Source organism: Ascaphus truei, chromosome 5 (genome assembly GCF_040206685.1).
Source record: "Ascaphus truei isolate aAscTru1 chromosome 5, aAscTru1.hap1, whole genome shotgun sequence".
Taxonomy (NCBI): Eukaryota; Metazoa; Chordata; class Amphibia; order Anura; family Ascaphidae; genus Ascaphus; species Ascaphus truei.
Genome location: NC_134487.1, coordinates 306,339,347 through 306,483,525, shown reverse-complemented (window position 1 = coordinate 306,483,525; position 144,179 = coordinate 306,339,347). Strand labels below are relative to the sequence as shown.

General features: G+C 47.1%; 1 protein-coding gene and 1 long non-coding RNA gene across 2 annotated transcripts; both read left to right on the top strand.

Annotated features, from left to right (window-relative positions):
* The first annotated feature begins 44,242 nt into the window (after positions 1–44,242).
* CD9 (CD9 molecule) lies at positions 44,243–84,504 on the top strand. Its single transcript, XM_075603057.1, has 8 exons — positions 44,243–44,425; positions 68,249–68,351; positions 74,221–74,318; positions 77,840–77,914; positions 80,381–80,482; positions 81,517–81,606; positions 81,933–82,016; positions 84,075–84,504. Exons 1-8 carry the CDS (start codon positions 44,360–44,362, stop codon positions 84,138–84,140), a joined length of 684 nt encoding a protein of 227 aa, XP_075459172.1. The 5' UTR covers positions 44,243–44,359; the 3' UTR covers positions 84,141–84,504.
* A 32,533-nt stretch (positions 84,505–117,037) lies between these two features.
* On the top strand, positions 117,038–122,482 carry LOC142494618 (uncharacterized). The gene is made up of 3 exons (XR_012801567.1): positions 117,038–117,127; positions 118,267–118,407; positions 122,225–122,482. It is a non-coding gene; the product is annotated as an uncharacterized LOC142494618 (long non-coding RNA).
* Positions 122,483–144,179: the final 21,697 nt, after the last annotated feature.

The window sequence follows — 144,179 nt, the reverse complement described above, 5'->3', positions numbered from 1 at the left end:
GCTCAATTGGTGTGGTGGATACCTTCCGATGGGGGCTCTGTGCATTCAGATTCAGGTACTGAATGGCTAGATGAGCACGAGCTGAGCGAATCCCTCGAGCTCCGGTTGATGTGAGTGAAGCAAACTGCTGGGTCCCTAGTGTGGGATAAATGTGAGATATTTACCTGTTGTAATAAATAAAGCTGTGGACGTTAATTTCTCCCAAGAAGTTGTATGTGTGTTTATTGGGAATGGGAGAGGGGTCCAGCTCGAGGCGTGGAAGTTGTATGATGTGTTTATTGGGAATGGGAGAGGGGTCCACCTCGAGGCGTGGAAGTTGTATGGTGTGTTTTATTGGGAAGGGGAGAGGGGTCCAGCTCGAGGCGTGGAAGTTGTATGGTGTGGTTATTGGGAATGGAGAGGGGTCCAGCTCGATGGGGGTGGAAGTTGTATGGTGTGGTTATTGGGAATGGGAGAGGGGTCCAGCTCGAGGTGTGGAAGTTGTATGGGGTGGTTATTGGGAATGGGAGAGGGGTCCAGCACGAGGCGTGGAAGTTGTATGGTGTATTTATTGGGAATGGGAGAGGGGTCCAGCTCAAGGCGTGGAAGTTGTATGGTGGGTTTATTGGGAATGGAGAGGGGTCCAGCTCGGGCGTGGAAGTTGTATGGTGTGTTTATTGGAAATGGGAGAGGGGTCCAGCTCGGGCGTGGAAGTTGTATGGTGTATTTATTGGGAATGGGAGATGGGTCCAGCTCGGGGCGTGGAAGTTGTATGGTGTGTTTATTGGGAATAGGAGAGGGGTCCAGCTCAAAACATGGAAGTTGTATGGTGTGTTTATTGGGAACGGGAGAGGGGTCCAGCTCGAGGCGTGGAAGTTGTATGGTGTATTTATTGGGAATGGGAGAGGGGTCCAGCTCGAGGCGTGGAAGTTGTATGGTGTGTTAATTGGGAACGGGAGAGGGGTCCAGCTCGAGGCGTGGAAGTTGTATGGTGTATTTATTGGAATAGGAGAGGGGTCCAGCGCGAGGCGTGGAAGTTGTATGGTGTGTTAATTGGGAATGGGAGAGGGGTCCAGCTCGGGGCGTGGAAGTTGTATGGTGTGTTAATTGGGAATGGGAGAGGGGTCCAGCTCGGGCGTGGAAGTTGTATGGTGTATTTATTGGGAATGGGAGAGGGGTCCATCTCGGGGCGTGGAAGTTGTATGGTGTGTTAATTGGGAACGGGAGAGGGGTCCAGCGCGAGGCGTGGAAGTTGTATGGTGTGTTATTGGGAATGGGAGAGGGGTCCAGCTCGAGGCGTGGAAGTTGCATGGTGTGTTTATTGGGAATAGGAGAGGGGTCCAGCTCGGGGCATGGAAGTTGTATGGTGTATTTATTGGTAATGGGAGAGGGGTCCAGCTCGAGGCATGGAAGTTGTATTGGTGTGTTTATTGGGAATGGGAGAGGGGTCCAGCTCGAGGCGTGGAAGTTGTATGGTGTGTTTTATTGGGAATGGGAGAGGGGTCCAGCTCGAGGCGTGGAAGTTGTATGGGGTGTTATTGGGAATGGGAGAGGGTCCAGCTCGAGGCGTGGAAGTTGTATGATGTATTTATTGGGAATGGGAGGGGGGTCCAGCTCGAGGCGTGGAAGTTGTATGGTGTATTATTGGGAATAGGAGAGGGGTCCAGCGCGAGGCGTGGAAGTTGTATGGTGTGTTAATTGGGAATGGGAGAGGGGTCCAGCTCGGGGCGTGGAAGTTGTATGGTGTGTTAATTGGGAATGGGAGAGGGGTCCAGCTCGGGGCGTGGAAGTTGTATGGTGTGTTAATTGGGAATGGGAGAGGGGTCCAGCTCAGGTGTGGAAGTTGTATGGTGTATTTATTGGGAATGGGAGAGGGGTCCAGCTCGGGGCGTGGAAGTTGTATGGTGTGTTAATTGGGAACGGGAGAGGGGTCCAGCGCGAGGCGTGGAAGTTGTATGGTGTGTTTATTGGGAATGGGAGAGGGGTCCAGCTCGAGGCGTGGAAGTTGCATGGTGTGTTTATTGGGAATAGGAGAGGGGTCCAGCTCGAGGCGTGGAAGTTGTATGTGTGTTTATTGGGAATAGGAGAGGGGTCCAGCTCGGGGCATGGAAGTTGTATGGTGTATTTATTGGTAATGGGAGAGGGGTCCAGCTCGAGGCATGGAAGTTGTATGGTGTGTTATTGGGAATGGGAGAGGGGTCCAGCTCGAGGCGTGGAAGTTGTATGGTGTGTTTATTGGGAATGGGAGAGGGGGTCCAGCTCGAGGCGTGGAAGTTGTATGGGGTGTTTATTGGGAATGGGAGAGGGGTCCAGCTCGAGGCGTGGAAGTTGTATGATGTATTTATTGGGAATGGGAGGGGGTCCAGCTCGAGGCGTGGAAGTTGTATGGGGTGTTTATTGGGAATGGAGAGGGGTCCAGCTCGAGGCGTGGAAGTTGTATGGGGTGTTTATTGGGAATGGGAGAGGGGTCCAGCTCGAGGCGTGGAAGTTGTATGATGTGTTTATTGGGAATGGGAGAGGGGTCCAGCTCGAGGCGTGGAAGTTGTATGATGTATTTATTGGTAATGGGAGAGGGGTCCAGCTCGAGGCGTGGAAGTTGTATGGTGTGTTTATTGGGAACAGGAGAGGGGTCCAGCTCGAGGCGTGGAAGTTGTATGGTGTGTTTATTGGGAATGGGAGAGGGGTCCAGCTCGAGGCATGGAAGTTGTATTGTGTGTTTATTGGGAATGGGAGAGGGGTCCAGCTCGAGGCGTGGAAGTTGTATTGTGTGTTTATTGGGAATGGGAGAGGGGTCCAGCTCGAGGCGTGGAAGTTGTATGGGGTGGTTATTGGGAACGGGAGAGGGGTCCAGCTCGAGGCGTGGAAGTTGTATGGGTGGTTATTGGGAATGGAGAGGGGTCCAGCTCGGGGCGGGGAAGTTGTATGATGTGTTTATTGGGAATGGGAGAGGGGTCCAGCTCGAGGTGTGGAAGTTGTATGGTGTGGTTATTGGGAATGGGAGAGGGGGTCCAGCACGAGGCGTGGAAGTTGTATGGGGTGGTTATTGGGATTGGAGAGGGGTCCAACTCGAGGCGTGGAAGTTGTATGGGGTGGTTATTGGGATTGGGAGAGGGGTCCAACTCGAGGCGTGGAAGTTGTATGGGGTGGTTATTGGGATTGGGAGAGGGGTCCAGCTCGAGGCGTGGAAGTTGTATGGTGTGTTTATTGGGAATGGGAGAGGGGTCCAGCTCGAGGCGTGGAAGTTGTATGGTGTGGTTATTGGGAATGGGAGAGGGGTCCAGCTCAGGGCATGGAAGTTGTATGGTGTGTTTATTGGGAATGGGAGAGGGGTCCAGCTCGAGGCGTGGAAGTTGTATGGTGGGTTTATTGGGAACGGAGAGGGGTCCAGCTCGAGGCGTGGAAGTTGTGTGGTGTGTTTATTGGGAACGGAGAGGGATCCAGCTCAAGTCGTGGAAGTTGTATGGTGTATTTATGGGAACGGGGGGGGGGTCCAGCTCGAGGCGTGGAAGTTGTATGGTGGGTTTATTGGAACGGAGAGGGGTCCAGCTCGAGGCGTGGAAGTTGTGTGGTGTGTTTATTGGGAACGGAGAGGGGTCCAGCTCGAGGCGTGGAAGTTGTGTGGTGTGTTTATTGGGAACGGAGAGGGATCCAGCTCAAGTCGTGGAAGTTGTGTGGTGTATTTATTGGGAACGGGGGGGGGGGGGGGTCCAGCTTGGGTAAGTTATGGAAATTGAAGGTAAAAAATATAGGTGCAAAATAGCGCTCATGCAAACAATGATATTTTAAAAAACCTGTGATACAAAGTCCAATAGGTAGTCCTGGAGCTGCCCAAAGAGGTTATTCTGGTATCTCCCAACCAGACTTGGAATTGTGGAAGAAAATACCTCCTGTGGCGCTGAGGCAAGGATAAGGATAGGATTGTAGACAACACTGCAATGGTGCATTACCCAGGGACAACAATGGATTATAAATAAAGAGAGCAGTTTAATATGATACAATTGAACCATACATTATAAAAACACAATAACTACAATAAAAACTTCCATGTGCCTCTGCACTTGAACAATGAATCTTGAAACTTGCTCCGCCTTAATACAAATTAGAATCCTACTCACCAAAAGTGACTAGGACATTTGCATTTGTTTAAGGGTCTTTTCGCCAGGAAAACCGCTCGCCGTGGGGTGAATTATGCCAGTCACTGAAGGAGGATCACCTTCTATGCTCGGAGTCTGCTTGCTGCCAGAGTCTGGTCGATCAACTCCTCTGCTGACGTCACCACTCAGATTTCACTGCTACGGTGTCCCTGCGATGCCAAAAAACCTCCAACGCGTTTCGAAACTCCAAATAGTGTGTTTCTTCGTTAGGAAATTGAAGGACACCAACAAACACAGAATTCAAACAAACATTAGCACTGATTTTGCCACAAAATAAACACTGAACACTGAAAACTGGAATCATATATTTTTGTTCAGACCTGTGACACAGGTTATAAAATAATACTAAGGCTACTAAATGGTGTATGTAAAGGTTTCTTTCCCCCCCACCATTGTATATCAGCACTGTGTATTCTACGGAAAGCCCTGAAACTGCTGCCCACTGTTTATCTTTCTAAATGTCCATTTCCGAGAATAATCAATGCTCGTGTTTTCTCTCTGCGTATGCAGACTTAGCAACCACAAGCAGTCTAATCGTGCGCCAGTAATTCCCAGTAATTCCCTTATTACTATCGTTATTGTAAGGGAATTGGTTTTCAGCAGCACCCCACCGTATAAAAAAAAAATTGCCATACAGTAAAAGAACTTATGATCATATTCACCAAACTACTGTATACCAAGACAAAGAAAAATAGTGAAGCACGTTCAAAAAGCTTTCAAGCAAGAACCATGTGGTGAGATATGCACTTAAATGCAAGGGCCTGCGTTCAGGCACTGACAGGTATCTTTGTTCCTTCTCACTCCTTCTGCACAGCAGAAGACAAAAAAGAACCGACAGGCAAAACGGAGCGCCTTCTTAAAAAGTGCGTTTATAAAGCGGTTTTCATAAAGGTATTTCCACACAAGTATACAAGTCACTTCCGGTTCTTGGGTGCTGATAAACCCCTGAGGAAGAAAGAACCTCCTTCAAAACGCGTAGGGTGACGGAGAACCGGATACTGTGTGGCACCAAAAAAACGGAAGTGACGCGAGACGCCGGCTGGAACGGCGTGGAGAGTCGTGGCTACTGGGGGGTGGAAGAAACTCCATGAACTGGTTCTCTTACTGATGTATACTCTGTATACTTGTGAGGAAATACCTTTATGAAAACCGCTTTATAAACGCACTTTTTAAGAAAGCGCTCCGTTTTGCCTGTCGGTTCTTTCCTGTCTTCTGCTGCAGAGAAGGAGTGAGAAGGAACAAAGATACCTTTCAGTGCCTGAACGCAAGCCCTTGCATGTAAGTGCATATCTCACCATATGGGTCTTGCTTGAAAGCTTTTTGAACGTGCTTCACTATTTTTCTTTTCTCTTTGTCTTTTTTTATTTGTGGTTCACTGAATTATTCTCCTGAAAATATCATCGTTGGAACTGGGAACAGTTTCTTTTTATTCATGCAGCACATTAGATGTATTATTGTATATGTTGTTTAGACCTCATCAAAATTTGTTTTTAGCGCATCCTAGGTTTGCTTGTATTACTGTAAACTGAGCCAACTTACAGCACATAAAACACCTTCCAGAACATTCAAAATTGTGATAACTAAGTTGTTGGATGCGTTAGAAATGCTTAGTAAATGGGGCCATAGTCATCTACAATTTTTAATAGCCGTCTAATTACGTAACATATCTTTAATACGTTTGCAATTTGTACACAGAAGCCGCTCTCTGAAAAGCAAAATACCTCGTTATTACAAAAAGTAACAGTAATTATTTACAGGCTTCTATCTAACTATGGTAATAATGCAACACATATTGAGCACATTTATTGTGAAGATTCACATGTAAAACTGTTAAAGAATTATTTCTAAATGATGGGAGTGTTATGTGAATATGAGCTAAATCCAGTTCTGCATCCATTCTTGTTTACCAGACGAGGAGGGATCTGGTGGTTTTCTCCCATGCGCTGGGACAGAAGGTGAGATGTGGGGTCCCTGGCACACGCAGACCTCTTCTTTACACTGCATAGAGGAGTGGGCATCTGGCGCTGGGCAGAGATAGTTCATGCCTGACGGTGGTCAGGTTCCTTTGTACACTGAGAGACTGATTAAGAGCCTCCTCCTCCGTCACTGTATAAAGTCAGTCAGTATATCATCATCGTCATCATCATCAACTCCACGCTGACTGCTGAGGAGGGAACTATATAGTCATCCCTCGAGCTCCATACAGCGCACGTCCTCACCCTTTATCTTGATGTTATACGGTTACAGTCAGACACTCGCACTAGGGAATAGGATAATTAATGCTCAACATGGCAATTAGAAGCCCTAGCTGCCTACAAACAGTGTGCCTTAGGCGTCCGCGTCCCCAGTGTAGGCCGTGGCGCGTGTGCGGCAGGTAACACGGGGGCCGTAACTGAGTACACTCGAATTCCCAGGCTTAGATACCACACCAAATATCACTCACTATCAACTCAAACTCCATTAGGTTAACTGTGTATTTCTGTCATTGTGGCAATTTTGTTGAAGAGCGCACTTTTCTCACCACAAATCTACACAAATCTACAGCACATCATTAGTGGAAACGGTTTGGTGAATTTGTTTTGCGAATGTTGACAACTTCATGTCGTCAAAAGTCCAAAATTGGCCAGTACCGCACGCTTCTACGCATGGCCTTCCATGTGTAATCACTACACCTCTATCCTTATTCTATAGTTCTTCACACAATGATCACATGGAAACAGAAGAGCTCTGCACATAAACCCAGGTAATCACCTAAAGTCGAATGTGAAGTAATGCGGAAGGCAGAAGTATAATCATTTGCATGTGTCCTGATTTGGGTAACATTGTAGAGCAGAAGTACATATACAGTGTTGCAGCCACACTAAGTTTAGTCATATGAAACAGAAGACATTCAAATCATTTTTCAGTGTTGACAAAATGCGAATACGTTTAAACCCTTTGAGTGCCGGAGTGGTCCCAGAGTGCCCCAGCCCCGCCTCACATTGCGGTCATGTGACTGCTCCTCCAATGACAGGAGGAGATCCTCTGTTCCAGCCGGATCACTGTTAAAGCTTCACAGGAGATCCTCTGTTCCAGCCGGATCACTTTCAGGGCTTCACAGGTGTAACGCAGTGCTGCCCGCAGACCAGACCCGTCCCTTGTACTGAGGTGGGGCGTAAGATACACGCACCCGCAGCAGAAAGGAGCGTGTCCGGAGTGTGGTATTTGCGTGGCCAGGCCAGGAGACTATAGCGATAGTACTTGCCGGATCCGGGGAGTAGAAATGCCTTAGTGGTTGCCGTAGCCGAGTTCAGGGAGCAGAGAGGTCCGGGTGGTCGAGGTGCAAGCCGAGTTCGGGGACGAGAGATGCAGCGTAGTCAGGAGGACGCCGGGGTCGAGAGCCAGAGAGGGTAGTCAGACAAGCCGGATCAGAACCTGAGAAGCACTGTAACAGAGAGAGGGGTAAAGCACACATCCAACAGAGCTGAGACTATGCAGAGCGATGTGCAACAGGGAGAACAGGGGTTATAAAGGTGGGCTGACCAATGGAAGGTGGAGGCGGGGCTGGAGGAGCGTGTGGAGCAGCACCGGATAGGTTGTGCTGATGAGTGACAGTTGTGAACAGCTGAGAGGCAGGGGAGTGCGACCGTGAGACGCGCGAGTGCCGGAGGCGTGGTCTAAGCCCCAGAGGGCTGAATAAATTATCTCTGCCTGACGCGCGCTCTGTAAGGCTGGAGAGCGCCGGTGCAGGTCTCATGGCAGCCGCATGTTTACCCGCTGTGTGCGGAGTAGCGGCTGCCCGGCGGGGTTACCGACGGAGAGGGGCCGGAGCGGAGACAACGGGGACCGCGGGTGGTAAGGGGGGTCACGATGCGACCGCCGTGACCCCCGATTCCTCACAACAGGAGATCCTCTGTTCCAGCCAGGCTCCGCAGCAGCACAGAACGCAATCTCCATTAAAACATTTGCAGAAAGCCCATAGGTGTCACCTTTACATCACGGGACACCTAGAGTGCCAGACCCCATGAGGGACTTCACGGGGCATCCAAAGGGTTAAAAAGGGTTAAATTATCTACAGCATTCCTGTTAAAAAGAGAAATGAAGGAGAATAGTACTGACCCGAGAAAAATCAAAGGTTTAACTACTGTATGTTATCACTGTGATTATCAATTCCCGTTTCTGTTTAACATACTTTATGGAAATCTGCCTGTCCCTCCTGCGGGCAGCTACAGTGTGAGCGCGCCGCCTTACTGTAAGCCATCACGGCTCAGGCTGCTTCCATGTGGCTAATACCAGACATACTACTCGTAGCCTCGCTGTAACCTGATGCCACCGGATATTTCTAAACCAGAGAGAACAGTTACTAACTCACCATGCTACCATACAAAGGAGTTCTGGTATTAAATTCATTGCGGCCCTTCTAGCAGCTACGGGGTTAAAGGTATAATCTTGACGACAAAACGTTTTGAAGAACACAAAGGAATTTGCAGATTAAATAAACATGTTATTCATGTTAATGAAGCCTTTAAAAATATAATATAAACTATACACTGCATCCATTACATCGTCTGGGGAATAATAATAATAATAATAAATCTGGACTCTGGATTCTAAGTATTGGTCTGACACCGAAAAATACATTTAAATCCAGTAGATAGAATAAAGAGATAGAATAGAATAAAACGTCAGATTTAATAATCGGTTATATTGAATATCAGGTATTGTTTCTCTATAAAGTGCTTGTTTTTTTGATGATGATAGTTTCAATAAATAGATAAGTACAGTCGCTACCTGTCACATGGCCTGTGTTTTCCTGGCTTGTTTTAGTTAAATCGGAGGAGTTTGTGATACATCAGTCACTGCAGCTAGCAAGTCAATAAGCGTTTTCCCAGGCCCAGTACTGATGTCTTTGCCCGACCTGGGGAACCTGTTTGTTGAAGGGGGAGAGAAAGCAGTGAATGTCTGACGTGCTTCTCTGTAGGACAGGCTTTTATTGTCTTCCCATGAAGAGAGATATCGTATGAACCTGGAAATGTGCACTTAACTATCAATGCTTCTTCTAACCAGAAGCCCAAGGACTTCTAAATATTGTACAAGAACTTATTTTTGTATTATATTTATATTTATTGTCTCATGTGGATGCCATCACGTAATAAATATTATGATTATTTTAAAGGGATGTTACATAGTTACATAGTTACATATACATTGCAAGGGGGGGCGGCAGAATTTCCAAGGGGGCGTGGCGGTTACAGAGGTCCCGCTCTGTCCCCCAAGGCACTTAAATTAAGTGCCAGGGGGATCGCACTTGGCCTCTGCAGCTTTTCCTACCTGATTTTCGGCGACACATCGTTATAATAACCGGCGTCATGGCAACATGACGTCATATGACCCCACAACGTCATTTGACGCCGGAGCCAGGCAGGAGGGGGGGCGCGAGTCAGGAGGTGAACAGGCAGGGGGCGCAGGGTCAAAACTTTGCACACAACTGTCATATAGTTGCATATAGTTACATATAGTAACTAGTCACTACATTATAGAACACGCATCCAGCTCTGTCCCTGTTCATGTAGTTAGAAGCGTTTCTTTTAAATGATTAGTCTGTTGCCCGGAGGAGCTAAGAGAATAGGGGGTGCAGAATATTGTACCGCCGCCACGGTGGAGACCACCCAATGATACACATTAGCACCAAGATGTGACACAGTCAAGCTGAACTAAAACTTGTTACCCATCACTGATACATATATATCACCCAGATTGTCACAGCAGTAGAAATTAACGCTTAGCAATACTATGCGCAATCCAGACTCAAAAAATGAACATAGAGACAACTCGGGGGGCACTTCGCACTTCTCAGATCCCCACGGCTACCCACTCGGGAGGCACTTCTCAGATCCCCACGGGTACCCACTCGGGGGGTACTTCTCAGATCCCCACGGGTACCCACTCGGGTACTTCTCAGATCCCCACGGGTACGCACTCGGGTACTTCTCAGATCCCCACGGGTACCCACTCGGGGGGTACTTCTCAGATCCCCACGGGTACCCACTCGGGGGGTACTTCTCAGATCCCCACGGGTACCCACTCGGGTACTTCTCAGATCCCCACGGGTACCCACTCGGGGGGTACTTCTCAGATCCCCACGGGTACCCACTCGGGAGGCACTTCTCAGATCCCCACGGGTACCCACTCGGGTACTTCTCAGATCCCCACGGGTACCCACTCGGGTACTTCTCAGATCCCCACGGGTACGCACTCGGGTACTTCTCAGATCCCCACGGGTACCCACTCGGGGGGTACTTCTCAGATCCCCACGGGTACCCACTCGGGTACTTCTCAGATCCCCACGGGTACGCACTCGGGTACTTCTCAGATCCCCAAGGGTACGCACTTGGGTACTTCTCAGATCCCCACGGGTAGCCACTCGGGGGGTACTTCTCAGATCCCCACGGGTACCCACTCGGGGGGTACTTCTCAGATCCCCACGCTTTGAATATTTGTTATAAGTCCTATGTGGGATAACTATAGATGGGAAAGTATATTGAAGTGAACCCATCATAAGTATTTGACCGTTATATATAAACTTATCCACAGCTGAGTAACGAGTGGCGCCACACCCATGTGAGTGCTTACACAGGGACCTAGGCTCAGGCACGAACACCTTTCTATAAGGACGGTCACCTCCTAGTGCATCAGGATCTAGTTTGTTGGTACAGAGGGTTTCCTTCCCTACATACATCCTTGTCTTGCCGGACAAACAACATATGATTACCAATCAGAGCATGTATGGGAGGTAGAGGAAGCCTCTAGCACTCAAACTATAGGTACGTTTGAGGCTGTGATATACAGCCCCCTTAAATTCATACAGAGGCATTTAACCCTTTGAGCGCCAAATGGTGTCAACACAAGTGACATCACTCAGACACTGGCAACATTTTAATTAGTCCAATAATTTTTCGGCTGTTCGCGTTTAAGTGTTTATCTACTCACATATTTATTTTACTTGGTAACCATTAAACATTACGTTTTAATCACTTTATTATCATATACCTCCTACATAGGGGTACTGGAGTGCTCACCAAACTGGTATTTATTCCTCTCGTTTTGAGTTCCCCAGGGAGGCGCTCGCGGCTTTTTCACTTATATTATAGTTTCCAATGGTTGTGGGAATGTGCTCTCCTTTGCTCTCAATGCTTGGATTTAATTCCAGACCCCTACCAGGGCTACATTCAGGGGTGCACCTTATACCGAGGCTCCCATTACCGGTCACCCTGTGCAGGCCCCTCTATCCCCTACATTGGTGATCTGGTGTGCATAGGCGTGGTATTGGCATTAGAGCATTCGCAATGTGGCGCTCCCCCCCCCCCCCAGTGAGTCCCTGTTCTAGGGCTCCCTGGCACTCAGTGACCACCCACGTTCCTCCTGTAGCAAAGGGGTATTAATCTTCCTCTACACAGCAGCGGCGCTTCTTGGGTGAGGGGCACTTTCCCCAACTATAAAATAATAAATGCTGACCATACTCTTACACATATAAGACAAACACTTAACATGATGAGACTCCTCCTCATATCCTCCAGGAGCCCAGGGCCCAGAAGCCTTTGCAGCTCCATATATTCCCTTGGATGGATGTCACAACCCCACCCCTGTTACTGGGCAGATTAAGGACGGGCTTAGTCTATGAGTTACTCTACGGCTGCGATTATAGTGCGTGTGCGGCACGAACAAAATGCCGCAGCTCTATCGGGCTGGCCATAGCGTGAGATGAAGATCGCCCGGCTGGCAGAATTTTGAGCCGACAAATAATTTCGTTTTTACGTACAAAGGCCACGTCACGTAAGCAGTCTAGTCAATGAGGGCGAACCAGCCTGGTGATGCCTCTGCCACGCCTCCATGTACAGTGCGCATATCGCTCGGGTGACAGGTGCGCACGACGCCATGCGCTCAGTCGCGTGCCTGTGCCTGTACTATAAACGATGCCTATGTCAGGTGATCCTTCCAGCATGTTCTGGAAGAAAGGAGAAGCCAGGCACCGGACCAAACACTTAGCAACATTCACATCCTGACTAAGTTGCAACATTTGTACCTTACTAGGATTAGCTCCCTAACTCCTGAGCTCTTAGTATAGCGTGATAATAGTAATCCCATTAGGGGTTACAAGTATATTGATCCAGAGGAAGGCAAATGAAAAAACCCAGTGACACATCATCCAATGATATCTCATTAGGAGAAAACTAAATTCCTTCCTGACTCCAAGAATTGGCAATCGGATTACTCCCTGGAACAACATCCTTCCCATGTTTACTTATTTGGTATATCCCTGTATACCTTTCCTTTCTAAAAAGATGTCCAACTTTTTTGAACAAATCTATTGTATCTGCCATCACAGTCTCCATGGGTAATGAATCCCACACTGTAACTGCCCTTACTGTAAAGAACCCTTTCCTTTGTTGCTGGTGAAATCTCCTTTCCTCCAACCTTAAGGGATGACCCCGTGTCCTTTGTACTGCCCTTGGGATAAATAGTTCTAAGCTCCTTGTATTGTCCCCGAATATATTTGTATATAGTTATCATATCCCCTCTTAGACGCCTGTTTTCTAATGTAAATAAATCTAATTTAGCTAGCCTCTCCTCATAAATCAGATTATCATCCCCTTTATTAATTTGGTGGCTCTTCTCTGCACTCTCTCTAGTTCCATAATGTATTTTCTTAGGATTGGTGCCCAAAATAATACTCCATATTCAAGGTGTGGTCTTACTAATGCTTTATAAAGGGGCATAATTATGTTGACATTTTATTACCGCAGGGAACCAGTAGGCATTATGTACATTTCTTAAGAGCTTCAGTACTTTGTGATATGACCAGATGGATATTTAATCCTTTTTGGCTGACAAGAACTTCCTATGTTGTAACTGAGCAGAGAAGTGCGTAAAACTGAAGGAAGACATCTATCTTATCACAGAGACTTATTAATTATTTGCTTTCATCACATTGTGATCCCTTTATTAATCTCACATCATATTATTTAGTTAGAAACACGTTGAGAGTTCCGTCTTGTTTTCATGTTTATCACTTTTTCATTCGCACCTTCATTTGTTACTATAAACCAGGGTGCGCAAACTTTTTTGGGTGCGCCCCCCCTGCCTGCTATCGTCCTTTGATGCGCCCCCCTGCTTACCTCACGCGCCATCAAATGACGCTGCGGGGTCGTGTGAAGCCACATCACATGACCCGCGGCATCATTTGACGTCACATTACCATGGTAACCGTGACATCACATGACCCTGCAGTGGCATTTGACGCCGCGTTGCCATGGTCACGCGTCCCGAAGCCGGCTGAACCTCGGTAAGTAGAGGTTGCAGAGGCCTCGTGCGGTCCCCCGGCATTTAATTTAAATGCCTTGAGGAAGAGCGCGGGACCTATGCAACCACCCGCGCCCCACCAAAAAAAATCTCGCCCCCCAGTTTGCGTACTGCTGCTATAAACCATACAAACAGTGCCAGTGAGGCCAGGTTGTAAATCCAAATCCACTGGCATTGTACATTTACAAACCTGGCTGGGCCCCCTTCTAGTGATGGGAACACTTTAAGGACAATTTCATCTTCCATTGGCATTTAAAACCTGACCTGGCTGTTCCTATTCAAGTGATTCGAAGCCATGCAACACTTATAGGACATCTTGTCTTAGCTCATTCTTGTTATCTAACCAGTTTCAATGTACTCAACTAGGTTAATAATTAAACAACAATTGACATTATGGTCTAGTAAAGGATACGTACAATATACGTGACATTTATGAAACGCTCATCTGGGACGAGCTTACCTCAGCCAGACAAATAGGAGCTGGAGTATGAGGCTGCTCTCAAATGTAATCTATGGTACTTTCTCTAAAGCAAAATATAAAGGTGGCAATTTAAACAAACCTTTTATTATGTCTACAATTACTTATGAACTGTTTATGCTTTTCTGCAGGCTTGTACAAGCCAGGAACTGTTTTGGTAAACCGGGCCATTAGAGAAAGAGAGAGAAAGAGAGAGAAGGAGAGAGAAGGAGAGAGGAGTGAGAGACAGAGAGAGAGTTAGAGAGAGAGAGAGAGAGAGAGAGAGAGAGAGAGAGTTAGAGAAGGAGAGAGTTAGAGAGAGAGTTAGAGAGAGAGCTAGAGAGAGAGTTAGAGAGATAGTGAGAGAGAGTGAGAAGGAGAGAGAGAGAGTGAGAAGGAGAGAGAGAGAGTGAGGAGAGAGGGAGAGAAGGAGAGAGAGAGAGAGAAGGAGAGAGAGAACATTTAGGAGAGAATATAAGCTGCTCCTGCGCATGCTCGGCAAAGTCTGGTCGTTGCTAGGCAACTATGATGATGCGGCGGCTATCTTGGATGAGTCCGCATGTGCAGAATAAAGCTGCGCCTGAGAGAACTGGCTGATCCTGCGCATGCGTACCAACGCCAAGGTATAACCAACATAAATGCAGGTCCTACACTACACTGTGAGCCCTCCCCTTTACCTCTGTATGAGGGGAACGAACCGCAGTAGGTCCTGTTCTTGCAGCAAAGAGTAAAGACCTCCCAAGTTAAAAAGGTGAGGAGGGGTGAGCTCTGGGGGGAGGCGCCACCTCACCTTTTTAACTTGGGAGGTCTTTTCACTTAGCTGCAAGAACAGGACCTACTATGGTTCGTTCCCCTCATACAGAGGTAAAAGGAAGGGTTCTGTAACGCTTGCGCTGCCCATGAGCAAGACAGGACCAGGGAGCTCGGGGGGGAGCAAACTGACCAGGGAATAACTGGTCTGTCCTCTGGTTTGGAAGTGAGATCCTAGTATAATGAGACGTCCCCTTCCCAGGTACAGACAGGGCTGTGTTATCATGCAGGAGAAATGAGCCGCTGCTGAGGGGCTGATAAAGGAGGGGCAGAGGATAAACGGGGCAGTAACCCCCATAAGGGTAGTGGGACTGTCCTCTTCTCCTACACAATAGGAAGCCTCAGACATTCATTAGCTGCTCACATCCCGGCCTCCTGAGATCTGCAGTCTGGGCAAATAGCCACTAATGTTCCTTGGCTGGAACACTCTTGCTCAAGGGACAGATCCACGGCTGCTCCTCTTCTGACGGCATCTTCATAATATTGGTGTGTCCGTGAGTTCAACAACTATCACAAAGGGAACCATCTCGTCAGACCACGTGGGGTCCGTGGAAACCGGGGTGAAGACGTGGCACAAGCACAGATTCTCTCCCCTGAACAAGCAAGATATCATCTTGTAAGTAGGGTTTTTTATGTTCTAGATAGGGGTTTTTGCCCTTCACACTGCGCAATTGGTGTGTCTTTTGTTTTTGTGTATTTCCAGAAACATTTTGGAGGTCTTCTATAAGGACACCCCACCCATCCGGAACTCTCTTGGTTGTTCCATTTACCTATCCGGACTGTCTCACAATACAGGACTGTCTTTTGGACTATGGTATCTTGGACACTTTATTCACTAGTGCCGGGGACACTAATTTTGTATGTTTATTACCATATATGTTTTGCCAATTGGATGTAGCATTGGGCACCCCTTGTCTTTTGTTGTATACATTTGCCACACCCAGTAGCACTCTTTTTGCCATAAATACATATTCATGATGTGGTGGGTGTGGGAGTTTGAGCGTGCGGGGAATGTGTGTGTTGATCCTCGGCATGCTCAGCAAAGCCTGGTCGTTGCCGCGCAACTAATCGTCATGCGGTCGCCATGTGCATGATACATAAAGGATATATGGGAAAAAGAAGATTCTCTATGGACATTTTCGTTTAAATATGACCGTAATCATCATGTGTATCGAAAGTGACAAACTTCGTAGCAAACACTCATGTTAGCGTTACACCGTTATCTTTGTATATTACAACGCTAGTACAACACTTTCATTCACTTCAGTTTCATGTTTATATTTTGAATGGTCCCTTCAGTCAGAATAATACATCTATTTCTAATTGTTGGGGCCTCTTAAACTTGACATCGCTTAGGGCTGGGACCCGCTGCGCCCGTGTGCGCGGGCGGCGACGTGAGCTCAACTTACCATTCCTGTTTGAACTCACGATCGGGTCCCAGTCCCTCCTCACTTCTAACTTGCTACATGCTGTGACGCGGTAGCCAGCAGGAGACACGAGAGAATGGTGTTCTCTTGCTGCAACGCGTCACATGGTACGCTAAGGGGCCAATCATAGACTGGCTCCCTTCAACGAATGGCAAGCCAGCTATTGTGTGCTAGTGTGTGGAGCTGCTGCAGTGCTGTGAGCCCTGCTTTGTTTTGGACCCCGCCCCCCTCCGTCATGGCCGCGCCCCCTCCCGTCATGGCCGCGCCCCCCCCGACCCGTTTGGCCACGCCCCCCCCGCTCCAAGAAAAGCAGCCTGTAGACCGCAGATCGCGGTACAGCGAGTTGCACGCGCCGCCGGCAAGCAAGCCAGCCGTGCGGACGCGTGCAACGGGACCTCAGCCTAAGACTGCGTCCATGGTATGGACGACCTGAGCGATCAGTCTGCCTAAAGGCAGTGATTGTGTCTATACGGAGTGCGGGCGCGTGCAGGCGGGAGGGGGCGCGCGTTGCGCATGAAATCAGTTCAAACTGATTTCTTGGTGCGACGGACCGGTCACGTGAGCGGTTCGCCCAATGATGGCAACCAGTTCCGTGACATCACTGGCACACCCGTAAACACGCCCACGTAGGGTGCTCTATCTATCTATGTATCTATCTGTATGTGTGTGTGTATATCTGTGTGGGGGGTAAGTTTGTCCACATTGAGATCCCTCCTCTTCAACCCCTCCTGGGATCTGCCTTCCAGAAGCTTTCCCGCTTATAAATAGCCTAGCATGAGTGTCACTGTATCCAGGCAGAAAGTGGTGAGACTTAACTTCGGCTGATTCACCCCAGCACCATGGGACAGAGAAGGGGCATTACTCTGTGTGAGCCCACACAGTTAACCCCTTAAGGCCCTAGTAATCTGAAAGGGGGCTGTGTATAAGCTTTGGGGACCATTTCATATGATTTTGAAGCAAAAGGTGGCACTGTGTGCTCATTTGCATGTCACTTCCCAGATTCCTTTGCTTCAGTGGAAGCACTGAATGCTGGGTGATAATGGTGAAAGACAGGGTTGCAGACCTGTCTAAGACATGCAAATGAACACGCACATGCACGCCAGCACTCCAATAGTCATCGTGGAAGGTAGGTGCATGTCCCATAAATAATCAATAAATATACGATACCGTTCATATGAGAATCAGCAGACAGCACTCAGGTTCAATAATTAAATATGTTGTAGAAAACAAGACACAAATATCCAACTTGTCGGACCCAAAATGGGACCTTTCTAAGGGCAGTGCAGTGAAGGAATTACATAACCATACTAATATACCCCCCCAAAAAAATATCAAAACAATTAAAATGCCCAAAAGCCCACCACACTTGCCTAACTAGGAACTCTAATGACCAATGATTTCAGCAGGGGAGACGCTGAGACAAATTTCAGAAAGAGTAGAGTGATTCTTGCTGCAGCGTTTAGGATAGATTGTAGGGGAGACAGGTGAGAGGCAGGAAGGCCGGACAGCAGGAGGTTACAGTAATCGAGGCGGGAGAGAATGAGGGCCTGAGTCAGAGTTTTAGCAGTCGAGCAACAGAGGACAGGGCATATCTAGGCAGCGTGCTTGGGCTACTGGGTGAATGATCGTAGTTCCAAATGTAATGTGGAAGGAGGTAGTGGGGCCAGGTTTGGGAGGAAGTATGAGGAGCTCTGTTTTAGCCATGTTGAGTTTAAGTAGGCAGAGGGCCATCCAGGATGATATAGCGGTGAGACATTCAGAAACTTTGAATGTCAGTACAGCAGGTGTAAGGTCAGGAGTTGAAAAGTAAATGTGTGTGTCGTCAGCATAGAGGTGATATTTGAACCCAAGAAATTAGGTGATTAGGTAACCTAGAAGAGAAAGTGTGTACAGAGAAAAGATGAGAGGTCCCAGGACAGATCCCTGGGGTACCCCCACAGAGAGTACCCACCCCCCATAATTTAGTTATTTTAAGAATTGATGAGCAATTCTTCAAAAGACACAATACGCATAACTACGTTTCAGAACCAAAGTGCTAGATCTTCTCTGTGCGTTTATCATCGCGTTCAGTGGTTTTGCCGCTCTTCAAGTGACTTATTACAGCACTGGGCTCATCAGATTTTGTCAATAAAAAGTATCCATCCTCTTCCCCTCATATGTTTTAGCCTGACCTCATTGTACTGTACCCCACTGCACAACATTGTATTGTGTGTCTTTATTTATATCGCGCCAAAAATGTACTCAGCGCTTCACAAAGAATACAGTACAGGGAATAATAATAATACAATAAGTGCAGCAAAATCAGACAATAGGATAGGAAATCCCTGCCCCGAAGAGCTTACAATCTAAGGTATAATGGGAGAGTTACAGAGACAGCAGGTGAGGGAGTAAGTGCTGTAGATGGCAGTGCTTGGTCACAATGTTTGCTAGGAGTGACTGGGTGTGGGACAGTAGCCATGAGGGCAGGCTGTTGGGGTGTCTGATATGTGGGGCGAGTTTTAAGGTTAGTCAGTATTAAATCAGGTTAACACCATTCACAGGAGAAGAGATGGCAGGGAGGCGTGGGTGAGAGGAGGTGGCAGGGAGGCGTGGGTGAGAGGAGGTGGCAGGGAGGCGTGGGTGAGAGGAGGTGGCAGGGAGGCGTGGGTGAGAGGAGGTGGCAGGGAGGCGTGGGTGAGAGGAGGTGGCAGGGAGGCGTGGGTGAGAGGAGGTGGCAGGGAGGCGTGGGTGAGAGGAGGTGGCAAGGAGGCGTGGGTGAGAGGAGGTGGCAGGGAGGCGTGGGTGAGAGGAGGTGGCAGGGAGGCGTGGGTGAGAGGAGGTGGCAGGGAGGCGTGGGTGAGAGGAGGTGGCAGGGAGGCGTGGGTGAGAGGAGGTGGCAGGGAGGCGTGGGTAAGAGGAGATGGCAGGGAGGCGTGGGTGAGAGGAGGTGGCAGGGAGGCGTGGGTGAGAGGAGGTGGCAGGGAGGCGTGGGTGAGAGCAGGTGGCAGGGAGGCGTGGGTGAGAGGAGGTGGCAGGGAGGCGTGGGTGAGAGGAGGTGGCAGGGAGGCGTGGGTGAGAGGAGGTGGCAGGGAGGCGTGGGTGAGAAGAGGTGGCAGGGAGGCGTGGGTGAGAGGAGGTGGCAGGGAGGCGTGGGTGAGAAGAGATGGCAGGGAGGCGTGGGTGAGAGCCGGTGGCAGGGAGGCGTGGGTGAGAGCAGGTGGCAGGGAGGTGTGGGTGAGACGAGGTGGCAGGGAGGCGTGGGTGAGAGGAGGTGGCAGGGAGGCGTGGGTGAGAGGAGGTGGCAGGGAGGCGTGGGTGAGAGGAGGTGGCAGGGAGGCGTGGGTGAGAGGAGGTGGCAGGGAGGCGTGGGTGAGAGGAGGTGGCAGGGAGGCGTGGGTGAGAGGAGGTGGCAGGGAGGCGTGGGTGAGAGGAGGTGGCAGGGAGGCGTGGGTGAGAGGAGGTGGCAGGGAGGCGTGGGTGAGAGGAGGTGGCAGGGAGGCGTGGGTGAGAGGAGGTGGCAGGGAGGCGTGGGTGAGAGGAGGTGGCAGGGAGGCGTGGGTGAGAGGAGGTGGCAGGGAGGCGTGGGTGAGAGCAGGTGTGTATGTCTGGGCTCTGGCGTAGGGCTGTCCTATAGTGCGCGCGCTTGCTACACCGTGCGCACGCGCGGCAGTTTTAGTTGGTTGAGGTTAGTCAGCCTTTCTATAATGGTGCCGAGCGCGCGCACGGCAGGGAGCGTGGAATCGGCCGATAGGGAGGAAGATGAGTAAAATAAAGAATTTGCGCTGCTACCGCTGCTGAAATGTATGTATATGTGTGTGTGTGTGTGTGTGTGTGTGTATGTGTGTGTGTGTATGTGTGTGTGTGTGTGTGTGTGTGTGTGTATATATGTGTGTGTGTGTGTGTGTGTGTGTGTGTGTGTGTGTGTGTGTGTGTGTGTGTGTGTGTGTGTGTACAATGTTAATAAACAATTTATTAAAGTATTTCTTTATTTATTTCAAAACTTATTTAACACACACACACACACACACACACACAGTAGCTCACTCGCTCACCGCATACACACAAAAAGCATGCGGCCACACACACTATAGAACGTCCCTTAGGGGAGATCGCCAGCAGCAGGGAGGAGTAGATAGAGGGTGTGAATAGAGTATTTGTGTGGGTGTTTTTTTATTGAGGGGTAAAGAAGTTGTTGGGATAGAGGTGTATAAATAATGGTGCAGTGGGGAGTGCGGATGTTGGAGAGAACATGAAATTAAAGCTGCAGTTCAGTCAATATCCTGCATGTGGGTTTTTTTAATAAATCTGTTCTGTAGTAAGAAAAAATACTTTTAGCATTTTCTGTTTTAAAAACAACAACTTTTAAAGACCAATTTTCTTGTATTCTATTTTAACAGCCATTTGCTAAGGCACTGCCCCTTCATGTCCTGTCACAAGCCCTGGCACACCCCTTTGTCAGCCCTGCCCTCCCTCTAGCACATGTCAATGCAGGAGTGCTCATTAATATTCATGAGCTTCCACTGACAGACAGAAGCAGAAGAAAAACAGATCCCTTCACTAATTATGTCACCAAATTTCAACCTACCAATAGACGGAGAACGAATTGACACAACATTTTGAAACCAACATTCCCTGATGAAGAAACCTGTTGGTTTCGAAACGCGTTGGAAAGTGTGCTAGTTATATTGCCTTTATCCCACTACTCCACGATTCGTGAACTGATCCAGCAACCGGCGCAAGCACCGGTGAAACCCTCCTGTGACGTCACTAATCCGGAAGTGCCTGAGCGGAGGACAGTGAGAGGAACCCAGCTGGCGTGGAGTTCTGTTTGGAGCAGCCCCTCCTGTGTGAGCTGCAGATGTGCTGGACTTTCCGTGTGAGCAGGGACTTTGGTGGACTCCTTAACTGCCTAGTAGGAACCGGTGGTCACGAAGCAGTTTCCAATACCTGTGACGACATCTACTCCGGCTTCCACGTGGTGTTTGGGTAACATTTATCCCAGAAATGCTTGTCTAATATTACTTTGATGTACGCACAATACTTACCCTTTTAATTGTTTTGAGTTAATATAATTCTTAATGCACTATGAGCGTTGTGCGCTGTGTTTTTTGTGTTTTTATTCGTCATATAATACACTGGGGCCCTTGGGCTGAATGAGTTTCTGCTCTATCTCCCGGTACCTGTGATCTATCTCGTCCTCCACCTCCTGGGGAGTAAAGGCACCTGCCGCACACCAATAATCAACTATGTTGTTCTTAATGAGCAGGAACCGCGTACGGTCCATACCTTCGTGGTACCCAGTGAACAGGGGTGCCCACCACTTGTCACGGTGCTCGTACTCTGTGGAATGGCTAGTGTTCTCTACCTCTGACTCTGCTTGGGATGAGACACCGGACGTCCCCGCCTCTATAGAGCGCGAGCAATCTCTCCTCCCTTTGGCGTTGATGTAAATGGTAGGGTTCATCTTGTGAACCACCTTACGGGCTCTCCCTCTAGCTGTAGGAGAAAACGGCACAGGGTTAGGCACACGTATCACATTAGCATATGGTATTTCCCCATCAGACCCCTCATCGCTCAATTCCCAGTCCCGCACATCTCTGGAATATTTGGGGTACTTGCTCAATTTATCCCCGCTGTGTCCCGGTGACAACACTCGTGACGGGGCAGGGGCAGTGGCTGGGGCGATGGAGCTAGGGGTTGGGGCAGGGGCAATGTTCAAGTCAGTGTCCAGCAAGCGGGTAATACCGCGACCAAGGGATGCTTTCTTGGGTGCTTTCTCCGCCATACTTCGCGCTTCTCTGGAGGGGCCTCGGCTCTTCAGGGGGGCCATTGCAGTGGCCATGGCTACTCTCCGTGGGGAGAACAGCGCTCCCGGGCCTCTCTTCCCATCGGGCCCGGAAGTGACGTCAGTCATCGCCGGGGCCCGCGGAATCTCCATCCGCTCCGTGGTCACGCACCGGAAGTGCGTCGAGGACCGGAAGGGGCGGTGGTAGAGCATCCGGTTCGTGGACGGACAAGTAGGCCGCAAGCCTCTCCTTCTCGTCCTCCGCGGTTGCTGTCTTCGCCTGGCGGGAGTAAGGGGGTGGTGAAGTCTCCTTACCGCTCCGCTGCTGTTTGGTGATCTTGGGGTCCTCCGGAGTCAACTCGGACGCTATCTCCGCCGCTCTGGGAGTCACCACGGCCGTGGGACTTCTACGGGCCTCAGGCCGCACCAGCGCTCGCCGTCGGAAGGTGTCTGGACTCGTCTGCTCCTCTTTGTTACCGCTGGGGTGGTTCGCCGGTAGGCGCATCGCTACCGATGGTATGCCAACCTCTTCCTCCGAGGATATCACGATCGGATCCTCCGCAAGGGAGTCACCGGGTTCTCCTGCGATACAACCAGTGGGTATTGGTACGAAACGGGCCCGCTCCGGTACCTCCACTGCGGTCGCGCTCTTTTCCGCCGATGGTTCGCTCGGCTCCGTAGCTGGCTAGGCCTTGGTTCTTCCCGCATGGTTGAAGCGGGGAACTATGGCAGCCTTGTCTTTCATCTCTGCCACCTCCATTAGTGTTCCCGGAGAGGCACCCCGCGGGGTCTCGATCAGTGGCCATGGCTCGTTAGGCCACAGGTAGTACGTGCCGCATTGAGGGCATCGTGCCTTAGTGCTTGGGACCGCTCCGGGTATCCCGCAGTGGACGAACAGGCACCGGAGGTACTCGTGGCCCTCCACCTCCACTACCAGTAAGCCTCCTGGTAGCTGGTAGATCGTGGTGCTCATCTCAGACATTGTTAGCTCAGGGGTGGAACAGTTCAGTGTTGCAGCTCCTTGCTCCTCGAATGCCAGACAGAAGTGACGCTCTTCGCTCTCTCTTCCTGTCCCTCCCTTTTTTGGGGAGGACGCTTCTGATTGGCTCTCCTTGAGCTCCCTCCCTCTGGTGGAATCCAGAGGCGGGGCCCTCCTTCTTTCAGTGTGACGTGATCTGGGTTGTTGGCCAGTCACAGCACAGGTGGGTGGGCTTTCGGCTTTCGCACCGCTCCTCTTGCAGGGGATCTGGGTTTGACGCCAAACCGCTGCACATTTCCCGCCATATTTCTCGTACAGTCTCTTTGCACGATTCACGTGCGCGCTCCAGGATTGGCGGGAAACACCATTTTAGTTCTTCTTTGCTCCACAGAGCACATGTAGTGACGGCGGCCATCTTCAATGAGCCCACCACATGTAAATGTGCACTACTCTCAGTGTCTAGGGTGTAACACGTTCCTAGACACTGACTGTACTCACTGACACTTTCTGCATCTCTCTGCATGCTTCATTCTCTGTTGCCCACTAGTATGAGGTGGCATACCCCAGGCTAGGCAGAACTCCTTCCCTGTGCACTGTACTCGGTGACTGTTCCGGCAAGTGCTCTGTGGTGCGTTTTATGTGGGTGCTAGCTAGTGTATCGGGCATCTCCCTAAGTACGGGTGTCCCTACTTTTGGCTACTCATAGTGCGGGCCCTGGGCCATGGTCCCTGGACACGTTAGCAGGCTAACCCCCCCAGTTGCCTCACACTATCTGCCTCAAGGGACTAGGACAGCTACAGCTATGCACCCATCTTACGCCACCCTCTTAGGGCACCCAGGGCGTACTGTGCGGGAGCGGAGGTCCACGCTCCCCTGACTAACCCCCGGTATGGCATGCCCTACTTTCTTTAGCACTTGCCCAGAGAGTGCACATCACTCTTCCCGCTCTGCTTCGCTGTAAGCCTGTCCTGTTCTGGATCTCGTGTAAAGAAAAACTTATCAAAAAGTGGCGCTCAGTGTATTAGGTTAAATTAAAACATCAAATAAACCCACAGTGTAGTGCAAAAAATAAGATAATTAATCGTGATACTTATACAGACACATGTATATGCCGCTGTGACCTGGTGCAGGACTGCTCTCTCAATCCTCGTGAACAAGTGAAGGGTAGAAATCACCAGGAAGCGCGAGACATGTGGAACACAAAAACAACAAACTGATGGTGCAGTATTGTAAAAATTCAGTGGTATATAAATGGCAAAGTTCTATGTTATGAATACTCACAAACGTTAGAGGTATAGTGGGCACGTAAAGGTATCTTTAAACCGTGGATAGCAGCCAGGTATTCAAATAGGCACCACGCTTTCTATCAGGTACACCTCTACCGTGGGCCCTTAGGAGTAAATAGAACCGGACATAGTGCAGACTGTACACAAAAGTTTATAAAAGTAAGTAAAATCCAATCAACTCACATGGTAATTGAAATAAACAAGCGTATAGATCACAAAAAGTGGATCTCTGCGGACCGGATGAGTGGTGTCTCAGCTGTTCCTCTGTACTGGTATGCGTGTCACGGATGCGTCTCACCGAAGACCGGAAGTGACGTCATCCGTTTCCAGAGGTTCCGATTTAATCTTGTGGCATCACTCTACGCGTTTCACCTTGTCGGTTTCTTCAGGAGTGATGTTGCATGGTGGGTGAGAAGTATAAATACTCTAACCTCTACTCTCATTGGTGGGGAGTAAATTGGATAATAGAAATAATTAACTATAGTGGAGAATGCCAAATGATGCTAATCTAATACAGACGAATCTTATACAAATACTATAAAAATTTTATAAACATATCAATATATAAAAAACTTATTTAAAAACATATTTATACAATTGATTAAGAATGGCTATGCTAGCCATAGCAAAAAAATGTATAGGCTATAATTGTAATTAAATCTACTGCATCTGACATATGCAGAGACCCAAAGTCCTATATAATGAATACATGGAAACAATTATAAAGGGTTAAAATTACTGTCAAGTGGCTAAAACTATATATACATACGGCGCAAATCTAATAAAAGGAACAAAGCAGAGAAACATGATTAGTTGACAAATCGAAAACCATAGTAATAGTCATTATAAGAATGGTTTAAGGTCAAATTCTAAATTTAAACCTGAAGGTGCTAATGTGTTTAACTCAAACATCCAAAATGATTCTCTTTAAGTAGGGCTAAATTTCTATTACCACCTCTCCAATTTGGCATGACTTGTTCTATGGCTTTGAAAGTTAACCCTTTAGGATCTGAGTTGTGCATTAATAAAAAATGATTAGAAACACTGTGTGTCGAAATTTTCTTTTTAATATTGTTAATGTGTTCTAATATTCTAGTCCTTAGGGGGCGGATGGTTTTGCCAATATATTGTAACCCACATACACATTCAATGAGGTATATAACAAAATTGGATCTACAATTGAGATGTTGTTTAATGTTATATTTTCTATGGGTTACATGTGATTCAAAGCTGTAAATAGCTTTTGAACTAAACTTACATGCAGTGCACATTCTACAGTTATAATCAGAGCGATTATGTGTAGTAACTTTTTTAAGGGCACTAGGGGCCACTATATTTTTAATATTAGGAGCTTTTCTGTACACCATTTTAACTCTTTCAGGTAAGTGTTGGCCTAGAATAGGGTCATTTTTCAAAATAGACCAGTGGGAGTTAAGAATGTTATTGATCTTGTATGCATCCCTATTATACTGCGTGATGAATGGTACTTGTATCACATCACTTGATGGATTTTTTACTGTGGGGATAAGCATTGTTTCCCTTGGTGTATTGGTTGCCTTAACCCAAGCTTTTCTGACGACATCATCCTTATATTGCCTCTCTGCAAACTTCTTGGTTAATACCATAGATTGTTCTTCGAACATTTTATTGTCAGAACAATTTCTTTTCAATCTACGGTATTGGCCATAGGGAATATTTGAAATCCACTTATTTAAATGGCAGCTAGATTGCAAAATGTAATTATTAGCATCAACATCTTTGAAGAAATTTTTTGTTTTGATACAATTGTTCTCCAGGTAGATGGTAAGATCCAAAAAGTTTACACTGGAAGCACTGATGGAAGATGTAAATTTTAAATTTAATTCGTTATTATTGAGGTACACAAGGAACAAATTAAGGTCCTCTAGTGTACCCTTCCATATAAAGATGATGTCATCTATATAGCGCCGCCCTGTGTGACCAAATTTGCGTCCAGACCACTCCAAGACCATATATACTGATCCTCCCACATGGCCATCAGGAGATTGGCATAACTGGGCGCAAATTTGGTTCCCATGGCGGTCCCGCACAGTTGCAAAAAGAACTCATCGCAAAACCAGAAAAAGTTTTTCTTCAAGACAAATTCAATACATGTTATCAAAAAATCAATTTGAACCTCTGGGATTATACCTTCCTGTTCTAAGAAAAACCTAATAGCCCTACATCCATCTTTATGTCTAATTGATGTATACAGTGCTGTAACATCAGTGGTGACCAATAGGTATTGTTCTTGCCATTGGATATCTCTAAGCATTAGAATTACATCTGTAGTGTCCTTCAGATAGGATCTTTGTTTTTTAACAATATTTTGTAAATAACTATCCAAGAATTCCGATAGGTTGGCTGTCAGTGACCCTATACCGGAGATAATTGGTCTCCCAGGTGGATGTGTAGGTTTCTTGTGAATTTTGGGTAAAAAGTAGAAGACGGGGAACACTGGGTCCATCGATATTCAGAAAGTGGAACTCGTGGTCTTCAAGTATTCCCCGTCTTCTCCCATCCTCCAAAAGAGATTGCAGTTCTTTTTTAAATAGGGAAGTGGGGTTAGTTTTTAATTTTTGATATGTGTCAGTGTCACCCAAAATTCTATTGGATTCCTTCATATAATATTCATGGTCCATGATAACTACACCCCCTCCCTTGTCTGCAGGTTTAATTACAATGGTTTTATCCAATGACAATTCCTCTAACGCTATTTTTTCCTCTTTGGTTAGATTAGAGTGTTGTTTACTCTTATTAGTGGTTAGGGCCTCTAGGTCCTTGGTCACCAACTGGAAAAAAACATCCAGATGATTCCCTTTGGCAAATTTTGGGAAAAACTGGGATTTGGGCTTGAATCTGGAATGTACAAAGTTTGAAGTAATTGGCTTTGAGGTTGAAGGTCCTTCTATGCTATCATTAGATGTCTTAATCCAATTTCTGGTTTCTGCTTCTTTGCCTAAAAAGAATCTCTTTAATGTAAGAGACCTCAAAAAAATTTGTGCGTCTACATAAAGACCAAATTTATTTGGTCCAATAGTGGGAGCGAAAGTGAGTCCCTTGCCTATAACTTTATTTTGACATTCTGTAAGAGTTTTGGTGCTAAGATTAAAAATATTTTTATTTTGTATGCTTAATACATTTTTCTTGTTTTTCCGTAGTCTGCCCCCTCGTCTCCCTCGGACATGCGTCTTTTGTTTTGTTTTTTGTTTGTATTTGGAGTTGTCAGGGGGTGAAATGGGTTCCTGATCTCCCATGAACTCACACACCCCCTTTGTTCCAAAGAAAGGGGCTGTTCCTTCTGCTGCTCAGTGGTTGGATTCTCCTTATTGGAGTTATCCATATGTAACGGTATTTCTGGCCCGGCCTGACCCACCCAATCTCACATTGGCCCCTGTGGTCTAACCGGACCCCATTACAGTGTAGATATGCCTGATGGTGCACCTGTTGGCTACAGGACTCCTGAGTCTCCCGCATGATGGTGTGTGGGGAGGACCCGTCAGACAGGCAGCTGAGGTAGTGTGCTGAGTCTCACCTAGTTCCAGTGCAGCGCCTCCACCTCACCAGGGTCCCTGCGTCCGCATGGGGATGATCCTGACGAGGAACTCCTCGGTGGTGCAACCTCCTGTGTAATCATTAGACTCTCACACACAGGGGTTTCTCTGATCAGCTCCATCTTTATTGTCACGGTGGGCATAGCTGCCCTCCACGATGGGGTGTATTTAGCCGATCATCTCGCCCGTGCTCCCCTTTGATAGGTATGTCACCTAGATGAGGGATTCACTATTCCCGCAGGAATCACTGCCCTGTGCCAGGTCCCTGGACACAGTCTCCCATGGAGTTACTAGAACATAACTAACACTCTGCAGAACTTGAACTCCTTCCTGAACCTTGCAAGAACTTTCCAGCAACTGTACTCGCCTTGAACTCTGACAGAACTAACTCTTGACACAGTGCTGTGCCTTATGTAACTTCTGAGGCTGACACACCTCTGACATCACTAACCATGGAGTCAGAGCATGTGACCAGTCCCATCCATACACAGGGCACCCCACCAGGGTGTGAGGGAAAACCTCCATGATTACTGCTGGCATGCCCACACTTACCAGGCCTTGCTGCCAGCAGGAGAGATGACTGTAGGCATTTTACATGACCGCTACATTCTCCCCCTGGTGAATCCCATCGTTCTCGCTGGGACCTAAATTTGTATACCTTTTTCCAGGAAGCACTGTAACGGAAAACATAATTAACATCACACAAATTTCCTCATAATGCAGTACACATGAATACAGTCATCCGCCAAGCCCGCCCCGACCAGCAGCCACAGACCCGCGTGATGCACAGTACCACCTAAAAATAGTGACAGGGGTCCGGTTTCTTTACTTCTCTACCCCCCATATCCAGAACTGTTACTGAGAAATGCCTGGGTAATCCCCTCTCTGGTCTATATGTTACTCTGTGTTTATAGATATTTCTCCCAATGGCCCATATGCGGATTAAATGTTCTATCCGTTCCTCGGCCTTCTTTCCTATCACGGAACTCCCTCTCCCCACTAGGTGCATTTCTATGGCCTCCCTAAGCCACCTATCCCGGTTGTCCTCTATCTCATCCATGAGAGGCTCAGGGACATACGGGTACTCGAACCCGTGGGAAGATTTATACCGAGCCATTATGGTTCTCTCGGCCCTACTAATTCTAGTCAGGTCAGCCTTACCTCCCCTCCCAGGCAGCACCCATGATAGGGGTTCGTCAAAATACTGGGACCCATAGGCTCTATTTCCCTATTCTCAATCTGCAGCCATCGCTCCTGCAGCTCTCTGTCCCTCTGTTCTGGGGTAAACTCTCCCACCGCCCACCAATAGTCCACTACATCCTCTCACCGGATGAGGAACCGAGTGCGGTCCATCCAGGCCGAGTACCCTTCAAATAATGGGGCCCACCACCGGTTCTCCCGGAATCTGTTTGACCCTCCTGAGTCCCTATCATCGTCCATGGAAAATACCCCTAATGACCTCTCAGATCGCGGTACGGACCACCTAAACGACCCCGAGGCCTTTACTACGGGTTGGGGTGCTGTAGTTGCCACTCTCAATTCTCCCCCTCCCCTTGAATCGCCCTCCGTAGCGCCACTGCGCTGCCTTTCCCCAGTCCGTCTTCCCTCTCCCCCTTGTGAATTGTCCACGTACTCCAGGCTAGGCGGTGAACCCGGTGACCGTGGGATGGGGGTAGGGGTGTTAACTATGGCGGGGGTTTGGGCATAGGGGCACGGAACGGGACCCCACGGGGTTACGACCCGCTCCTGGCTGTCCGAAGACTGGTCCAAGGATGATGTCTCACCCTCCTCAGTCCTGAGATCGTCTCTCCAATTTCTGGGCCTTGTAAGTGATCGGGGACCTTCCCCCGATCGCCGAAGCGTCGCTGCTTTTTCTTCATGGGTTCCGCCGTCGCCACCGGAAGTGACGTCCTCCCCGGAACCGGAAACGTCACCATCTTGCGTGGGACCCCCATGCGGGATCTCTTCCTCTATGACGACATCCGATTGCTCCGCCGTCGTTGCCGGAAGTGATGCCGTCCCTCCACGTGCGCTTTGGGCCTGGTGCGGCCCCTCCAGCGCTTCGCCATCCGCTGTAACCAGGTAAGTAATAGGGCTGCTTGGCTTACCCGTCCGCAGGGGTGTAGGCGTCTCTCTCCCGTCTCCGCCAGGTCCTGGGATGGCGGGACTCCGTCGGTCGGGTCGCCGATCTGCGGGGGACGTCCTGCCACTCACCCCACGGGGTGTCGTCCTTCTGGTCTGCCTTTTCAACTCCGCTTTTACCACCGCCAGCTCACGGAGGTCCTCGTCTGAGTAATCCCCTTTTCCTGACTTAGGGGTCTCTGGGCGGGGTGACAGTCTCTTTTCCCCGAACGCGGGGGTTGATTCAGCCGCCTCGATCGCTACTGACCCAGCCGACTTGACCGGCTCCAGTCCCTTGTCTCCGGGACTCGCGCGGTTGATCCATAGCGCGCCCGGGGACTCGGCGGAGCGCCTTGTCACGTCCACCGGGGGGTCAGCAGGCTGTATAGGAATAAATGTGGGCATAGGCCACAGGTACAAAGTCCCGCAATGAGGGCAACGTGCCGCCGTATTGACCGTTCCTCCGGGCAGCCCGCATTGTAGGCAGAGCCCGACCACCATCTCGGTGTTGGCCACCCTCACTACTAGCACCCCGCCGGGCACTGAGTAGGGCTGTGTAGAGACCATTGTGCCCACAGTGGAGGAGCAGGCCATTCTCTTTACAGGGGCCACTCTCTGTAAAGGTCTTTCCAGCTTAGTGGTTCCTCGCAACTGGCTGGTGGAAGTTGCTGGATCCGCCACTCCCTGCTTCGGCTCCTCCCTTCTCTGACAGAGCTGGAACCCGCCCCCAGGGGTTGCAATAATGGGCGGGTCCCACAGGGGAATATCATGCCCCTTAATTAAGGCCGCACCTCTCTCAGTCCTGGTGGGCGCGGTTAGCGTTTTCGCGCCAATTTCCCCACATGGGTGGGGGTCTTTTCCCGCGGCTAGTTCCCGCCTTTTTCTGGCAGCCTCCCTCTGTGCAAGATAACCGTCCTTTTTGCACGGCTCTTCCACGGCCGGAACTACTTTTTGTAGTGGCGCCGTCTGGATATCAGTCCCTGGGCCCAGTGGGTGCATCCCCACAGGCCATAGTTGAATGTCACTCCCCCTGGTAGAAATCAGGGGAGGGTCCCATAGACTAAGCGGTTGACTCAGCACAGGGGCTGAGTTAGTCACTGTCCATCCCGGAGCAGCCATAGCTTTCGCGCCATGCCCCCCATCAGGGCGGGGCTCTGCTGTTCGCGCCATTCCCGGCCAGCTCTTTGCAAGTCCTGCATCAGCCATTTTTTCTGCGACTGGCCCATGCGGTTTCCCTAGCAAGCGGGAACCGCCATTTTGATTGACTTTTACGCCCAAAAAGTCCATTTGTTTGCTCTCCTCGCGGGGTTCTCCCCCAATTATTACAATTTCCTCACACTCTTCAAGGGTGGCCCCTCGCTGTCCCAAACAGGATAAAAACGGGGCAGCCACGGCCTTCGCTCCGCTCCAGAGCAGATTGGTCAATGATAACTCGGCGACAGTCTGCTCTTCAGTGGGTTGCACGCCACGGTGCCCTCCCCATCAGCCTCTGTCCGCCATTTCATGTTCTCCGCCCCACGCGGATCCTCCACTCTCTCGTAACAGTTATCGTACATGGGGCTCCACTCTGCGGGGCAGCCACCACACCGGTACAATAAAGATTAGCTTCAGATGCACCACCACATGTGTACCTTATCTAGGTGTGACCCAGTGTTGCACTACCTCAGGCTAGGCTCACTCTCTCAGTGTCTGCTGTGACTCCTTCCTCCCAGTCTGTGCTCCCTACGGTGAGTGTCTGGAATGGGCTAGGTACTCTGGCTCTGCCATGCAGTACTTGGGGCGTCTACCTGTCTTGGTCAGCCTAGCGCAGACCCTCTCCAGGATTCCTGACCATGTTAACAGGCTATCCCTTCTGGCATCCTACCAACTAGCACTGCCTCAAGGTGACTCGGTCAGCTATAGCCCGGCTCCAAACCCCTCACTCCTTTCAGGCCCCTAGGTTGTCCCTGCGAACTGACAATATCCCGTCAGCCCCCTGACCACCCCTAGGTCCGTCCCTACGCAGCACAGAGTGGCAGCAGACTCTCTCCCTGTTTCCCAGTGTGCCTAGCTAGAGCCTGTCCTGATGACAGATCTGATCTCAGCAGCTCGCCTCCAAATGTAACGGTATTTCTGGCCCGGCCTGACCCACCCAATCTCACATTGGCCCCTGTGGTCTAACCGGACCCCATTACAGTGTAGATATGCCTGATGGTGCACCTGTTGGCTACAGGACTCCTGAGTCTCCCGCATGATGGTGTGTGGGGAGGACCCGTCAGACAGGCAGCTGAGGTAGTGTGCTGAGTCTCACCTAGTTCCAGTGCAGCGCCTCCACCTCACCAGGGCCCCTGCGTCCGCATGGGGATGATCCTGACGAGGAACTCCTCGGTGGTGCAACCTCCTGTGTAATCATTGGACTCTCACACACAGGGGTTTCTCTGATCAGCTCCATCTTTATTGTCACGGTGGGCATAGCTGCCCTCCACAATGGGTGTATTTAGCCGATCATCTCGCCCGTGCTCCCCTTTGATAGGTATGTCACCTAGATCAGGGATTCACTATTCCCGCAGGAATCACTGCCCTGTGCCAGGTCCCTGGACACAGTCTCCCATGGAGTTACTATAACATAACTAACACTCTGCAGAACTTGAACTACTCCTCTTAGCCGAACTCCTTCCTTAACTCAGACTTCAGGTAGAACCTTCCAGCCACTAACTCTTAGACACAGTGCTGTGCCTTATGTAACTTCTGAGGCTGACACACCTCTGACATCACTAACCATGGAGTCAGAGCATGTGACCAGTCCCATCCATACACAGGGCACCCCACCAGGGTGTGAGGGAAAACCTCCATGATTACTGCTGGCATGCCCACACTTACCAGGCCTTGCTGCCAGCAGGAGAGATGACTGTAGGCATTTTACATGACCGCTACACATAATATCACTGATTTCTAGATGTTTGGTTTTCTCTTTAGCTTTTCCTGCTTTTGGAGGGTTTTTGACGTCCACTTTTTTAATTAAAATTTGAGGTAAGAAACCAGCATGAGTTTTGGGATAATTATCACTAAACCTCCCCCTGTATGAGGTATCCATTGTGGAGGTGGATATAGGTTTATTTTCTTTAGGATCAGGACTAGATTGTGATTTCCAACCATTTTTAGAACCTTTATTCCAGGTCCTCTCAATTCCTTTTTCATAGTCGTCCTGATCCCTCCTAAACTTTTGTAATTTGATTTCTATTACCTCTTTCTTAAAAACATCTATATTCTTTTGCATTTTGGCATCTCTCTCTGTAAAATCTTTAATGTTATCCAAGGAACCTAATTCTAATCTTAGGTCCTCAATTTCTTTGTCAAGTACTTTTAAATGTTTCTCTTGTTGTAACATAATAATTTTAATCAAATTAAAAGAACATTCGTCTTGGGCACTATTCCATTTAGTTATAAATTCCTCGTCGCTTAAATCCATTGAAGGATTTTTTTGGACCCTAAGTCCTCTGGGTATAATCTTATATTCTACATATTTCTTCAGAAACAGCAAATCGAGCCATTTTTTGGTATCACGTATTAGTGTACGCTCTAGTTTAATACAGGTGGTGTTAATCTTATCCTGATCCTCTCTAAATGAGAGGTTGGCATCTTTGAAATATGTATCTAGATTGAGGTTTCTATTAGTTCTATTCTGAAACACATTAGAACTAGCCATTTGTGATTAATTAATGTGATACAAACAGGTGCAGCCTTGATAAAAAAAGAGGGGCAAAGTGTAAAGAAAAACTTATCAAAAAGTGGCGCTCAGTGTATTAGGTTAAATTAAAACATCAAATAAACCCACAGTGTAGTGCAAAAAATAAGATAATTAATCGTGATACTTATACAGACACATGTAGTATATGCCGCTGTGACCTGGTGCAGGACTGCTCTCTCAATCCTCATGAACAAGTGAAGGGTAGAAATCATCAGGAAGCGCAAAACATGTGGAATACAAAAACAACAAACTGATGGTGCAGTATTGTAAAAATTCAGTGGTATATAAATGGCAAAGTCTATGTTATGAATACTCACAAACGTTAGAGGTATAGTGGGCACGTAAAGGTATCTTTAAACCGTGGATAGCAGCCAGGTATTCAAATAGGCACCACGCTTTCTATCAGGTACACCTCTACCGTGGGCCCTTAGGAGTAAATAGAACCGGACATAGTGCAGACTGTACACAAAAGTTTATAAAAGTAAGTAAAATCCAATCAACTCACATGGTAATTGAAATAAACAAGCGTATAGATCACAAAAAGTGGATCTCTGCGGACCGGATGAGGGGTGTCTCAGCTGTAACTCTGTACTGGTATGTGTATCACGGATGCGTCTCACCGAAGACCGGAAGTGACGTCATCCGTTTCCAGAGGTTCCGGTTTAATCTTGTGGCATCAGTCTACGCGTTTCACCTTGTCGGTTTGTTCAGGAGTGATGTTGCATGCTGGGTGAGAATTATAAATACTCTAACCTCTACTCTCATTGGTGGGGAGTAAATTGGATAATAGAAATAATTAACTATTGTGGAGAATGCCAAATGATGCTAATCTAATACAGACGAATCTTATACAAATACTATAAAAATTTAATAGACATATCTATATATAAAAAACTTATTTAAAAACATATTTATACAATTGATTAAGAATGGCTATGCTAGCCATAGCTAAAAAATGTATAGGCTATAATCATAATTAAATCTACTGCATCTGACATATGCAGAGACCCAAAGTCCTATATAATGAATACATGGAAACAATTATAAAGGGTTAAAATGACTGTCAAGTGGCTAAAACTATATATACATACGGCGCAAATCTAATAAAAGGAACAAAGCAGAGAAACATGATTAGTTGACAAATCGAAAACCATAGTAATAGTCATGTTCTGGATCTCAGCAGCGCCTCCAAATGTAACCCATATTCCCCTCCCCCCCCCAGACACAGATGCTATATCTAGGGTGTGTGAGGGCTGGCTACATGTGTTTGAGTGGTGCGTACCTGGTGGTAATAGGAGGGCCTGAGCTTCCCGTGATGATGTTGGGGACACAGGACCAGGCTTCTGGGGGAGTTGCCTCATTCTTTAGTGGTGGTCCTCTATAACTTCCCAGGGTTATGGGGTAGGACCCTTATAGAAGAAATAACCCTGGTCCCAGGGTGGATGCTCCAGAATCACACACAGTCTCTGGTAAAATCAGCAACGTCTCTTTATTGTCTCTAGCTCGCACACAGCAGCCTTGGCAGCACACAGCAGCAGCACACAAGGCACTCCAAAGGTGTACAGGCCTTCTCCTCTCCTCTCCTTTCCTCCAATATGCACTCCGACAGGATGGTCTGTGAGGGGCCTCAATACCCCAGTGCCCACCTCAGAGGGTATCCTCTGGGTGGGGGTAGATCTTCCCCATCACCCCCGCATCAGGGTGAGGGGCATTGGTCTACTGGAGCTCTGCTCACTCTCCAACTAATAGGCCAGCGGTCTCTCTCTCTCTCTCCTGCTCCCAGGACAGAGCTCGACCTACTTCTCTCCTTCAACTCCCAGGACAGACTCTAACTTCACACAAACTGTCACTCACAGGAACTGGCTACTAAATAGAGTCAGCCCCACCTCTCATGATGTCAGCAGGACCTCCCCTCTGTCTCATGCCTGCAGCAGAGTCAGGGGCCTGCATCTATCACTCAAGGCAGGGCTTGAAGGGGAAAAACCCATGATTACTACTGGCGCCTGCCCTTAACAGGACTTACCACAGTAGGAGAAAGATATATATAGCCCGTGCTGTTTACAGGGGGCTACACATATATACATATATAGCCCTGGTAGGTTTGGGCTATTATTCTGTCCTCCTTGTGTGCAATAATCCCTGGTAAGGGCAGGTTTGCCAGGAGTTAAGATGGGTTCTCCCCACTCACTGCAGATCAGTGAGGCAGAGAAAGCAGTGCAGTCAGGCAGAGAAAGCAGTGCAGTCAGGCCTGTGTCCAATAAGGGACGGGGGCGGGCTCTTGTTGTATCTGTCTTAATGATCTGCATTTCCTGTATTGAGTCAGTTGCTCCTACCCTGAGAGGAGCTGAGTCTTACCTAACCGAGCTGTCAGGGACCTGGCAGGCTTGAGGCCCTCCCCCTGGGAGAGGCTGGTAGACTGTTCCCACTACTCTGATAGGGGGTAGTGGAAGAGCTAGGCCTGCTTCCAGGGCCCTGACTGGGAGTGAAAGGCCAGGGTCATTCTGAGAAGTACTGCTGTGTTACTGTGTTCCGCTACTGCTGTGTTACTTTGTTCCTGTACTGCTGTGACTGTGTATGCTGTACAGTGTGCTGCAGAGGAAATAAAGTGTTCCTGATTATAAAGAAGCGGTTGTGAGACTGGAATCTCTCATCCCTGAGTGGGACGTTCTATTCCAGGGATTCCACCCCATATCCTGGGGCCTGCAATAGATGGAGGCACTGTCACCGTGAGTATGTACTGGGTATGTTCCCAGAAGCCTGTCCTGACCTTCCCCATAATACCATCAAGCGGGAGACTCAGGAGTCCTGTAAGCCAGCAGGTGCGCCACACTATTATGCCTTGTAACCAGAGTAGCATTTCCCCTAGGAGACCCTATTTATGATTGGGTGGGGGAATACCCGTTACACATACATACATACATACATACAATGTATGTAGTAGAGTTACTGCATATACTAATAGCTGCAAATCAAAGAAAATATTGTATTATTATTTACAAAATAACCTTCTATGAAGATGCTCATATACAAATAGAAAACAGTCACTACTTAGTCCTTAATCTCAATCTGACAATGTACATTGTAATATTACAAGCAGCCAAGGGGTTAAAAATACTACTGGCCACTCAGTCCTTCCCTTCGCCCCCTTACAGGAGTAATATATGGACCAAAAACACCAATACTCCCCTCTAATTCCCTGACACCACCAAGGGTAAGCTTTGCCCACCCACAGGTGGGAGTGCTGCTCACTACGCCTGGCCTCCTGGGTGTGCTGCTCACTACGCCTGGCCTCCTGCGGGTGCTGCTTACTACGCCTGGCTTCCTGCGGGTGCTACTCGCTATGCCTGGCCTCCTGCGGGTACTACTCGCTATGCCTGGCTTCCTGCGGGTGCTACTCGCTATGCCTGGCCTCCTGCTGGTGCTACTCGCTATGCCTGGCCTCCTGAAGGTGCTGCTCATTACACTTGGCCTCCTGCGGGTGCTACTCGCTATGCCTGGCCTCCTGCGGGTGCTACTCGCTATGCCTGGCTTCCTGCGGGTGCTACTCGCTATGCCTGGCCTCCTGCTGGTGCTACTCGCTATGCCTGGCCTCCTGAAGGTGCTGCTCATTACACTTGGCCTCCTGCGAGTGCTACTCGCTATGCCTGGCCTCCTGCGGGTGCTACTCGCTATGCCTGGCCTCCTGCGGATACTACTCGCTATGCCTGGCCTCCTGGGGTGCTACTCACTATGCCTGGCCTCCTGCGGGTGCTACTCGCTATGCCTGGCCTCCTGCGGGTGCTACTCGCTATGCCTGGCCTCCTGCAGGTGCTACTCGCTATGCCTGGCCTGCGGGTGCTACTCGCTATGCCTGGCCTCCTGAGGGTGCTGCTCATTACACTTGGCCTCCTGTGGGTGCAACTCACTATGCCTGGCCTGCTGCGGGTTCTGCTGCATACGCCTTACCTCGCACCAAGTATTATTCCATCAGCGTATCTCGGCCCAGCCTGCGCGGATCCAGGACCCTGACAAGGTATGTGAGAAAAGCCATGCACATAGTCCCCTGCGCTGGGCACGGAGGGTTACATACAGTGTATTAATAACTTCTTTGTTTTTGGAAGTTTTCTTTTGTATTGAATATTTCAGGACAATCTGACAGGAATTGTTCTTTTGTGTATTCGTGTTGGGAGGAGCAATGTGGCGAGTATATAAAAGGTTACGCCCAGTGTAACAGGGACTTATCCCCGATTAAATAAAGCTGCTTCAGAGCTCTGAGTAATCCAGCATGGAGCTGGTTAATTGCAGCAAGTAAATTAACCAGTCTACGCCTGGCTAATCAGAGCTGTAAAAAAGCCTCCTGTGGGAAACAGACAGAGAGATTCCTTAGCACACAAGTGTGGTGACACAGGGGAGCAGAGAAGCAGAGGTGACACAGGGGAGCAGAGAAGACCCCTTACTACCCAAATGGGTTGACATGAGGAGAGTCTTGAGCACCCACCAGGACACCACTGACCTGATGGGCCACCTGCTTTAAGGTACCGCTGAGACTTTGGGGTGGTAGGCTGGTAAGCGGCTTTGTAGAGAGGGACTGGGGAGTGAGTTCGCTCTTACACACGGATAGGTGTATGCTGCTTTGTTTATTTTGTTTTTGTATATTGTACAGTGTTTAAAGGGACAGGCTAAATAAAGCAATGTTTTAATTTCCCCAAAACTTGTCTCCATTAGTGTACCTCTGCACACGTTTCTTACACCCAGCCATTGCACCGTTCAGTCAAGATGGATGCCAGGTTTCTGTCAAAGTATCCCATCTGATTGTGGCCAAAATGGCCGACCTGTATGTTTCAAAATACACTGTTGCAGTTCATTTCCCCCCATGTATAATGTAAGATGCGCCTTGTGCACCGAGTGGGTACTTCACCTGGTCAGCCAGCACACAGAAATGTGGGCCTGCTATGTAAATGTGGGTGGGTGAAGTTCTTAGGACATTGTGTGAGTGGGGAGGGTGCTGGCTCAGGTCATGGGAACTGTGCCTCTGAGAGCAGGACCATTGTTCAGCCCAGACCCTGAGACATCTATCTCCAGAGGAGGTATCCGGCTGAAACTGAAACCTGACGCCTGGGCCTTAGCCCCAACTGACAGGTCCCAGTGGTCAGCTTGAATTCCCCACTCTCCTTAAGCCCACCCCTGTGGTCTGTCCTAAAGCACTGTCACCTCCCACAACCCTGATTGGCACATCCCAGGCAAGACCTCGCTGTGTGATTGGTTAACGTAGCTTGCTCTGTGATTGGCCGATGTAGCATCCGTGTTGTGATTAGCCAGCAAGTAGGATCTGTGCTCTGATTGTTTGGTATCCCTTGTTCCATGCTTTCCTATGGAGACGGGGAATGTATGAAAAGAGCTGCCGATTTCAGTTCCAAAGTTCATCCTGACTTTGGGTACTTGGTGTATCTCCAAGGATTTTGCCGGGGAAACCAAAAACGAGGCTCGGTCGCGTAGACGAGCGGGACTTGTGAAGTGCTATTCTCTGAGTAGCAGCCTTGCGGTCTTGAGGGACCAGTACCCTGTGGAGGGTGGAAGCGGACCTGGATAAGCGTACTGAGGCAGCACCCAGCTAGGATTCCCCGTTACCTCTGTTATCGTGAGTTTGTGCTTTAATCGGGTATTGTATTGGGTTATGCCTGTTGATTCTGTTAAAAATAAACTGGCTTTATTTAACTCCTTCTTTCTGTCTGGCGCTTGCGATATCGGGGTAATTGTCCAGGTCTCCTATGAAAGTATCGACTTCCTGAAAAAAAGAATCCTCTTTCCCACATTTTGGAAATCTGGGAGTGAACCATCACAGCGATCAATAATTGCTATTGAACATGCCTAGTACTAGCATGTCATCTACCATCCTCCAGGACCAATATCTCAATTTTTTGACAACTTTGCCGCCTGGTCCTCTATGCAGAGACACATACTGTCATCCTTGCAAACGTTAACATACCTATTGACAAACTTATGGCCACTTCAGCTGTCCATCTCATATCTTTAACTTCCTCCAATGGTCTCTGCCAGTGGACCACCAATTCTACTCACTGTAAGGATGCTCCCTGGACCCGGTTATTTCCCACCTCCAAAAGTGCTCACACGCTGTAGAAAGTTACTGGAGGAAATACCACTCTAAATAGACTTCCTCCACTATTAACTAATTCTCTCGTCATATATGCCCTCTCCCTTGCCAAGCAAACCTACTTAACTTCACTCATACAAGCTCTTTCCTCAATGCCTATTCGTCAGGTTTAACTCTCTTCTCTGCCCACCTACAATTGTACCCTTTTCTATCCTGATAACCCGAGAACTCAACCCCTACTTCAGACACAAGATTCAGTCAGACATAGCATCTCTTCATGTCCAGCTCCACACACAACACCTACCTCCCCTCGCAGACCTAAATCCACCCTCTGCTCATTTTGCCCAGTGACTGAGGACAAGCTCTCTGCACTCCTCCCACCTTAACTCATCTCTTTAATCTCTCACCTCCAGCACATTCTCATCATCTTTCAAACACGCACTCGTCACACCCATTCTAAAGAAATCCTCTCGTAACCCAGCCTTCCTCTTTCTTCTCCCCTTTGTCTACAAGCTACTTGAGCGACTTGTACAGAATCGTCTGACTCTCTTTCTCTCCCCCAACTCCCTGCAATCTGGTTTCCGTCCTCTACAATTCAGGGGTGAGCAAATTTTTCATGCCGAGCCCCCCTTTCCATCCATGAAATTTCTCGGGCCCCCCCTGCCTGATGTAATCAAAATCACATGAAAAAAAAAACCTTTATTAAACGGTATACAATGTAAATACAAATCTGTCTAAATACTTACATATTTCAACAGCTCACGCTTGCACAATTAGGCTGCGTCCACGCTGCCGCTGAGAGCGGTGATATCACCAACGCTCCAAGCATGAGCACAGGGTGTCCTGCATAATTGTGCAAGCACGAGCGGGGAGGCGTGGATCGGGGCTATTTCTGTGTGTTTGTGTGTGTGTGTGACTGTAGGTGTGTGTGGCAGATGGTGTGTGCATTGACTGCTGACAAGCGTGCGATCCTTTGGGGGGGGGGGTGGTGTCATTCATCCACCTCTTTGCTACCTCCCTTCCCTCTCCCCCCCTTTTTTTTTCTCCCCCTCCTTTTTTCCATCTCCCATTTGCCTTTTTATTCTCCCTGCTCTTTGGCTTGCTGTCTCCAGTGTCATCCACACTCCTACCTACAGTATTTTGTATTATTTTATTGATTTTTTCCGTTTTCAATCTTGTGATTTCACTTTTTTTAAATTATTTCTGTACATTCATAGTATGATTGATATAGTGGCAGCCGACCCTTTCACTTGCAGGGGATCGCAGCGAAGCAGGCTGCCAGCGGAGGAAAGCAGGACCACAGCACTATTGCAGGGCAGGAAGGAGGGGCGTTTGACATCACAGCGCTGGGGCGTGCTCCTTCCCTGTAACTCGAAAGCCCCTGCGCGCGCACACACACACCATCACATGTCCGCCACCTGCACTATCCTGTTCGACCGCCCGCGCACAGCTTTTTCGGCTGCCCGCCTGCACACAGCTTCTTTGGCTGGCCGCGCCCAGTTTTTTTGCCCTCCCGCGCACAGCGTCTGCCGGCCCACGCACACCAGGTTTTGCCGCACGCCGCCTGCGACCCCCCCAGTTTGCACACCGCTGCATTTAATCACAACACCAACACACAATCAATCACAACACACACAGACAAAACATACACTCATATCGCAACAGACACACAACACACTCAATCACAACCAACACAGACACTATTCTGGACCCACTGTCATGTCTAGGGTATGAATGAACCCAGATAGCTTCAACTCAGCCCCCTTTCCAAAGCACACAAAAGTCCTGTTATATTTTCTTCACTTTATTAGGAAAGGAGCAGTATATACAGGCACTTGTGGATGTAATGGTGTTGAGAGTGCATCTCTATAGGTGCTTGGTAATTAAGGGCAGGTGAAAAGAATTGGCCTTGCCATGGGGGTGTAACAGAGATGGGTGCTGTACTCACGATGTCCAAAGTGGAAAAGGATGTGAGGGGGAATGTGGGTAAAGGGAATTGTCTTGGTACAGACTATCTGGAAACAAACAAGAGGGGAGGGCAGAATAGCTCATTCTGAGAAGAATCTCAGAGGTTGCTGTAGCAACTCACTGGCTACCTGCTCATGGGCAGAAAGGGCAACATATTGATACATCACACAGGCACAGTGTGTGTATGTGGAACAAATGCCTGCAGCTGAATTTAAGGAGCTGATAAGCAGAAGGGGGGTCAAACAGAAATGTGATTCTTGTTCCATGACAGACACAACACACACAAACACAATCTAAACACACACAACACACAATCACAACCAACACAGACACAACACACAATCACAACACAGACATAGCACACATACTCAATCACAACACACACTCATTTCACAACACACACAATACTCAATCACAACCAACACAGACACAACACACTCACTCAATCACAACACACACACAGTCAATCGGAACACACACAATCATAACAGTCACACACTTTCACTTGGGGGGGTTACTACTAAGCATGTCCCCAGTGTGCTGCTGCAAACTGAGGCGGGGAAACAGACAGGAGGAGTGTCTGTCTGTGTGCAGGGAAGGCCCCGCAACAAGCAGAGAGCCAGCAAGGCGCCGCCCCCGCAACAAGGCCCTGCCCCCACAACAAGGTCCCTCCCCCACAACAATCAGAGAGCAGAGAGCCTCCAGCACAGAGCTTGTTCAGCCGCCCGACCGCGCACAGCGTCTGCCGGCCCGCTGCCTGCGCCCCCCTAAATAATCTTGCGCCCCCCAGTTTGCGCACTGCTGCTCTACACTCCACTGAAACAGCACTAACTAAAGTGGCCAATGACCTACTCACAGCAAAGTCTAAGGTTCACTTCTCCTTACGAATTCTCCTGGATATCTCTGCTGCATTTGACACTGCTGATCACCCCCTTCTCGTGAACTCTCCACTCCATTAGCCTATCCATGACGCAGCCTTCTCCTGGCTCACGCCCTACCTATTCAACCCCCAGTGTTTCCTAGTCTGGCGTCTCCTCCCTTTCAAGGCTCTGTCCTTGGCCTTCTGCTCTTCTCACAATAATACAATCTATGACAGTGACACCCAAATGTAGTTCTTCTCACCTGACCTGTACCCCTCTCTCTTATCCCATGTCACCAACTGGCTCTCTGCAATCTCCTCCCGATGTCCCACGGTTATCTCACTCCTAACATGTCAAAAACAGAATTAATACTCTTTCCCCCGTCCACCGCCACCCCTATACCGAAACTCTTCTTCACAGTCAATAACCCCAATCTCATCAACATCTCAATACTGCTGTCTAGGGGTCATGTTTGACTGATCTCAGTTGGAATTAAACCTTGTCTGCCTATCCAAACTCCAATCCATCCAAAATGCTGCTCATCTTCAAATATAACCCTAAACGCCCCCTAAATTCTGCCCAGAATATTCCCCTTTCTTCCAGTCCTATCACCTCCTCTCACTGCTGCCTGCAAGACTTCTCCCGTGCTGGCCCCCCTCTCTGGAATTCCATACCATGCACCAGACTCTCCCCCAGCTTTCACACATTCAAAATCTTCCAGGTGACTCACCTTTTCAAGGAAGTCTAGCTGACATACCTCTACCATCCAACTCCTCCTTTCCCCTGTAACCGTATTGGGACCAGCTGTGCAGCTGGACCAATCTCCACGCTATGCAACCTTAATGGGATCAGCTGTCTGGCTGGACCATACTCAAACCTGATGTATACGCCACACCACAACGAGTAGCCACTTTACATTGTGTTTCAACATTCGCCCTCATTCCCTCTTTGTATCTGTTTATCCTTATTTGTATTTGTATATATCTCTGTAATTGTATGCACTTATGTCATTATTACATCTCTATACCCATATTGTACCACGCTGCGGTGTATGCTGGCGCTTTACATATAAACCATAATAATAATAGCAAGGTATGAATTTTTCGCAGAAAGCAAAGTTCCACACTACATTGGTGGTAAAAAATGATTACAAAGATTGGATAATATTCAGGCTAAAGCATTACGAATATGCACAGGAGCATTAATACTGTCACCTATAGAAGCGTTAAAGGTAATCGCAGAAGATATGAGCAGGAATTGTTTGAATGCAAAATATTGGTTCTGACAGATCTTCAGGTGTGGTTAATACAATTAAATAAATAGTAATGCAAAACTGGTATATTGTAAAAAAAAGCATGATCAGGGTAACTTTTATATTTCTACTAGGTAAATAGTTTAAAGAAAACAAAAGAAGGGGGGATTGTCAGGGACTCAGGGGGGAGTGTCAGGGACTCAGGGGGGCAGTGGGGGGGGTGACAGGGACTCGGGGGCAGAGTCAGAGGGGCTGTGTCAGGGACTCAGGGGGGGATGTGTCAGGGACTCTGGGGGGGCAGTGTCAGGGACTGAAGGGGGGCAGTGTCGGGGGGGGGGTGTCAGGGACTCAGGAGGGAGTGTCAGGGAGTCAGGGGGGGGGGGGGTGCAGTGAGCTTTAAGGGGCAGTGAGAATGCAGGCAGGGGGCGCTGTGCTTGGTGTTATATTACATGTTTGTGTGTAGTGAGCGCAGGACTCAGGATCCACACCCAGCGGCTTCTCCCCAGCACCCACACCCAGCTCAGCGGCTTCTCTCCTAACTTCTCCCCGGGTCACTCACCCGCAGGCTGCACCATGCCCGTCAAAGGAGGCACCAAGTGCGTCAAATATCTCCTGTTTGCCTTCAACTTCATATTCTGGGTGAGTGCTTCTTATCTAACGTCCCCTGGCAGAGCTGGTGTGTGTGTGTGTGTGTGTGTGTGTGTGTGTGTGTGTGTGTGTGTGTGTGTGTGTGTGTGTGTGTGTGTGTGTGTTGACACTATGAGGTGGTTTGTGTGTGGTGTGGGACACTGGTGGGTGTGTGGTTCCCTATGGGGTGTGGTGTGTGTAATACTATAGCGTGGTTTGTGTCTGACACTATATGGGGTGTGAGTGTGGGACACTACACTATATGGGGTGTGAGTGTGGGACACTACACTATATGGGGTGTGAGTGTGGGACACTACACTATATGGGGTGTGAGTGTGGGACACTACACTATATGGGGTGTGAGTGTGGGACACTACACTATATGGGGTGTGAGTGTGGGACACTACACTATATGGGGTGTGAGTGTGGGACACTACACTATATGGGGTGTGAGTGTGGGACACTACACTATATGGGGTGTGAGTGTGGGACACTACACTATATGGGGTGTGAGTGTGGGACACTACACTATATGGGGTGTGAGTGTGGGACACTACACTATATGAGGTGTGAGTGTGGGACACTACACTATATGGGGTGAGTGTGGGACACTATATGGGGTGTGGGACACGACACTATATGGGGTGTGAGTGTGGGACACTATATGGGGTGTGAGTTTGGGACACGACACTATATGGGGTGTGAGTGTGGGACACTATATGGGGTGTGAGTGGGGTCTCTGTGCCCGCCCTGCCTGTATCTCCGATACCAGGAAAGCTTTCTGACGGACACACTGTATATAGCTGCACTTGCAGCTTTGTTAGTCCCTTTAAGGATATAGTGTGTGTGTGTGTGTGTGTGTGTGTGTGTGTGTGTGCGTGCGCGCGTGCGCTCAATCTGGGCTTTTAAAAATAAGTGTATATCTTTCGGTCAGTAGTTGTGTGTATATTCCTGTGTCATTTTTACACACACACGACACACTAGGAGTTAATATTCCAGGACCTTAGGATAAACCTCTGCAGATCGTTATGTCTCTGTGCTCTGGCCCCTCATGTCTCTGTGCTCTGGCCCCTCATGTCTCTGTGCTCTGGCCCCTCATGTCTCTGTGCTCTGGCCCCTCATGTCTCTGTGCACTGGCCCCTCATGTCTCTGTGCACTGGCCCCTCATGTCTCTGTGCTCTGGCCCCTCATGTCTCTGTGCTCTGGCCCCTCATGTCTCTGTGCTCTGGCCCCTCATGTCTCTGTGCTCTGGCCCCTCATGTCTCTGTGCTCTGGCCCCTCATGTCTCTGTGCTCTGGCCCCTCATGTCTCTGTGCTCTGGCCCCTCATGTCTCTGTGCTCTGGCCCCTCATGTCTCTGTGCTCTGGCCCCTCATGTCTCTGTGCTCTGGCCCCTCATGTCTCTGTGCTCTGGCCCCTCATGTCTCTGTGCTCTGGCCCCTCATGTCTCTGTGCTCTGGCCTCTCCTGCAGATGTCTCTGTGCTCTGGCCTCTCCTGCAGATGTCTCTGTGCTCTGGCCTCTCCTGCAGATGTCTCTGTGCTCTGGCCCCTCCTGCAGATGTCTCTGTGCTCTGGCCCCTCATGTCTCCGTGCTCTGGCCCCTCATGTCTCCGTGCTCTGGCCCCTCATGTCTCCGTGCTCTGGCCCCTCATGTCTCCGTGCTCTGGCCCCTCATGTCTCTGTGCTCTGGCCTCTCCTGCAGATGTCTCTGTGCTCTGGCCCCTCATGTCTCTGTGCTCTGGCCTCTCTCACTGTCACATTGGGATCCATGTGCAATCTTATTAACCCCTTCCTTCTGCGAGGAGAATAACCTGCACGGAACTATTGCTGTGGTACATATTCCATTTCCTCTTGGGAAGGGCTCAGCTTTTCCGCTGCAAAGTGATGTGTTTTCTGGCAGTAAATGGAAACCCTCCGTCTCCAGGGTGCATTATACCCACGCAGGTCGCCAAACCGTATAGTGCAATAACACGAAATAACTGCGCAATAGGAGACATAACTGCGCAATAGGAGACATAACTGCCATCACTGTTCTTTCATTTCTTTATTTTTAATGCTGTACAGAATCCCTCTTGTGGTGCAATCAGTCCCCCGCCTGGAACGCAGGCTCGGTACTTTGTTGCACAATACAGCACACCCTGTGCTTTAGCTGCCATGTGCTGAGTAAAGTAAAACTAGAATGCAACAGTATAATATACATTTTTATTTTATGAAGTAACTTTTCCCTGGGACGGGCAGGCTGCAGTGAGGTGGAAGTAGCCTTAGTTTAAACAAAGAACAACTCTGTATAAATGTCTAGCCAAAAACACAGCAGTAATGTGCGTATCTAGCCAGGAAAGCACCAGATATGCGCGTTTCTTGCTGAAGTTCACAAACCAGTTAACATTTAGTGATTTAGTCATTCGCCATCAATTTTGTGACACACATTTGAAGATATTTGCACAATTTATGTAATTCCATTTCCGCAAACATTCTGTTGCAAAGGTTCCCTCGGTGGGGCGTTCCCTCGGCGGAGCGTTCCCTCGGCGGGGCGTTCCCTCGGTGGGGCGTGCCCTCGTGTGATCTTTCACTAGAACATTGTGGAGAGTTTCACAAAGCAGATTTGAAGACCTTTTGCACAACTTGAGGAATTCAATTGGAACTTTTTCCACACTAGAAGCCAAAACCATTTCAGGGGAAACGCCATCACAAACCGTTCCAGTGTTCTACTGATGCACCTGGCATGTCATGACTAGTTTTCCAGGGGAAGTGAACTTTCACTCTACTTCCGTTTGTGTCATCAGGGGGGTGTTGGCTGAGACCAAGTTGGGGGAATGTTGCCCCAACCCTGAGTCCTCCCAACCCTGAGTCCTCCCAACCCTGAGTCCTCCCAACCCTGAGTTCTCCCTTGTTGTTTTTCTGTAAGATAAGACACCGTGGCTATGGGACACCATCTTTGGCACGTTTTGATTATAATTAGGCGATTTGGAGCGTGGTAGTAATTTGCCAGCGTGGAGTTCAGCTCTGTCCCAGTCACATGTCTATTTGTTGTTTGGTCACAATGAATGGGATGCAGATACATAAAGAATATGTACTTGTGTGCACTCTCTTTCACTTTATTTCATGTATATTAGGTAGGCCCTGATCTGACCTTCTTAGGTTTAATAGTAAATGTAGTATGCACATCTGTTGTTCCAAGTAATACCATCACGTCACCAGTATCTATCTGAACTGCGGGGTTCCTGGAGCAGAAAGTAGAGGTTCTGTTCCGTAGGACCCCTTGGTTTCAATCCTGGGGTGGGGAAAAGGCCAGGTATAAGTTTATTTATTTTTTGAGTTGTCTTGGGGTTTTTTGTTTTAATAAATATATTTTCATGTTGAGGGTTTTCTCAATATTTGAAGAAAAAAACCTGTTTGCCAGTCATCAAAATTGTTAGCTCTATTCCTTTGAAAAGTAATTGTGGTGCCACCATTGGGCGCACACAGAAAAGCCTCCGTACCCTATACTCCTGAAACGCGGCCTCTCGCCCTGCAGCGATGTGTGGTCATTTTTTAGAAGACACAAAGATTAGATCAGCCTTAAAGTACTGGCCGTCTCTTCTTTCTGGAACGCCCCTTTAGGATTCTTATTGGACTGAGTAACCGTAAAACAATGTTGAATTTCAGATAAAGGGGAAAGGTTTGTGGGGAAGCGTTACAATGTAAATATTAGCACACAATGTGCTTATTTTGAAGATTTCAAGTCTCTCTCGAAACTAGTTGCAATTCTTGGCATGCCTGCGTTGGAAAAGTCTTTGTGTTGGTGCAGCTGGGTCATGTGATTTCCACTCCTCTGCCCCTGAAATATGCCCTCTGTGCTTTACCGGAAATTAACCCCTCATTATCCCAGGCAAGTTCTGGCAGGGAGAGAGGGTTGTACATAATTAGGATGTCCTATCTGAGACAGTACCAGGGACACGGTTTATTGTCTAATTCTTTCAATTTTAAGCAATTGCTAAATATTTACTGAACGTTGCTGAAGTAGATAGAAATATGGAGTGTGGGTACACATTTCCGTACGAGCTTCTGCTCAGAAAGTGGTGCCAATAATTACAGCTGGTCCTCGCTTGTACGTACTAAACCTCAAATGTTTACTCCAGAAGCAAACAGTGGGGTTTTTTTTTAATCTGTGGTGGCCGGGTATTGTATAATATGGTAAATGTAAGAATACATACCCCCGAGATATATAACCTGCGCCTCTCTCCGCTTGGGTTGAAGCTCTGAGTCTTCAGACACCTGCAGCAGGTTGAAGATCAGTGACTGATTTGATAAGAGAGCATCGTGTTGGAGGGAAGTTATCGCCAGTTCCAGTTTGTGTGTAGGGTTTGTGAGTCGGGGAAGAGGTGTTGGAATAGTGCAGTGTTTCTCACCCACCGGGAATTGGCAAACCTAAATCTACTTGATGATACTTGATATCAATGTAATCTTGTCTTGTTGGAAGGATACTTGGGAATAGCATTCTGAATAACTACAATAATGTGTGTGTGATTTACAGGGCAAGGAACGCTGGGATGGGGTTAGTCGGAGGGGGCAGGGTTAGTTTGAGCGGATAGGTGAGTGTCGGTGTGTTACCGGGACACAGATCGAAGGACCGGTGGGGAGTGTGAGCTGTAACAAGTCCTTCTCCCCCTGTCCTGCCTATCTAAACGCTGGATCCTAAGTATTATATATTGTTGGCAAGCCCTGATTACCGGATGGTGTATAATGTTCATTTTCTAGGACCTGTTGGTTTTTTCCCCTTCTTCTTGAGTTCCCTCTTTGAATTGGCTGTGTGTGTGACTGTAATTTGTCCCTACGCCAGCACTGGAGGATGCAACATTTATTCTTATAAGGTTAGATCAGAGTTGGGTTTTGCGGTGGGGTTTTCTTGGCAACGTTCAGCATTCAAATAAAGCTTTTTACATTGACTGTTTCGTGTACTGTTTACTTGTAGCCCTTGGAAACCGTGCAAATGATTTATCAAAGCACCTGGGCGTGTCTCCTATAAAGCGCGGCACACCCTGGGCCTGTGGAAAAATCAGACCTGGACGCAGGCAACAAAGTGAAAGCACTTTGGTATATGACATTCTGTGCTACTGCAATGGTTTTATACATCTGGGGAAATTGCAATGTCCTATATTATAAAATGTATACTAATTGTTTGCTCCTTGCTGACAAAGCTATTTACACCGCCACAGGCCTGAGAGACGAGGCTTTTACTTGGAAATTAAATAAAAGGCATCACCATTCTGCAAGTTAATAATTGTGCTAATTACCACGGTCAGGATGGAAAATACAAAGTATAAGGTAATTTATCAGGCAATGGTTCTAGTATCAATTGTGCATCTTATATACATGTTATCCTGTGTTCCCAGGCTGTATAGAGCAGGACGTAATATGCTGCTCTACCCCCCCCCCCCCTTAAATACTATTTTGCATGAACCTTTTTCTAAGATGGACAATTACTGAGGTGTTTGACACCGTACATTAAAAGCCAATTCTGTATATTTATACAGGCTTTGCATTGACCGCAGGTATGTTTGCCTGCAGTAAAACTTTGTCTCCGGAGAGAGTGGATTTTTTTTTACTCTTTGTTGAAATTCCTGCTAGTGATTACACATTATTTTTATTATATTCAGGGAACTAAGGAGAGGAAATGTTTCCCTGTTGCTTGGAGGGGTTAGGACAGCACAGAATACTGCCTGCTGTTAGGTGACAAGATTATTTAATAATCTCCTTACTTAATATTGGTCAAATTATTTTAAGCTACAACCACGTCACAGTGACTCCATTTTAGTAGGTCCCACACTACCAATCTTATGTATGCAACCTTACAGTATGTATATTTCCCAGTGCATAGAGAGGAAACGCTGAAGCCACGAGCACGAGGTACCTAGCATGGACACCGCATACAGGTCACAGTATTATACTAAATGGCCCATACTCGGGAAGAATGTATATAGATAAAATACATAGTAATGCACTAAATGTGCCACTGGCTGTAGCATTGGGGCTTCTTGTGACCGTTCTCCTTTCCATGTCATTATGCAGACTCTGCTCACAAGTGATAGTTTTATTTGTTTTAAAGTGAGTGGCTCAGTGAGTAAAGACACCGGCTCTAAACACAGAGAGGAACCTGCTTCAATTTCTGGTGTCAGATCTTGGGAAAGTCACTTTATCTCCCTGTGCTCGGGCCCCAAAAACATAGATTGTAAGCTCTACGGGGCAGGGTCTGTGTCTGAAACATTCCTATGTGCTGCGCGCCATACTGTGTGTGACGCGCTTTGCGTCCCATTGGGGGACAGACACTATATGAAATTATTTATATATTCCTTAAGATTCAACCTCACCTGTACTAGAGGGGCCTATATGCCACCTATGGATAGATATGAAACATTATTTTTAGTCTAGTAAGATGGTTGCATCTTTTACTGTTCTTCCTAATAAAGAGTGACTAATTATCCTCCCCAGGGTATTTCTAATTGTTTACAACTAGTTAATTGACATGCATTTTTTTTAAAATTAGATTACTTTTTTTTACTTGCCATTTACGAGGGGAACAATGCACGGGAGAGGGAGAATATATTCGTTTAAACCATGACCCTGCTGCTTATCTTGATATCACGAGACATTAAGTCTTTTAATCAATCTGGTGCTTCAGCGGTTAATGTAGCTACAATTTGATTTTAAAAAATGCAATATATTGGGTTTATGACAGGTCAAGGCTTTTCATGGGTCTGTGCAGACCTACAAAGCGGACTTAAGTGGGGGGGGCCTTATCACTGGCCCACTAAAATGGACGTGTCGTTTACAAGGTAAGAAACGAAAGCCAGGTACTATTCTGTCAGCCTCAAAGAAAACTAAACGTTCTCAAATGATTACTGCTGCATCCCAGAGCGAGGTGACGCACAGCACAGGTCACACCTTCGAATGTATTAAAAATAAGACTATCCGGGGATAACCTCGATTTCTAGAGCATAACGTTCAGATGTGTAATCATTGCAAGGAGACGCGTGTAACGAGACCACACACAACATGGGTAAGAGATGGCAAGGACAGATATTCATTTGTCACTCAAATTTAGGAGCAAGGCGGTCATCATTAGTCTAATCTCATTGCATCTGTCATAATCGTCTGGATCTACTGATAAAACTCGCATGTGTCCAAGTATTAGAAAAAAGAACTTTTATATATTGAGGCAAAAACTTAAGTTAGCTTTTTTTTTTTTTGTAACCTAGCAGCTGATTTACGACAGGGGCGAGCTTATGTTGTTTCATTGGGGGTGGGGGAAATAGTACATAACTTAACAGGGTGTTATGAAAAATTAACAGAGGTGTGTTTTGGGATCAAACACTAACATTTTCAAATTTCTACGCCAGTGACCTCTGTAGAAAATCCTGACCAAGGGTAACGTAATGTATAGGGATTTCTGTCTTGTTTTATCCTGTGATTTTAAGAAAGTGTGTGTGTGTGTGTGTTAAAACATTCTTTAAATTCAGCTTTGGGACTCTGAATTAACTTCTGCATGCTCTGGAGAGGGTATTTACATTTTTGAACACGTTTTGCTACTGCCGATTTTTTTCTTGATTGCTTAGTTTTTTTTCTATAATAAACAGGGGATATTTATATTTATTATTATTATTATTATTTATATATGTTTTGCATATTTATTGGGTGGTGGCACCGGATAGATATGATTGCAATTGAGTAAGGGGTTAATATGAACTCATTGAAAGTACCTTGCGCAGGAGAAAGGTGAGTTGGCGAGAGTAGCCGTGTGTATTAACCCTGGTTGCACTTGTGCTCACTTGTGTGCTGTTGGTGACAGATGGTATATGGGGACGGATTGTGGGGGATATTGTCCATTTGAGGAATCTTTGCAAAGGTGAAAAGTGGGCCAGCTACAGAGCTGTGTATTAACACTTGTTCCATATGCAGGTCACATGCTCACGGGGCATACGTGACAATGGTCATAAGGAAAGATTAAGGGCAGCAAACACCACCCACACAATAATCTGTGATGCTCAGTTAGGCCCCAGCACACTCTTTTTTTTTTTTTTTTTTTTTTTTGTATCACTTTTTTTTTTATTGAGAACAACATACATCTAAATGATAACGACAATGTCATAGGCACATGACATGACTTTTCAACTGAGTTAAACAACATGTTGTCCCAAAATGGGTATTTTTCAGTTGGTGGGGGGGGGGGAAGGTCTAAGTGGGGGAGGAGGGGGGGAAGACATACTGGGGGGGTGTGGGGGAGGATGGGGGAACTCTGTTTTCTTCCTCCCTTTCCATCAGTACGAGGACGGCCTAATGCAGGCCTAGTCCTAGCGGGCCGCTCCAGGGGTCCCAGGTATTCCGAAACTGTGGCATTTTTTTATTGAGCATTGCTGTGAGTTTATCCATGGCCATGACCTCGTCTATTCTTCTCAACACCGTGTTTCTCGCTGGGGCTTTGGTGTGTTTCCACGCCGCCGCTATTGAGCATCTGGCTGCGGTTAGGATAGCGGATACTAGTCTACTCAGGGGGGTGGCAGGTCGTCTATAGGTTTGCTCAGCACGAAGGTCAAGGGGTACAGGGGGAAAAGAAGCCCTGTAGTTTCTTGTAGAAGCTTCTGGATCTTTGTCCAGTACCTCTGAATCTCCGGACATGACCACCAAATGTGGGCCATGTCCCCCTTTTGGCCATATCCCCTCCAGCACAGGTCGGGAGTGCAGGGGAAGATCTGGCTCAGCCTAGCCGGGGTCAGGTACCACTGGAATAGTATTTTATATATGTTCTCTTTTGTCACTGTACAGATTGAGGTCTTTGTGGCCAACTCCTAGATATCCTCACACTCGTCCATATCTATCTGTACATTGAGGTCCTCTGACCATTTTTGCATATACTTGTGGATTGGGGGGCTGTTTGCCGACTCATCCCCCTATATATCTCTGATATCAGACCTCTGGTAGGAGCCCTTGCCGCAAAGGGATTCAAACCTGGTTAATGGGGGGAATTTAGCGTTTGGGGCTAGGGATAGAAGGAAGTGCCTAATTTGCAGAAATTTGAACAGATGGAGACCTTGGTGTTTATGTTTGTCGCGGAGTTCTTGGAAGGAGAGGATCTCCTCGGTTTTCAGCAGATCGGCAATCAGCCTTATTCCTAGACCTTGGAATTGGTCGAATTGTTTTTTGGAACACCCAGGCGGGAAGTGTGGGTTTCCAAAGATGGGGGTAAGTTGGGATGGGGTAGCTAGCAGGCCATATTTCCCTTTTGTTCTTGAGCCAGACATCCCATGTGCATCTCATTGCCCCCAAAGCGAATCGCCGTGGTCCTCCCTCCCTTCCCACAGGAGACCAGAGATGGACCTGGAGGGTGGCAGGTGCAGCATGATGTGATTCGATCGCTAGCCAGCAGGTGGAGGCCGGGTCGTAGTTCCAAACCACAGCCTGCTTCAACTGGGCCACCGAATAGTATCTGATCACATCGGGGACCCCCACACCTCCTCTTGTCTTGGGGGACAACATCACAGACCTTGGTACTCTTGGCCGTTTATCATTCCAAATGAATTGGAACATAAGGGCCTGGATATGTTTCAGGGCTGCGATTGGGACGGGGACAGGGAGTGTTTGGAAGAAATAAAGAAGTCTCGGCAGGACGTTCATTTTTATTGATATAATTCTTCCAAACCAGGAAATTTGGAGCTTTTTCCATTTCTCCAGGTCTTTTTTGATTTGGTCAAATAAGGGGGGGTAGTTGGATTGGTATAGGGAGCTATAGGTGCTTGAGATTCTGACTCCTAGGTATTTAATATGGGTAGTGCTCCATCAATATTTATAGAAAGCTTGTAGGAGTCTCCATTCCTGGTCTAATAGGGATACGTTTAGAGCTTCTGACTTGTCCATGTTGACTTTGTAGTCAGATACTGTGCCGATTTGGGATAGCAATCTTTGGAGATTGGGGAGGGAGACGTGGGGGTCAGGATCACATCATCGGCAAATAAAGAGATTTTGTATTCTGTTTCGCCAATTCTAATGCCTTTAATGCTCTGATCTTCCCTAATTGTGGCCGCTAATGGTTCAATTGCTAGGGCGAATAACAGAGGGGAAAGGGGGCAACCCTGCCTGGTTCCATTTCTGATCCTAATGGGGTCCGAGAAGCCACCTGAAATTTTTACATGTGCTGTTGGGTTTTGGTAGAGGGCTCTAACCCCCTGCAGGAAGGGGCCACTGAATCCAAATTTCAGCATAGTTTGATCTAGGAAGGACCATTTGATTCTGTCAAACGCTTTTTCTGCGTCAAGACTAAGGATCATCGCTCTGGTATCTTACCCCAGCTTTTTGGGTACTTTTTGGTTTGTTTTTTGGTCCCTGTGATCTTTATTTTAATCACTCTTGGGACGGAGCTGAGCTTGCACACGTCCTGCCTGCTCTGTGTCTTGGCCACGCCACCTTTTTTATTTATTTTTAAATGAGCATACAATGAAGTCCTGTGGGTGTAACCCATATACAGTACTTGCAAGCACGGGCCTTCTTACTGCAGTATTTAACGTCACAGCCTTCCTAATGTTTTATTAGAGGTTTAATAACTGGATATTCAAGTGATCTAAAGACAAATAATGGTACTGAACTAGCAGAGAATGTTACATGGGTAAGTGCTGTCACTATTGTAACGCCAGGTTATCTCGCCATTTTAAAATCTTTCTCCCAGGTCTCCTGCTTGTGTATTGTTCTCCTGACAATACTCTGCTTCTGCTTGTGGAGCATAAAAAGCAGGTATTTCGTGCAATACAGAAGTGTGCTCCGTAGAAGGCCTGGTGACCAGCATTGTAAATAACGTACAAGCCGGGACCGGGGCTGGATGCGAAGGGAGACAACGGGCAGAGTGTTTTCCTGTGATCAGTCCGCTTGCTGTAAAAGGAATGCTGGATCCAAACACAGCTTTGTTTGTTAAACAGGAAACAAGTGAGTCATCATGGAAAATCTCCCCAGAGCAGTGTGAGCTGAGCCAGCCCTTGTGCGAACCTGACTCGCACTGCGGAGCCAGACCCTGTGGCAAGCCCACTCACACTCAATCCTCAGCCAGGCACCGTGCAAACCTCACTCACACTGCTGAGCCAGATCCCGGGCTGAGACCACTCGCACTGCTGAGCCAGACCCTGTGGGAACCTCACTCGCACTACTGAGCCAGACCCCGTGGGAACCTCACTCGCACTACTGAGCCAGACCCCGTGGGAACGTCACTCGCACTGCTGAGCCAGACCCCGTGGGAACCTCACTCGCACTGCTGAGCCAGACCCCGTGGGAACCTCACTCGCACTGCTGAGCCAGACCCCCGTGGGAACCTCACTCACACTACTGAGCCAGACCCCGTGGGAACCTCACTCGCACTGCTGAGCCAGACCCCGTGGGAACCTCGCTCGCACTGCTGAGCCAGACCCCGTGGGAACCTCACTCGCACTGCTGAGCCAGACCCCGTGGGAACCTCACTCGCACTGCTGAGCCAGACCCCGTGGGAACCTCACTCACACTGCTGAGCCAGACCCCGTGGGAACCTCACTCGCACTGCTGAGCCAGACCCCGTGGGAACCTCACTCGCACTGCTGAGCCAGACACCGTGGGAACCTCACTCGCACTGCTGAGCCAGACCCCCGTGGGAACCTCACTCGCACTGCTGAGCCAGACCCCGTGGGAACCTCACTCGCACTGCTGAGCCAGACCCCGTGGGAACCTCACTCGCACTGCTGAGCCAGACCCCGTGGGAACCTCGCTCTCACTGCTGAGCCAGACCTTGTGGGAACCTCGCTCGCCCTGCTGAGCCAGACCCCGTGGGAACCTCACTCGCACTGCTGAGCCAGACCCCGTGGGAACCTCACTCGCACTGCTGAGCCAGACCCCGTGGGAACCTCACTCGCACTGCTGAGCCAGACCCCGTGGGAACCTCACTCGCACTGCTGAGCCAGACCCCGTGGGAACCTCACTCGCACTGCTGAGCCAGACCCCGTGGGAACCTCACTCGCACTGCTGAGCCAGACCCCGTGGGAACCTCACTCGCTTCATTTTTTGTAAAGAGAATTGGGGTAAAAAATAATAATGCTGTTGTACAGAAACTATTGGGCTTTTAACCTGTGATAAAGACTCTCATGCAAAACACCTGTGATACCTGTGATACCTGTGATACCTGTGATACCTGTGATACCTGTGATACCTGTGATACCTGTGATACCTGTGATACCTGTGATACCTGTGATACCTGTGATACCTGTGATACCTGTGATAACCTGTGATACCCTGTGATACCCTGTGATACCCTGTGATAACCTGTGATACCCTGTGATACCTGTGATAACATGACTATCCTGCAAACCAGACGGTTTAGTTTTTTCTTTTCTTATTATTTTCGACCTGATGCTGTGAGAAATAGAATGTGAAAAATGTCTTTAAAACCTCCCTGCTGTTTTCACACCTGAATCTTGATAAGTTCTGTGGGTTTCCCCTGTTTGGCAACATCTGCTGCTCATTATAACCGGTCTCTGCTGGGGCAGAGCAGATGTGTGTTTGTTTTATTAATACTGAATCAATAAGGTCCTTACATGTGCTGCGTCTTCTCACCTCCTATCCTAAAGCTGCGCATATAGTGACGGCGACAGCAACGTCGCGGCAAAACAAATGCATTGCAGCCGTCGCGTGCGCTTATGGTAAGCGCGGAGCGACGAATTGGTTGCGATCGCTGTAGTCGTCTCTATTTGATTTCCCAGCGACCGTCACCGGCACTATCAGCGCTATTAGCGTAGCCGTAACTTGTCCGTTAAGGTTCCTTGGAATCTAATAATGTCACCAAGTCAAAGGCGCTTAGCCGACATTTTAATATATTCCTTTTTAGTAATAAAATACACAGCTTAAAAAAATCGGTGTCCTGGGAAAGAGCTGAAAATTGGACATGCTATTGCATAGTACATTATGGTGAAGATTGTGTCACGTACAGCATCCCTATGAGCACGGGGCCTGTATAAGGGACACTGGTTAATACACGGCTATCCAGCTGGCCCACACTTCACTTTCTACAAAGGTCCCTCAAATGATCAATCTCCCATCACTCTGTCCCCATATACCATCCGTCCCCATATACCATCCGTCACGAACAGCCACACAGGTGAGCATGTGACTTGGATATGCAACCAGGGTTAATAAACACAGCTACTCTATCCAACTTGCCTTGTTCCTCCGCAAGGAACTTTCAATGAGTTAATATTTACCCCATACTCAATTGCAATCGGATCTATCCCCTGTCCCCACTAACGCAAAATGTAATTTGCAGAGTGAAATGGTCACTGTTTATTAAGAAAAGAAAAAAAACTATGCACTGGCTTAACACATCTGTTCTACCAAAATGTACCTTGTCCTCTACGTAGCGTGCCACAGTTGAATCAGAGCCTAAAGCATTACTTAAAGTTTGGCTTTAATATTTAAAAAATTCAGTGCTTTGGGCTGTAGAAAAAATTATTACAAGACAATAGTACAGCTCAACCCCGTTATAGCGCGATCCGCTACAACGCGGATCCACTTATAACGTGTGTGTGTTTTTTTAATTTATTTTTTATGGAAAATGGCTGCGCTTGGACTTTCCCGGCATCTGCAGCGCTCTCTTCCCTGCTTAATCAGGCTGCCCACGTGCGTGGCGCACATCTCCAAGGGCTTTTTTTTTAATAACATTCAATGCTTTTTTGCTAATGGAGAAATATAACTAATTTTGACCAGCTTGCTCCTAAGTTTGAGCAACAAATGCATGTCTGTCCCTTGCCACCTTCCGAAGGGTTCCATTGGTTTCGATTTGGCCGTCAGAACCACTATGGACGCAGCCTTCGATTTGGCTGTGAGTAGGTTATTGGCAACTTTTGTTAGTGCCGACTCGTGGAGTATTGAGGACAGAAACCAGATTGCAAAGTGTCAATGCGGGTGTAGAAGTAGAGAAAGTGAGTCCAGCCGTTGTATACAAGTAGCTGGGAGGCAAATGGGATGAGAGGGAGGGTGGTGGTTGGAAAGGGGGTTGGGTCAAGAGGGTTTCTTTGTGCGTGGTTTTTAAAGGGGGGAGAAAAATTAGGCTGGAGGGGAGACTATGAGGAGCACTGAGACCTCCACCTCCTGGGGAAATGTGTGGATAGGTGTGCATGTGGTGCCTGACATGAAGAGCTGTCATGTCTGATGGACTCAATCTGTTCTGTGAAGTAGGTGACAAGTACTTAGGCCGCGAGGGTGGAAGGGAGTGCAGTGGTGTGACGGGAGCTTTGTGACAGGCTATGAATAATACACACCAAATATATAACTGGGTTGAACCGGACGAGACTTAGATATGATAAAATATAATTTATTCCTTGAAAAAGGTGAACACACGAGATATACAAATAACAGACAATATATGGACACTTACTTAAAGGTTGGAACAAGAAAAGCCATCAGGATACAGGATGGGCCATTTCTTCCATACTTCAGTTTCAGAGGTTGACATCACAGCAATTTGGAAAAAATATATATCAATGTGGCGCTCTAAAATTATATTCCTATATAAACAAGTGCATATAAATAAGGTGATACTAATACAAACATTTGAATGCCGCTTAACCCAGAGGGGGGGGGGTCGTTCTCTCGATCCCGTGGACGTGGAAGAAGTGAAGATCATCGGGAAGCGCAAAGTCATGTAAAACAGAAACACATTTCCTGATGGTGCAGTATTGTGATGTAGATAAATAAAAAAAAATTAAAGTGCGGTGTGCTAAGTACTCACAAGTGTATGGTGAGTGTTGTTCCCATAAAGGTATCTTTCAGGGACAGCCTGTCTACCCGTGGTAGAGGTGGGTCAGTGTATCTAGGCGGATACTGAGGACCTTAGGTAAAAAATGAGGAAACAGACATAGTGCAGACTGTACGAAATATCTATTAAAATGGTAAGTGGATGTACAATACACTCACAATGTATAAAAGAATAACAAGCGTTTAGATCACATATTGGATCTCAGTGCAAGGTAGCTGTATCAGTCCCCCCTTCGCCTCGGCGTGCGTTTCACTGATGCGTCTCACCCAAACCGGAAACCGGAAGTGACGTCATCTGCGCTTGGCTCTCTGGGGAACTTCGATCCTTTAGTGGTCTTCTCTCATCAGGGTTCACTCTACGCGTTTCTCCGTATAGCGGTTTCATCAGGAGTGTAATCTGACATGTTCTAAGAGACTATTTATAGGCTGTGCTAGAGTCCCATTGGCTTACATTAAGTATGGTAATCAAATAGCATAGCAGCAACAGACTTGTAGTTAACAGCAATTAAGACTCACATCACACATATACAGTATGAGTCTTCCAAAATGACATAACAATTACATAAAATTACATAAAAATTAAGTACATATGTTTTAATAAAAACTAAATAGCAAACATCTAAAAATACATAGATTAAAATATAAAACTTAAATATGAATCGCCTCATTACAGCTAAGATAGGCAATTAACCTCTTAATGGACTGATCTAAATGCAAGTATTTGCTAGTGATAGTAAAATTTGGCATCTAGTGGGAAAGAAAAGAGACATGTTAGAGTCAAAGAAATGGTTTTCTTTCAACCACGTGTTGGTTTTTTTGTGGGTATATTTCTTAAGGCACTAGGTGACAAATAGTTTTTAATATTTGGTGCTTTCTTATATACCATTTTTACTTTGTCAGCCAGATGTTTCCCCAAAACTGGGTCATTTTTGAGTATCGGCCAATGGGTGTTAAGGATTTTATTAATTTTGCTGGCATCCTTATTATATAAACTATTTGTCACCTAGTGCCATAAGAAATATACCCACAAAAAAACACACGTGGTTAGACCCACCTTTAGGATTTTATGATTGCAGAATGTGCACTGCCTGCCAACACAGTTCTAAAATGTCACACAGTTTCAAATCAAACACAACACAAAAATCTTATACTATTAAGCAGCATTTGAACTGTAGAACAAGTTTTGTTATTTACCTCGCAGAATGTGAATGCGGTTTACAGTATATTGGTAAAACTACACGTCCGCTTAGAACGCGCATATTAGAGCATTTGGGTAACATAAAACGCAAAATCACAACCCATTTTTTATTAAAACATAACTCTAATCCTGCTAGCTTTACATTTAAAGCTATTGAACAAGTGTTGCCCCACTGGAGGGGGGGCAACAGAGACTTAAATTTAATTAAAAGGGAGTCCTTCTGGATGTTCGAGCTAAAAACGATTCATCCTCAAGGCTTAAATCTAGAGTTCGATATAAAACCATTTCTTTGACTCTAACATGTCTCTCTTCTTTCCCACTAGATGCCAAATTTTACTATCACTAGCAAATACTTGCATTTAGATCAGTCCATTAAGAGGTTAATTGCCTATCTTAGCTGTAATGAGGCGATTCATATTTAAGTTTTATATTTTAATCTATGTATTTTTAGATGTTTGCTATTTAGTTTTTATTAAAACATATGTACTTAATTTTTATGTAATTTTATGTAATTGTTATGTCATTTTGGAAGACTCATATATGTGTGATGTGAGTCTTAATTGCTGTTAACTACAAGTCTGTTGCTGCTATGCTATTTGATTACCATACTTAATGTAAGCCAATGGGACTCTAGCACAGCCTATAAATAGTCTCTTAGAACATGTCAGATTACACTCCTGATGAAACCGCTATACGGAGAAACGCGTAGAGTGAACCCTGATGAGAGAAGACCACTAAAGGATCGAAGTTCCCCAGAGAGCCAAGCGCAGATGACGTCACTTCCGGTTTCCGGTTTGGGTGAGACGCATCAGTGAAACGCACGCCGAGGCGAAGGGGGGACTGATACAGCTACCTTGCACTGAGATCCAATATGTGATCTAAACGCTTGTTATTCTTTTATACATTGTGAGTGTATTGTACATCCACTTACCATTTTAATAGATATTTCGTACAGTCTGCACTATGTCTGTTTCCTCATTTTTTACCTAAGGTCCTCAGTATCCACCTAGATACACTGACCCACCTCTACCACGGGTAGACAGGCTGTCCCTGAAAGATACCTTTATGGGAACAACACTCACCATACACTTGTGAGTACTTAGCACACCGCACTTTAAATTTTTTTTGTTTATCTACATCACAATACTGCACCATCAGGAAATGTGTTTCTGTTTTACATGACTTTGCGCTTCCCGATGATCTTCACTTCTTTGACATCACAGCAATACATGCGTCTCATGAAGACACACGAAGGACAATAGCCATAGGCTGAGCCTGGTTCTTATACCATTATTTCCCATTGAACACAACCTAAACCCAGCCCCTCTCATAAATCAGTGGTGAGGTTGACAGTTTTCCTCAGAGTAAAACTCCCACCCAAGGACGTTTAAAAACTGCTTTTCCCATCTAAATAACTTCATAACTTCAGTTCAGTAATACTTACTGGCACGCGAGACATATTAATACATTCCGAAACGCATGACGCTCCCAATGAGACTAAATATTACCGTGTAATACTAAAATTAAGAGAGATATTAATATGTGTCGCTTAGGACCTGCTACACATCATGTGTTTGTAATCGTTATGTGCGAATCAGTCCCACGAATACACACGTGTAGCTTTTAGCACGTTCAGCCGAGGACATCTCATATTATTCTTATATTTAATAAGGTCACTCATTCTGATATCTCCTTGCGTAACCGCACCCTGGCCCCCATCAAGAAATCCTTTGAAGCAGGGACTCCTGTAGTGAATATTTGTCACTGGTGCTATATTTTACACCCAATGCCCCAGCCTGGGTCTAGCTGTCTCTACCAGCCAGATGTGTTAACCCCCGCTGTACTTTTCACACCCAACTTCAATCAAGCCTTTTGAAGCCCAGATATTTCTGAAAAGACACCACGCATCCTCATGTATTTTCCTAAACTGCAGCTCATTAACCCCTTAAGCCCCAGTGTGTGTGGTGCAGACACTGGCCCAGACACAATACATTTATACAGGGGAATAAACAGTTGGATGGCTGAAGCAAGGCAAAAACACATTACTGGACCCCAGTCCAGTTAACCCCTTGCTTCCCAGGTGAGAGTAGAGGGTGGCCCAATGGGGTGTAACCCCTTTAATCCCGGGCCAAACCCACTCTCTCTTGACAAGTGGGCAGCGAAGAAAGTTAATGGTGGCGTATAGGCATTGAGGATTAGACTCATTTGTACGAGCGAGGACACGTAGGTTTGCTTGGCAACTGAAAGGAGGAGAGTATCAATGTATAGTGGTGGAAATTATCTGCTTTAGAGACTCTTTTCTTCCAGAAACATTCAGCAGTGCTTTTTGGAGGTAGAGAGTAAAGTTTTTGTGACTTCACTCTAGACAAGTTGTGTGGTGGCATGAACTGTCTTGTCTTAGGCTGCGCTTATAGTGCCCGGCGACAAGATGTCGCGCCAAAACAAATACATTGGTTCCGTCGCATGCACTTATAGTAAGCGAGACGGAGCTGCACAAAAATTTGAAGCCGTTGAAAGTTGATTTTGGGAGAGACAGTCGCCACCAATCACAGAGAGCCTACTGCACTCTGCCCACCCCCTTCGTGTCGTCACTGGCCTTGTCGCCAGTGACGTCGCTCCAAACCTAAGTGCAGCTTTCGCCAGCGGCGACGGGTGACGTCATCGGTCGCGTGTCGCCAGCACTATAAACGCGGCCTAAGGCTGAAGAATGTATTCTGTTGTATAAAGAAGTTTCTAGGTCTATGCAGTAAAGGGTGGAGATGGGAGAGAGATGTTTGAGAATTTTAGGTTTCTGTATGTGCGTGTGGATGTAGGTGTTGGGGAGGGTGCAGAGGGTAGACTGAGGATAAAGGTTAGGACTTCATAGATGATCAGAGAGAGGGAAGGGTGGGTTAGAGACTGAGCAAAAGTGAGACGTCAAGGTAGAGACCATTGTGTGAGATGGAGCGGTGGTGCATTGGGAGAGACCATAGGAGGAGGTTCAGGAGAGAATGGGAGCTGAATTGGGATTAATGGGTATTTTTCAAGTCTCCCAGGATGACGTACGTGTCAAAATTGAGGAAGCCAGGTGACAAAGCTGTCAAATCAAGAGGTTGGTGAGGGGGGGGGGGGGGGTGATTGATAACAGCAACACTGAAAGAAGGGGTTGTGGGTTTTATCATGTGTTATGTGCAGCATGGGGATAGTAGTATGTCTATTCCTCTGTCCGGTCTCTTCCCTGGTCACCGTGGGAGAGTGCAGTCGGGGAGGCGGTATGGGATGAGCCAAGTTTCTGTACTGGCTAGGGGGGAGGGTGAGAGCTGGAAATGAATAAATCGTGGAGGTGGGAGTGATTGGCTGTGCGCGGTGAGGAGACAGTGGGGTGGGATGTGGAAGGATTGGTATGAGCATAGGGCCAGGATTGGTGGGAATGTTGCCCCAGTGTAGGAGTAATAGCAGGAAGAGAGAGTAGGAGGGGAATGTTGCCCCAGTGTAGGAGTAATAGCAGGAAGAGAGAGTAGGCGGGGAATGTTGCCCCAGTGTAGGAGTAATAGCAGGAAGAGAGAGTAGGCGGGGAATGTTGCCCCAGTGTAGGAGTAATAGCAGGAAGAGAGAGTAGGCGGGGAATGTTGCCCCAGTGTAGGAGTAATAGCAGGAAGAGAGAGTAGGCGGGGAATGTTGCCCCAGTGTAGGAGTAATAGCAGGAAGAGAGAGTAGGCGGGGAATGTTGCCCCAGGGTAGGAGTAATAGCAGGAAGAGAGAGTAGGCGGGGAATGTTGCCCCAGGGTAGGAGTAACAGCAGGAAGAGAGAGTAGGAGGGGAATGTTGCCCCAGTGTAGGAGTAATAGCAGGAAGAGAGAGTAGGAGGGGAATGTTGCCCCAGTGTAGGAGTAATAGCAGGAAGAGAGAGTAGGCGGGGAATGTTGCCCCAGGGTAGGAGTAATAGCAGGAAGAGAGAGTAGGAGGGGAATGTTGCCCCAGTGTAGGAGTAATAGCAGGAAGAGAGAGTAGGAGGGGAATGTTTCCCCAGTGTAGGAGTAATAGCAGGAAGAGAGAGTAGGAGGGGAATGTTGCCCCAGTGTAGGAGTAATAGCAGGAAGAGAGAGTAGGAGGGGAATGTTGCCCCAGTGTAGGAGTAATAGCAGGAAGAGAGAGTAGGAGGGGAATGTTGCCCCAGTGTAGGAGTAATAGCAGGAAGAGAGTAGGCGGGGAATGTTGCCCCAGGGTAGGAGTAATAGCAGGAAGAGAGAGTAGGAGGGGAATGTTGCCCCAGTGTAGGAGTAATAGCAGGAAGAGAGAGTAGGAGGGGAATTTGCTGGATGTGAGAGGCGGATGGAGTTGATGGCTGCAGAATGAGGGAGATTACAGTAGACAATGGGAAATTAGGAACAAGGGTTTCGGGGAGAGTGTGGGAGCTACGGATAGAGGCAAGCAAGGGGGACAGCAAGGTAACAGTCGTCCAAAGCTCGAGATTGGATGGAAGTCATTATGAAACATGAAGCTGCAGGGCTATCAACATGGGGCACAAGGGGGTCGCCCTGCGGCAGCTTAACTGACAAACCCTGCACCTTAACCAGGGGGAAGAGCTGGGACCTCCGTCCTGGCGGGTGTGGGGGCCTCGCGCTGGAAGTTGCTCCAGGGCCTCCTCTCTCGCCACACCTGCCCCTCCCCCTCCTGGTGTGTGTGTTGTGGATGGAGGGGAGGGAGAGGGTGTATTTGTGTACTCTGAGGATGAGAGGAGTTCCCCCCCCCACCACCTTTCTCTCCGGCCAGTTACCTGGATTTTGTTTCCTCTTCGCTAGATTTTTACAGATTTTTAATAGGAAAAGCTAAAGAAAAGTGTGCGTGTAGGTTATTGCAACGTTGTATTTTATTCTGTCCTGCTACAGCCCGAGTCTTGCAGTCAGACTTAAGAATTGTCCCCAAGCTAGTTTCATGGGCCTGATGTAGGGTTTCCTGCGGGGTGTTGGCAGGTGCAGTGTACAAACTACATGCAATATCCTACATGCAATATCCTACATGCAATATCCTACATGCAATATCCTACATGCAATATCCTACATGCAATATCCTACATGCAATATCCTACATGCAATATCCTACATGCAATATCCTACATGCAATATCCTACATGCAATATCCTACAGGCAATATCCTACAGGCAATATCCTACAGGCAATATCCTACATGCAATATCCTACATGCAATATCCTACATGCAATATCCTACATGCAATATCCTACATGCAATATCCTACATGCAATATCCTACATGCAATATCCTACATGCAATATCCTACATGCAATATCCTACATGCAAGTTTTTTTTTTAGATCAGTTCTGTAGTATAAGATTTTTATTTATTTTTTTTCCCCCAACTCTTGATGCCATTTTTAATGAGTTTTAATATACTGAGCATGCTTTGTTTTCTATAGCAAGTGTTAGCCACCTCCCCAGCAGTGCAAGATTTTTGTAACACTTTCCTGTCTGTGATTAAATAATTTGTTGCCAATATTCCCTGCAGTTTGAGCTTTAAACTGTAACACTAGATAACATAACCTTAGTAATATAACTATACATTGTAGCTGCTGAAGGATTGATTGTAACTGAAAGGCAGCCATTTAGTGAACCCTGGGAAACAAGATTTTGCTGATTGACGACGGGAGAACCAAGCTTGGGTAATTCGTTTCCAATAAAGATAATCAAAGGCTGCATATATTAAAACAAGCGAGAGGATATATTTGTGAGTGTGTAATCTGCTTGGATAGCAGAGAGATGCTGGAGATGGAAAGCGATTCTCCTGTAACCTCCACAGAGGAATAAACCTGGCGGAGGCAGGGGGGGTACCCAGCAGCCTGTCTGGCAGGTCCTGCGCAGGGGGGGTACCCAGCAGCCTGTCTGGCAGGTCCTGCGCAGGGGGGATACCCAGCAGCCTGTCTGGCAGGTCCTGCGCAGGGGGGGTACCCAGCAGCCTGTCTGGCAGGTCCTGCGCAGGGGGGGTACCCAGCAGCCTGTCTGGCAGGTCCTGCGCAGGGGGGGTACCCAGCAGCCTGTCTGGCAGGTCCTGCGCAGGGGGGATACCCAGCAGCCTGTCTGGCAGGTCCTGCGCAGAGGGGGGTACCCAGCAGCCTGTCTGGCAGGTCCTGCGCAGAGGGGGGATACCCAGCAGCCTGTCTGGCAGGTCCTGCGCAGAGGGGGGATACCCAGCAGCCTGTCTGGCAGGTCCTGCGCAGGGGGGGTACCCAGCAGCCTGTCCTTCCACGCTGGTTGGCAGGTCCTGCACAGAGTGGGAACAGGCAGCGCCACCAATGGGGGAGGGAGAGACGGGACAAGGGTCTCGGGCCCGGGTGCTGCGGGGGGCCCGGCCTGCGGTGCAGATTGGGCCTCTTCCCTCTGTGCATGTCCTTCAGGCATTGCTGGGAAATAATACTCTGTGTAACATTACGTGGAACGTGTCCTTCAGGCATTGCTGGGAAATAATACTCTGTGTAACATTACGTGGAACGTGTCCTTCAGGTATTGCTGGGAAATAATACTCTGTGTAACATTACGTGGAACGTGTCCTTCAGGTATTGCTGGGAAATAATACTCTGTGTAACATTACGTGGAACGTGTCCTTCAGGTATTGCTGGGAAATAATACTCTGTGTAACATTACGTGGAACGTGTCCTTCAGGTATTGCTGGGAAATAATACTCTGTGTAACATTACGTGGAACGTGTCCTCAGGTATTGCTGGAAAATAATACGCTGTGGAACGTGGGAGATAATACGCTGTGACACGTGGGAGATAATACGCTGTGGCACGTGGGAGATAATACGCTGTGGAACGTGGGAGATAATACGCTGTGACACGTGGGAGATAATACTCTGTGGCACGTGGGAGATAATACGCTGTGGAACGTGGGAGATAATACGCTGTGACACGTGGGAGATAATACGCTGTGGCACGTGGGAGATAATACGCTGTGGCACGTGGGAGATAATACGCTGTGGAACGTGGGAGATAATACGCTGTGGAACGTGGGAGATAATACGCTGTGGCACGTGGGAGATAATACGCTGTGGAACGTGGGAGATAATACGCTGTGGCACGTGGGAGATAATACGCTGTGGCACGTGGGAGATAATACGCTGTGGCACGTGGGAGATAATACGCTGTGACACGTGGGAGATAATACGCTGTGACACGTGGGAGATAATACGCTGTGGCACGTGGGAGATAATACGCTGTGACACGTGGGAGATAATACGCTGTGGAACGTGGGAGATAATACGCTGTGACACGTGGGAGATAATACGCTGTGGCACGTGGGAGATAATACGCTGTGACACGTGGGAGATAATACGCTGTGGCACGTGGGAGATAATACGCAGTGGCACGTGGGAGATAATACGCTGTGACATGTGGGAGATAATACGCTGTGGCACGTGGGAGATAATACGCTGTGACACGTGGGAGATAATACGCTGTGACATGTGGGAGATAATACGCTGTGGCACGTGGGAGATAATACGCTGTGACACGTGGGAGATAATACGCTGTGACATGTGGGAGATAATACGCTGTGGCACGTGGGAGATAATACGCTGTGACACGTGGGAGATAATACGCTGTGACACGTGGGAGATAATACGCTGTGGAACGTGTGCTTCTTGGCTGTATATTTGATAAGCTATACAGTGTTGAATGATGTTTGCTTCTGAATGTTAAGAGCAGGTTACGTGTCTGCGTGGCCTCACTTTATTACAACAAATGCCATTCTGTTGCTGAAGGCAAAGGTATAACGGGGTAACACGGTATTAACGGGTTAACACGGTACAATGTATAACTGCTCGTGTTCCAACCCGATGTGTATATGTCGTCTCAGCTTGCAGGAACCGCAGTCCTGGCGATAGGATTATGGCTTCGATTCGACTCCAAAACAAAAGCTATTTTTGAGGCTGATCCGGAAAACAGTGTATTCTATACTGGTAAGTGTGTGTGTCACTGTGTGTGTGTCACTGTGTGTGTGTCACTGTGTGTGTGTCACTGTGTGTGTGTGTGTGTTTTCTATCCACATAACGGGATTAACGGTGGTCCATTAAGGTCCAAAGTTATCACTTAAAGCGGCAGTTCCCTATCCCTGCTGACAGTCTCTGCATTAAGCCAATCTGGCGGTGTCCGAGAATTGCATAAATTGGCATATTAAATAAAGTTGCAATGCGCGCACGCTTCCCGCTCGCTAAATCGTCTGCAGACCCTGAGTGAGCCACAGCTTTTCTCCCACCTCGGGGCCAGTTTTGCCTGGTTCCTAAGCTCCTGCGACCGGTTTGCACTTCTATACTCTCTGAACGCGCCTTTCTCAGGGCGCCAAATCTGGGTGGCCACAGGATTTACAAGAAAAGACCTTTTATACAGCGAGAGATGCAGAACCATGAAGCGCATTACGTGGTATGTTCTAGCTCAGGGGTCTCCAAACTCCGTCCTCAAGGGCCGCCACTAGGCCGGCTTTTATGGATATCCCTATTTCAGCACAGGTGGGGCAGTCTTCGATTGAGCCACATGTGCTGAAGCAGGGATATCTATAAAAGCCGCCTGGTGGTGGCCCTTGAGGACGGAGTTTGGAGACCCCCTGCTCTACCTTGACTATTTGGAATTTTTTATGATTTATTTTTAGACCTGGCTTGGTATATTAAGCAGCACGTTTTTGGAAGGTGGGCAGCTGCCTCTTAAAGCAAAACATGAAAAATATATATATTTTTAATGTATTCATTTTTTTTTTAAATCTGTCTGTACCACCAAATATCTGTGAGATTGAGGAAGCTAAAATACTTTTGCAAATGGCGAAGGCATCAAAACTGGGTCGTGTTTGCATAATGGGGGATTTTAAGTATCCAGACAGACTGGGCAAATGAGATTAGCATTACAACAAAGGAAACAGATTTTTGGGGGGTGCTTAAAGACAATTATATGACCCAAATTATTGCGGAACCAACCAGGAGAGGGGCAGTACTGGATTTGGTCATTTCAAACAATGTAGAAGTAATACCCAAATGTTCCAGGACTTATTTGTTAACAGTGATTATAACATGGTCTCTTTTGAAATAAATGATCAAAAAACAGATTACTTGGGTTCAACAAAGACCTTCAACTTTGGAAAGGCAGATTTTAATAAACTGAGGTCTAATCTACTAGTAATACAATGGGATGATGTTTTTGCAGGGAAAAATGTAGATGATAAATGGGCAGTCTTTAAAACATTGTTAGAAAAGCACACTTATCAGTGTATACCCTTGGGTAATAAGTATAAAAGAAATGTCAAAACCAATGTGGCTAAATAAACAGGTAGGGGAGGAAATGGACAAGAAGAGGAAGGCGTTTAGATTCTTTAAATCAGAAGGGACAGAGACATCGTATCAGAATTATAAGGAATGTAACAATTGTAAAGGGGCAATCAAATTAGTAAAAATGGATAATGAAAAAAGGATTGCAATAGAAAGTAAGGTCAACCCTAAAAAGGGTTGTTATTAAGTACCTTAATAACAAAATAATGAGAAAAGAAAATATAGGACCCTTTCAGTGTGAGATGGGTAGGCAGATTATTGGAGATAAGGAAAAAGCAGAGGTATTAAACACATTCTTTGCCTCTGTGTTTACAGGGATGAATCAAGTTCAATAGTAGAGCCACAGTAGGAAGCCACAACCTCCATATTAATGAACAATTGGTTAACTGAGGAAGAAGTTCATAAGCGACTTGAAAATATTAAAGTAAATAAGGCACCTGGCCCCGATGGCATACATCCAAGAGTTCTCAAGGAGTTAAGCTCAGTAATAGCAAAACCATTATATTTAATATTCAAGGACTCCATTTCCACAGGCTCAGTACCACAAGATTGGAGTAAAGCAGATGTGGTGCCTATATTTAAAAGGGGAGCTAGATCACAACTGGGGAATTACAGACCTGTAACCCTGACTTCAATAGTGGGGAAGCTACTTGAAGGTTTAATACGGGATAATATTCAGGAATACCTAATGGAAAACAAAATTATTAGTAATAGTCAGCATGGATTTATGAAGCATAGATCTTGCCAAACTAACCTTATTTGTTTCTTTGAGGAGGTAAGTAGGAATTTAGACCAGGGTAATGCAGTTGATGTGGTCTACTTAGATTTTGCAAAGGCTTTTGATACAGTTCCTCATAAAAGGTTGGTGTTCAAAATAAAGACAATTGGACTCCGTAATAATATATGCACCTGGATTGAAAACTGGTTAAAGGACAGAAAACAGAGGGTTGTCATAAATGAAACTTTTTCCAGTTGGGCTAAAGTCGTGAGTTGACTATCTCAGGGATCCGTACTGGGACCCCTGATTTTTAACTTGTTTATTATTGATCTTGAGGTTGGCATAGAGCGAAAAGTCTCCATCTTTGCTGCTGATACTAAATTGTGTAAGGTAATAGAATCAGAGCAGGATGTAATTTCTCTTCAGAAGGACTTGGAGAGACTGGAAACGTGGGCAGGTAAATGGCAAATGAGGTTTAATACAGATAAATGTAAGGTTATGCATTTGGGATGCAAGAATAAAAAGGCGAATTACACATTAAATGGGGATAAATTGGGGGAATCCTTGTTGGAGAAGGATTTAGGAGTGCTTGTTGTCACGCCTGTATGCCCGCAGACCAAGCTAGACCCCAGTACTGAGGTGGGAACGGTATGATACCACACGCCCACAGCAGTGGGAGCAAGCCCGGAGTGTGGTATAGCGTTGCTGGGCCTGTTTGGAAGAGTTGTTAGAGTATACTTGCAACGCTTGGGGAGTGTCCGTAAAATAGCCGTGTCCGTTAGCCAATGTCCAGGGACCAGAGGGTAGAGTCGTCAGAGGGCAAGCCAGGTCCTAGGAAGCCAGAGGTCAGCGAAGTCGTACGTGTAGCAGAGTTCAAGGGATACCAGTGAGCAGAGTAGTCCAGGGTTAGCAGGGGTCAAAGCCAGGGAAATCCAAAGTATCACAGGAGCAGGTAATAACAGGAGCACAGAGGGAGCACAGCATAGGTCAGGTACACACAGGGAAACAGGAACTATGCAGAGCGAGGAAGAGGTGGACAGACAGGGATTATAAATGACAGAGAGGGGAGGAGTAGGAGAGTAGAGAGAGAAGCTGGAGATAGGTCAGGGGAAGAAGAGGAGACCCCTGTGAGCTGGGGATGCACGCACACAGGTTGCAACACAGACGCGGCCCGCTCGGAGCAGGGGAAGACCGCAGGAGGAGGACGGAGCCAAGAGGAGGGGAATGCACGCGAGGCCCGTGCGAAGGCCAGCAAGGGCAGGGAGGAGCATGCACGCGCATCCTCCGTGGGCAGAGGCGACGCGCGTACCGGACGCGTCACCAGGCGCGCAGAGCGCCGCGGGTACCGCGCGAGGAGGAGGAGGAGGAGGAGGAGGAGGAGGAGGAGGAGGAGGAGGAGGAGGAGGCGGCGGCGGCGGCGGCGGCAACGGGATGGATGGCACCACAGGGGAACGTAACGGAGCTACCGGGGGGGAGATAGAGCGGGGAGGATCAAGGCAAGGGTTAAGGGAGCGCGTGGGTATGCGGGACCTGCGGGGGATGCGCTGCGGTAAGGGGAGAGAGGTAGAAGGTGAAGGAGAAGAGTGAGAAGGAATAGAAAGGATGGGAGAGAGGGACAAGGAGAGGAAGGAATCTCCTGAGTCGTCACAGCAGTCTTAGCAATAGTGCCCAAAGTCATGCAGTAGCTGCAAAGGCAAACAAGATCTTATCTTGCATTAAATGGGCAATGGATGGAAGGGAAGTAAACATAATGAGGCCCCTTTACAAAGCATTAGTAAGACCACACCTTGAATATGGAGTACAATTTTGGGCATTAATCCTAAGAAAAGACATTCTAGAACTAGAGAGTGCAGAGAAGTGCCACCAAATTAATAAAAGGGATGGACAATCTAACTTATGAGGAGAGACTAGCTAAATTAGATTTATTTACATTAGAAAAGAGGCGTCTAAGAGGGGATATGATAACTATATACAAAAATATTCGGGGGCAGTACAAGGAGCTTTCAAATGAACTATTCATCCCAAGGGCAGTACAAAGGACTTGGGGCCATCCCTTAAGGTTACAGGAAAGGAGATTTCACCAGCAACAAAGGAATGGGTTCTTTACAGTAAGGGCAGTTAAAATGTGGAATTCATTACCCATGGAGACTGTGATGGCAGATACAATATATTTGTTCAAAAAAAGGTTGGACATCCTTTTAGATGGGAAAGGTATACAGGGATATACCAAATAAGTATACATGGGAAGGATGTTGATCCAGGGATTAATCAGATTGCCAATTCTTGGAGTCAGGAAGGAATTTATTTCTCCCTTATGAGATATCATAGGATGATATGACCCTGGGGGGATTTATTTGCCTTCCTCTGGATCAATAAGTATAGATATAGGATAAATATCTGTTGTCTTAATTTAGCATATGTTGAACTTGATGGACGGAAGTCTTTTTTCAATCTCCTCTACTATGTAACGGAGTTACATAGTTACAATGTAATGTAGTATTGGATGATACGGTTTCCATTTTTTTTTATGTACTGATCATCCTGTGGTTGCTATAGCAATCTTTTAGAAAGTCGTATTCACTTCCTGTTTTGAAACGGGCTCTTACAAACTTTATATTTTTTTTAGCTCTTCACTTTGGCAGCAAAGTATCACAAACAGATCTGTTGCTGTGTTCCAAACAGCAGACTAACTATTACTCTGGGAGCTGTTACAATAAGGTGTTACTTAGTAATATATTGTTACATAGCTGCAGTATAGTCAAAAGGCAGCCATTTGGTTAGGCACACAATCAAGATTGTTTTTCAGATGTATAGCAGGAGCCCCCAACGATTGGCAGCTTGGGTACGAGTGTAGAATGATGCATATAAAGATAAGGGGGATGTAGAATTACTGCTTTAAGCAGCAATCCTTTTATTTGTTAAATCGTTCTAGAGTTCAAACTGTGTCTTCGGCGCTAAACCGCGTTAATTTCAGCTCTGTAGACCCCCTGCTTCCCAAGATATGTACCTCCATACGGAAGCAGCCGCTCTGGCTGGGCTACGTGGGGCTATAGAAATGGTGGTCCCATGTTAGGCGGCCATTGTGAAGCTGTGATGTCATCCTTTCCGGCTTCCTATTGGCCGGCGTGACCAGGACATTTACATTTGTAGATCTGCTACCGGCGCCCCTGATGGAGTTAAGTAACTCGGGGGGTCCCCGGAGCTGAAATTAATGGGGTTCCGCTCCGGAGACCCCCTGCTTCAAACTTAGGGGGAAGAATAGATCATTTTGGGGGGAAGCAGTTGGCGTTTACAAGCGTCACCACAGTGCAAAGCTATCCTAAGGCCGTGATTGTACCCAAAAACGCATGCGGCGTAGTGTGTGGCGGCGCCAAAACAATTACCTTCAATGAAACTGTTTATACCGCAAGCGCCGGTCGCGGTGCGCCGTACTGCAAGGCGGGCGGCTGGGGAAGAGATTGAGAATTTAGTTTTTTGTTTTGTGTGACGCCCGCGTCACACGAGCGGTTTAGCCAATGAGGGCGAACCGGCCACGCCTCTGCCACGCCGACAAGACTCTCCTGCTCCCCTTCCCCCGTATAATCAAGATGCCGCTCGGCGGCAGCGCTGGGTGACGTCACAGAATATCGCTGCCGCCCTTGGTATAAACTCAGCCTAAGTGTTTGGCAGATAAAGATATATTTTTATCCTGTATACAGTGGCTTCCAACACCAAGTGGGATGTACTGTAACTAATACGGAGGTACGAAATTCACCAGCCTATAAACATCTATCTGACGCGTCCTTCTATTCGTTCTAGGTGTTTACATCCTGATTGGCGCCGGAGCGCTCATGATGCTGGTTGGATTTCTGGGATGCTGTGGGGCAATTCAAGAGTCCGAATGCATGCTGGGCCTGGTATGTTATATTCTATACTAGGTTTCATATGTTATATTCTATACTGGGCCTGGTATGTTATATTCTATACTGGGTTTCATATGTTATATTCTATACTGGGCCTGGTATGTTATATTCTATACTGGGTTTCATATGTTATATTCTATACTGGGCCTGGTATGTTATATTCTATACTGGGTTTCATATGTTATATTCTATACTGGGCCTGGTATGTTATATTCTATACTGGGTTTCATATGTTATATTCTATACTGGGCCTGGTATGTTATATTCTATACTGGGTTTCATATGTTATATTCTATACTGGGCCTGGTATGTTATATTCTATACTGGGTTTCATATGTTATATTCTATACTGGGCCTGGTATGTTATATTCTATACTGGGTTTCATATGTTATATTCTATACTGGGCCTGGTATGTTATATTCTATACTGGGTTTCATATGTTATATTCTATACTGGGCCTGGTATGTTATATTCTATAGTGGGTTTCATATGTTATATTCTATACTGGGCCTGGTATGTTATATTCTATACTGGGTTTCATATGTTATATTCTATACTGGGCCTGGTATGTTATATTCTATACTGGGCCTGGTATGTTATATTCTATACTGGGTTTGAAGTTGTTTTTTGTTTTTGCTGCTGCACCCCCTTGTGTCCAGGTCCCTGCGTTTGCGCCTCGAGGGACCCAGCATCAAATGACGCCGAGGGTCCTGTGACCCCGCACCGTTATTTGATGCGCGTTGCCATGACGACGTGTAACGTCACATGGAATGACGCCGCATTGTCATGGCAACGTGAGCAAAAGCCAGCTGAATCCCGGTAAGTTGAGATTGCAGAGACCTCGCACGGACCCCAGGCATTTAATTTAAATGTCCCGGGGAAGAGTGCGGGGCATCTGCAACTGCCCGCGTCCCCCCCAAAAAAATTCAGCTCACCCCTGTTCTAGTCTATGCACGGTATGTTATATTCTATACTGTATTTGGGATGTTATAGTCCTATGCAGGGCATGGGATGTTACAGTCCTATGTAGGGCATGGTATGTTATAGTCCTATGCAGGGCATGGTATGTTATAGTCCTATGCAGGGCATGGTATGTTATAGTCCTATGCAGGGCATGGTATGTTATAGTCCCATGCAGGGCATGGTATGTTATAGTCCTATGCAGGGCATGGTATGTTATAGTCCTATGCAGGGCATGGTATGTTATAGTCCTATGCAGGGCATGGTATGTTATAGTCCTATGCAGGGCATGGTATGTTATAGTCCTATGCAGGGCATGGTATGTTATACTGTAGTCCTATGCAGGGCATGGTATGTTATAGTCCCATGCAGGGCATGGTATGATATAGTCCTATGCAGGGCATGGTATGATATAGTCCTATGCAGGGCATGGTATGTTATAGTCCTATGCAGGGCATGGTATGATATAGTCCTATGCAGGGCATGGTATGTTATAGTCCTATGCAGGGCATGGTATGTTATAGTCCTATGCAGGGCATGGTATGTTATAGTCCTATGCAGGGCATGGTATGTTATAGTCCTATGCAGGGCATGATATGATATAGTCCTATGCAGGGCATGGTATGTTATAGTCCTATGCAGGGCATGGTATGTTATAGTCCTATGCAGGGCATGGTATGATATAGTCCTATGCAGGGCATGGTATGCTATAGTTCTATGCAGGGCATGGTATGTTATAGTTCTATGCAGGGCATGGTATGATATAGTCCTATGCAGGGCATGGTATGTTATAGTCCTATGCAGGGCATGGTATGTTATTGTCCTATGCAGGGCATGGTATGTTATAGTCCTATGCAGGGCATGGTATGTTATAGTCCTATGCAGGGCATGGTATGTTATAGTCCTATGCAGGGCATGGTATGTTATAGTCCTATGCAGGGCATGGTATGTTATAGTCCTATGCAGGGCATGGTATGTTATAGTCCTATGCAGGGCATGGTATGTTATAGTCCTATGCAGGGCATGGTATGTTATAGTCCTATGCAGGGCATGGTATGTTATAGTCCTATGCAGGGCATGGTATGTTATAGTCCTATGCAGGGCATGGTATGTTATAGTCCTATGCAGGGCATGGTATGATATAGTCCTATGCAGGGCATGGTATGTTATAGTCCTATGCAGGGCATGGTATGATATAGTCCTATGCAGGGCATGGTATGTTATAGTCCTATGCAGGGCATGGTATGTTATAGTCCTATGCAGGGCATGGTATGTTATAGTCCTATGCAGGGCATGGTATGATATAGTCCTATGCAGGGCATGGTATGATATAGTCCTATGCAGGGCATGGTATGTTATAGTCCTATGCAGGGCATGGTATGTTATAGTCCTATGCAGGGCATGGTATGTTATAGTCCTATGCAGGGCATGGTATGTTATAGTCCTATGCAGGGCATGGTATGTTATAGTCCTATGCAGGGCATGGTATGTTATAGTCCTATGCAGGGCATGGTATGTTATAGTCCTATGCAGGGCATGGTATGTTATAGTCCTATGCAGGGCATGGTATGTTATAGTCTTTGCAGGGCATGGTATGTTATAGTCCTATGCAGGGCATGGTATGTTATAGTCCTATGCAGGGCATGGTATGTTATAGTCCTATGCAGGGCATGGTATGTTATAGTCCTATGCAGGGCATGGTATGTTATAGTCCTATGCAGGGCATGGTATGTTATAGTCCTATGCAGGGCATGGTATGTTATAGTCCTATGCAGGGCATGGTATGTTATAGTCCTATGCAGGGCATGGTATGATATAGTCCTTTGCAGGGCATGGTATGTTATAGTCCTATGCAGGGCATGGTATATTATAGTCCTATGCAGGGGTAAGTCTACACTCCTTGGTAATCTAGACCAACTTTGCACAAGCGCTTGCAAATAAACCTGTTGGGGAACAAAGTAGATGTGTATTTCGATGTTGAATTAGCTGCTTGTGGAAATGAATGTACTGCACTGTAAGATAATACTTTGTATTGTGTGTCATATCTATATCTATATCTATCAATCGTAATATTGCTTTTAAAGCCGCTTCCCCTCAGACCGAGCACAGGAACCAGGGATGGAAAGCTCACGGGCCCCGCGATACTTACTGGTAAAGGTACGATCTGGTTTATTAATCCCTCGTGTCACGTGGGCAATAAATAGAAAGCTGCAGCGGGTGACGTTTCAGCTTTTTACTTTCCTGCGTGACACGGGGACTTAAACACCTGAGCGGGGGGACTGGAATAATCTACTTTTACCGGGATGAATCTCTGGAACCCGTGGGTCCCAGAGCTGAAAATGGCATGTTTCAGGGCCCCCGCTTTAACTCCGGGAGGCTCCCAAATAAGCAGACCCCTCAAGCACGAAGTAACAGGAAATGTGTGCTGGGTTTGAGCGGCTTGTAATGGTTCTGACTAAACGCACCTTTCAAAACTGAATTCTTTTATTTGGTTAAAGCTTGTTGGATACATATTATAAATTGTAACAAATATATATTTTTTGCTTTTTCCTAGTTTTTTGTTTTTCTCCTGGTAATTTTTGCAATTGAAATTGCTGCTGGAATCTGGGGGTTTGTAAATAAAGACAAGGTAAGCTTGTTCCAAATTATTTAACTGATTTTGCTTCTTAAAGGTTCAGTCCAAGTGGCATTTAGTTTGTTTCTTTATTGTAATCATTTCGGGAGGGGGGTTGCTCGTTTCCGGATCTGAACCTGGCTGGTTTGGATTTCCATAATACCAGCAGCTTGTATGTCCCGCTTTATGTCATCTCTTGCAACTTCTTCATATTTGCCTGCGTGACCAGGACATTTAAACTTAAGATAACAGCATTCGCTTCAGAGGTAAGTAAGTATCTCAGAAAGCAGGGGGTCCCAGAGCTGAAATGCAGGTGGTCCCGCTCTGGAGACCCCTGCTTCAATTCTATTGCCTAAAACAACAGGGGGAAAAATGCCGCTTGGACTGAACCTTAAATAGTATTTTTTTACTGCGGTTATTGGCAATTTGTACACGCAAAAAATAATTACTGCCACAATATGAAGCTAATTTATGATTAGCTCATCCCTTAAAGCTCTTGCTGTATAATAGCGATCATTCAGCTGAGTGTTTCAGAATTCTGACTACTTGGAATTGCTAAGAGGCGTCTGTCTGCTCACAGGTTTGAAAATTACCATTTTCCTTTTAAAGGATTGAAGTGTTGCAAAGGTTATTGCACCTGCTCATAACGCAGAATATCATAGCAACATCCTTTGCTACATGTGTAAAACATCACTAACCTTCCTACAAGGGACACTGATTATTGATTTTCCCTTCAGAACAGAGTGACTGTGGCTAGCAATAACTACGCAATCTGCTCCAAATTTGCCTTGATACCTCTCTGTGCTCCTTCCTTTTACTCCTCTCGTTACTAAACAGTCAAACCCGTAGGAACGCCGCATTCTGCAAACGTAGAACATTTTGCTGTCCCAACCTGTTTTATTTAGGACACTGCTTATAAATTAGGAAGAGTTGGCACTCTAGCATTCGATGTCGTGGAGATCTAAACCTGCCTTTTTGACAACATCCTTTTTTACCGCCTATCCATCATTTCGTAACACCTTTTTGCATTAACATGATTTTGTTGTTTTTTGACGTTTAGACTGTTACTGTAATTCCCACAAAGGTTCAGGTCCAATAACTTCACCTCCCTCAATATCGACTCCTTCCTTTCTCTGCTGCTTCTGTCCGTCAGCAGATGAGAAACGGAGGTGTGGGGAATCCCTGCCGAGTTTCCACCAGTCGAGGAATCCGCCAGCATTAATAATATAGAACTGTGACCAGGGCTATTTTATGTTGCATGCATTATAGTCACATCTGTCAAGATCCGCCGCCACTAGCGCTTATCTGGTTCCGCCTCCTCTGTGCTGCCGCCCTCCGTCTTCTACAAAATCGCAGCGTCAAATGACACTGCGGACGTCTCATTGCCATGACGTCATTTGACGCCGCAACAAAACGTTGCCATAGCAACAAAACGTTGCAGCGTTATTTGATGCTGCAGAAAGAAGACGGCAAGGCGGAGACGGAACTTCCCATCAGGCCCGAGAGGCCAGAGAGCACGGCCTCTGTGACTTCCCGGCCTCTGTGACTTCCCGGCCTCTGTGACTTCCCGGCCTCTGTGACTTCCCGGCCTCTGTGACTTCCCGGCCTCTGTGACTTCCCGGCCTCTGTGACTTCCCGGCCTCTGTGACTTCCCGGCCTCTGTGACTTCCCGGCCTCTGTGACTTCCCGGCCTCTGTGACTTCCCGGCCTCTGTGACTTCCCGGCCTCTGTGACTTCCCGGCCTCTGTGACTTCCCGGCCTCTGTGACTTCCCGGCCTCTGTGACTTCCCGGCCTCTGTGACTTCCCGGCCTCTGTGACTTCCCGGCCTCTGTGACTTCCCGGCCTCTGTGACTTCCCGGCCTCTGTGACTTCCCGGCCTCTGTGACTTCCCGGCCTCTGTGACTTTCCGGCCTCTGTGACTTCCCGGCCTCTGTGACTTCCCGTCCTCTGTGACTTCCCGGCCTCTGTGACTTCCCGGCCTCTGTGACTTCCCGTCCTGTCCTATCGGACCTAATGGGAAATTTGCCATTGTATCTGTCCAATATTCACTGATTATTAATATGTTGCTGGATCTGATAATCTGCCCTTTACCTTTCAATTGGTAACGTAAGCTGCAGAAAGACATTCAAGGGTAACAATGCTTAATAATGGCTTCATTCTTTTGGATAACGATAAATGTCAGATCAAAGAAACATCCTCGTTTCATGTCCAATAAATAGTGTATTTAGGCTGGCCGAATAATGTTAGCGTGTCGGGAAATGATGTAAGAGGATGCAAATGTTGGAAATATTATTGGTACGGAAGCTGGTTCAGAAACTGGAACACGTACCACAGATTTCCAGCACTTGCCAAGTTTATTTATGCAAACCAAGTATTTGGGGAGCTCCGATTCCTGAGAGCCTGATCGGATCTTTCCTGCAGCACATCTCTTCCTTCTCTTTAGGCTGATATTTTTCTTGGTGAATTGTCCCTCTTTGTAGGTGGTTGAGGACATAAAGGATTTTTACAAGCAGACTTACTTGGAGTACATGAAAACCAAAGAAACCTCTATAAAGGAAACACTGAAAGGCATACATTTTGCGGTAAGTTATTGGTGAAGGTTAATAAAAGGTTTTTTGTCCTCTCGGTGCAATTCCGTCACCGTGTTAAACTGCCCTGAAATGCGAGGCCCTTTAAACCAAACACCATCTTATTATGCAGTCGGGTTAGGATTTTAAATAGCTTTTTCTTCCCTGTACCTGCATTATATTGATCACACAAAGCTAATGCAGACCTCCCTTTCTCCACTAGCACATAGAGAAATTATTTTATCCGTTTTGTTTTTTATCCAGACTTTAACAGCCTTATGAGAGAAGCTTCTTAATGCGGATCCCTCCTCCACCATTTATTTAAGGGGATCGCAATACTTTAGTCAGTTTGAGAACAACTACAGTAAAATACAATTATTTTGTTACACATGGGACACAGGAGTTATAAATCACGGTTGCATTAAATGAACACAAGTTATACATAAAATTTACAGACATTGGATATTATGGGCATATGTAACCTTTACAGACTAGATTAAACTTGTGTTAGGAGAGGTAGGATACGCCTGCGATGTGTTGGAGGCCCTGTCGCCATGAGCTTGCAATCTATTAGGCAGGGTAAGTGGAAACATTGGGTACAGGGGATAAAAGGGCTGGTGAGTTCCAGAATCCAATAAGGCAGCAGGAACATTGCCAGAGATAAGTAAACGGCGGCCCTCTGTGGTTGCAGCCTCATTCTGAGGGAGAACCTCATTGCAAATGTTACGAATATTCCTTCCAGGACAAACCTCCTTCGTCATGTAACAAAAAATGCTCTGAATTATTAGTACTGTCTGTTTACTTATTCATGCAGTGTAACTTCATATTATGTTTACATTCATAATCTGTATGTAATATACTTATTGTTGGGTTGTTAATTTAAAACAATCATTTGTACTTTCTTTTTATTATTCATTGTTTTATTGTTTAATCTGCTGAACATTCAGTATTAATGACAAAGTATTTTGATGTTGGTTTACCGCTGTCGCTGCTGCTGCCCGAGCTATGGCAGGGAAATGGTTACACATGGTCTCTTTGCTTTGTTGCAGCTGGATTGCTGTGGCATGACGGGGGTTGGTGAGGCTCTCCTGTCGGACATCTGTCCTAATAAGTCAGGACTTGCTACATTTACAGCAGAGGTAGGAAACTTTCTATCAACTTTTTACAAGTCCAGAAAACTATTGGTGTTCGCACAGATGTTTGCGTTTTTTAATTTCTTCCGGACAGGGCCTTTGTTATACCTGCACAAATAAGCTATTGAGCATTAGGTGATGTTTCTGACAAGTACTGTGGATATTCTGCTTGTTGCAAAAACCACTTTTTAATCAAGATTTGAAAATTAACTGTTCTGCTCTATTGGCGACCCTTAACCGCCAATATCTCTCTGGCATGAACATCAATGTATTGGAAGAATATTTTATAGCGGAAAGAAAAAGTTGAGACTAATATATCTCTTGTCTTGCAGTCCTGTCCGGCAGCCCTTGAAAAATTTGGAAATTCCAAGCTTCATATCATTGGTGCCGTTGGGATTGGAATTGCTGTGATCATGGTTAGTATGGGATAATTGGGTATATATGCATGTTTAAGCCGTGTTATTTTATTTTTATATAGAGTAACAAGAGTTTGTGAACCCTAATAATCTTTTATTAAATATCCAATAGAGTTTGTATTAACCAATTCCATGTCTTTTGAAAGAAAATAATGTATGAATTAGACAATGATTAAGGGTCAGGGTGTGTGCAGAAGTAAGTGACACCCAGGTTTTATCAGCTAAAGTTAAAGGGGATAATTACAATCCGGTGTTTAAATAAATAGGTAGATATTCAGGTGAGTGTTTGGGAGGTGTGTGGAAACCTCTCCTGCCATGATCAAAATAACTGCTTTTCTGAGGTCCTCAGAGATTTATCAGTTATCTGTATAGAAAGGGTTACAAAACCATTTGGGGCTTCACCAATCAGTCTACAAATAGAGAAAGTTCAAGACGATAGTCACTCTACCCAGGAGTGGTCGTTCTACCAAATCTCTCCAAGAACAAACTGGCAAATCACGCAGGATTCACAAAAGACGCAAGAGTAACATTCAAGGGGCTGCAGGCCACTCTCGCATTGGCTAATGTGAATGTTTATGACTCAACTATCAGAAAAAGACTGAAAAAGAATGGTGTTCATGGAATGATATCCAGGAGGAAACCACTGCTCCCGATGAACATTGCTGCGGGTCTGAAGTTTGCCAAAAGCACAATGGTGATACACAAGACTTCTGGAACAATGTTCTCTGGACAGATGAGTCAAAGTTACAACTTTTTGCCCTCTATGAAAACCTTTGGTGAAAAGCAAACCCTGCATTTGAACAGAAGGACCTCATCCCAACCGTCAAACATGGTGTTAGGTGTGATTGTTTGGGGCTGCTATGCTGCTTCAGGACCTGGATGACTTGTCATTACTTACACAACCATGAATTCTGCATTGTATCTGAAGACTCTAGAGGAGAATGGAATGTCAGGCCATCTGTCTGAGCTGAAGCTGAAACAACAGTGGGTCATGCAGCAAGACTATTATCCTAAACATACAAGCAGATCTATAAAAGAATGGCTGCAGAGGAAATTCCACATTTTAGAATGGGTTAGTCAAAGTCCGGACCTAAACGCCATAGAAGTGTTGTGGCAGGACCTGAAGCGAGCTGTCCATGCAAGGAAGCCCTCAAATATCACTGAGTTGAAGCGGTTCTGTAAGGAGGAATGGGCCAGAATTCCTCAGACCCGATGTGGGAGGCTGACCAGCAGTTACAGGAAATGCTTGGATTAAGTCATTGCTGCTTAAGGGGGCATCACCAGGTACTGAATCTAAAGGGCCACTTACTTTCTCATACACGGATCCTGAATCATTTGTGAATAAATGTTGAAAAAGTATGTTTGGAATTTGTTCAGGTTATCTTTATCTATTATTAGGGCTTAGATTTGGATCTAATAACATTTTAGGTTTAAAATATGTGAAAATATTAAGGGTTTTTTTTTTTCGTGTACTGTATGTGTTTGCCCAGTTGCCCCACTCTGCCCAGTTGCCCCACTCTGCCCAGTCGCCCCACTCTGCCCAGTCGCCCCACTCTGCCCAGTCGCCCCACTCTGCCCAGTCGCCCCACTCTGCCCAGTCGCCACACACCCTCTTCTATTGTTTGTAGTTACTGTTTCACATGTAAAGCAAATATATATCTATCAGCATTGTAACTGGAGGGAGCTGGGTCCTGCAGAGCTAAATCACTTCATTTTTGGTTTTCTGGCGCATGCCCATGTGAGCAATGCGGTGTTGGCGCATTCTGTGTCCCCCTGCAAAGCGCTGTTGGCGGCTAAGTCTGTAGGAGGTTATCAGTCTCCCATTTGCAGAAGTGGCACCAAATTTAATGGGGGAAATGGTTCGCATTGAAAGCGATGGGATTTTCTTCTATGAGACGCTGGACGTTCTTCTGCGCCGCTTTCCTGCGTGAACACCCCCGACATGCGTGCGCACTCCCGGCGTGGCAGGCTGCTCCGGCACGGGCTGGGTAGGAAGCGCAGTAAAGTATTGCTCCCCCGTGTGCGCTTTTCCTGAGGTGACTGTGTTTGTTTTCGCAGATCTTCGGAATGATCTTTAGTATGGTACTCTGCTGCGCGATCCGGAACAACAGAGAAATGGTATAAAGGATTTCCCGAGAGAAACTTCCACCCAGGAACACCATGTCAGCAAGTTCTGTGCGTTCCTAAAAGCTTTTTTCTAAACAAGAAGTTGTGCTATAATTTAGTTTTTTAATGCCAGGTTTGTTTTTGTTTTTTTTTAGCTTTGTGTCTGTATGTTTGAGAGAAATAAACCAATGATACAAGGTACCTGATTTGTTGATGGGTTAAATGCATATATATATATATATATATATATATTGTATAACTACAAACTATGTATTCAATTAGATTTGTCTTTGCTTTCTTAAAATGATAATCACGGTATAACTTATGTTGAACATAATTTGTTACTTAATAAAAAATAAAATATAAATATATACATATAAAACTGACATTTGTGTTTTTATCTTGGATGTCCGATTTGAATATAGCTGCTCTTTTATAGGGATGGATATTTTAAGGTACTCCAGTTTCCATAATGTTACAAAAACCCGCAAAAGTTGTTCAAAATTTGCTATTTTACTTTTGTGAAAGTGGCAAAAGGGCACCACAACTTTATTTTAATTCTATGGAATTTAAACGCGAAATCAATCTAACATGCAATGCCAATTTTTTATTTTTGAGCTAGACACATTTTCAACATACCGACACATCAAACAAAAAGGAGTTAATGGAAGGTAACCACCTCCCAAGGTTAAAATCCGAAGTTGGCACAATATGATTGTTTTAAATACTGGCGGGTGTAAAACAGACATCGGAGCCACAAACCTTTAATCCTGCCCTAGGAGGGACCTTTAATCCTGCCCTAGGAGGGACCTTTAATCCTGCCCTAGGAGGGACCTTTAATCCTGCCCTTGGAGGGACCTTTAATCCTGCCCTAGGAGGGACCTTTAATCCTGCCCTAGGAGGGACCTTTAATCCTGCCCTAGGAGGGACCTGTAATCCTGCCCTAGGAGGGACCTGTAATCCTGCCCTAGGAGGGACCTGTAATCCTGCCCTAGGAGGGACCTGTAATCCTGCCCTAGGAGGGACCTTTAATCCTGCCCTAGGAGGGACCTTTAATCCTGCCCTAGGAGGGAGCGATCCCCTACGTGGCTGCAGCATGGATGTTCGTTTCCTGCATAAATAGTCACATTTTATCGCTATTGATGTAACTTGAGCCAGACACTCACAAACCATAAGGGAAGGACAGGGGTTAATATTGGGACTGCATGTAGGGTAGCCATAGAGATACCTCCATAGAGCTTTGTCTGTTTTTCAAATGTTAGAGTACCTACTGTATACACCAGAGGAAAGGAAGAAGCCAGAAGTAATTGCAAACACATGTTTTAGAACAGAATACACCCGTAACTGACACGTAGAAATGAGCCCTGCTTCTGCCTAGCCAATATTTTCCTCCTGATTATGCTAAATTTCAACTACATTTAGTTTTTCTAAGTTCTTCACTTCACCCGCGTAATGTTCTCCGTTACACGGCCCCACACCCCTGTGAAAATAGCCCCAAGATCTTTTTGTCTTTACTGTCCACATGTGGTGCAGTGAACTGTATAAAGTGAAATCTCTCCATGAGTGAAATGTCATTCCCAGTCAAAGGGCTTTGGCGAACGGATAAATGGTTGTAGTGTTTACGGTGATGGAAAAAGGGGATATTTGGCCAGGTTTAGGGGACTAAGACAGGAGTAAGGGGATGAGATCGAGAGAGCATGTGGTAGAGGGAGATGAGAAAATCAGCCTTAGAAATGTCAATTTCTGTAACGGGAGAAAAACAGCGGAAGGAGATTTAGGTAGAAGCAGAGAGGAGGGGGAAGGGACAGAAGGAATCTGCTTGTCGATAGCATACACCTCGCCTCTGAAGCAAAGGCTTGAGGAGAAGTGAAGAAAGGATGGGAGGTGGTCGGAGGAGGGAGTTAACTATAGAGAAAAGATGGCGTAGATAGGATTTGGGAGTGTTAAGTGAGGAAAAGAGAGAACCGAGGTATACAGGACAGGAGACATTTATAGTGCAAAAAATCAGCCTGAGTGTGAGATTTCTTCCAAAGGTATTTATTCTAAAGGTTTTGTTCAATATATTTATTGTAATCTATTGAACAAATAACCCTGGCGCAAATAAGCACTGATCAACATTTTATGGGGAAGGGAGGATTGGACTATGTCGAGCTAGAGAAGAGAGAGATACGACTGACCGCTGAAGTCAGTCACTGGGAATCAGACTTAGAACTATGCAACTAATTTTGACAGATTTATTATAAATCATTCTTCCTGGTAATGCACAGGTTATTAAGAATTTATATTAGTGTTAGGGACCCTTGAGATGTGGTCTGCCGTGTAGTGTCTCTGGTTTTAAGAAAAGTATAACCAAGTGAGCGAGGGTTGGCATTTTTTGGTTTCAACGAGCATATTGGAGATCCTCAGAATGGAAATTTTCTTGGAATCGTAGAATTACTTGGTAAGTACGATCCAATTTTATACGATCATGTGAAAAGCGTTTGAGAATCGCAGGAAAATTACAAACATCTCCAAGTTCATTCCTCATTTATTCAAAATGAATTTATCGATCTTTGAGGCTCATTGGTTCAAAAAAAGAATTCTTGAAGAAATTTGAAATGTTTTTCCATCACCATTCGTTATTCGGTGTGTGAATGATCAAATATCTTCAAAGTTTTCGATTGAGGAACATTTCATCAAGTTTGATTCTTTCACCCAAAATACGGGAAAGGAAATCGCTTTCCGATTCTAAAACTTCTAAAAAATGTTGAACTTGATTTCAGTTTCTGTATTGGGCAAACATATAACAGAAGTAATGTGGCAGGACAGTATAATGCGTACGAGCGGTTTTGCTTACACGCAAACCTATTTGCATTTTTTCAAACTGCGGAAACACTTTGAATCTTGTAGGAGTTGACAGTGTTGAAACATGCAAGGAGGCGACATTATACTTTGGAAGAATTCAGCAAATGTATCCTTGTGTTAGCAGCAGTCCACAGAGATGGGAGACTTGTAGGAAACCTGTAACTGACTTCCTGCCATATTGAAAACAAGAAGGCCAGCACGGATCGAGGCCGTTAAACCAGCGGCAAAACATTTATCCGCTATTCGGCTGCTGTAGGGGAGATGGAATTTTTAAACCTTCAACCACATGTACGTACTGAATGTCTGTTCATCAATATTTGGATACATTCGAATGCATTCTTTTATCAACAATAAGGAATGAAATGTTAACCTTATTGCAACATACAGATGTATTCATTGAAGCTCGCGTTGCGACTCTGGGAAGAAAACGTAAACGACCTTATTTCAAAAATCCGACGACTGTGGAGAATGGGATCAAAAACTGCCAAGGAAACTGCAAGAAGTTCCGAAATGTCAACAGAGTTTCAAACAACCCGCAGCGTTAAAAGACCGTTCCCACGCCGAGAAACATTACAGACTCTACTTGTTTTTTTGGGGGGGTTTTGTATTGATTTAGTTGGATCAGGATTGAAACAGCATTTTTAATCCTTGCGGGAAATCTGCTACTTATTTGGAATTCTTCGGACTTTTGAGGATTTAATGGACAAACAAATAAAAGCCTCGGCACAAATTGCGAAATACGCTCAGGAAATGTCCCACGAAATATGCGATGGACTTGTTGTTTTTATGAAGAAAATGTAGAGAACAAACATGAATTCAGAACCAACTCCAGCGAACACATTGGAAATTAATTAAATTGCGTTGTTGCCAAATTTGTCTGTATCACTGTCCAGCAGATTGAGTTCTACAAATCCGTCCACGGGTTGTATAATCCGCGGGTGTATTGGTAATAATAAATAAAATCTGCTAAACAAGAATCGCCCTTTGTGAGAATGTTGCGCTGAAATTCCGCAGACCCCAGGAACCGGCCGATCCGCTGGGGATCCACATCTGCAAAAAACCTGTCCCCATCTCTCTTCTGAATGTTGTGAGGAATGCAAATGCATGACCGGTGCCGCCAAAGGGACTATACGGTTAATGTGGCACTTATTGTATTATAATTGGCTATGTTGTATCGTCTCTTCTGTAAAGCACCGAGTACAGTGTGGGCGCTATATAAATAAAGTGAAAAACAAATATATCAAAAAGTGGCGCTCAAAAATTATATAAACAAATGTGATAAATTGTGATACTTAATACAAACATGAAAGGATGCTGCTTAACCCAGTGTGGGGTCGTTCTCTCGATCCCGTGGACAGTGCAGGGGTGAAGATCATCGGGAAGCTCAAAATCATGTAAAACAGAAGAAAATTCCCTGATGGTGCAGTATTGTGATTGATATAAAAATAAATATCAAGGTGCAGTGTGCTAAATACTCACAAGTGTAGAGTGAGCAATTTTCCCATAAAGGTTTCTTTTTGAGTGGCAGCCCGTTGGACCGTCAGACAGGTAAGTGGAATAGTAAGTGCTGGAAACCTTAAATGAATAACATAAACACGGACATAGTGCAGACTGTACAAAAATCTCTTTAAAAGTAAGTGTATGTGCAATGCACTCACATGGTATAAAAAGGCAATAAGCGTTTAGATCACACAGGTCGGATCTCAGCAAAGTATAAGCTGCTCTCTTAGTCCCCCCTCTGCCTCGGCGGGCGTGCGTGTCACCGGTGCGTCTCACCCAAACCGGAAACCGGAAGTGACGTCATCTGCTTTGGGGGACTCCGATCCTGTGGGAGTTTTCTCTCGTCAGCCTCACTCTACGCGTTTCTCCGTATTGCGGTTTCTCCTGAAGAAACCGCAATACGGAGAAACGCGTAGAGTGAGGCTGACGAGAGAAAACTCCCACAGGATCGGAGTCCCCCAAAGCAGATGACGTCACTTCCGGTTTCCGGTTTGGGTGAGACGCACCGGTGACACGCACGCCCGCCGAGGCAGAGGGGGGACTAAGAGAGCAGCTTATACTTTGCTGAGATCCGACCTGTGTGATCTAAACGCTTATTGCCTTTTTATACCATGTGAGTGCATTGCACATACACTTACTTTTAAAGAGATTTTTGTACAGTCTGCACTATGTCCGTGTTTATGTTATTCATTTAAGGTTTCCAGCACTTACTATTCCACTTACCTGTCTGACGGTCCAACGGGCTGCCACTCAAAAAGAAACCTTTATGGGAACATTGCTCACTCTACACTTGTGAGTATTTAGCACACTGCACCTTGATATTTATTTTTATATCAATCACAATACTGCACCATCAGGGAATTTTCTTCTGTTTTACATGATTTTGCGCTTCCCGATGATCTTTACCCCTGCTATATAAATAAAGACATGTATCACGTTATTGACATTAACGGCAGTAATTTACTCTCCTGTGCTGCGTTGCTGGATTTGGATATAAGACACGAGTTGATGCATTTCACGCAAATACCAGTTCAATACCAGCGTCTTATCAATGTACAAAAGCTGCCACGTTCTATTATAAATATCTGGTAATTCCCTCTATCTGCTCTTCCTGCTCCATGCTGCCACTCCCTAAATCCCAAGCTGAACAATGGAGCTCTTAATTAACCAGAGCCATAAACGCTATGCACAACAAACAAGTAACCGTTAGTTTTGCATTGCTGAGATCTATTCATTCTACTTGAACTCTTAACACAAAAGCTAATTTCACAAAGGTCCTCTGATACATGAAGATGTTCAGCTGCAGACGAGCCTCGTCCTCTGGAACGTGACCAGTTGCAAAGACTCAGTCCCGGTAATGGAAACTAACGGACTGCAGCGGGACGGCCGCTTTCTGTGTGACTACCAACAAGCAACATTAGACAACATTACAGAATGAGTGTGGCTCTCAGGGCACCTAGACTGGAAAGGATTGTCGTGGCTTTTGGATAGGTTGTTGGCAATACAAATAATAGTGGAGACAGATTTCATGTCAATTATTGTTCATTCTGTATTTTTTTTATTTTTTTTAACCTTTCCAACACTGCTACGGGAAACGGTGCATTGCTGAGAAAAGAAATATCACCGATACGTTCTTAAAATAGTCATTATTTCAAGAGAAGTATGAATTGGACATATACAGACATTTCAGAGTCCGTAGTAGTAACCACACGTGCTGCTCTCACCTCGTGCGTGTATCACGATGCACGCCCGTTAACGATCCGCTTCGTAATGCTGTGAGGAATCCTGGGAAGAGAAACTAAGGCTTTGCCTATAGTGCCGCCGGCGGCGACACGATGGGTGACGTCACCCGTCGCCACCAGCGAAGGTTATGTTTCGCCGGTCGGCGCCATCGCAGGATTCCCGCAATTTGATTTGTTAAAGGGCCGTCACGTGACGCGACGGCCATTGAAAAATCAAATTTTGCCGGCGACTTTGCTCCGTCGCTTGTCGCGTGCACTATGAGCGCACACGGCGGCGGCGGCGGCAATGCTTTTTTTTATTTGGTGAATTCGCATCGCCGGCACTATAAGCACGGCCTAAGGGGAAAATGTGTTCCAGGGGCAGATTAATATAAAAATGTGCAGAAAAATCAGCAGCAACATAACAAAGAGACATATCAATGATTAATTATCTTTAGATGCAGCTTAAAATGAGTAAACAAGCTGAATCCTAATCATACTGCAATATAAACATGGCCCCTAAATACATTGTGCAGCAGCCTTTTCTGTTAGGGGGATGGTTAACATATGACTCACTTAGGAAATTCCTGTTTCCACAGGCATTGCATGGCTTGCCAAGGACGAATGCATCAGCAGGGTGCAGCTACTTGAAAATGTTACGTAGGGCGTTTTGCAGAGCCAGAACGTTTTTCTGCAAAACCCAAACGTTAGCACCCCTTCTGTAATACTTATAAACAGGTTACATTTCTACAGTGCCACCAAACTCTTTCAAGGGCCCATGTTCACTAAAGTGTGCTAAGATCTTTCACGACCTAAGTACCAGTAAATGAACAGGACTTAGGACGTGCTAAATGCAAACTGTAGTGAATATGCGGCAAAGCTCGATGTCCTGGAGTCGGCGGTTTTGGGTTACACTGAGATTTACCTTTTTGAAGTACGCAGGCGGGTAGTTTTTCTAATACACGAGAAATCCTGGTCAGCCATATTCACGTGGCATAAACAGTCGCCACCGTTTTTTTGTAAATACGGGGCACCAAAATCCAGTAAGGAAATTACTTTTAAGCCCAGATATTTCATGACAAACGCACACCATTTCTCTTCCCATCTCTTTCTTTCCCCCTCCCTCCATCCATGTCTGCCCCCTCCAACTCTCAATACACCCCCCCCCCCATCTCTCGGCCCCCATCTCTCGGCCCCCCCTCCAACTCTCTGCCCTCCACCCCCATCTCTCGGGGGCTCCCCACCTCTTGGCACCCCACCTCTCGGCACCCCATCTCTCAGCCCCCATCTCTCGGCCCCCCTCCCCCATCTCTTGGCCCTCCCCCCAATTTCTCAGCCCCCCCCATCTCTTGGCCCTCCCCCCCAATTTCTCGCCCCCCCCCCCCATCTCTCGGCCACCCCCTTATCTCTTGTCCCTCATCTCTCGGCCCCCTCCCCCATCTCTCGCTCCCCCCCCCCCTCACCCATCTCTTGGACCCCTCCACGGTCTAGTACTGAGTTTCTTGGTGAGTGGTGCATTGGAAAAAATTGAAATAAATAAATATCTACACCCCCTCCTCTTCCTCACAGGCCCCCCACCTCCATCTATCCCTATGCCCCCTCCTCGCAGCCCCACTCCTCCATCTATCCTTAAGCCCCCCTCCTCCTCCTCACAGGCCCCCTCCTCCATCTATCCTTAAGCCCCCTCCTCCTCACAGGCCCCTCCTCCATCTATCCTTAAGCCCCTTGATGCCCCTTCCCCATCTCTTGGCCCCCCCCATCCCTTGGCCCCACTCCCCCATATCTCAGTGCCCCCCCATCTCTCGGCCCCCCACCCCCCATCTCTCGGCTCCCCTCCCCCCATCTCTCGGCCCTCTCCCCCACCATCTCTTGGCCCTCCCCCCCCCCCATCTCTTGGCCCTCCCCCCAATTTCTCGGCCCCCCAATCTCTCAGCACCACCCATCTCTCGACAACACCCCCATCTCTCGGCCTCCTCCCCCATCTCTTGGACCCCTCCACGCTCTAGTACTGAGTTTCTTGGTGAGTGGTGCATTGGAAAAAATTGAAATAAATGTCTACACCCCCTCCCCCTCCTCGCAGCCCCCCTCCTCCATCTATCCCTAAGCCCCCCTCCTCACAGGCCCCCCTCCATCTATCTTTAAGCCCCCCTCCTCCTCCTCACAGGCCCCCCTCCATCTATCTTTAAGCCCCCCTCCTCCTCACAGGCCCCCCCTCCGTCTATCTTTAAGCCCCCCTCCTCACAGCCCCCGAACCGCCAAGAGCAGAGATAAGAAACAGAATTTATCCGTCAAACAGGAGACACCATTGAGGTCGCAGAATTTGCAAATCCTTCAGCTGATTATGACGTTGCTTTCATACTGGAGTTTGGCGTCCTGTATTATAAAAACGTACATGTGACGCCGCTATACTATACAGACAAATCTTGTGAGAACATCACAAATATCTGGACAGTGACCAGATGTAAAAAAAAGTTTCATGGGTGAGAACAGCAGAGATTGTGCACTACGCCATGGCTAATTAGGGATGCAGAAGACAGGTGGGAGTTGCAATAAAGTGACTGGTCCATGGAACAGCTTCTGTTTTACATGAACATACAGCAGATCGGCTCAACTCCTCTAAAAAAAGCGTGAAATATGCCTTTGAAAGCAAGTAATTCTTTATTTTCAGAATTATGCAGCGATGGGAGCATCCAGGCTATAGATAATCTTACAGTGAGTGATCAATAAAAACACATATAGCTAGTGTTCAAATCAATATGTGCCGTCCTCGACTTAAATCATGAAAATAAATATGAGGTGTATAAAAAGAAAGCCACGCCGTTAAAAACGAGGGTTCTTTTCCATAATGTGATATATTTGTTTGTGTATCGTAGGCTGTTATTTCTTTCTCTCTTGTCCATGCAAAATATCCAAGAACAAAGTAGGATCCGCAGTGACACTGGGTGCAATGTGTGCGGAATCAGACAATGCCACGGAGCCACGGAAAGTTACACAGGAGAAAGGAACGGGCTGAGAATGTATTATTTATTTACAACATGTTTTACCAGGAAGTAATACAGTGAGAGTTACCTCTCGTTTTCAGGTATGTCCTGGGCACAGAGTTATCATGACAGATTCATAGTTACAAATACAGTTACATTAAGTGAACAGGGTATAGATTATATACAAGACATTGCATGCACAGTTAGAAATAATATATATTATAGGCGTATGTAACAGTTACAGACCAGATTACAATGTGAGACAGCTTTAGTTATGAAAGAAGTGAGACTGGTGGTGGCTGTGAGAGTCTCCGGTAAACTGTTTCAGTTTTGGGGGGCACGGTAAGAGGAGGAGCGGCCGGATACTTTATTGAATCTTGGGACCATGAACAGTCTTTTGGAGTCAGATCTCAGGTGATAGGTGCTGCATGTGGTAGGGGTGAGGAGCATGTTCAGGTAGCTGGGTAGCTTGCCCAGAAAGTATTTGAAGGCAAGACAGGAAAGGTGAACTTCGTGCCTAGACTCAAGTGATGAGCAATCTAGTTCTTTGAGCATTTCGCAGTGATGTGTGTTGTAGTTGCATTGGAGAACAAAAGGGCATATTGAGTTGCAGAGGGTGTCAAGTTTGCTAAGGTGGGTTTGGGGTGCCGAGCCATATACTATGTCTCCATAGTCTATAATAAGAATTGTATTGTATGTATTGTATGTCTTTATTTGTATAGCGCCATTAATGTACATAGCGCTTCACAGTAGTAATACATGTGGTAATCATATAAATAATAAATAACAGGTCATGGGAATAAGTGCTTCAGACAAACATAACATTTAGGAAGAGGAGTCCCTGCTCCGAGGAGCTTACAATCTAATTGGCATGTAGGAGGAATGGACAGAAACAGTAGGAGGGCATTTTGGTAAGTGCTTCTGCAGGGGGCCAAGCATTAGCATCTGCTGTGCGATACGCTTTCTGACCAGCAGATAAGATGAGAAGGGTATAGTACATATATCACCACGGATTTCAATCGTCTGAGAGATAGAATTACCCCTGCCGGGGGTAGATTAGCATATAAATAGAGTTATTTTGTCCTTGCCGTCATAATAAGTGTGCCAAGCCGGGTAAAACCTCCAAGACGTTTGTGCGTTCTCCCCGTGTTTGCGGAACCTGTGTACAGACTGCAAAGTGATGTCAATATGTGTTAAAAACAGGCAGCCGAAAGATTCATCAAAACTGAACGCACATTTAGAATAACATTGGTATTTCAGCCTAAATTGTATGTATCGCCTCCCGTCTTCATACCTATTACTGCCCAAGAAGAACAAGTCCAATATCAAAATACTAAAATGTGTGTGGTTCAAAAATAAAAACATAGAAAGTCTGAAAGGACTTCAGCTCCCGACATTGTCATCTCTCACTCTCCTTTCTTACGTGTGACATGGGAGGGAAGTAACAGCACACCTAATAGGGCGTATACCTACACAGCACACCTTATAGGGCGTATACCCTACACAGCACACCTTATAGGGTGTATACCCTACAAGCACACCTTATAGGGCGTATACCCTACACAGCACACCTTATAGGGCGTATACCCTACACAGCACACCTTATAGGGTGTATACCCTACACAGCACACCTTATAGTGCGTATACACTACACAGCACACCTTATAGGGCGTATACCTACACAGCACACCTTATAGGACATATACCCTACACAGCACACCTTATAGGGTGTATACCCTACACAGCACACCCTATAGGGCGTATACCCTACACAGCACACCTTATAGGGCGTATACCCTACACAGCACACCTTATAGGGCGTATACATACACAGCCACCTTATAGGGCGTATACCCTACACAGCACACCTTATAGGGTGTATACCCTACACAGCACACCTTATAGGGCGTATACCCTACACAGCACACCTATACCCTAAATAAATAATAAATAAAGACATACTATACCCTACACCGTGTTAATATTTAAACGGAAGATGTACACAGTCAAATCTAATGCATAACTATAGTGTGTAGAAACACAACAATAATGACAATGCATATCATTACAAATGCAAAAAAGAACAGTAAAACAAAATACAATACTTCAATTCAGATACTTTGTTATGTGTGCTCATGTGCATGCCATTACCCAGAATCCCTGGCGGCAGTGGAAGCACTGTATGCTAAGCGATAACAGGGAAGGCGGGTTACAGACCTGTGTGAGAGGTGCTCACGTGATATTTTAATTTGCTATATTTTGTTTGAAGAACATGACCCCCTTCCCAGGACATTGCTATATCTTTCTGTACGGTGTACGCCATTACTTCTTTGGATATAAAGATTTTAAAACTTTGAGTTGTTTAAAACATTTGTACCATTTACAGCATGAACTAAATGTACAAATCGCCCCCAAAAGTCTAATAGTGATCCTGTCTCTCAGAGAATAGCAAACACAAACTCATCTATTAAAAGACAACAATATAAACTAAAAGAAGCATTAAACATTACCAGTCATCAGTTTGATATGTATTAAAAATAGACCCCAAAGAACATTTTATAAGAGTGAATTTAGGTCAAAATGTATAATGAGGCCATCTGCTTGTAATGTCTTTAAAGTCCCAAACTTTCTCTCTGTGATATCACTTTTATTTTATCTCCCCCTTTGCATGGGGATGTAACTGTACGCCTGAAGGGTCTGTGTGCGCTTACACTGAGCGTGTGCGCCCTTACACGGTGCGTGCCCTTACACTGAGCGTGCGCCCCCTTACACCGAGCGTGCACGCCCTTACACCGAGCGTGCGCCCTTACACTGAGCGTGCGCCCTTACACTGAGCGTGTGCACCCTTACACCGAGCGTGCGCCCTTACACCGAGCGTGCGCCCTTACACTGAGCGTGTGCGCCCTTACACCGAGCGTGCGCCCTTACACCGAGCGTGTGCGCCCTTACACCGAGCGTGCGCCCTTACACCGAGCGTGTGCGCCCTTACACTGAGCGTGTGTGCCCTTACACCGAGCGTGTGCCCTTACACTGAGCGTGTGCGCCCTTAGACGGTGCGTGCGCCCCCTTACACCAAGCACGCGCCCTTACACCAAGTGTGTGCCCTTACACCGAGCGTGCACGCCCTTATACCGAGCGTGCGCCCCCTTACACTGAGCGTGCGCGCCCTTACACCGAGCGTGCACCCTTACACCGAGCGTGCGCGCCCTTACACCGAGCGTGCGCCCTTACACCAAGTGTGTGCCCTTACATCGAGCGTGCGCACCCTTACACCGAGCGTGCATGCCCTTACATTGAGCGCGCGCGCCCTTACACTGAGCGTGCGCCCTTACACTGAGCGTGCACCCTTACACCGAGCGTGCGCCATTACACCAAGCGTGCACGCCCTAACACTGAGCGTGCGCGCCCTTACACCGAGCGTGCATGCCCTTACATCGAGCGTGCATGCCCTTACATCGAGCGTGCGCGCCCTTACACCAAGCGTGCGCCCTAACACCGAGCGTGCGCCCTTACACCGAGCGTGCACGCCCTAACACCGAGCGTGCACCCTTACATCGAGCGTGCGCGCCCTTACACCGAGCGTGCACCCTAACACCGAGCGTGCGCCCTTACACCGAGCGTGCACACCCTAACACCGAGCGTGCACCCTTACACCAAGCGTGCATGCCCTTACACCCAGTACAGTTGCCAAACCTAACCATTGTTTCTAGATGTAAAAGGGCCAGTCTCACACAGACACCAGTTGTATCTGTGAGGGGCCTCTGAATAGGGAAGCGTTTGTCAATCTTGTTTTTCTACTTATGTTATCTCTCCCTGTCCCTATCAGGGAGCCAATAAAGATAAGGGGGTTGGTGGGGGGAGGGGGGACTGGCTGCACAAGCACTTGCTGATCACACAGTGACATCACACAGTGACATCACACAGTGACATCGCACAGAAGGGAGCAGCCAGAGAAATTCCAGACCCTCCCAAGTCTCACTTTAACAAATAAATGAGAAATCCTTATAGATGTGAGATTTGGGTGAACAGCGTGATAATCCCCCAGGCGAAACCCTTAGGGCCGTTCTATAGTGCGGCCGCGCGCTACACCGCGCGCTACACCGCGCGCTACACCGCGCGCTACACCGCGCGCGCACGGCAGATATAGATGGCTGAGGTCTGCCAGCCCTTCTGTACAAGGGCCACGCGTGCGGCAGGGAGCGGGGAGCCGACAGACAGCGGCGAAGACGGGGAAATGATCTTTCCGCGCCGCTACCGGAGCTCAAATGTGTGTATGTGTGTGTATGTATGTACGTGTGGATGTGTGTTTGTGTGTTTGTGTGTATGTGTGTATGCATGTACGTGTGGATGTGTGTATGCATGTACGTGTGTTTGTGTGTATGTGTGTTTGTGTGTATGTGTGTATGTGTATGTATGCATGTACGTGTGGATGTGTGTTTGTGTGTATGTATGTGTATGCATGTACGTGTGTTTGTGTGTATGTGTGTGTGTATGTGTATGTATGCATGTACGTGTGGATGTGTGTTTGTGTGTATGTATGTGTGTGTATGTGTATGTATGCATGTACGTGTGGATGTGTGTTTGTGTGTATGTATGTGTGTGTATGTGTATGCATGTATGTGTGTTTGTGTGTATGTATGTGTGTATGTATGCATGTACGTGTGGATGTGTGTTTGTGTATGTATGTGTGTGTATGTGTATGTATGCATGTACGTGTGGATGTGTGTTTGTGTGTATGTATGTGTGTGTATGTATGTGTGTGTATGTATGTGTGTGTATGTGTATGTATGCATGTACGTGTGGATGTGTGGATGTGTGTATGTATGTGTGTGTGTTTGTGTGTATGTATGTGTGTGTATGTATGTGTGTGTATGTGTATGTATGCATGTACGTGTGGATGTGTGGATGTGTGGATGTATGCATGTACGTGTGGATGTACGTTTGTATGTGTCAATAATTGCACAAAAAAAATATGTATTAAACATTTTTTTTTTCTTTAAAAAAATCTTATTTAGGATTCCTTTCACTCACACAACCCATGCACACACATATACACACACATATACACACACACACACAGTACCATGCACGCACGTGCGCACGGCCGCAACCTGTATAGAACGGCCCTTACACAGGTCACTGGGATTAGTTCACTTTTGTCCTAGGAGGGATTTCCCCTTTAATTTCCTTTTATCAGGGACCTCTGTCGTATTCCGATGTGCGCGCCTCCTTTTCTTACACAACGTTAGTGTCCTATCTCCCACATTGTACTGCGCTGTGGAACATGTTGGCATTATACAAGTAAAAGATCACAGCTACTGAACATACTTTTACAAGAGACGGTGAAGCCTCCATAGGGCCCAAACTGATTCCATATGTACAAATACAATGTACATAACCTGCAGTGTGAGTCCCATCAGCCCCACGCAGTAAGTACAGGCGCTCGTTAAGCGCTCGGCGTGGCTGGTGCAACGTCTGGAAAAAGGCTGCAGAATGCGGAAGAAGAGTTACAAGAACGATCGTTAGTCCAAGTCATTTGTAATAGAAAGAAGGAAGCGGCAAAGCCAGAGTTTAGATATGGCAGCTTTATATTGGCAGCCTGATTGAATCCATTGTGGACAGGAAAGTACCTTGGTTTTACCATTTCTTCACGTGACTTAGGCACTGCAGTTTAATGGCTTTTCAGATGATACCTTTATTACATTACATTACATTAACATACTTAGATATTCTCTGACAAATCTAATTATGTTTGTCTCTTGGTCTTCCATATAAGTGATGTTTTTCTCTTGGTCTTCCACATAAGTGATGTTTTTCTCTTGGTCTTCCATATAAGTGATGTTTTTCTCTTGGTCTTCCATATAAGTGATGTCTTTCTCTTGGTCTTCCATATAAGTGATGTTTTTCTCTTGGTCTTCCATATAAGTGATGTTTTTCTCTTGGTCTTCCACATAAGTGATGTTTTTCTCTTGGTCTTCCATATAAGTGATGTTTGTCTCTTGGTCTTCCACATAAGTGATATTTTTCTCTTGGTCTTCCACATAAGTGATGTTTTTCTCTTGGTCTTCCATATAAGTGATGTTTTTCTCTTGGTCTTCCATATAAGTGATGTTTTTCTCTTGGTCTTCCATATAAGTGATGTTTTTCTTTGTAGCACATTATGTGGCCCTAACTGTAACGCTGCTGACTGTAGGACAGGATATGGACCCGCAGGGCAGAGGTAGGGAGTAGGTACACCAACCTTGGTCTGGGATGCAGGGGAAGACAAGTCCGGTTCCAGGGAAGGTAAAGTCACAGGCAAGGGGGAAGACTCAGGGACGGACTCAGGAACAAGGCAAGAGGTAATCCGGTCCAGGCATGGGTCAAGACAAACAGGGTCAAAGGCAGAGCAAGGCATAGACCAGGGGAGCACAAACTTTTGCTGCTGCGCCCCCCTGTCTCTCTTGCCCCGGCTCTCGCGCCCCCTGCCTACCTTATATCCGCGTCAAATGATGCTGCGGGGTCATGTGACCCACGGTGCCATTTGACGCGTGTGACGTTACGTAACGTGGCAACGCGTCATCATTTCACGTCGCGTTGCCATGACGATGCGTCACAGCCGGCTGAATCCCGTAAGTGGCGTGTTGCAGGGGCCTCACGCGATCCCCCAGCATTTAATTTAAATGCCTGGGGGAAGAATTGTGTGCCCCCCAGTTTGCACACCCCTGGCATAGATGACTGGATTACTTTGCACAAGGTCAGGTAGCAACTGCCTGCTATTTAAAGGCCAACGGCAGCTGCTGACAATGAGAGCCATAGTGAGGCTTACTTCCTGTGTCAAGGGGGGGGGGGGGGTGTAAGGGCAGGATTTGCCAGGAAATAAGATGGCCACGCTTGCCTCAGTGGGGATGAAGTCACTTCCTGTCGGCAACTGAGGGCAGGATTTGCAAGAAAGCAAGATGGTAACGATTGGTAACGATTGCTTCTGTGAGGATGATGTCACTTCATGGCAGCAGATATCTTAGGTATTGAACAGATCCATTATACTAACTTTGTTTTGTTTGAAATATACATGCTTGCTGTTCTGTAACGGCAGAATCACGGATCTCCCATCCCTTCTAAATTCCTCAGCAGTGCGTACCGCACACCTCTGGCTCGCTGGAGGTGCATCCCTGAAACTTACTAACCCCCTATCGAGCGCCCCAACACACCATCCTCGCACCCCTAGCTCCTGCTTTGGGCGTGTGTGAGTGTGTTAGGTCGAGTTCATGGTGCAGGCGCGATGGAGCGCATGGCCCCGCGTGCCCTGTCAGCCGAGCGATCTATGGACTACAGATCCTCGCGACAGGGAGGCGTCAGGGGCGTGGCTGATGACGTCACAGAGCTGGTTCGCCCTCATTGGTTTATTCCATTTTTGAGTGCTGGGAACTACTGTTTTGTTATTTATGACTTTCTAAATACTTTCTGTAGGAACCAAAAAAATAATCAGTCATAATAAAATCATAAAAAATGTATTATCTAATACTACCGAACTGATTTATTTAAAAACAACATATAGGATTGTTGCCGTTTTGCTGCTTTAAAAAAACAAAACAAAGGAAAGATAGTACCAGCATTGCAGAACTTGGCATAAGGTGTGCGCAAACACGCGCTGGCGCATAGCACTGCATGCACGTTTGCACACACTAAACCCACGAAACGCAGCACTTCTGGAAAAACAGCCTCAGCTATTTAAGGCGTAAACAAGAAACAACACGAGGGAGGGGGGGGCTGCCTGAGAACCGGGGGTAGCATTGTCTGTATTATAATAAGTACACTGCTTGGTATTCATTAGTGTTTGTACAACGAGTCCTTTGTCTGGAGGCTGCTGCGTGGGTGAATCATCCAGGGCTATGTGTTATAATGCACTGTACATCGCGCCTCACACATCACTCACGGGCAGCAAACATTTACTATGTATATCTCATTCAAGAAGTCTCAGCAACACCCCACCCCACCCCAGGACATGCAGCAGGGGGATATTATATGTAAGGCACACTCATACTGCAGTGTATGGGGTATGCTGCATATTTATATTAGACTAAAGCTGTGAGACGTGATACTCTGCAATGTTCACCATTGTTGCATACATGTACAAACATATGGGAGATGCAATGGGGTTATTTACCTGTAAGTACCAGTACTGAATTAACCCCTCTGCTACCTGCAGCACATGGCAGGCCCAGGGGGGCTATAAAAGAAGGAACGTCATGAGTGGGAAACCCTGAGGCTTAAGGGTTCTCTACGGGATTATAGTAATAAGATACGTTATTTAAAAAGTGCTTGATATTGAGTTACGAAGCTGGGCATTTCGTTGTGTTTCTCTCTTCTGAGCTTTTAACCCATTAGGTGCCTGTGGAGCCTGCGGCGCTGTGTTGTTGCGATATTAGTTGTGAGTCTCCGGTTATGAGGGTGTTATTGACATGGAGTGCAGCTTAGGGTTTTCCCTCTGGGCTTCCTGTATCGTAGTAACCCCGAATCAGTTACTGGCAAAGATGTCATATCTTATCTATCATTTCTGTGGGAACAATACAGCTACAGTCCATAGCATGGGATGTGGGACATGTATGGGGTGCCTGAGGTACCCCTATTTATTCCGCAGGTGTGAGCACACACAGGTAATAGCGGGAGTCATGGAGAGATTCCTTCCCCCAGGGAAAGGCGGAGACAATCCTTCTGCAGACATAACCCGGGAAGTATATTTGTCTTTGTACATTTTTAGATTCCCCCTTCCCCCATTTTTAGGGCACTTCTGGAAACAATAAAGAAACATCAGGTGCACGGAGGCTTTAGATTTGTACATCATTTCATGTAATAGATGATACTCATTTTGTAATCCACTTGTTTGATAAAACGTGCTTTGTGGGGTTGCTTGGTTCTCCGGGGGACTCGCAGGCAATCCCTACATTTCCCCCTCCCCAGCTGTTTGCTGGCTTTGCCCACACAGCTATATATTGTCACAATGTGTCCCATGTTCCTTGGGAATGACAGTAGCTGGCCCAGCGTACAGGAGCAGTGTGCTGTCCCACAGCTCCCCCTAGTGTTTGCATGGTAAGGTAATGATCACTGCGGACAGGCCCGGTCAGAGGTCAGGGCTGTTTAGTTGGAACCTCTTTCTCTGATACCTCACTAGCTTGTCTGCCTGCCGGGACACACATTAGCACCAAGCAATTGGCCAGTACCAGCAACAATGCAGAGAGCAGCTCAGAACTGAGCCCGTCTCAACTTCAGGAGCAGTTACAGTACCTCAGACCCAGCGGTCTGGGCAGAGCTACCAAAATCTTTTCTTGTCATCAAAGGACTTTGTACTTGTAAGACCAATGAGTGTAACATCAACGGTTACGCCAGGGGGATCAGCTCCAGTCCTCAGGACCCTCCAAAAAGTCAGATTCTCAGGATATCCCTGGGGCAGCTTCGATTGAGCCACTCAGGGCCGCCAACAGAAATCATGGGGCCCGGGACAAATGAAAGGAGCATCCCCCCCCCCGCCCCCCCCCCCCCCCAAACCCATAGCGCACCTACCACGAAAAAAATATCTTTTAGCGCGCAACTTTTACTTAACTGTTTTCTTATTGTGATACAGAAAAAAACATTACAATGCAACCTGTTTATTTTTATATTTTCAACAAAAGACATGTATGTGTCTGCCTGTCTGGGTGGGTTTGTGGGTGACTGACAGTGACTGGGTGGGTGAGTGGGTGACGGTGGGTGACAATGACTGGGTGGGTGACAGTGACTGGGTGGGTGACATTGACTGGGTGGGTGGGTTACAGTGGGTGGGTGACAGTGACTGGGTGGGTGGGTGACGGTGACTGGGTGGGTGACGGTGACTGGGTGGGTGACGGTGACTGGGTGGGTGACGGTGACTGGGTGGGTGGGTGACGGTGACTGGGTGGGTGACTGGGTGGGTGACGGTGACTGGGTGGGTGACGGTGACTGGGTGGGTGGGTGACGGTGACAGTGACTGGGTGGGGTGACTTACCTTGACCGGGTGGGTGCAGCTTGCTGCCGGACGCTTTCCTCTCCTGCCCCCGATATCCCCGCGGCAGCTGCCCTGGGACGGGGGGTGGGCTTGGGGGCGCGGGAGGGGGCTCGGGGGGGCGACGGGAGGTGGGCTCGGGGAGGGGACCATGGTAGGTGGGCTTGGGGGGAGCGCGGGAAGCTGGCCGCGGGGAGAACCGGGGGGGGGGGGAAGCAGGCCGCAGGAGGAGCTGGTCCTTCCCCCTCCGTCCCACGTTGGGAGCATGGGGGGGGGGGGGGTGTAGAGCGGGCCCTGCGCATGCGCGCCGGGACCGCGGGTAATCGCACACAATTTTTTTCAAACTTTTTTTTAAATTTATTTAATTAACTGGCGCAGGGGGCCCAGTGGCCGGGCCCCCCTGACTTACGTGGCCCGGGACGCCAGTGCCCTTTCTCCCCCGCTGTTGGCGGCCCTGGAGCCACTGATTGAGCCACCTGTGCTGAAGCAGGGATATCCTTAAAAACTGGGGTTTCTTGAGGACTGGAGTTGGGAACCAGTGATCTAGATCAGGGGGGCGCACGATTTTCTGGGGGGGCTGCGGCACTTAGAGGCCTCGCGCTCTTACCCTAAGCATTTAAATTAAATGCCGGGGGACCGCACATTATGTCTCCGACATGGCAACGCGGCGTCAAATGATGCCACTGGGTCACATGTCACATGACCCCGCAACATACTTTGACGCGGAAGACAACGTAAGAGCGGGGGGCGCGAGCAGGGGGCGTAGGGGAACATGTTTGCGCACCCCTGATCAAGGTGAAGGTTACAGTATGTTATAGCCAGAATATTGACCTAAACGGACCCTTCTTAGAGAGTGCGTCAGTGATCATAGAGCACAAACTGACTCCTTAAACCTCCGAAAATGAGAGAATACAGCAAGTCGTGTAATAAATTCAGTTATACAAACAGACATTAAAATCAAACAGAAATCCATAAATGCTTTATAATTACAAGACCCAGATATCCAAGATCAAAAAGGATTATCAAGAAGCTGCGTCCTTTATAATAACGTTGCGCCTTTGCCGTTGTGTGCAGTATGTTTATTTCATGATTTAGGAAATGTTAACTAAGTTTTCCAATACAGCCAGTAATCGGACATTGTCTTGTCGGCTTCGATAGGCCGCGGGATGTGGTGATGTTTTGCAGAGGGAGCGTTGCTGATCTGCTTTGCTGTCTCGAGCCTTGGGGATGCTTTGTACTTTGCTATTCAGCATTTAATTGGAAGATTTGATTTATTTCTGCATTTGCTCTATAAATCTACGCACAGTATGTAAAAAAATCATGTCAAGACTAATGATATCATGGATAGGGAGAATTCATTCGATAAAAATTAATGTTTTTTTTCTAGGCTGCAATATGTATTTCAAACAATTCCAATTACGTGGAATACACCATTTCTACGGCCTTTTGGGCAATATAAAGAACTTAATTTGTCAAAATAAGAAATCTAGAGTGAGAGCAAACATCTTACCTAGACTGGCTGGCGTGCTCCTGATTTGGGGAATGTCTGCAGCTGATCAGATTAGCAGTATTTGGGATTGGTAAGCGAATGGTAATAATAAATTATGGGTTCAGATTGAAAAACCATTTTGTGCCCCCCGGGACCCAGACATTAAACTGGCTGCCAGTCTACTTAGTGTGTGGCTATTGTGGGACAGATTGGATGTCAAGAAAGGACTCAGCACTTTGCTCACCACTTACTCCGATCCTAGATAACCCCGAGCTTCCCCGGGTTTGTTATCCCTAGAATTCAAGAGATGGAAACAACCAAAAATAAGAAGGTTATCGAGTATTTTATTTATAGACAGAATTAGACCTTTTGAATATTTTGCAGATAAATATAAGTGCCCCAATTTGGAAGAATGATATTATAACCAAAAGAAACATTACATACTTTATCATGCCAAAAAACAAAAGTGCTAAGCTAAGTGTGATTCCATATTTCTTCACATCTCAATGTATCAGCCATACGCTATAAAGGCCACTGAACGGGAAGGAGCATGTGAGAAATACCCAAATATCACCAAGGCCTGGGAGAAAGGGCTCAGGAAAGATCTCTCTGCAGATTAATGCAAACGGATAGGGGAAGTAATGGGATCATTCTATCTATCTATCTATCTATCTATCTATCTATCTATCTATCTATCTATCTATCTATCTATCTATCTATCTATCTAATCTATCTTATCTATCTTATCTATCTTATCTATCTTATCTATCTTATCTATCTTATCTATCTTATCTATCTTATCTATCTTATCTATCTTATCTATCTTAGCTATCTTAGCTATCTTATCTATCTTTCTATCTATCTATCTATCTATGTCCTATCTATCTATCTATCTATCTATCTATCTATCTATCTATCTATCTATCTATGTCCTATCTATCTATGTCCTATCTATCTATCTATCTATCTATCTACCTATCTATCTATCTATCTATCTATGTCCTATCTATCTATGTCCTATCTATCTATCTATCTATCTATCTATCTATCTATCTATCTATGTTCTCTCTATCTATCTATCTATCTGAGAAGATCATAGAAAACTCATACAAAATTTTACACAGGGGGTATTACACACCGGGCAGGGAGTATTATACACCGGGCAGGGGGTATTATACACCGGGCAGGGGGTATTATTGGTAGGGGGTATTATACACCGGGCAGGGGGTATTATACACCGGGCAGGGCGTATTATACACCAGGCAGGGCGTATTATACACCAGGCAGGGGGTATTAGCCATGCATGTTAAATATATATAATTTGTTTATCCATTGCAATTCATGTACCACATTTTCCTCTCTGTTTTGTCTTATTTTGCCTTATTTTGCTATGATTTTCATTGTTCATATATCTTTTTCATGTTATTTATCTCCATTATTATTCCTTCTGTATTATTTTCTTATTTTTTTTTTCATTTTGATTTCATTTAATTCATGAGTTATTATACACTTTTTACATATATTCCTTTTATTATTACACTTTTGATTCACATACAGTACACTTGTTACACACTTTGTAGCTGCTCCTATGTTCAGAGTTCACTCCAAGCTATGCCGTTTGTTCGTTCACGTGCGAGAGACATTACCTTTGAGCCATTGGCTGGGGACATGGTGCCTTATCCCGTGCGGAGGCGCGCCGAGGCTGAGGGAAAGCGGGCGCTTTCCCTGGCCTTGCTAGACGGGCCGTGGGGGCGATCCTGGGGGCGTTCCCCGTGACGTCACGGAGCTCATTGGGCGAACCGCTCACGTGACCTGTCTGTCTCGCTGAGAAATCAGTTTAACTGATTTCTCCCGCAACGCGCGCCCCCATCCCACTTCCGCCCGCACGCCGCATGGGTGCGAACATTGCCTTAAGGCAGTCTGTTCGCTCAGCGCCCGCACGGTCTGCGGTACCATGTCCGAGGCCTTATATAGATAACTTGGCCATTTACGTTCTCCGCAGTCATGCTCATACAAGTCATTTCCCTGTTATAATATTCATGATTATAGATGGTTTTAGCCACTTGGTCTCTATAATTGATCAATACATATCCAGGTTTTTGTTTTTAAATATTTTTATTTGTTACTTCCCCTTTTTTAAATAGTTCATCAGCACACATTGTGTTTTATTTTAGATGTAGTTTAGTCCAATTGTAAAGTTGTTACATAGTTGTTACATAGTTACACAGTAGATGAGGTTAAAAAAAGACGTACGTCCATCAAGTTCAACCTATACTAAATTTAGACGACAGATACTTTATCCTATATCTATACTTACTTATTGATCCAGAGTTATATCATCCAATGATATCTCATAAGGGGAAAAATAAATTCCTTCCTGACTCCAAGAATTGGCAATCAAATTACTCCCTGGGATCAACATCCTTCCCTTGTTTACTTATTTGGTATATCCCTGTATACCTTTGCTTTCTAAAAAGATGTCCAACCTTTTTTGAACAAATCTATTGTATCTGCCATCACAGTCTCCCTGGGTAATGAATCCCACACTGTACTGCACCGACACACTTTATTCGAGCAAATACCCAGTATGTACCTGGCAGATACCTGGAATGCGCCGCTCCTCACCTCTAACAAGCCCCGTTGTGTTTGCCTTCCCAGCCTGGGTTCATGCCTGGCTGACGGGCGGCTGATCTGTTAAATGATAATGATTAGGATTTAATAGGCTGCAATGCTTCACGTGTCTACCAGATGGCATAAATTCATGAATTGTAATGCAGTATATATATATATACTGTGCAGTATTGCAGCCAGCGGGAATAAAATGCTTCAATCCCTGCTTGGAAAATACCTCAATGCACTCGGGCAGAAAACAGTCACAAACCTCAATACACCCGGGTATACCCGAATTCGTGGGACTAGCCAAGCTCGAATAAAGTGTGTCGCCAGTGTAACTGTGAAGAACCCTTTCCTTTGTTGCTGGTGAAACATAGATCATTGTTCTCATAGATTGTCCTTTACGTTTTGGTCCCTTGATAGCGGACTCTTGCACGCATTTTCTTTCCTTTCCGGAGATACTTTGTATCACACGGCTGAAACGGACGCTTTGTGCCAACCCGCTTCCGGCACTCGTTCCCACGCGAGGCCGCTATTTAAAGACACACATTACAATACGTTGTCACTCTTTGTTAAAGCCCCTGCAAAGATGTGAAACGCGTCAGGGGACCTTTCTCCGGGATATGTGTTGCCTAAGAACACAATAAATTGCTTTTAGATCTTAACATTCACGTCCACCTTTTTTCCACCTTGCTGTGCACAGCCATTTAGTTTATTAGAAAAAGGTAGCAGCCTTGTCCGTAGTGGATTGGATAATGAGCGCGTGGGAGGTGTTTGAGATGGAAACTATTTCTCAGGCCTGCCGACAGGTGGGGAGAGACGGGACAAGTGTCCCGGGCCTGGTGGCTGCGAGGGGCCCGGCCGGCACTGCAAGTTGGTCCCAACCACTGGCGGGACCCGACTGCCGGTCCTCTCGTTGACGCCGGGGCCCAGCTCTCCCCAACTACAGGACTCCATCACTGACACTAACGCATGACGTCGGCGTGCGCCAGAAACAGCGCTCTGGGGCATGAGAGGCCCGGTGTGCGCCGGCACCAGAGGCTCGGTGTGGGTCAATGTTAGTTTCAGTGAGGCCTGAGACCATCCTCAAGTAGGCAAGTTTGTATTTATTTTGGATGGGGGGGTCTTTTTAAAATGTATTTGGAGGGGTTGTATGTATTTGGGGTTTTTGTATGTATTTGGGGGGTTAATGTATTTGGGTGTGGAGTTTTTTGTATGTATTTGGGGGGTGGGGTTTTTTGTATGTATTTGGGGGGTGGGGTTTTTTGTATGTATTTGGGGGGTGGGGTTTTTTGTATGTATTTGGGGGGTGGGGTTTTTTGTATGTATTTGGGGGTGGGGTTTTTTGTATGTATTTGGGGGGTGGGTTTAATTTAGTGTATTTGGGGGGTGGGGGGGTGTAATTTAGTGTATTTGGGGGTTGTTTTTTGTTAAATGTATTTGGTGGGGGGGTTGTATGTATTTGGGGAATGGGGGTTATGTGCATGGGAGGGGGGAGGGAATGAATATGAGGAGGGGGAGAGTGAGAGGTTAGGGGGTAAGAGTGAGACAGATTGGAGAGAAATACATGGGAAGAGGGGGGGGAATAGAGGGGGCTCGTGAGGTTTGAAATGGATAGGGGGGTGTTGCTCGTAAGACTGCCGACATGGGGGGGCGGGGGGCCCTGGTCATACCTCTAGTCCTGGGACCTGGAAATCTGTCTGAGGCTCCGCAATTACTCATATTATCCGAGAATCGTCTGATAAATTTGGACATATATGGGACCCTTGGTTGAGCTACAGTAAGACTCTAAAAAAATATATATATTACGAGCTGTGGGTTGGAGCGGGATATATTTAGCAATGTTTCATTCTACGAATCTGTACACCCGTAGCTGACAGGTCACTCAGAAGATACGTAACCTGTAATATGAAAGAGAAACGGGCGCCTATCTATCCCAGTGAGGTGAGACTCACCTTTTTACCCGATCTTTCATTACAGCGATAAATTGCTTCCTTAATAGGCAAAGTAAGGTTTTATGATTTTCTGTTATTGCTTTATGTTTTTGTCTTCATGTGTTAAGTTCGGTTAAAATGAATTTGCTCATTTTTTTGTACATATTTTTTAATATGCTTACACCTTTTGGATGTATACAAAACTGGAACATGTTCCCTGGCAGAGAGATAAATGTGGATATTACAAGGTGTACAAGACATAATTAGCTCTATGTGTCGAGAATAAGAAATAAAGTATTACAAATCCTCTCAAAGATACTTTCTTGGTTTCTTTAACTAATGCAGATGTACATTTCTATGTTGGGCCACTTCTGATTTTCTGCTTACAATATTACTCGTGCTTTAAGTTCCATATCTGCAACATAACAAGCTGTAAAGATTTGGCGTCCTTAAAGCAGGATACCATAATCTACAAAGACACTAATTCCTGTCTTTGCCTGATAGCCTCTGACTGAGGAAGTGCAGACTTGGAAAGAGATAAGGATTTAGTTATATGACTTCATTTGCACACGAACCAGAAGTCTTTGTACGTGGAGGCCCATGAAAAATATTCATATCGTGACATTAGCCAACTAACAGTGAGGGGCGGAAATGTGCTCCTGGCTCCTTTGACACGGAAGGGACGGCAGAGACCCAGCAATAGCTTTTACGGTAAAGATAGGGAAATGTTTTACCGTGATTGTGTAAAACATTGCTGGTGTTATTGCTGGTGTTATTGCTGGTGTTATTGCTGGTGTCATCGCTGGTGTCATCGCTGGTGTCATCGCTGGTGTCATCGCTGGTGTCATCGCTGGTGTTTATGCTGGTGTTTATGCTGGTGTTTATGCTGGTGTTTATGCTGGTGTTTATGCTGGTGTTTATGCTGGTGTTATTGCTGGTGTTATTGCTGGTGTTATTGCTGGTGTTATTGCTGATGTTATTGCTGGTGTTATTGCTGGTGTTATTGCTGGTGTCGTTCTCTCTTCTTCTCTTGCAGTGTTTGGTGTTATACTATAAACAAATAGGTAACGCTAAATGTATAAATACTAAAATTAAATAATAAACTATATATATATGTATATGTATGTGTATCCACCCTAATAGGTGTAAAACTAAACCTAATATTCAACGTGTGAGGGAATAAGAGGCGGCTGCCTGAGATAAGACTCCGACCACCTGGTCAGAGAAAAGTGTTGGAAGTGAAAAAGGAATATCTCTCTAGCGCCTATAATATACTATATATAAATATCATAGCATGGGGAATTCATTATAAATATATACAGTAAATGACATAGCATAGGGAATACATTTTAAATATATAAATAAATGAATAATAAGTATACAACCAGGACTGGCACATGTATCAGGATCAAGGATATGATCCAAGGAGGGATGAATTCATACACATATAAAAACAAACAAAATACATAGCGTAATACTGCAAAACTGAAAATAATAACAGAAAACAAAACAGGCAAAAATGGTCTACTGGAAGGTAGAACGTACAACAGGTGGACTGCAGCATATAAATACATTTATTTAAAAAACAACACTAAAAATAGTATATATAATGGAGGGAGGACATGAACAGACCTACTCTCGCGGGGCCAGATGGAACGCCAAAGCCGGGTCCGGGATCGCAAACAGCGTCAGCAGATTTGCCGCGGAGAAGCAAGACCGGCACAGGAGAGTGTAAGCAGCAAAGTCAGCGGGACCACCCGTGGCCTGCTCACGTCCTCCCTCTTACGGTAGGAGCTGATCCAGAGGTTTTACCATTGAAGGCCTGTATATCACAGTGACTCTTCGCCCGGATACCACTTGCCAGGAACTGAGACGCCATAAAACCGAGGCGATGAGCCTGGAGCATCTGTGCCACAGTTCAGAGGGGATACTCTCTGATTTATCCACTGCCTACTACCACTTCCCTTCTGGTAAGTGGGCTTTTCATCTACAGCAGTGGAGTCATTTGTGGGACTAATTCCATTGGGAGCCCATTATATATACTATTTTTAGTGTTGTTTTCTAAATAAATGTATTTATATGTTGCAGTCCACCTGTTGTACGTTCTACCTTCCAGTAGACCATTTTTGTTTTCTGTTATTATTTTCAGTTTTGCAGTATTACGCTATGTATTTTGTTTGTTTTTATATTCCATGTGTATGAATTCATCCCTCCGTGGATCATATTCTGGATCCTGATACATGTGCCAGTCCTGGTTGTATACTTATTATTCATTTATTTATATATTTAAAATGTATTCCCTATGCTATGGTTTTATACTATGGCAGGGGTAGCCCAGAGAGGTCAGCGGGAAGGCGCCTTGTCGCAATGGGGACTCGTCCTTTCCTGCTGGACTCTGGATGCAGAGAAAGAAAAGAGTAATTGTGATAGTACGGGCAGCCTGACAATCATATTAAAGGTTAAACCCACTGGTTGCCCCAACCCAAGATGGCTTCCTATGTTGTAGGCACATGTGGCCATCTTAGCGCAGCCAAAGTGTCTGACAGGATATACTTCTGTGTATTCCCTTATAACACGGAAGCGCAATCTTTTTTCCCTGCGCCCCCCTGCCGGCTGTTCCCCTCTCTCCAAGCCCCCCACCCCTCTTACCTTGGCTCTGGCATTGGCGTCATGACGTCACGTTGCCAACGTGACGTCATATGTCCTTGCGGCGTCATTTGACGCTACGTTGCCATGCCGACGTGTCTTCAGGAGCAAGGTAAGTGCAGTTTACGGAGGCCTTCGCCGTTTCCCCGGCACTTAATTTAAGTGCCTTCGGGAAGCGTGTGCGGCCTCTCTAAACCCCGCGTCCCCCCGCAGACAATCTCGCGCCCCCTAGTTTGCGCACCGCTGCCCTATAAGACCGTTTCTTTCCCTATGTATATCTTACTGCAGGGATTTGTAAGGCTCCATTGTGTGGTGGGCTCGGCCAGTACACAGGAGGCTTGGGCCATAATCTAATTTGGGTTGGGTGAAGCGTTTGAACTGAGGTCAGGGGAACATGTAATTCAACATAGGAGCCATTGTTCATCCCCGAGTCTGAGGCGTCTATCTCTGTGGGAGTGCTAGGCTCCTAGTCCCGCCAGCTACACTCCGAATTTTCCACTCTCCTTAAACACACCTCTGTGGGCGGTCCTAATCACTGTCACCTCCCACAGCCCTGATTGGTCCTTCTCATGTGAGCCCTCACTCTCTGAATGGCCAACGGAGACAATCTCTAAACTGATTGGTCAGCACCTGGTATTCCAGGATTTCACATGGAGGCCGGGAAAGTATGTAAGCTGATCAGAGCTCCACAGATTATCCTTTGTTCTGAGCTAGACTTGGTTTCAGAGACTTCCTGCAAGCGAGTGGCTGTCATCCCAAGGTACAGGGATACCCTGAGACTAACGGATGGTGGAAGACAACCTAGGTAATCTAGTTACAGCAGCGCCCAGCACCTAGAGAGCTAGAATTACCTCCGTAACCCTCTGATTGGTGAGCTTAAGCTTGTTTCGTGCATTGTGTTACTCCTGTTGGCTCAGGAGAAATAAACTCATTTTATTTCATTCCTTGTGCTCTGGTGGTCACAAATCAAATAACAATAGAGTTTAGGCACTCACAATGCCTCTGACAGCACAGACCTTTTAGTACTAGTACAGTCCTTTATCCTGTAGTGGGACAGAAACGCCAGCCCTTCATTTTAATAAACCCTCTCACTTTTTATTAAAACTTGTGACTGCTTAAACTCTCTACTTTTTGAATTTGTGGATACAACCTGCTTCTTTGGTGCAACCAGACTGCTGCTGGATATATTTTGTGAGTGTTCTTTCTCCTGTAATGCGGCAAAATATGTCTCTGTCTCTCTGTCTGTCTGTCTGTCTGTCTCTCTGTCTCTCTGTGTCTCCCTGTCTCCCTGTCTCTCTGTCTCTCACTCTCTCTGTCTCTCACTCTCTCTGTCTCTCACTCTCTCTGTCTCTCACTCTCTCTGTCTCTCACTCTCTCTCTCTCTCACTCTCTCTCTATCTCTCTCTCACTCTCTCTCTCACTCTCTCTAGAGGGAGAGGGGGAGACGCGAGCGTCTGGTCAACAATTGTCAAATCATTTTTTTTTATCATATCTGAAAAGGGATGCTGTGTCTATATTCTCCCGTGGGAGACCTAGGTATCTGTCCCTCACCCTCTCTGCCATTTTTTATGTTTATTTCAGTATTTGAGATATGTTAATATATTGGGGACAAAACACTCTCTCCGCTCCTTACCAAACTGAGCACTTTCCTTGACATTCTTGTCAAATCAGATCTATGAATGTTACCGTAACCCCAAATTATGGACCCACATACTGGTAAGAAACTTTATGTGAATTTGGGTGAACCAAGATCCAGGTTCAATAAAGACCAAAACCCTGCGACTAGCCCAAAAAACAAGTAATCATCTATGAACCAAACCACGCTTGGCCAAAACCTAAGCAACCAGGAAAGAATTCCCACATGAGGGATGTGCGCCACTATGAGAGGGATGTGCGCCACTATGAGAGGAATACGTAAACCTTGATAAGGGAGGAAACCTGTGTAGTAAATAAGCACCACTTATCGGCTTTGTATACTTTGTGCATTTATACTGGGAAGGTCCATCGGTCTTATAGAAATTAGAACTATACATTAAAGCTCTTGACCAATCATTGGTCTCAACTGGCTGATACTGTATAAACCTACACTGCTTTGCAATGACAAACATACCTCACTCCCCCACAATCAACTGAGGGATGGAAAGTTCTCCGAGCAGCATGTAACCTCACTCAAGGCTCAACCGCCTCGCACCTAAATTGTGAATAACTATTAGATGGGTATGAAGTACTGTGGGCTGCATATGGTATGACAGAAGATCACACAGATAAAAACAGGTTAGCCTGGCTGTCTCATATCTGCCACTGGCTTGGACCTGCGTCAGTGTTATTAATGTGCCACACTACAGGAGGTTCAGGAATGTTACTTATCCGAAAATTAAAGGAAATACAAATTATCACTCAATTGACCAACAGACTTTGATCATGTTTCTTCAAGTCAGAATCAGTGGGAAATCCAGTGCTCCGTTTCCTTTCTCACACTATGACTAATACTATAATGTTACCAGTAACTAACTCAAGGGAGACCTTACATAGATCTATCCCTCATCATTATGATTAATATCCACAGTAAGGATGAGAGCATAAGTGCCGGAACACCTATAGCACCTAATTCTGAATACAAAATAAACTGAAGCTGGAAAGAAATTCCAAGAATTGCCAAAGGAGCCGTTACTGCCTTAATATTATTGGTCATGTCTCAGGTTGACACTATTTCGAAAAGTCACTTTACGAAAATGATCTCTTTGACCAATCCTGAAGATGCCAAAAGCTGATGCCGGCATTTGTGTAAGCTAAACCTGTGAGCAATATCAAAAACCATCAGTTTGAGGAGAAGGTAATCGATCAAACTTGGCATAAAGTGACACAAAGCCCACATGTCTACATGGTGAACCTCACTTTGACTCCACGTAGGTGCCATCATTCGAGGATGCTTCCTTGGACAGAGAGACATTAAAGGAAATCATTTCCAGGACAGCTGGAGGTGAAGACTACTTCGGGCATCGAGGGCTTACTTTATGTCCTCTTGTTTTTTAGAGGTGGCAGAAATGCATTGCCACACCCTTCAAGCAGTGAAGGATATACATGATAGTGTTACTATGACTTCCATATTCCTGCTTCCCAGGCCATTCCACCCAACTCCCAATAATACTCTGACACCAGTTTAGAAGTAAAATGGCCAGAGCATTTATTAAATTACATCACACAAACTTGCCAGCAAACGTTAACACAACTTAAACAGTTTAAACAACCATATCATGCCAGCCACTGACCAGCAAGGCCAATGGGCACATATCACTGTCACATCCAAAGGTTAGTGCAAGCCCTGCCACAAGGTTACCCCCATTGCTACTACCTTACTTACCATGCCCCAACTGGCATGGTAAGGCCCACATGGGCCCAATCACTGATAATCCAGCTTTATTATTCTATTACCTTAAACCTAGGGTGACCATTTGTCCCGGTTTTGCCGGGACAGTCCCGTTTTGTTGTGCCCTGTCCCGGTTGCTGGTCCGTCCCGGAAATGTCCCAGTTTTTGGCCCTGGTCCCGGTATGCGGCGAGGCGGCGGTGGTGAGATGCAGGAGCAGGTAAGTTTTTTTACTATGGAGAATGAATGCTGAGCCTGTAGAATGAATGAATGCCGTGGCGGGGCTTAGCATGCCGGACGGGGATTGGCTGCAGGTCAGAGGAAGCGGGGGCGGGGCTTCTGCTTCTTTCTACAGAGGAGCACACAGTGAGTGGTGTGTCTCTCTTCCTGCTCCTCTGTCGGCTGCGCAGTGTGTCCCCCCCTTTGCCTCCTTTCCCCCCTTTGCCTCCTGTCCCCCCTTTGCCTCCTGTGCCCCTTTGCCTCCTGTCCCCCCTTTGCCTCCTGTCCCCCCTTTGCCTCCTGTCCCCCCTTTGCCTCCTGCCCCCCCTTTGCCTCCTGTCCCCGCTTTGCCTCCTGGTGCTCCCTTTCCCCCTCCGGGCCCTCCCCTTGGCGCGGGGGCAGTCAGTGGTGGTGCTCGGTCGCTGCCGCTGGCTGGCGGGCTTTGAGTGCAGGGGGAGGCGGGGAGCTGCCTGCTCGGATCGCCGGCCTCCCTCCCCCCACCCCCCCCCCAGTCACTCACATCCGTTGCTGCCTCTGCTCTCCTACTCCACTGTGTGTGTGTGTGTGTGTGTGTATCAGTGTGTGTGTGTATCAGTGTGTGTGTGTGTGTATCAGTGTGTGTGTGTGTGTATCAGTGTGTGTGTGTGTGTATCAGTGTGTATCTGTGCGTGTGTGTGTGTGTATCTGTGTGTGTGTGTGTATCTGTGTGTGTGTGTATCTGTGTGTGTGTGTGTGTGTGTGTATCGGTGGCTGTGTGTGTGTATGTGTATCGGTGGCTATGTGTGTGTATGTGTATCGGTGGCTATGTGTGTGTGTATCAGTGACTGTGTGTGTGTCTCGGTGACTGTGGCTGTGTGTGTCGCTGTGGCTGTGTGTGTGTCACCATCTCTCTCTCTCTCTCACTCTCTCTCTGTGTCACTCTCTCTCTCACTCTCTCTCTCTGTGTCACTCTCTCACTCTCTCTCTCTGTGCCTCTATCTGTGTCTCTCTGTCTCTGTCTCTCTCTCTCTGTCACTCTCTCTCTCTGTCACACTCTCTCTCTGTCACACTCTCTCTCTCTGTCACACACTCTCTCTCTGTCACACACTCACTCTCTGTCACACACTCACTCTCTGTCACACACTCACTCTCTGTCACACATTCACTGTCTGTCACACACTCACTCTCTGTCACACTCTCTCTGTCACACGTTGTCTCTCTCACACACTCTCTCTCACACACTCTCTCAGACTCTCTCACTCTCTCTGTCTCTGTCACTCTCTCTCTCTGTCTCACTCTCTTTGTATCTGTCTAACTCTCTCTGTCTCTGTCTAACTCTCTCTGTCTCACTCTCTCTGTCTCTGTGTCTCTCTCACTCTCTGTCTCACTCTCTCTGTCTCACTCTCTCTGTCTCACCCTCTCTGTCTCACCCTCTCTGTCTCACTCTCTCTCTCACTCTCTCTGTCTTTGTCTCTCTCTCTCACTGTCTCTCTTTCACTATCTCTGTCTCATTGTCTCTGTCTCACTCTCTCTCTGTCTCACTCTCTCTCTGTCTCACTCTCTCTCTGTCTCACTCTCGCTCTCTCTGTCTCACTCTCTGTCTCTGTCTCACTCTCTCTGTCTTATCTTAACTGCCGTATACCTACACCGAAATAACCTATACTGCTTTCTTCTAGATCTGACTCTTAAGTTTCACGCGGGAGACATCGGAAGACAGGTAGGAAACACCTCCCCTCCAGTATAGTACCTTTTTTTTTGGGAGGGGGGGAGGGGGGAGGGGGGAAGCATGATTTCTGTTGGAGGCCCTGCTGGGGGAGAAGAGAATGGGAAGAGGTAGAATGAATGATACAGCATCAATGGTGACACTATTAGATAAATATCATTATAATATTCATTTTTAGTAATGTCATTTGTTGTATTAATATATATTTTTTTTGTGTCCCGGTTTTTCATTTTCCAAATCTGGTCGCCCTACTTAAACCACCATAACACGGTGCTGTCCCTGTAGTCATGGGCCCTTTTCCTTATGGTCCAACTAATGAGTATCACTAATACTTCAGGTACTTAATGCTGACTTCTTTACAGTCGCACAGCAGCTTTAGAAGTAGCACACATTCTGCCATACATTTTATAACGGGAAGCATTCTGACGTTCTGAGAATTGCTGTTTCTGGTCGTTAGCTGCAGCCTCGCTGAGATTATTAGTAATACTCACTTTGTCAGTGTTCTAGCTTCCTATCGGTGCTGACCACTGACCTTCTAGCAATGACTGCACATCCTGCTCCGAGGTGTGTCCACTTTCAGGCTTATTAGCAAAAAATGTGTTTTTTTTTTAATGCTGATAGGTTGTGCAAGTAAATAAAGTAATAAAACATAATATATTCGAGATCATTGAGATCAGTAAATACATTTCCTTCTGATACTCTGGATATAAATATGCAGTTAGATAATCTATGGTCCAGATTTACTAAACAGTGCTATGTATTAATACATTAGCAGCCTATTTGCTTAATTTTATGGTAAAGCACCAGTTACTAAATCTAGGTCTAAGGGTGCCTATATTAGCACCTCTCTTTTCCGAGTTATCACTAAAACGCCTACAAATACAGCCTTTTATTTTATTACTTCCTATGCTAAAATATACTGCATAAACTGTTCAGAAATAGACAGACAGTAAACTGGGGAAACTCCGTCCTCATAAAATCCACATTAATCTCCTGCAGCTGCTTTTCCCTATGCGTTTCATGGACAAACCACTTCATATTTCCCTGATGAAATGGTTTATCCATGAAACGCGTGGGGTTAATTGTGTGTGCAAGTGAGGCTCAATCTGCTGTAACCTCGCTGTTCCTCTCAGGCTTCCGTTGCTGTGACATCAGATGGTGGAACGTTTCATTCCGTGGAAGCCTTGTTGCCGACAGAGGTGGACGCTGACGTGTGAGAAACGCACAGATTTCTGATTCTGAGACTCTCAATTAGCTGTTTCTATTCTGACAACGTGAGTGTAAAATCTATAGTGAATGTTGATATAAAACTTTTTATTGTACATGTAGTAACACAGGAGGGAGTGGGAGTAAGGGGTGTGATAGCTTTTATTAGACCAACAAGCAGTTGATCTGTTACAGGCTTTCCAGCCTCTCGGGGTCCTTCATCGGGTGTGGCAGAAATACACAAACACAACATTATATACAGGCAGTCCTCGGTTATCCGACACAATGCGTTACTCAAAATGGCGTTGTAAAGCGAAACACGTTTTCCCATAGGAACACAGTTTAAATGAAAGGTTCCGTTCCTGAAGGCATTTTTAATGCTAAAATACACAAAATATTTTATGCAGACAATAAGATATGCAGCACACACATAAATTATATAGTGCATATACTGTATTATATATAATACTAGCTGAGAGCCCCGGCGTTGCCCGGGATGTTTGTGGTGTGGGTGTGGCATTTGGGTGGGGAGTGGTCCACGCGGCCCATGTGCGGTGGTAGTGCTGCTGTGGCTGTACTGATGGTGATTGTATTGGTGTGCTGATTTGGGAGGGTTTGGTGCTGATGTGGGGGTGCGGATGTGGGTGTGCCGATGGGGGAGGTGCAAAGGTGGCGATGTGTGGGTGCTGATGGTGTTGATGGGGGCTGGGAATGGTGGGGAGCCGAGAATGCCAGTGTGCTGGGGGGGCATGGGATACCGGTGTGCTGATGTGGTGGTGCTGGGGTGTGTGTGTGTATACATGTTTGTGTGTATACATTGTATGTGTGTGTGTGTATACATGTGTGTGTGTGTGTATGTGTACGTGTGTGTGTATACACGTGTGTGTGGGGGGGAAGGGGAGGTGGGGGGGAGGTGGTGGGAAGGGGGGGGGGGGGGGGAGGTGGTGGGAAGGGGGGGGGAGGTGGTGGGGAGTTGGGAAGGGGGTTGGAGGTGGTGGGGAGGTGGTGGGAGGTTGTAAGGGGGGAGTGAAGGGAAGGTGAAGGGGGGTGAAGGTGGGGGTGGAGGGGAGGTGAAGGGTGGGGGTGGAGGGGAGGTGAAGGGGGGGGGGGGTGGAGGGGAGGTGAAGGGTGGGGGTGGAGGGGAGGTGAAGGGGGGGGTGGAGGGGAGGTGAGGGGGGGGGGTGGAGGGGAGGTGAGGGGGGGGGGTGGAGGGGAGGTGAAGGGGGGGGGGGTGGAGGGGAGGTGAAGGGGGTGGTGGAGGGGGGGTGAAGGGGGGGGTGGAGGGGAGGTGAAGGGGGGGTGGAGGGGAGGTGAAGGGGGGGTGGAGGGGAGGTGAAGGGGGGTGGAGGGGGGGGTGAAGGGGAGGTGGGGGGTGAAGGGGGGGTGAAGGGGAGGTGGGGGGGGGTGAAGGGGAGGTGGGGGGGTGAAGGGGAGGTGGGGGGGGGGGTGAAGGGGAGGTGAAGGGGGGTGGAGGGGAGGTGAAGGGGGGTGGAGGGGAGGTGAAGGGGGGGTGGAGGGAGGTGGAAGGGAAGGGAAGTGGAGTGAGGGGAGGTGAGGGGTGGGTGAGGGGAGGTGAGGTGAAGGGGGGTGAGGGGAGGTGAAGGGGGGTGAGGGGAGGTGAAGGGGGGTGAGGGGAGGTGAAGGCCGCTCCCTCACCCGTCCGGCCGCTCACTCACCCGTCCGGCCGCTCCCACGTGTATCTGAGGCGGGAGGCAGCTTGTTGTGGCCGCTCCCCCGCTGTGTCCCGGGCACTCGCTCGCTCCGCTGACTGTAGCGGCGCCGGGGGGGGGTGGAGGGGAGGTGATTTGAAGGGGGGTGAGGGGTGGGTGAAGGGGGGTGAGGGGTGGGTGAAGGCCGCTCACTCACCCGTCCGGCCGCTCCCACGTGGATCTGAGGCGGGAGGCAGCTTGTTGTGGCCGCTCCCCCGCTATGTCCCGGGCACTCGCTCCTCCGCTGACTGTAGCGGCGCCGGGGGGGGGGGGTTTGAAAGCGCGGGAGACACGGGGAGAGGAGGAGGTGCGCGCAGGTGTGGAGGCTGATTTCGGGGAGGATGAGGCGGAGGCTCCGGCGGGTATGTGAGCCCCCCCCCTGGGTTATACATGCTGCTAATGTACACCCCCCCCTACTGTGTGTGTGTGTGTGTGTGTGTGTGTGTCCCTGTGTGTGTGTGTGTGTGTGTGTGTCCCTGTGTGTGTCCCTGTGTGTGTGTTTGTGTCCCTGTGTGTCCTTTGGGCCGTCACTCCGCCTCAGGCCAATGAGAGGTGTGCGGGGGCGGCCCAAGGGACCAATGAGATTTCCCCTAGGGACACCGGACATCCAGCAGGCAGGCAGGCATACAGTGCTTTCACTAATATAGTATAAGATATAATATAAAAATATAATATATTATATAGTATAATATATATATTATATACACATAAACAACTTTGCAAAGCGTCGAAAGAGCGTTGGATAAGCAGTTTTGGCGTTGTAAAAATGAACATAGGTATGCATTGCATAGCGTTGGATAAGCCATTCGTTTTAAAGCGAAGCGTTGTAAAACGAGGATTGCCTGTACAGTGTTTGTAAGAGCGATATCTGGTTGCAATGAATGTTGAAAGGAAATGGGAAATAAGATAGGAACAGGTAGCCTAGAAACCTATATAACCAATGTTACCAGAGAATAGTGCATATATACCTGCATACACAAATATACTCACATATAGATATATATAAGGCACATATACACTATACATATATAAAAGGTATACCATCTTCTCCTTCTCCGTCTTTTGTTACTACATTGAAGAAAGGACCAGCACGGCCCCCCACCCTTCTTTTATTGTACAGAATCACACTATTGGCGTACTCCTGTGCTTTTTGTCTTAATTGAAAAATATATGGGGTTTTTTCAGTCTGCATTAAAGAACAGATAACAATACAGCAGACTCTCACCCGAGCGGCAGAGCTGAGCTTTGGAGATGAGATTATCTAATGTTTGTAAAGGTATAAAGGAATAGAATTTTAGCCAACATGCAGAATTCCCAAACTTACTCCATGTCATCATTAGACATTACTCCACTCCTTGATTTCTTACTCTAGCCATAGAGGTTTATAATAGTCCTGTATGGCAGATCGCTAGCTGGCAGTACTGGGCATGTGAAACAATATTGGTTACATCATATATAATGATGGTGATGACACTGAATGCTGCTGAACTGGGAATAGTTTACTTCTTATATTCTATATGCATAATATTAATAATATTTATTTACATTGATACTGCCTAATTGCAAATATTTTATTGCTTACATCATAAATGCAGAATCTGAATAATATTTACTTTTACACTCTGTTCTTTTGCCAACTGCTCATAAAAACCACGGTCTTGGAAAGAAACTGCTTTTCCTTTTAAACCAAAGTATGGAAAGTTGGTCTGGAAAGAAAACATGTTATTTCCTTTAATGAATGTTCCCTAAAAAAAACCCTCTTCGCTTGCACAGCGTTTCACATGCACATTTATTCTGTCGCCTTCTTAACCATATGTTGGACCCCTGTTTTACTCAGGAGCCTGGTTGAATAGGACATACTTGATGCTTTTACACACTAATGGGATTACCTATTTATGTTTCCACGCTGCAATCTGGGGCAAAAAAGTGATACACAAAACGCAACTCGTCACCAGTGGGGAAGATGCAGTTTTTTACAGAGCCTGACAATATGGTCCCTGTATTTTGCAGCGAGGAGAAAGAACTGTCTAAACCTTTTGTTGCCATTTGTGGAGGAAGAACTAAAAAGTGCTGCTGTGCAGACCTGACTTATGTTTTGCTTTAAATCTGGTCATTGTGTTGAGCACAGATTAACGGGATAACTTTGTAATGATTTATCCCATGATTATCCTTTCAGACAGAAACACAAGGTGATGGAAGGACGATGCAATTCTCATAATAAAGGCTAAACTCTGCTATCGCCCGTATCCGTCTGGATGAATATGCAGGTCTGCCCCTATATATCCATCTTATTGTGACTCATCTGGCCCCAAATCATGCATTTTATGCTGTATTTGTGTATCTGTAACCCTTTATTCGAAGTGTTCCTGTGTGCTTCGCTGTAAATGTATCTCCTTGTTCCCTTGGTACACGAGGTTAGTAATACACTTAAAACCAGAGTCAGAACATGAAACACAGACAGAGCTCAGTGCTACATCCATTAACCCAAATACACGGTACAGTGCCGATAGATAGATAACTTTTGAATAAAATGGTCTTTTAGTTTAACTCTTTGGCCAAAGTGTCGTAAACCCTTGAGCCCCTCCAAGGCAGACCACGTCTCAAGGGTCCTAACACTAATATAAATTCTTAATAACCTGTACATTACCAGGAAGAATGATTTATAATAAATCTGTCAAAATTAGTTGCATAGTTCTAAGTCTGATTGAAGCTCTTATTAACCTGTACATTACCAGGAAAAGCACTCTGTATTAGATTTGTCGCAATCAAACTGCATGCAAGTTCCCACCAGTGTGGAAGGTGAAATGGAGTGAGCTTTAACCATTTAAAAGTGGGAGGGGGTGAGCTTCAAACCTGGGAAGGAGGAGCCACCCTCCAAATCAGCTAGGAACAGCTGAACAGAATTGCAAAACATACAAAACCCCTATAAGCCCATATTGAACCCCCAAAATAACCACTATATATATATATATATATATGCGCATAAGTGTCAAAGAGGAGTGCTACTGGGCATGGCAAAATATATTTAAAACCAGAGACAGAACATGAAACACAGACAGAGCTCAGTGCTACATCCTAGCTGATTTGGAGGGTGGCTCCTCCTTCCCAGGTTTGAAGCTCACCCCCTCCCACTTTTAAATGGTTAAAGCTCACTCCATTTCACCTTCCACACTCATGGGAACTTGCATGCAGTTTGATTGCGACACATCTAATACAGAGTGCTTTTCCTGGTATTGTACAGGTTAATAAGAGCTTAAATCAGACTTAGAACTATGCAACTAATTTTGGCAGATTTATTATAAATCATTCTTCCTGGTAATGTACAGGTTATTAAGAATTTTATATTAGTGTTAGGACCCTTGAGACGTGGTCTGCCTTGGAGGGACTCAAGGGTTTACGACACTTTGGCCAAAGAGTTAAACTAAAAGACCATTATAATTCAAAAGATATATATATATATATATATATATATATATAGGCACTGTACCGTGTATTTGTGTTAATGGATGTAGCACTGAGCTCTGTCTGTGTTTCATGTTCTGTCTCTGGTTTTAAATATATATTGCCATTCTCAGTAGCACTCCTCTTTGACACTTATATGCATATATATATATATATATATATATATATATATATATATATATATATATATATATATATATATATGCATATATATATATATATATATATATATATATATATATATATATATATATATATATATATATATGTTGTGGTTATTTTGGGGGTTCAATATGAGCTTATTGGGGTTCTGTATGTTTAGTAATACACTTACCCAACCTGCACACCAAGGGAACATGGGTTGGTTCAGGGGAGTGCAAACCTTTTGAGCTGCTCCCCCCTGCCTGCTCCCGCAGCTACTCGCGCCCCCCTTACAGTTTGACCGGCGTCGGGTATGACGTCACACGATCCCGTTGCCATGGCGACGCGGCACAACAAACTACTGAAACCCGGTAAGTAGGTTACAGAGGCCTCCCCCGGTATTTAATTTAAACGCCGTGGGGAAGAGCACGGGCCTCTGTAACCGCCCGCGCCCCCCCCAGAAAAATCTAGCACCCCCTTGGGGGGTGCGCCCCCGTTTGCGCACAGCTGGGTTAGTTAATCAAGTGGAGTCTTTATCCATTCCAGACCCTGAGGCGCCTATCTCTGTGGGAGATATCCGGGCGCCAGAGTAAGCGTTGCTTGGTTTGAGCCCCAGAGGCGGTGTTCCGATTGGCTGGTTTGAAATCCCCGCTCTCACTTAAGCCCGCCTCTGTGGGTTCTCATGCAGCACAGTCACAACCCCGGCCTGGATTTGCCCATCACAGGTGATCCCTCGCTCTGTGATTGGCCAACGCACAGCATCCGTGCTGTGATTGGTCGCTACCCCATTTTCTATGGAGGCGGGGAATCTTTGCAAAGGGGCGCCAATCTAAGCGCCACAGAACTTCCTGGAGTCAGTGTGTAAGTTGACTAAGCGGTGTGCTCCGAGACTTTGCCACAGACCCCCCGGGGCGAGGCTCAGTCCTGACGTGAGCCGGAAATTCAAACTTGCTCTGTATGCTGGGACTTTTGGCTTGCTGGCGTGTCTCCGTGGGACTTTTGGCGTGCTGGTGTGTCCCTGTGGGGCTGTGCTGAAGATACTGAGACTGGAAAGTGCTTAATGTGAACTGCATCCCCGAGGTCTGGAGACCAGAACCCCTGCAAACATGGACGTACTCCTGGGTCAGCGGTGCCCAGCCCGCTAGGAGTCCCCTGTAACCACTGTTTTGGCGCACTTTAACGCCTTTCTGTGCTTTGTGTTGTACCTGTTGGCTCCCACCGAATAAATATACTTTATTGAACGCCTTTGTCCTGTCTGGTATCTTGATCCCGGTGAATTGTCCGGACGTCTGTGACAGGGATAATAAAGCTAGACATCTATAGGGGAACCGAAGTGATTCTGTACCTACACACGTGGCAGCCATTATTGCCCCCTCTGGCGCTTTGCAGTGGAATACACACGTCGCGTGATGGGAGGAGCCACCAATGTAAATTATTAAGTGTGAAAAAAGGGGCTAAACCGCAAACTGGGGCAATAACATCTGTAGGTACGAAATCACTTCGGTTCACCTACAGAGGCGGCACAATTTATTCTCATCTGGCTAGTGCCGCAAGCCGGGAGGTGTCCCGGCTTGCTCGTTTATTTCCCTCGGCGTGCCGCGCGTCATCGATGCGCGGTCACGCTTCATCGGGAGCGTGTGCGCATGGCGCGCGTGCCCAGGGCTCCCCGAGGGAGCCCTGGTGTCCCGCGATGTGGGGGATTGCGGTGGGGGGTTCCGGGGGACCCGGAGAGGGGAGGGGGAAGCCCTGATCGGAGGACCGATCCTCCGAGGCTCCGGCGCGCGCCCGGGACACCTCGGCGCGTGCCCGGGACACCTCGGCGCGCGCCCGGGACACCTCGGCGCGTGCCCGGGACACCTCGGCGCGCGCCTGGGACACCTCGGCGCGCGCCCGGGACACCTCGGCGCGCGCCCGGTTTCTGTTGCGGCCGAGACCGGGCAAAGGTAAGAATAAACTCGGCCGCAACAGTATAGATGTCCAGCTGTATTCTCTCTTTACGTGGGCGCCACGTCTGTATATGACGTGGAGTTTTTATAGCCGATAACAATTGGTAAACCGGGATTCATGAAAAAGGACAAAAACGTCACACTGTGTCTGCGTTCAAATTCAACGCGGCTAATAAAGAACAAGTGATATATGAATAAGAATATATCCCAATCTCTCAGCTGCAACACTGCTACAAAATAAAGGAGGAATTATACAGTAAAAAGTATACACAGTAGCATTGTTTAAAGGCAGCAGAAGGAAACGGGCATGATGAAAATGCAGGATTTATTCCAGGTCTACGCACAGGCGGACAAACTTCTAAGTACAAGATGAGTTTTAAGTAAAATGTATCTCAATCCTTTTATTTTAGTTACATGAGACTGCATTGTAAAAGTATTGTTACACGATGAAACCGTCCCCTGACCCGTCCCGCAGCTGTACGGTTTGTACGAGAGTAACCTGCCTGCGTCATATTGTTTTATGTTACTCGTACAACAAATATGTCGGTGGTCAGGAGGTCGGCGAGGTTTTAAAGAGATGCCAGAGGTTCCTTACAAACAGGATGAAGTCTGGTCCACATTTCCCACACCCATGGAAAAGAAAAGGACTCAAATGCTGATAGCAGAGGTTGGATCTTTGTGGCTCTGCGTGCTGCAGGGGACATAGTGATGAATGAACAGGTGTTTACTGTTTAAGGTCCAGGGTCCAAACCTTGTGACTTCAGAAAGGGCCGTTGTCTCCCTCTCTCGGGCAGCAAAATGAAATGGGGTGTAAAATCTCAGAGGAAGGGACTAATTCTGCGTGTAAAGGTAACAACAGAATTGAGTAATGGGGTTATCACTTTCAGCATGCTGGAGCTTGTGTGACCACCAGAGTGACCACTGCCACGTTTATATCACACTTACCACTGCCACGTTTATATCACACTGACCTCTGCCACGTTTATATCACACTGACCTCTGTCACGTTTATATCACAGTGACCACTGCCACGTTTATATCACACTGACCTCTGTCACGTTTATATCACAGTGACCACTGCCACGTTTATATCACACTGACCTCTGTCACGTTTATATCACAGTGACCACTGCCATGCTTTATCAATCCCATTGCATAGTAATGTAAATGAGCTGGGGTACTGGTTCTGTATCGCATTGTCCGGTTTGCAGTAACCTAATGCAAAATCAATGACCACACACAGGCTGATCCAAAAGGATGAAACTGCGCTGAGTGTTTCTGCTGATTCAGGGGAAGGGGCCACACGCCGGCCAGGCCACGGCCTCAGACCCCTTCACTTCTTCCTCATTCGTGGGATGGGTGGTGGAAGGCAGGGGTTAAGGTATAGTGGAAGGATATATTATCTTTCGGCGGGGGATATATTATCTCTCAGTGGGAGAAGGATATATTATCTCTCGGCGGGAGGAGGATATATTATCTCTCGGCGGGAGGAGGATATATTATCTCTCAGCGGGAGGAGGATATATTATCTCTCGGTGGGAGGAGGATATATTATCAGCGGGAGGAGGATATATTATCTCTCGGCGGGAGGAGGATTTATTATCTCTCGGCGGGAGGAGGATATATTATCTCTCGGCGGGAGGAGGATATATTATCTCTCAGCGGGAGGAGGATATATTATCTCTCGGTGGGAGGAGGATATATTATCTCTCAGCGGGAGGAGGATATATTATCTCTCAGTGGGAGGAGGATATATTATCTCTCGGCGGGAGGAGGATATATTATCTCTCGGCGGGAGGAGGATATATTATCTCTCAGCGGGAGGAGGATATATTATCTCTCGGTGGGAGGAGGATATATTATCTCTCAGCGGGAGGAGGATATATTATCTCTCAGTGGGAGGAGGATATATTATCTCTCGGCGGGAGGAGGATATATTATCTCTCAGCGGGAGGAGGATATATTATCTCTCGGCGGGAGGAGGATATATTATCTCTCGGCGGGAGGATATATTATCTCTCGGCGGGAGGAGGATATATTATCTCTTGGCGGGAGGAGGATATATTATCTCTCGGCGGGAGGATATATTATCTCTCGGCGGGAGGAGGATATATTATCTCTCAGCGGGAGGAGGATATATTATCTCTCAGTGGGAGGATATATTATCTCTCGGCGGGAGGAGGATATATTATCTCTCGGCGGGAGGAGGATATATTATCTCTCGGCGGGAGGAGGATATATTATCTCTCGGCGGGAGGAGGATATATTATCTCTCGGCGGGAGGAGGATATATTATCTCTCGGCGGGAGGAGGATATATTATCTCTCGGCGGGAGGAGGATATATTATCTCTCGGCGGGAGGAGGATATATTATCTCTCGGCGGGAGGAGGATATATTATCTCTCGGCGGGAGGAGGATATATTATCTCTCGGCGGGAGGAGGATATATTATCTCTCGGCGGGAGGAGGATATATTATCTCTCGGCGGGAGGATATATTATCTCTCGGCGGGAGGAGGAGGATATATTATCTCTCGGCGGGAGGAGGATATATTATCTCTCGGCGGGAGGAGGATATATTATCAGCGGGAGGAGGATATATTATCTCTCGGCGGGAGGAGGATTTATTATCTCTCGGCGGGAGGAGGATATATTATCTCTCGGCGGGAGGAGGATATATTATCTCTCAGCGGGAGGAGGATATATTATCTCTCGGTGGGAGGAGGATATATTATCTCTCGGCGGGAGGAGGATATATTATCTCTCGGCGGGAGGAGGATATATTATCTCTCGGCGGGAGGAGGATATATTATCTCTCGGCGGGAGGAGGATATATTATCTCTCGGCGGGAGGAGGATATATTATCTCTCGGCGGGAGGAGGATATATTATCTCTCGGCGGGAGGAGGATATATTATCTCTCGGCGGGAGGAGGATATATTATCTCTCGGCGGGAGGATATATTATCTCTCGGCGGGAGGAGGAGGATATATTATCTCTCGGCGGGAGGAGGATATATTATCTCTCGGCGGGAGGAGGATATATTATCAGCGGGAGGAGGATATATTATCTCTCGGCGGGAGGAGGATTTATTATCTCTCGGCGGGAGGAGGATATATTATCTCTCGGCGGGAGGAGGATATATTATCTCTCAGCGGGAGGAGGATATATTATCTCTCGGTGGGAGGAGGATATATTATCTCTCAGCGGGAGGAGGATATATTATCTCTCAGTGGGAGGAGGATATATTATCTCTCGGCGGGAGGAGGATATATTATCTCTCAGTGGGAGAAGGATATATTATCTCTCGGCGGGAGAAGGATATATTATCTCTCAGCGGGAGGAGGATATATTATCTCTCGGCGGGAGGAGGATATATTATCTCTCGGCGGGAGGAGGATATATTATCTCTCGGCGGGAGGATATATTATCTCTCGGCGGGAGGAGGATATATTATCTCTCGGCGGGAGGAGGATATATTATCTCTCGGCGGGAGGAGGATATATTATCTCTCGGCGGGAGGAGGATATATTATCTTTCGGCGGGGGATATATTATATCTCGGCGGGAGGAGGATATATTATCTCTCGGCGGGAGGAGGATATATTATCTCTCGGCGGGAGGATATATTATCTCTCGGCGGGAGGAGGATATATTATCTCTCGGCGGGAGGAGGATATATTATCTCTCGGCGGGAGGAGGATATATTATCTCTCGGCGGGAGGAGGATATATTATCTCTCAGCGGGAGGAGGATATATTATCTCTCGGCGGGAGGAGGATATATTATCTCTCGGCGGGAGGAGGATATATTATCTCTCGGCGGGAGGATATATTATCTCTCGGCGGGAGGAGGATATATTATCTCTCGGCGGGAGGAGGATATATTATCTCTCGGCGGGAGGAGGATATATTATCTCTCGGCGGGAGGAGGATATATTATCTCTCAGTGGGAGGAGGATATATTATCTCTCGGCGGGAGGAGGATATATTATCTCTCGGCGGGAGAAGGATATATTATCTCTCGGCGAGAGGAGGATATATTATCTCTCGGCGGGAGGAGGATATATTATCTCTCGGCGGGAGGAGGATATATTATCTCTCGGCGGGAGGAGGATATATTATCTCTCGGCGGGAGGAGGATATATTATCTCTCGGCGGGAGGAGGATATATTATCTCTCGGCGGGAGGAGGATATATTATCTCTCGGCGGGAGGAGGATATATTATCTCTCGGCGGGAGGAGGATATATTATCTCTCGGCGGGAGGAGGATATATTATCTCTCGGCGGGAGGAGGATATATTATCTCTCGGCGGGAGGAGGATATATTATCTCTCGGCGGGAGGATATATTATCTCTCGGCGGGAGGAGGATATATTATCTCTCGGCGGGAGGAGGATATATTATCTCTCGGCGGGAGGAGGATATATTATCTCTCGGCGGGAGGAGGATATATTATCTCTCGGCGGGAGGAGGATATATTATCTCTCGGCGGGAGGAGGATATATTATCTCTCGGCGGGAGGAGGATATATTATCTCTCGGCGGGAGGAGGATATATTATCTCTCAGCGGGAGGAGGATATATTATCTCTCGGCGGGAGGAGGATATATTATCTCTCGGCGGGAGGAGGATATATTATCTCTCGGCAGGAAGAGGATATATTATCTGGCAGGGTGAGGGGGCAGTAAAGACATGATGGTAGGGTGAGGGGGCAGTAAGGACATGGTGGCAGGGTGAGGGGGCAGTAAGGACATGGTGGCAGGGTGCGGGGGCAGAAAGGACATGGTGGCAGGGTGAGGGGGCAGTAAGGACATGGTGGCAGGGTGAGGGGGCAGTAAGGACATGGTGGCAGGGTGAGGGGGCAGTAAGGACATGGTGGCAGGGTGAGGGGGCAGTAAGGACATGGCGGCAGGGTGAGGGAGCAGTAAGGACATGATGGTAGGGTGAGGGGGCAGTAAGGACATGGTGCCAGGGTGAGGGGGCAGTAAGGACATGGTGCCATGGTGAGGGGGCAGTAAGGACATGGTGCCAGGGTGAGGTGGCAGTAAGGACATGGTGGAAGGGTGAGGGGGCAGTAAGGACATGGTGGCAGGGTGAGGGGGCAGTAAGGACATGGTGGCAGGGTGAGGTGCAGTTTCTGTCTCCATTTGGTTGAAACAAATTTATATTTATCAATAAAGCCCAATGTTACCTCCAATATTTGATACTTAGGGGGATGGGGATTTGCTCAGAGCTCATGCATCTTCCCTGTCTGTTTAGTGCAAGAAGAAGCTCTAGGAAATTACCATAATTTAGTGGGCAGGAAACAAAAAAATGTATACCCGCACTCATTTGCATGTCACTACCCAGAATTCTTGTCTGACATCTAACCACAGTATGATGGGATAAAAGGGGGGGGGGAGCAGATTTGGGGACCTGTGGAAAACATTCAAACATACTCACTGCTATTCTGTTTTTGCCATACTCTGTGCAGTGCGGGGTTGTTCTTTTCAGCAGGGCACTGTACCTCTATACTGCCCTGCTACATGTACCTCTATACTGCCCTGCTACATGTACCTCTATACTGCCCTGCTACATGTACCTCCGTCACCTCATCTTCCCAGTAACAAAGATATTTTTGTCTTCCCTGAATAACAAATGAATAGAAGGTCAAACACCCATCTCACCTGACTCTCTGTACTATTTCTATGATAATACTTTTTTTAATTGAATGTACTGTACAAAGAGAAGATAATTGCAGCCATGACCAGAACTTTTTTCCTCTCCACATACATCCCACTGTGATGTGTAAATCCAGGAACAGTACATATAAAAGTAGACGCAGAAAAAATATCCTTTATGGGAATATTCCAATCAGTTTTTAACCTCGGCTCCTTTATAAGTCGTATTAAGGAAATTCCAACGCACTTAAATGTCTTCCTGTAAAATGGAAAAAAACACTTATGGTGTATTCTAAATACCCTTCTCGTAACTGTTACATTAGTTTTTGATTAAATGCCAAGACATATCTACTTCTACTAAGATGTTTTAGAAATGCTGCACAATGTAGCAGAAAGCAATAATTTCCCTGAAAAAAAACCTACTTTCATTAAACCTGTGGGCTGGATTAGTTTTAGTTATTGATGCACATTTTTCAGAAATTGGTTCCTCTTATAATAAACGAGTATTTGCACCGCTGCACTGCAATAATTTCTAATGCAATATGGACTGGACATCGGAGTGGTGTTTGCTCAGTTTTATTACGCAGTTCTTATACCTGGTTATGTGACACATAATTATAACAGGTCAGATTATACCCTCGCTCAGGGCGCGTTACCTCGCTCAGGGCGCGTTACCTCGCTCAGGGGGCGCGTTACCTCGCTCAGGGGGCGCGTTACCTCGCTCAGGGGGCGCGTTACCTCGCTCAGGGCGCGTTACCTCGCTCAGGGTGCGTTACCTCGCTCAGGGCACGTTACCTCACTCAGGGTGCGTTACCTTCTCAGGGCGCGTTACCTCGCTCAGGGGGCGCGTTACCTCGCTCAGGGCGCGTTACCTTCTCAGGGCGCGTTACCTCGCTCAGGGCGCGTTACCTCGCTCAGGGCGCGTTACCTTCTCAGGGCGCGTTACCTCGCTCAGGGTGCGTTACCTTCTCAGGGCGCGTTACCTCGCTCAGGGTGCGTTACCTTCTCAGGGCGCGTTACCTTCTCAGAGCGCGTTACCTCGCTCAGGGCGCGTTACCTTCTCAGGGCGCGTTACCTCGCTCAGGGTGCGTTAGTTTGCCGGGGTTTATAAATAAAGGAGACTGTGTATAGCGCTGTGTACACTGCCAGGGTATATAAATAAAGGAGACTGCGTATAGCGCTGCGTACACTGCCAGGGTATATAAATAAAGGAGACTGTGTATAGCGCTGCGTACACTGCCAGGGTATATAAATAAAGGAGACTGTGTATAGCGCTGCGTACACTGCCAGGGTATATAAATAAAGGAGACTGTGTATAGCGCTGCGTACACTGCCAGGGTATATAAATAAAAGATTCTGTGTATAGCGCTGCGTACACTGCCAGGGTATATAAATAAAAGATTCTGTGTATAGCGCTGTGTACACTGCCAGGGTATATAAATAAAAGATTCTGTGTATAGCGCTGCGTACACTGCCAGGGTATATAAATAAAGGAGACTGTGTATAGCGCTGTGTACACTGCCAGGGTATATAAATAAAGGAGACTGTGTATAGCGCTGTGTACACTGCCAGGGTATATAAATAAAGGAGACTGTGTATAGCGCTGTGTACACTGCCAGGGTATATAAATAAAGGAGACTGTGTATAGCGCTGTGTACACTGCCAGGGTATATAAATAAAGGAGACTGTGTATAGCGCTGTGTACACTGCCAGGGTATATAAATAAAGGAGACTGTGTATAGCGCTGCGTACACTGCCAGGGTATATAAATAAAGGAGACTGTGTATAGCGCTGTGTACACTGCCAGGGTTTATAAATAAAGGAGACTGTGTATAGCGCTGCGTACACTGCCAGGGTATATAAATAAAGGAGACTGTGTATAGCGCTGTGTACACTGCCAGGGTTTATAAATAAAGGAGACTGTGTATAGCGCTGCGTACACTGCCAGGGTATATAAATAAAGGAGACTGTGTATAGCGCTGTGTACACTGCCAGGGTATATAAATAAAGGAGACTGCGTATAGCGCTGTGTACACTGCCAGGGTATATAAATAAAGGAGACTGCGTATAGCGCTGCGTACACTGCCAGGGTATATAAATAAAGGAGACTGTGTATAGCGCTGCGTACACTGCCAGGGTATATAAATAAAGGAGACTGCGTATAGCGCTGCGTACACTGCCAGGGTATATAAATAAAGGAGACTGTGTATAGCGCTGCGTACACTGCCAGGGTATATAAATAAAGGAGACTGCGTATAGCGCTGCGTACACTGCCAGGGTATATAAATAAAGGAGACTGTGTATAGCGCTGCGTACACTGCCAGGGTATATAAATAAAGGAGACTGTGTATAGCGCTGTGTACACTGCCAGGGTATACAAATAAAAGATTCTGTGTATAGCGCTGTGTACACTGCCAGGGTATATAAATAAAGGAGACTGTGTATAGCGCTGTGTACACTGCCAGGGTATATAAATAAAGGAGACTGTGTATAGCGCTGCGTACACTGCCAGGGTATATAAATAAAGGAGACTGTGTATAGCGCTGTGTACACTGCCAGGGTATATAAATAAAGGAGACTGTGTATAGCGCTGCGTACACTGCCAGGGTATATAAATAAAGGAGACTGTGTATAGCGCTGCGTACACTGCCAGGGTATATAAATAAAGGAGACTGTGTATAGCGATGCGTACACTGCCAGGGTATATAAATAAAAGATTCTGTGTATAGCGCTGTGTACACTGCCAGGGTATATAAATAAAAGATTCTGTGTATAGCGCTGTGTACACTGCCAGGGTATATAAATAAAAGATTCTGTGTATAGCGCTGCGTACACTGCCAGGGTATATAAATAAAGGAGACTGTGTATAGCGCTGTGTACACTGCCAGGGTATACAAATAAAGGAGACTGTGTATAGCGCTGCGTACACTGCCAGGGTATATAAATAAAGGAGACTGTGTATAGTGCTGCGTACACTGCCAGGGTATATAAATAAAAGATTCTGTGTATAGCGCTGTGTACACTGCCAGGGTATATAAATAAAAGATTCTGTGTATAGCGCTGTGTACACTGCCAGGGTATATAAATAAAGGAGACTGTGTATAGCGCTGTGTACACTGCCAGGGTATATAAATAAAGGAGACTGTGTATAGCGCTGTGTACACTGCCAGGGTATGTAAATAAAGGAGACTGTGTATAGCGCTGCGTACACTGCCAGGGTATATAAATAAAGGAGACTGTGTATAGCGCTGCGTACACTGCCAGGGTATATAAATAAAGGAGACTGCGTATAGCGCTGCGTACACTGCCAGGGTATATAAATAAAGGAGACTGTGTATAGCGCTGCGTACACTGCCAGGGTATATAAATAAAGGAGACTGTGTATAGCGCTGCGTACACTGCCAGGGTATATAAATAAAGGAGACTGCGTATAGCGCTGTGTACACTGCCAGGGTATATAAATAAAGGAGACTGTGTATAGCGCTGCGTACACTGCCAGGGTATATAAATAAAGGAGACTGTGTATAGCGCTGTGTACACTGCCAGGGTATATAAATAAAGGAGACTGCGTATAGCGCTGCGTACACTGCCAGGGTATATAAATAAAGGAGACTGTGTATAGCGCTGTGTACACTGCCAGGGTATATAAATAAAGGAGACTGTGTATAGCGCTGCGTACACTGCCAGGGTATATAAATAAAAGATTCTGTGTATAGCGCTGCGTACACTTCCAGGGTATATAAATAAAGGAGACTGTGTATAGCGCTGCGTACACTGCCAGGGTATATAAATAAAGGAGACTGCGTATAGCGCTGCGTACACTGCCAGGGTATATAAATAAAGGAGACTGCGTATAGCGCTGCGTACACTGCCAGGGTATATAAATAAAGGAGACTGTGTATAGCGCTGCGTACACTGCCAGGGTATACAAATAAAGGAGACTGTGTATAGCGCTGCGTACACTGCCAGGGTATATAAATAAAGGAGACTGCGTATAGCGCTGCGTACACTGCCAGGGTATATAAATAAAGGAGACTGTGTATAGCGCTGCGTACACTGCCAGGGTATATAAATAAAGGAGACTGCGTATAGCGCTGCGTACACTGCCAGGGTATATAAATAAAAGATTCTGTGTATAGCGCTGTGTACACTGCCAGGGTATATAAATAAAGGAGACTGCGTATAGCGCTGCGTACACTGCCAGGGTATATAAATAAAAGATTCTGTGTATAGCGCTGTGTACACTGCCAGGGTATATAAATAAAAGATTCTGTGTATAGCGCTGTGTACACTTCCAGGGTATATAAATAAAGGAGACTGTGTATAGCGCTGCGTACACTGCCAGGGTATATAAATAAAGGAGACTGCGTATAGCGCTGCGTACACTGCCAGGGTATATAAATAAAGGAGACTGCGTATAGCGCTGCGTACACTGCCAGGGTATATAAATAAAGGAGACTGTGTATAGCGCTGCGTACACTGCCAGGGTATACAAATAAAGGAGACTGTGTATAGCGCTGCGTACACTGCCAGGGTATATAAATAAAGGAGACTGCGTATAGCGCTGCGTACACTGCCAGGGTATATAAATAAAGGAGACTGTGTATAGCGCTGCGTACACTGCCAGGGTATATAAATAAAGGAGACTGCGTATAGCGCTGCGTACACTGCCAGGGTATATAAATAAAAGATTCTGTGTATAGCGCTGTGTACACTGCCAGGGTATATAAATAAAGGAGACTGCGTATAGCGCTGCGTACACTGCCAGGGTATATAAATAAAAGATTCTGTGTATAGCGCTGTGTACACTGCCAGGGTATATAAATAAAGGAGACTGTGTATAGCGCTGCGTACACTGCCAGGGTATATAAATAAAGGAGACTGTGTATAGCGCTGCGTACACTGCCAGGGTATATAAATAAAGGAGACTGCGTATAGCGCTGCGTACACTGCCAGGGTATATAAATAAAGGAGACTGTGTATAGCGCTGCGTACACTGCCAGGGTATATAAATAAAGGAGACTGTGTATAGCGCTGCGTACACTGCCAGGGTATATAAATAAAAGATTCTGTGTATAGCGCTGTGTACACTGCCAGGGTATATAAATAAAGGAGACTGCGTATAGCGCTGCGTACACTGCCAGGGTATATAAATAAAAGATTCTGTGTATAGCGCTGTGTACACTGCCAGGGTATATAAATAAAGGAGACTGTGTATAGCGCTGCGTACACTGCCAGGGTATATAAATAAAGGATTCTGTGTATAGCGCTGTGTACACTGCCAGGGTATACAAATAAAGGAGACTGTGTATAGCGCTGCGTACACTGCCAGGGTATATAAATAAAGGAGACTGCGTATAGCGCTGCGTACACTGCCAGGGTATATAAATAAAGGAGACTGTGTATAGCGCTGTGTACACTGCCAGGGTATATAAATAAAGGAGACTGTGTATAGCGCTGTGTACACTGCCAGGGTATATAAATAAAAGATTCTGTGTATAGCGCTGTGTACACTGCCAGGGTATATAAATAAAGGAGACTGCGTATAGCGCTGCGTACACTGCCAGGGTATATAAATAAAAGATTCTGTGTATAGCGCTGTGTACACTGCCAGGGTATATAAATAAAGGAGACTGTGTATAGCGCTGCGTACACTGCCAGGGTATATAAATAAAGGAGACTGTGTATAGCGCTGCGTACACTGCCAGGGTATATAAATAAAGGAGACTGCGTATAGCGCTGCGTACACTGCCAGGGTATATAAATAAAGGAGACTGTGTATAGCGCTGCGTACACTGCCAGGGTATATAAATAAAGGAGACTGTGTATAGCGCTGCGTACACTGCCAGGGTATATAAATAAAAGATTCTGTGTATAGCGCTGTGTACACTGCCAGGGTATATAAATAAAGGAGACTGCGTATAGCGCTGCGTACACTGCCAGGGTATATAAATAAAGGAGACTGTGTATAGCGCTGCGTACACTGCCAGGGTATATAAATAAAAGATTCTGTGTATAGCGCTGTGTACACTGCCAGGGTATATAAATAAAGGAGACTGTGTATAGCGCTGCGTACACTGCCAGGGTATATAAATAAAGGATTCTGTGTATAGCGCTGTGTACACTGCCAGGGTATACAAATAAAGGAGACTGTGTATAGCGCTGCGTACACTGCCAGGGTATATAAATAAAGGAGACTGCGTATAGCGCTGCGTACACTGCCAGGGTATATAAATAAAGGAGACTGTGTATAGCGCTGTGTACACTGCCAGGGTATATAAATAAAGGAGACTGTGTATAGCGCTGTGTACACTGCCAGGGTATATAAATAAAAGATTCTGTGTATAGCGCTGTGTACACTGCCAGGGTATATAAATAAAAGATTCTGTGTATAGCGCTGTGTACACTGCCAGGGTATATAAATACATTATATCTCTGGGTAGCAGGTGTTGTAGCACTATACTTGCAGGCTGGTGATACGCCTGCATACTGTAACATCTGACACAATAATCAGGTTTATTACAGAGGGAACATGCCCCCCACAATAACCGCTGGAAACTCCACGTCTGGGATGGTAACACGGCTGGTTACTTTGTAACACCGCTTTGGTATTGAAGCGTTTCCTCTGTTTTACACTTCCATGTATTCTGGAAATGTCATGTTTTATGTCTCAGCCCCTGAGATGCATTACATCATCTGCTCGGAGCCCTACAAACAATGACAACAAAGCGCAAGTTACAGGACCCGAGGGATCTCCTCCTCGTAACTGAACTCAGGCCAAACCAGGCAGTCACGTGTGCACGTGTGCACGTGTGCACGTGTGCACGTGTGCACGTGTGCACGTGTGCACGTGTGCACGTGTGCACGTGTGCACGTGTGCACGTGTGCACGTGTGCACGTGTACAAAGCTGCACACACAGAATAATCTACTACAGGGGTGTCCAACGCCTCCTCCTCCTCCTCAAGGGCCTCCAACAGGCCAGGTATTAAGGATATATCTGCTTCAGCACAGGTGGCTCAGTCAGAATGATTGAGCCACCTATGCTGAAGCAGGGATACCCTTAATACCTGTCCTGTTGGTGGCCCTCGAGGACTGGAGTTGGCCACACCTGATCTACTACTGTACTTTGGCAACACAAAAAACAATGTAAAAGCAAATCTCCAATGTATTGTCTGATAAATGATAAATCTCACATCTCTGAGTACTAATTACCATGTGACCAGGGGAGAGAAGCAGCTTTCAGAACGGGTTTCGTCTCCAATCCCCATTACTGCCCTCCAGGAGTCTACGGAAGTCCCCATCACTTAGGCCTCAGTAGCGATATTTGCTAGAACATCTTGGGGTTCTGTAGGGCTATATATCGGTGGCAGATTAGTGAGGTGCAGGTTTATTCTGCGCTAACAGCTTTTTGTTCTCTTTGCCGAGATCCGGTTTCAAACCACGATTCCAACCGGCATCAATTGTAAGTATGCAAAGTAATATATTGGTGCAGATAAAAGGGGAGTATCACACGTACAGGAATAAAGCTTTTTTTGTCATGTTTATGCATAAACCAGCATGATGTTACCGCAGACGATAGGAGACTCGCAGGTGGGCTACGACGTCAGCTACTCAGTCGGGCAAGCAAGGTGGGCAGATAAGGCTGGCGCCTGTAGAGCTGGCAGCTCTCCTCTGGAGGTTCGGAGCCAATCAGCAGGGGAGTGACAGTCCACAAAGTCGCCAGGAAAAAGTACTACAACCAGCACCAACCACGCTCAGAGTGGAGACGTAGCTCTGGGACTGACCCGTACAGCAGGAAGTGACAGCCAATCACACCACCGGTATGCTGCAGATGCTGCCGGTGGGGAAGCTTGGCACGGATAGCAAACTGCACAGGATCAGATTCCACTTACATTGCTATATGAACAACTTGCGATCGTACAATGCCTTAGGCCAGGTCCCCGCTGTGGCGGATGCTGCAGGGACAATATCTGCCCTACAATGGGGCCGGGCCCGCTGCGAGGGGGGGCCACAGCGCTGCGCCGACAAAAACACCTGCTCTCAAGAAAATTGAGAGCAGGAGTCGCGATGGAGCGCTAGGTCCCGCCCCCTGGCGGTTGAGCCAATGAGGGCGAACCTGCCGGGTGTTGTCACGGCCGCTCCACCGTCATTCCCCCCCCCCCCCCCACCGTCATTCCCCCCCCCCCCCCACCGTCATTCCCCCCCCCCCCCTCCCCCGTCTTTCCCCTGCAGCTCTCTGCAGACCGGGGGACTCGGCTGCATGCACCGCCAGCCTCGCTGGCGCGCGTGCAGCGCACGCAGTGGGGCCGCAGCCTTATTCCTAAGGTTTTCATGTGAGTTTTGATTTAGCTGCACTGACCTTGTCTATAATATATAGTCACCATCTACACATATCCTGCCTCTCTGCTTTTCTGCGTGGGAACACATGGTGTGTCTCATATTATTACATACGAGCGTCACATTAACACCAGTCCGAGTCCCCATGAGATCTGCTGCCTGCTTTTATGCTATAGGATCATCTGCACCACGGGAAAAAGATCCATTCATCGCCATCAGAGGTTTCAGGATCTCACCTGCACTGATCTGCACATCATTGTCAGCGCTGCCCCCGCCTTCTCTTTTCATCAATTATAAAGTACAATAATGAACTTGTCATTTGTTAAAGTGAAACACATCTGGCCATGAGTTTAGGAGTAAATTACTTTATTTGCCCCGCTGAATAATAGAATCCCTGTTTCTCTTTCTCCCCGTGGGCGTCTCTCAGAGGGACGTGGAACACATCGCTGTATCTCCCCGTGGGCGTCTCTCAGAGGGACGCGGAACGCTGTATCTCCCCGTGGGCGTCTCTCAGAGGGACGTGGAACGCTGTATCTCCCCGTGGGCGTCTCTCAGAGGGACGTGGAACGCTGTATCTCCCCGTGGGCGTCTCTCAGAGGGACGTGGAACACATCGCTGTATCTCCCCGTGGGCGTCTCTCAGAGGGACGTGGAACGCTGTATCTCCCCGTGTGCGTCTCTCAGAGGGACGTGGAACGCTGTATCTCCCCGTGGGCGTCTCTCAGAGGGCCGTGGAACGCTGTATCTCCCCGTGGGCGTCTCTCAGAGGGACGTGGAACGCTGTATCTCCCCGTGGGCGTCTCTCAGAGGGACGTGGAATGCTGTATCTCTCCGTGGGTGTCTCTCAGAGGGACGTGGAACACATCGCTGTATCTCCCCGTGGGCGTCTCTCAGAGGGACGTGGAACGCTGTATCTCCCCGTGGGCGTCTCTCAGAGGGACGTGGAACGCTGTATCTCCCCGTGTGCGTCTCTCAGAGGGACGTGGAACGCTGTATCTCCCCGTGGGCGTCTCTCAGAGGGACGTGGAACGCTGTATCTCCCCGTGGGTGTCTCTCAGAGGGACGTGGAACGCTGTATCTCCCCGTGGGCGTCTGTCAGAGGGACGTGGAACGCTGTATCTCCCCGTGGGCGTCTCTCAGAGGGACGTGGAACGCTGTATTTCCCCGTGGGCGTCTCTCAGAGGGACGTGGAATGCTGTATCTCCCCGTGGGCGTCTCTCAGAGGGACGTGGAACACATCGCTGTATCTCCCCGTGGGCGTCTCTCAGAGGGACGTGGAATGCTGTATCTCCCCGTGGGCGTCTCTCAGAGGGACGTGGAACGCTGTATCTCCCCGTGGGCGTCTCTCAGAGGGACGTGGAACGCTGTATCTCCCCGTGGGCGTCTCTCAGAGGGACGTGGAACACATCGCTGTATCTCCCCGTGGGCGTCTCTCAGAGGGACGTGGAACGCTGTATCTCCCCGTGGGCGTCTCTCAGAGGGACGTGGAATGCTGTATCTCCCCGTGGGCGTCTCTCAGAGGGACGTGGAACGCTGTATCTCCCCGTGGGCGTCTCTCAGAGGGACGTGGAACACATCGCTGTATCTCCCCGTGGGCGTCTCTCAGAGGGACGTGGAACGCTGTATCTCCCCGTGGGCGTCTCTCAGAGGGACGTGGAATGCTGTATCTCCCCGTGGGCGTCTCTCAGAGGGACGTGGAACACATCGCTGTATCTCCCCGTGGGCGTCTCTCAGAGGGACGTGGAACGCTGTATCTCCCCGTGGGCGTCTCTCAGAGGGACGTGGAACGCTGTATCTCCCCGTGGGTGTCTCTCAGAGGGACGTGGAACGCTGTATCTCCCCGTGGGCGTCTGTCAGAGGGACGTGGAACGCTGTATCTCCCCGTGGGCGTCTCTCAGAGGGACGTGGAACACATCGCTGTATCTCCCCGTGGGCGTCTCTCAGAGGGACGTGGAACGCTGTATCTCCCCGTGGGCGTCTCTCAGAGGGACGTGGAATGCTGTATCTCCCCGTGGGCATCTCTCAGAGGGACGCGGAACGCTGTATCTCCCCGTGGGTGTCTCTCAGAGGGACGTGGAACGCTGTATCTCCCCGTGGGTGTCTCTCAGAGGGACGTGGAACACATCGCTGTATCTCCCCGTGGGCGTCTCTCAGAGGGACGTGGAACGCTGTATCTCCCCGTGGGCGTCTCTCAGAGGGACGCGGAACGCTGTATCTCCCCGTGGGCGTCTCTCAGAGGGACGTGGAACACATCGCTGTATCTCCCCATGGGCGTCTCTCAGAGGGACGTGGAACGCTGTATCTCCCCGTGGGCGTCTCTCAGAGGGACGTGGAATGCTGTATCTCCCCGTGGGCGTCTCTCAGAGGGACGCGGAACGCTGTATCTCCCCGTGGGCGTCTCTCAGAGGGACGTGGAACACATCGCTGTATCTCCCCGTGGGTGTCTCTCAGAGGGACGTGGAACGCTGTATCTCCCCGTGGGCGTCTCTCAGAGGGACGCGGAACGCTGTATCTCCCCGTGGGCGTCTCTCAGAGGGACGTGGAACGCTGTATCTCCCCGTGGGCGTCTCTCAGAGGGACGTGGAACACTGTATCTCCCCGTGGCTGTCTCTCAGAGGGACGCGGAACGCTGTATCTCCCTGTGGGCGTCTCTCAGAGGGACGTGGAATGCTGTATCTCCCCGTGGGCGTCTCTCAGAGGGACGTGGAACGCTGTATCTCCCTGTGGTTGTCTCTCAGAGGGACGCGGAACACTGTATCTCCCCGTGGGCGTCTCTCAGAGGGACGTGGAACGCTGTATCTCCCCGTGGGCGTCTCTCAGAGGGACGTGGAACGCTGTATCTCCCCGTGGGTGTCTCTCAGAGGGACGTGGAATGCTGTATCTCCCCGTGGGTGTCTCTCAGAGGGACATGGAACGCTGTATCTCTCCGTGGGTGTCTCTCAGAGGGACGTGGAACGCTGTATCTCTCCGTGGGTGTCTCTCAGAGGGACGTGGAACGCTGTATCTCCCCGTGGGTGTCTCTCAGAGGGACGTGGAACGCTGTATCTCCCCGTGGGTGTCTCTCAGAGGGACGTGGAACGCTGTATCTCTCCGTGTGTGTCTCTCAGAGGGACGTGGAACGCTGTATCTCTCCGTGGGCGTCTCTCAGAGGGACGTGGAACGCTGTATCTCCTCAGATTTCCAGTAGAGATGCGCAAACCTTTCACATGCAAAATGGGCCCATTATTAGTCGTGGAAAATCAGCGGCGCCGTCCAGGTTTGCCGTCTAAATGTTACGCGAGGTAACTCTCACTGTATTACTTCCCGGTAAAACATTTTATAAATAAATAATTTGCTAAACTCAGTAAACGGGCTGGATTCTGAGCCTATAAATGGGGCACATTCCATGTTTTGCGCACTGCCTGGCGATGTTAGGCTTTCAGCGCACACATTTGGCGACATTATTAGCCCATTGAGGCCTGGGAATTGGTTCGGGGAAAACGCTTAACATTTTGAGACTGCGTTTTGGATATTTTCGTTTCATGTGTAAAAGGGATGATGTCTGGCTTACTTTTCTTATGAAGTTTTTCCTGCTTCTAATTGAGATCCCCATCAATAAACAGCCGCAGATAAACACATTTTCTACAACTTCCCCCTGTGAGTGTACAATTTCCTTACAAGCGTTTGTCTTCCAGGCTGAGTGTAACACACCTTCCGGATCCCTCCACTCCCCAGCACTCAAACAGTACAACACAAATAACAGTAAATAAGAGTAAATAAGCATATAGAAACTAGTATGTGCGTCTATCCTTATTTATATAGCACCCAGTGTACTCAGCGCTTCACAAATACAGTACAGTGAATTCTAATACAACAAGTGCAACAAAGTCAGACAATAGGAAAGAAAGTCCCTGCCCTGGAGAGCTTACAATCTAAGTAAATATGTATGTATGAATGTACGTGTGCATGTGTGTATGTATGTATGAATGTTTGTGTATGTGTGTGTGTATGTATGTGTGTGTGTATGTATGTGTGTGTGTATGTATGTGTGTGTATGTATGTGTGTATGTATGAATGTACAGTATGTGTGTGTGTATGTATTGTGACATAGTCCAAAGATGTTAGGCAGCTTTCTGCCCCATTTTAGGTCAGAAAGTGCAGGAATAGTTAAAAATGATCCGTTCCACAGCTTCCCATTAACTCAGGCTGCTGGATGGAAAATCCAGACCACAGATTACAATGGCTCTAGTTCTCCCTCACCTGCTCTTCTAATCACATGCACAGGTATTTAGAGCAGAGAGGTTTTGCATTTCACTCTCTCTCCTTAGAGCCTGGAGGCTGGGGGTATCGCTGCTCCCCGGAATCCAGTTTGGGGTGGACGGCCCCTCCAAGTATCACAGTACCAGAGGATTTGCCTGGACACTTGGGACCGAGTTCCCACCACGAACAGATAAGACAAAACAAATGTTTATTGCTGTTGCTAAAAGACTGTGCTGTATCTAGTGACCCTAAATAAGAGAGCATTGTTTTAAGCTGGGGAACCAGGTTAGTTGGCCAGCAGCTGTTAGAGAGACTGATTCTGATGTGTAGTTAGATCCCTGAAAGGG

What these genes read in the sequence shown, in the direction of transcription:
- CD9 (XM_075603057.1), top strand. Translation starts at nt 44,360, where the DNA reads ATGCCCGTCAAAGGAGGCACCAAGTGCGTCAAATATCTCCTGTTTGCC. An exon ending in AAACAGTGTATTCTATACTG is followed by an intron (nt 68,352 to 74,220) that starts GTAAGTGTGTGT and finishes TATTCGTTCTAG; the next exon opens with GTGTTTACATCCTGATTGGC. An exon ending in TGAAAGGCATACATTTTGCG is followed by an intron (nt 80,483 to 81,516) that starts GTAAGTTATTGG and finishes GCTTTGTTGCAG; the next exon opens with CTGGATTGCTGTGGCATGAC.